The sequence below is a fragment of the Sinohyriopsis cumingii genome, chromosome 19 (genome assembly GCF_028554795.1).
Source record: "Sinohyriopsis cumingii isolate HCF-2022 chromosome 19, ASM2855479v2, whole genome shotgun sequence".
NCBI classification, from domain to species: domain Eukaryota; kingdom Metazoa; phylum Mollusca; class Bivalvia; order Unionida; family Unionidae; genus Sinohyriopsis; species Sinohyriopsis cumingii.
In genome coordinates, this window is record NC_142979.1 from 39909833 (window position 1) to 40054011 (window position 144179).

Here is a 144179-nt window from a genome sequence, read left to right on the forward strand (position 1 = left end):
CTCCAGATCACACAGTGAACGTCATCCTGTATGCAGAATTTGACAATACCATAGAAATCAACAGTTTGAGAGAAGTCATTCTAGATTATTAGAAGCTATGGAAGACTGTTATCCCTCTTTACCTAGTGGAGAAACTTTGAAGATGGAATGTAAGGATACCGTGGAAGAAGAAGAAGAAGAATCCAAAGACGAAGAAGTTATCATGATGAAGTCAAGATGGCCAGAACAAGAAGCCCATTTAGTCTCCTGTTTTGCTACAGTCGTGGCAGATATAATGAAGGAATTGATCAAGGAAGAGTGCTATGGATGTCACAACGATCATCCCAGTCAAATTCAACACGACAAATGTCTGATGTTAAGTCAAGAAGAAAAATTGGACGAATATCTGGACAAAGCTTGGGATCACATCGAAATAGAATTCGTGTTGAACGAGTGGTATAAAGACTTGGATAAACATTCTTCTCCTCCATTAACGTCTCTGGAGTGCCGTCGCATCGAATCTCTCTTTGACCAGAGTAAGAAGTCGGATCTAAACGCCTTTTACTTGTCAGACATTTCCAAGCAAAACGTCAGGATCGAATTGATCACTTATCATTACCTGTGAAGAAGAAAAAAAACCACACAAAACATGGATACCTGGGAACTTTATTACCTTTTGAACCACAGATCGTACACGGTTTCTTGGAATCCTGTCGTCTGTGCTAAAGATGAACTCCCTCATCGTAAACCTCAAGACCATCTAGCTTATGTGATCAACACGGACGACAGTCATCTCCCAGGAACCCACTGGGTAGCCGTCTGCTCAAGAAGGATGTGTGGAATATTTCGATTCGTATGGATTGCCTCCTTTGGAAGACGATATCATTGACTTTATGAGAAGAAATGCTCAGACCACCCGATTCAATAATGTGAAATTACAAGGCACAGATTTCTTGGTGTGTGTACAATATTGTGTGTATTTTCTGCATCATCGCAGCCTGGGTTATTCCTTAGAACATTTAGTGACTCATTTTGATCCTCGTTCTTCTTCTAGAAACGATGTGAAAGTAGATCAATGGTTTTGTGACCACTATGCTTATCTTTTGTCTCAAGCTAGGAAACGTAGTGTCCATCAATGGCCTAATGACTTCCAACAGTGGAAATCACAATTTCATTCACAACGTTGTCAGCCTTGTCCAATATAATGTGTTAGTTGAAAAAAAAATGTTTGTATTTTGAAAAAAAGTTTGATGTTATATTGTTAAAAATGTTAGAGTTAATTGTTAGTGTTAAGTGATTTTGAATAAAAAAATGTTGTTTTAAAAAAAATGCCTTTGTCTTTTCTTTGGTTATAAGAATTTTGATTCATGCTCTTTGACTTCTTACTATCCCTCTCATGGCACTCAATTAACGTTCCGGCTCGAAAACCGTGGAGGGATGTTTTCCTTCACGTCCGCGCTTTGACTTTAAAGCCGGAGGTTGCCTCCAGTCTAACCATCCATTGTCGACTCATCCTCCTACGAAGATGTGCTCCAGACTAGCTAAGATAAACGAAGCCTACGTGAATTTGCATAGGGTCAGACACAGTCTGTTTCCGAAGTCAGAAGAGATAGAGAATGTGAGAATGTTAAAGTCACTGAAGACCTGATAGAAGAGCTTTTCAGAGAAGAAATGAACAGGGAGAAAGAAGAATGGACAGAGAAGTACAGACTTCAGAAACAACCGAGAGAGCAGCAACAGCAACAACAGCAGCAACCTGACAGAGGCTTTGTCAATTGTCGTATCGACACCAAAGAGTTCTTCTTTTCTTTCCGAAGAAGCAGACCTATCGTCAGAAAGTCTATCGTCAGAGGACGTCGCATTCTTAGAAACTAAAAGATTGCCATAGCAAACAAAAAAAAAACAGCCCTTTTCAGGGCTACCCAATACTCTAGAAAAGAAATAACAATCGATTTGCCAATGTAGAGTAGTGTGAATATAAACACTGACTCTTTTTTGGTGTGAGTGTATGTGTTTGTGTGGATAGTAGATTATGATCATGTTTTTTCTTGCTGTTTGACGTGCGTGGAGAGTAGATTTGGGGTTTGATTGCTTTGCGTATGTGGATAGTATATTATTGGTTTAATGAATTTTTTTAGAATAGTGATGGGTAATATATATAAGTCAGTGAGTGTTTCTTTTAGGTCCGCGCGTTGTTTGGTCATGATCTAGGTAAGATAAATTTTGCTTTGGGGGATGTTTTCCTTCACGTCCGCGCTTTCACTATAAATTAAAAATCGCTCGGCAGTCTAGCTACCCTTGTTGATTGATCAACAATAAAAATGAGTAGCAGACTTGAAAAACTTTTTGAACTCCAGATGCACCTGGAATATGCCAAATGCCTCCTGAACGAGCTGGCTGCGGAGGTCCTTGTGGAAGAAGCCAGGATAGAACAGGAGGAGGAAGAGAGAAAAATGAAAGAAGAGGAGGAAAGAAAGAGAGAAATCAGGTGTCACCCTATGATGAACCCTGTGTGCAAGGTGACACCTGAGGCAAGGACATCTCCCCAACCTGTAGCTGCACCACAGTTACAACAGGAGGTAAGGATGCCGATTCATCCTAGAATTAGAAATAGAAGAAGGGAAAGGGAAGTCTTAACTATTCCAGAGACAGAAGATTGGAATAGTGAAGCCACTCAACCCGCCTCTGCGCTTACAGCAACAAGGGTGAATTGGCAAGGAGACTGGAGTCGAAGATGTATGTGCGGTGCCAGACCAGGAAGGTGCCAGCATTAGATAGGTGCATCTGGAGTTAAAAAAAACAGCCCTTTTCAGGGCTACCCCAATCTCTAAGAAAGATATAGTAATCCATTTGCCAATGTGTGTATGTAGAGTAGTGTGAATATAAACACTGACTCTTTTTTCCTAGTGTGAGTGCATGTGTTTGTGATTGTAAGAGCTCACGTACGTTTGTGTGGATAGTAGATTATTGGGCTTTGTAAGTGATCACGTATGTTTGTGTGGATAGTATATTTGGGTTTCATTTTAATGCTTTGCGTGTGTGAATACTAGATTTTGGGTTTGTTTATTGCTGCTTCACGTATGTGGATAGTAGATCATATGAAATGAGAAAAGTAGGGGATGTTTTCCTTCACGTACGCGTGTTGTTTGGTTATGATCTAGGTAATATAACTTTTCTCTTGGGGGATGTTTTCCATTACGTCCGCGCTTTTCGTATAAGACCCCACAAAGTTCGTCGTTCGCACCATTCTAAGGAATAAAAAAAGAAGATGGAAGTGTCCCAGCTGTTTAATGATTTAAGGCATGTTTGTTTTTGGATGGTGGATGGTGAATATGGAGTTGAAGGGATTGAAAGAGATTGGAGGTTAAGAACAAGTCTGCACTACGTGAAAGAACTAAAATTAGCCAGGGAGATGATAGAGGGATTAATTAAAGAAGAAGTGAAGAGATTGAGAGGGCTGATAAATCCCCCTTATGTCAGAGTGGGGACAATAAAAGAGGCCATGGAGAAGGTAAAAGAAGTAAGAAGGTTCTTGGAAGAGATAGAAAAAAGGTCAGAGTGGCCCTTTGTCAAAAGGAGTGTTGAACAATTGAAAAAAGGGGAAGAAACGATGAGAAAGGTGATAGATGAAGAAGTGGAGAAAATAAAGGACAGGTGGGCAAAAGATAGAAAAGAAGAAGAAAATAGAAAGAAAAAGGAAGAAGTAGAGAAACTAAACGCTAACTGGATGAAAATCCAACAGAAGTTCCGAGCCATGGGTCACCCGGACTGGATACCGGAAACAGAAAAGAAGAAGAAGAAAGGAATGATGGAAAATAAGGGGATGGATAAAGAAGTTAAGGAGTTAGAAGAAGAAGAAGAAACCCAAAGGCCCTTTTCAGGGCCACCAACGTCTCTCGAAAAGAGATAGACTTTCAATTGCCTACCCCTTTTTATATTTTTTTATTTAAAAAAAACAGAGACCCCTCCCTGTTTCAATTTTCATATGTTCCATTTCCATAGACCCATCAGGTCGGGACCATATTAAAATAGGGTCCCGACCCTGTTCCATTACCCCTTGACGCTCAACAGACCACCACTCTATTTCCCCATGTTCAATTCCCCTTGACGCTAGACAGGCCCACACTCTATTCCCATGTTCAATTCCCCTTGACGCTGGACAGGCCCACAATCTATTCCCATGTTAAATTCCCCTTGACGCCAGAGTTGCTCATGATTTTTTCCCATGTTAAATTTACATAGACGCCAGAGTGCCGGGACCCTGTTTTTAATGGTAAGTCCCATTGACGCTAGGGTGCCCCACTTCACTACTATCATTGATTTTGTAATGTAATCTGTTATCTTAATTATTGGGGTTTTTTGTCTAAAAAATTCCCGTCCAAATATAGAATATGTTTTCTTTCATATGTCTCTTTTTTACAATCTCCATAATCAGTTTAATCCGGTCATCCTTCCTTCTTTCACATTGTGCAATGGCATGGTATTTGATGAAGCTGGATGTTTTACGCATGGGACATTTGATTATTGTGCGAATCATCCTTCTTCTCAAGGCAGTATCGCCTGTTAGTCACGCATTATGCAAATATTTAAATATGAGACTTTGTATTTTGAATGATCAGATGTTGGCCCAGTGCCTCCACACTCTATCCCAATCTATATGTATGTTTTCCTCCTCTACTTTATTTCTTTTATTTTTTGCTTCATATTCCCTAATCCAGTCATATGTCTTATGTATTTCCTTTTCCCAGAGTTCCATTTTGTCCCTAAACTTGCATACAAGTTCTTTTGTTTGTCTGAAATGTCGAGGTACTTCTAACGTTTTGCATAACTTTTTATTTTTATAAATATCTTGCCTGTTCTTAAGGTGAAGCCGTACAAATATACGTATAGGGCTTCCCATGGACTTTTGGTATTGTCGGTAGTCTTGAATCTGTTTATAATATCTGTATATTATTTTAAAATGGAACATGTTAAGGCTAAGCCCCCTTTTGTTCTGGCTCTATATAATGTTGATTTTTTGACGTAATGTGTCTGAAGTTCCATATATAGTTTATAATTTCCTTATCTATCTTATCTAAATTTGTATTTCCTAAATCTACGGAGTTTATTATATAGTTCATGTTAGAGTACATGTATGTTTTTGCTACTTGTGCAAGCTCCATTATGGCGTTAGGTCACAGATTTCGATATTCTCTTTGAATTTTTTAAATTTTATTTGCATTTTTTTTTTTTTTTTGTAGTTTTCTCTTTCTTCATTTTTCCCAAAGAATATTCCTAGAGCTTTCCCTCCAGTTCCCTTTTTTTGTATTTCTGTTTTATCATGATTTATTTGCGACCCTGATGCTTTTCCAAATGATTCGCATTCCTATTGCAGGTGTTTAAAGGAATTTTGGTCTTTTATGAAGTTAGTACAGTCATCGGCATGTTGGAGCATTTTGAAATCCTCTTTCAGATTGGGGATTGTTATACCTTCGATATTTTTGTTATCATGCATTTTGGTACTTAGTATTTCAATCGCTGTTGCGTGTAATAACATAGATAGTGGGCAGCCTTGCATCACCGATCTTTGAATATCAAATTTTATCCGTGACAGCGCCGTTTACCTGTACGCTATCTGTTATTTTAATGTACAGGATTTTAGTCCAGTTTTGGACGTTAATTCCAAATCCAAATTTCTCTAATACGTTTTGGATATAGTTATTTTCAATCTGTCGAAAGCTTTTTCTTGGTCAGAAAGTATCATAGCACCTTGTTGTTCTGTTTCGTTTAAATAATCAATTATCGTTCTTATATTTAAGATATTATTTTGCACATTTCGTCCATCCCCCCCCCCCCACGACTGGTTTACATTTATGATTTCACTTAGACATAATTGAACTCTATTTGCTAAAATTTTGCTTAAAATGACTTGCATGCTTATAAAGTAGCTGTTACTTTCTGCTCAGATATATTACAACTGCAGTCAGAAATTGGCTAGTGGTTTCTATTATTCTGTGAAGAAACTAACTTACTTATGAATCTCTCTCTCTCTCTCTCTCTCTCTCTCTCTCTGCTGAGTGATCATGCCATTTAAATTATGGAATTTACTTTATCCATTGTTCCAAGGAACATACTTTAGGGATAAGAGGCCAAATTGACAATTTCATCTCAGGTTCATAAATATAATAGTTTTGTTAAGGTCAAAGTATGAGAAATAACAAATTTGCAAATAAAATATAATCCTTTTCATGTTGTTTTGCTCATAGCAAGTGCAAACAAGTTGGGGTTTTTTTTGCCCACAAAATAAAGTCTCCAAAAAGTGAGCATTTTTGTACAGTGTATATATTTAACACAGATCCAGTAATGGAATATGTGTGGGGATTAATTCTTGAAACAGACACTATGGAATATAACCTGACTGTTCTTGAGTCATAATTTACAAATGTATGTGGTACACAAAAGGTAATATGTCTTGGCCAATCCATAATTTACAGTTTTAATTCCTCAGAATTTGCGATGATGAGTTTATGTCCAATTCAAAAGCCAGATTGTGTGAAAGCTTGTCTTCATTCATGTTTTATTCATGTAAAAGTGAAAAACAAAAGGGATTGGCAAAAAAATATATTAGAACAATGTAACAAGACAGTCCAGGTATTTGTCCTTATAATTGCCTACCTGTATGATAATTTTTATTTCAGACTAATTCATCTAACGATATTGTTGTTATGAATGCCGGTTTAAATTAAACTTTTTTCTCTTATATTTCCTATGAAAAGTTAAACATAGGACTGTATATTGTTTTTGTTTATTTATTTTGCTGTATTGCATAGTTGTATTGTGCTGATATTTTTTTATCATGACAATATTATATTTTAAACAGGATAAAATAATGATAAAATCACAGACAAATGAAGATGTTTATGTGGGGTGGTGGTGGTGGTGGGTGGGGTGGGGTGGATGCTACAACAGCCTGAGCTCTGACTAGCCTTGAAAACGTCACAAGTTTTTGAGAAAATTATGTGATGTATGTCTTATCCTTCTAACAGGAAACAATCACATCTGTAGAAGATACATGTACAAATTTGTATTAATCTTTTTAACTACTACATCAATTTCATATCCAAATGTATCAAGCACTTTTAGTACTGTACTGTAGCAGTAATAATACAAACAAATTGAGTTGATTACTGGTAGCGGTAGCAATGTTATTTATATTCAATATATTATATTTTTATAATTGCTACCAAAGGAGTCTGATGTTTAATCAATAAGGTACCATACAATTAGTGATCTTATCTGTACTATAAATATCGTTTCATATATGGATGAATACGGTTTTAAATTTTAAGAAAAGGTAATTTCCAGTTTGATATTTGTCGAAATAAAGCATCTCATAACTGTATGGAAGTGTTCTTAATGTTTGTTTATATTAAATATATTTCATACTCTTAGAATTTCTTTTCTTTTATAATGAAATAAGTTCGTATTTTTGTAGCATATATGCTTTGTATGTGATGTCCTTGTTTCAAGTGATTTGTCTCTTGCTGTTGTATTGGAATTGGAGATTTAAAATGAAATTGGAGATATGACATTCTTGTCACAGACAACTAGTGACAATACTTGCTGGCTATTGCATAATCATCCATGCCATACATATATAAGAATTCTGTATAATATATATATATATATATATATATATATATATATATATATATATATATATATATATATATTAAACTGCCACTGTAAACTGCATATTAACAGCCAAATTTAATTACAAAGGGTTGGGAGGATAAACAGAATCCTCATCTCTGTAATGTACTCTCTCTCTCTCTCTCTCTCGTGAATAAAGAAATGAAAGTATGGCTTCAAGGTGCAATTATCTGCACTTTGCTCAAACCTTATGAGGTCTTTACTGCTACAAAAAGCAGAATTTGTACTGCACTCTAAAATAATAAATATGCTCTAAACTGATAACATTGTGAACGAGTATATATAAATAAATTAGGACCTTAAATCTTGCTTGTAAGCGGTTACCCTATTCTGCTACCTTGCGGAAGCGGTATATTAAACAGACAAAATGTTCAAATAAAATGGGATGAGAAGGGTTAGAGGAAATATAAAGTTTTGTTAATACATCTAATTGTATACAATTTGATACATTTAATTTGTTTTGTGCTACTTGCTGGCCACCTCTCTTCCAAATCTTAACACTCTGAGACATCAGCTGCTGTAATTTAATTCGAATGATATTTTAAATAAGACGCCCACACATGCCGTAAAGTGGTATAACCTCCTGTTGCTAGGGTCAGGGGAGAGAGTTTGTCGTAATGTAAGAAATTGACGTGTCACAGCGCCATCTGTTGTCATAATGAGGGATTCTTTTATGCTAACTTCCTTGATTCTAACTTGCAACGTGCTTGATGCTACATTATAGTCATGATTTTGGAAGGTGCAATTTGTGTAACTTGTGATAAAGCAAGTTTATAAATGGAATGTTAAAACTTGCAATAACTAACATAGCATTTGCCATACGACAAACTACATAATCAATTCAGTAGTTGTCAAATTGCAAGATACAAGGACGCAGAACGATAGTAGATCTAGGCACTTTCGAGCAGCCATTTACAGCTTGCTTCAATGAAGAATAGAAAATGCATGACTAGAAGTATGAATGTAGCACTTGCAAGCAGCCATTGACAATAATGCAGAAGGAAAGTAACACTTGCAAACTGCAGCGTGCAATCTGCATCAATGAAGACTACAATATACATTGACAGAATTATGAAAGTAGCGCTTGCAAGCATCCACTTACAATAATGCATCAAGGAAGGTCAGAACATACATGCATACAATTATTGCGGTAATCCCCCTCCATACACGACTAGATTCAACATGTTAATCGCCCAAGCCCTTGTGCAAGAGTTGTTGTTGTTGTTGTTGTAATAGAGTTTAACGCCAACTTTCAGCACAAGATAGGCTTATATTTGTTACGGTAATGTGTTTTACAATGTGACCCATGACTTTGTAGTGCTAACGGTAATGTGCTCTAGAAAGTGACCCATGACATTATAGATCGAACGGTAATGCGACTCCAAATGTTCTGGATTATGCCCCTTGTACTATAAAAATGTTCTGGATTATACCCCTTGCACTAAGCAGGGAACCAGGCTATTAGTAGAAACGATGATGTTGAAAAACTAATATCTCGGTTCCGAAAACAAACATTGCTTCCAATTTTTGTGTATTCTAAAGTTGAAACTAGCAACTAAAGATCCCCCGAAGGTAGTTAGCTTAATATATTTTGTAAAAACATGCATTAAATAAGGAATGAGAAAATTAATCAGTATGCTGGTTTGGACAAATAACTCAAAGAACATAATACACCTTAACATCACCATACTCTGGCACTCGGGCTCGGCCAATGTAGGTACGTGAGAAATCTTGATAGTAGCTTCTCGTGGGTCGGTGGTTCTTTCCGTGGTTTTCCAGGGTTTTTCGTCCACCATTTATACTGGCCGACATGTATCGTGTGATGAAAAATGGCTTTAAACTCTACAACAACTCTTGGACAAGGGCTGGGGCGATTAACAGGTTGAATCTAATCGTGTTCTACCGATTTGAATGCAGGCAGTGTAGCGTGTTCTGTAATGTGACCCAAGACTTTATAGTTCTTAACGGTAATGTGCTCTAGAATGTGACCCATGACATTATAGATTGAACGGTAATGCGACTCCAAATGTTCTGGATTATGCCCCTTGTACTAGACAAATGTTCTGGAGTATGCCCCTTGTACCATACACTCGATTCAACTTTTTGCAGAGTAACGTGACACTAGCAGTTAATATCGACCACTAAACTTTGCACTTTCGTAAATTTAGACTTTAGTAGAATATAACATTATGACATAATTAGAACTATTATTTCTATATGAGGCTGAACTTTAATGATACGCAAATAATTACCCTAAACACATATTGTAAGCTTAATTTGAGGCATACTGTCATACCGTATCTGCTAGTTTGTGTGAATACATATATATCATATAGTTTTCAGTTATACAGTTTGCCTGATTCTTTATAACAAATAAAGGTGATTATATTCGGTTTACATTTTACTCCGCAGTGAATTCTCATTAATCTCCTATCAGTCATAATAAGGTGGCAGTGTTATTCTTAAGATTTACTTTGAAGAACCTGCAGTCCGAATGAACAATTTATACCAGTGTGTGTAGCATTGCACATATGTTCAGCCATTTGTTCCACCGGGCATAACCTTATGATAGATAATACAACAACATATACTTGCCAAATTTAAGTTTGCCCATTGTCGACATTTGGCTTTACACTGTCATGAAAACTTGCAGCCCACGCAACACAATAATGGTTGGTCTTTGAAAACTCATTTACTTGAAGCAACGGTGGATAAGGTGCTGCGCATGTGACCAGAATTAGCTTTCACTCCTGACTCAATCCAGATAGGTTACTGACGTATGACATACGATATAAAGATAAAAACACAGAAGCAATCACATCAGTTACTTGCTATACATGCATTGTGAGTTGTACAATTCATTCAATGCTTTGTTACTATGGTAATCAAAATTTTAATTTCAATCCATTATTTCATTGCAATTCTCACTTCATATACATAGATAATTGACTGTCACGACATTTTTAAAGGTAGATATGCACAGAAAATTTTCTTATTGTTCTTGAAGTTTGTGTTGTCATTTACTACCGATATCGTTATTTGCATATGTTTTGATCATGCTGGGACATATGTTTCATTGGCAGTCTTAAAAACTGGATCAGATAGCGATCTCGGGACTTATTGTAATTTGTCCGGTCTCATATTTTCCTAAAGCAAAGATAACCTTCCAAATCATACCTGTAAGTTACATACTTTATTGACTCCATGTTACAAACATCCAAAATGTGTCATTATATCTGGTAAAACAAACTGCTTTATAATTATTGCTATTAAAAGCATGTCTTGTGAAGATAACATATTACATTTAATTGAGAAGTATCAAATCCATATCAATGAAAGTATATTTATAATAAAAGAAAAGCGAGAAATCTCTACTGATTTATAATCTCTTGCAAATCCGAGGATTAGCAAAATTACCTTTCTTTGAAGCTTGATCTTGATTAGGTCGGTACCAGATTATTATCACAAGTTTTGTGCAAGAGAGTTGGACTGTGTGATAAATTTGTATCTGTCCTTGGATCTGGCGCCCAAACGTCAAGGCGACAGAGTAAATTCCAAGATATGGAAATATCTGCACCTAAACTTTCAGAAACCTACGACCATTTTCGTTACAGGTCTGACCAAGCTTTATAACGGTTCTGACAACCTGTTATTTAGGTATATTAAGAAGGGGCTTTAATGAACTGAAGCCATCTTTCTTACTTTCTCTAATGATAAAGTGTTGAAGAAATTATAATAACTACAACACAACAGAAATGCTAACATTTTCAAAGACAATATGGGCTGTAGTGTTTTGTGTGCAATACGTGTTTTTCAAGTTATAAAATTTAATAGGGAAAGTGAACACAACTATTTTGACTTAGATATTGGCAACGTGTTTTGATGTGTTCTGCACTTAATTTGAGCGTATATCACGTAGCAATTGTGAATACAATATTTTGGTTGTCCCCGGTGAATCAAATTGACTATACACTTCGTTTTCCCACTTGGTTTTCATAGTGCGTAAAAAGGACCCACATATCGCCATAAATGTCGGAGGTGAAGGTAACGGATAAAGGTGGGGATAGTTTGACCTTAATCGACCATGATGGTTTTCGACTTCCAAAGTTTGGTAACACAGCGGAACAGTGCAGTCAGATCTTCCAGGGCTTGAAAGAGGCGAAGTTCCGAGATGATGATATATTTATATGTACTCCGGCAAAATCAGGTACGTAATATTTTTATGTGTTCCGCCAAAATCAGCTAACGTAATATTTATTTGTACTCCGCCAAAATCAGCTACGTAATATTTATGTACAGTGTACACCGCCAAAAACAGGTACCTGATATACTGATAGAGTAATCACCCGTGGCACTGTTCTTTGATGTCGTCCCCACTTTGCTACAGAGAAGTTTCCATATCAGTTAACCCACCCACCCTCCTAAGTGTACGTTTTGTTATTATTCCATTATTTGCTAACTCATACCCCATTGTGCCATCACTGATGATAGGGTTTGTTTGTAATGATCTTTATAACCAGTGGATAAAACAAACAGTACCTTTCCCAGTTAATATTACTGTACGCGAAATACGCTGTGTTATTTTTGCTAAATAATACAAAACATGGTTTGGTCTAACTAATTTAATGGCTAGATTACAACTGTATTCAACAGAGAAAACACGCACAATAGTTTCTCACGCTAATGTTATCATAAGGCATATAGGGTTAGAAATGAGTGATAGACTGAATTATTTACTTGAATCTGTTGTTACAATGCCACGTACAAAGCAAACTGCGAGGAAGTCCATTAAACAAATGCTTTGAAAACGGAAACTATACAAGACATGTACTGATCCTGAACTTAAAAGTTATGAATCACTCGGAAAAAATACATAGAATCTACAATTTACGAAGAAATCTACTGTATATACAAAATGGAACAATTTTCACAAGCAGCACGAAATGCATGTGAAAATATGGCGCTTCAAAGAGCAAACGGAGAATGTTTTTAATACAAGAAGAATAGAGGCAAATGAAGGAGCGTTTCTGGAATGCACATACAGGAAATGGAACTCAAGAGATAGATATGTTGGGAATACACAGGGAAAGAGTGAAGGGAGTAGCTGCAGTCATGGTAGCAATAAAGTTCAATACCCAGATTTATTAAGAAGAATTTACTCTATCAACCCAAGAGGATACCAAGAATATATTTATACGGCCCAAAGGGTCAGAGCCGGTATTACCTTCTAGAGAATTTCATATCGCTGGGGAAAAGACATTAATTAAGGAACCGACACCAATATTACGCAAGATAAAGAAACAAACCGAAGAATTACACCGGAGAGACATACCGCTTGAAATACCACTAGAGGCGACGGTTAAAAAATTAGAAGAGAAATTGAAAATAAGAGTAATCTCAGCAATACTGGACATAATCCCTATGACAACTATTTAAAATGGTAAAAGAATCCTAGAGATAGAAAAAGCAAACTACCAGAAATCAAAAGAGCCTTTTTTTACACAGATTTTTGGCAAAATCGTGGTACAAAGGGTGTATTTATCAAAGAAAATGCAACATATGCCAACTGGACACACATCGCATAAATGCTCTCAAAACCAAGAGTCAACAACGGGAACCAACGAACCGAACCCGGGAAGACAACAACAACAAGCACCTGCAGAGAAACAAACATAAATAATAATTTCCAGACACCAACAGCAAGTTAAGGAAAACAAGAATCTTAAATATCCAACAACAGGAACTACAAGAACAACAAGAACAGAAAATAGAAGGAGGGCAAACCCCAAAGCAGGAACAACAACAACAACAACAAAGTCAACAACGAGAAGAGAAAATAAACCACACTAAACAGACAGTACAAAACCAACAGCAGCAAGAAAAACTAATTTTAAATCAAGGACAAAAAGTAATACAGCAACAACAAAGACAACATGAGGAACAAATAGAAGAACTAAACCCCCAACAATGGAAACAACAACAGCAACAAATAGAACGGCAACATAAACGACCCAAAGAAAACCAAGAGACAATAAAAGGACAAAAACAACAAGCAATAGGAAAAATTCAAAATTCTCAAGATTTTAAGCAACAATGCCAACAGCACCAACAAAAAACTACAAGGAAAAACATTACAAGACATATCATCACCAATAATCTCGGAACAAATACAAGCACTACGAGAAAATCGGATACTCTAATCCTCAAACTCTACGCCAACTAGAGAAACCCAAGAAAAACAAAGAGAAAGAGAGAGAATTAGAAGGAAATAAAAAAGAAGACAAAGAAAGAGAAAAAGAAGATGCAGAAGAAGCAGAAGAATTTTTCTTAGCATTAGACGAATGTCTAGAAAATAAAATAAAAAAATATTAATTTGATAATATACCAGATACAAATGGAAAAAACAAAAACAAAAATATTTTTAAAAAAATAATATCCTTTTTTTTAACAATTTAAAGAACCAAATCTTCCCAGAAAACAAAACAATATAGCAATCGCTTACAATTAGGGCAGGATGGCCTCTCCGCCTGGTCTGCAAAGATCAATCGGAGAGAGCACCCTCCACAAAAAAAAAAAAATCAAAAACAAAAAAAAATAACCTGGTGCTGACCTTTGGTGATCTGTAACTGTCAGTCCATTTGTAGCCACAGAATGTTCATACCGTGTATTACCACACGCTGAACACTCAAATTAAGCGCATAATTATAGGTGACTGCATTTGTATGGGATAATATGAACGAAATTTTTGGATGGAAATACTGAACGAACTTGGGAGTTCATATTTTCCCATACAAATACAGTAACCTTTTTATTATATGCTCATTTTCTTATTCTACCTAAGGCTTAATTTTGTAAACAAAAATACGATACACGAAACAAAGTAACTGAACATATGCCGTATTCCAAACTAAATACACCAGTTCAAATTCGTGATTACACAACAACATTATTAATCGGCTCTTAACTCTGCCCAGATAAATTTGAACTTAGTCGCGCGCAAGACATGACTTTCGAAAGAAAATGGCGTTTTGGTCTACTTAAAATTTAAATTTGGAGTCATATTGTGAATGAATGTACATTGCAACAACTTTTCCATTTGATCTGAAATGAATAGATTTTGGTATTTTTGTCGTTTCTACGAAATTTCGTGGTTATGGAGTGGATTTATGTGCCAATTCTACATGAAGTACATCGGATTTCAGGAGCGACGGAGCAGCGTGTTCACTTCTGCAAGTGTGTTTCTGTTCTGCCATTGAATTTTTGAAATCATAATGTGGGAAAAATATGAAGTCATTCAATTTCAGTTATCAAAAAGACGCTATGGAATATGTTTATTTCATTTTGTGTGCAGTAAGGAGGATGTATTTGCACTTGGAATATAATCGAAATTACAGTACAATTTCGAAATGCGTAATCAAGCTTCAAAACCCATGACATGGCTCATGTAATTCGGAAGTAGATTTTGAGGAATTCAGGATGTAAAACTGTAAGTACATTTTTTGCCATTCTTATTACCAGCTAAAGGAGACAGTTTATACCTTGTAACTTGCATGTTATTAGTAGGTACCCACCACTTTTATGAAATCTGGCGTCTGTCGCTAAAATTGGAAACACTGTATCAAAAGAGTTAACGCGGAATGTGCGAGTGTGTTTTGGTTTTGTAACGTAGCTTTAACAATTGTTCAGTCATCTATCTACGATGTCTGCAAGGGGATAGTTTATAGTGATGTCTAGCGCTGGGGCATCATGCCGCAGACATGTAGCATGATGTCCCACCCAGTCACATTATCCTGGCACCAGGCCGACCAGTCCTGACACTAACCTCTTAAAGCTGAGCGCCAAGCGAGGCAGATGTTTGTACTATTTTTGTAAGTCTTTGGCATGACACGGCCGGGGATCGAACCCACGACCTCCCGCATCTGAGGCAGACGCTCTAACCACTAGACCACCGGAGCTGTCAACGCGGAATGTAGCAAAGCAGCTGGTATGTGACAGACCGCAAAACATCTCTCTAGTTCATTCAGAAACAAATTTAATCAACCAAAACGTAAAGCGTCTGCATTTATGGACAGTGAGCACGCGCATTTCATCTTTCGTGACGTGTGTGTGTTGTGTTTGGGGGTGTGTGTGTCTATTTACATTTGTAACGTAACTTTAACAAATTTAGTCATCTCGTTCTGATGTCTGCATTGTGGCAGTTTATAATGATGTCTAGCACTGGGGCATCATGCAGCAGACATGTAGCTAATGCAATTTCGAATTTGCGCGATTCCCCAGCCCAGTAGTAACTTGTGTCGAAAAAGTCACATTAACTTCTGGTTGTGTGTGTGTGTGTGTGTGTGTGTGTGTGTGTGTGTGTGTGTGATGTTTAGGATTTTAAAGTAGCTTTAACAATTCTTCAGTCATATCGCTACGATGTCTGCAGTGTGGCAGTTTATAGTGATGTCTAGCACTGGGGCATCATGCCGCAGACATGTAACATCCCAGTCCCATTATCCTGACACCAGACCAACCAGTGCTAACATAACTCTTAATGCTGAGCGTCAAGTGAGGCAGCTGTTAGTACCAAAATTCTGGTTGTATTTATGAGATTGTGATCATAGAGGTAACGCTCTGTGTTGACTATACCGGAACACGTTGCATCGCAACCTAAATTTCATTTAAACACGAAATTTTTCAACTGCCCTAAAATTCATAATTAGTATAGTAATATACATCATCAGACTCTTTAATGAGTTCATACATCAAATGTCTTCAATGAGTTTATACATCAGTGTCATCAGTTAGTTCATACATCAATGTCTTTAATGAGTTCATACATCTAATGTCTTTAATGAATTCATACATCAATATTTTTAATGAGTTCATCATCAATAATGCGTTCATACATCAATGTCTTTAATGGGTTCATGCGTCAATAATGAGTTCATAAATCAGTCTTCAGTGAGTTCATGCATCATTAATGAGTTCATACATCAATGTCTTTAATGAGTTCAGACATCAAATGTCTTTAATGAGTTCAGACATCGGTGTCTTTAATGAGTTTATACATCAGTATCTTTATCTCAGGAGAGTATCGATCTATGGCCCGGTATTAGAGATAAGCTGGAGAAGTGTGTGATTTAGATTTTTTTACTTAGCTATATCAATTTTAGTGATATCGCTACTACGTCTGCGGTGTGGCAGTTTATTATGAAGTCTATCACTGGAGAATCATGCCAGAGACATATAGCATCATGTCCCACCCAATTACATTATCCTGACACAAATTTGACCTCACATAACCCTAACCTCTTAATGCTGAACGCTAAACGAGACAGCTTCTTTTTTATGAGTTTTTGGTATAATTCCTCTGGATTTACGAACCCGCGACCTCCCTCATCCGCAGCGGACGCTCTAACCACTTCGGCCACTGACGATGTCCTTATCTTGAGAAGAGTAGTATGTGAAAAGGCAAGGGTGTCTCAACAGAGTATTAATCTATGCTACGGTGCGGGGGGGGGGGGGGGGTAAGCTTTAGAAGAAGAACGGTGCAGAGGTACCACCTTAAATTCCTTTCCAGGTCCATGAACTCTTGGAGCCATGCTTTGTATTCGACATGTTCTCCAGTCCGATATACATTTTCAAGAGAACCAGTCAGAATGGTCGTTCAACGTCATAAGTTTCCAAGTATGCGTGTTGGAGCTTCGATTACTTGTGATATAATTAATCTGGCACCTTGGCGATGCTGCAAAATTATATATTCCTTTCCTTCAGGTCCGAATACACAAGTCAAATTAACAGTTCAAAAACTTCCATTCGAATTATGTGCCCACAATATTCACGTAATGATAAACAAACATGTATATTTCCAAATCGATTCATACATTGAAAAATGTAGAAAGTTACAATTTCAAAACACGAAACATGGATTGAATAAGACTAAGGAGGTTCTTGTGTCTTGTAAAAAGGTGTCCATTGTAGTAAGGTATCCATACATATTAATACGTTGATTCCTAAAACAATTACTATTGCATTATTTTGTTTTTGTTCTTCTCCAATGCACTGTTATTCAATGTTTTGAGCAAAATTAAACATTCTTCACACTACACTCGAATTATATTCTTCTTTTTGTTTTCTTCAAATATGGTTTTATCAAGTTTTTTAAAGACCAAATTATGATCAAATAATAATATAAACATCTTCCTGTCGATTTCCGACCAAACTATTTCCATCTGTTCAAACGTTCGATAAAGACCTGGTACGATTTCTTCTATGTGCAAGACACGATTTAAAATGGTCCGTTATCTTCTCATACATTGGGCAAGGGGCGTGCAGTCTTGCGCGACACCTAGAGATAAAAGTGGAAAAAGAAAGTGCATATTTTGGTGTAGTATTCCACCGTCCAGCCACCCCACACAACAGACTACAGTGGCACACAGTTTTGTATTAAAGCAAAGTATTTATTGTAAGGTAAAGGGTCCCTCTTTTCTCTTTTTCATATTGATGATTCGTTATAAATAAAATATGTAATTTCAAGTTAATGGCCATTTGAAAAAGATATTTAATTTACTTTCACAATGTAACTAAATCTATTTCCAGGCACTCACTGGATCCAACAGATTCTCGGCTTTATCATGGGGGGAGTCACGGATAGCTCCGTCACGTCTGGACCTCCTGGAAACTTTCTAGAGGCAAGATCAATGGAATTTCACGACAAGGCCCCTTCTCCTAGGGTCTTCTTCACGCACTTACCCTTTAGTCTCCTACCTCGAGATATACTGGAAAAAAGATGCAAACTAATTCACTGTCTTAGAAATCCCAAAGACCAAGCCGTATCCTTTTTTCACCACACAAAAGGAATTAAACTATACGAGTACGATGGAAAATGGGAGAATTATCTGGACTTGTGGCTGGAAGGAAAAGGTAACATATTTTCATTCATAATTTGTTTATGTGTATTTCAGTGCTTCGTTCGAAAGTAAATTATAAGTTGCAGTAATTTTTATCATTTGAAAGAAAATAGCAAAGACATTCCTTTCTTTATCGGAACTATTATTTAAGTCTCGTTGATGGTAGAGAAATCGTCTTGTCTTGGGCTGGTGACATGTTATCGTTGTTAGCTCTCTCTCTCTCTCTCTCGCCATTTTGAAGAATTGTTACCCAAAATACCCGTCTATTGAACTTTCTAAGCTTTTCGACCTCATTGTCCGTTTCTTTAACTTTCTTAATTCTGAAGCGTTATTACCCTAATTGCCCGTCGCATTAACTTTTTTCGGTATAAAACGTTATTGCCTTAATTACCTGTCTCTTTAACGTTCATCATTTTGTTGCATTATTACCATAATTACCGTCTATTTAACTTTCGCCACATTGAAGCTGTACTGCCCTAATTAGCCGTCTCTATAACGGTCATCATTTTGATATGTTATTACACTAATTACCCGTCTCTTTAGCTTTCCTCATTTTGAAGCTTTATTACCCTAATTGCGCTTCTCTTTAAGTTTCGCTAATTTGAAGCGTTATTACCTCAATTGCCCATATGTTTAACCGTCGTAATATTTAATCGGAATCACCCTAATTGCTCTTCTCTTTACTTTTCGTCATTTTGAAGTGTTATTGCGTTAATGGCCGTCTCTTTAACTTTCGCCATTTTGAAGCGTGTTTCTCTTAATAGTCCGTTTCTTTATCGTTCGTCATTTTGAAGCTTTATTACTCGTCGTGAAGTGCTAATGGCCTAATTGCCCGTCTGTTTAACAATCTTCATTTTGAAGTCTGTTTACCTTAATTGCCCGTCTCTTTAAATTTTGTCATTTAGAAGGGTTATTCCCCTAATCGCCCGTCTCTAACTTTCGCCGTTTTAAAGCAATATTATCCTATTTTGCCGACCGTTTGAAGATTAATTGCACTAATTGGCCGCCTCTTTAACTGTTGCTTCAGAAACTAATACTTATTGAATGTGGCTGAAATTTGCACAGAGATTGATATTATTAACTTGAAACTTCCGGAATCATCATGTTTGGGCGAAATTGTCCCCGATTGCGCATTCTTCAAATGTTGGTTTCAAGAGCGTACCTATGCCAAGATTTGTTTCAGTTAAATGTGGCATGTAGGTGTGTATACTGACGAGGCCTGGAAAGTCGTTGATGACTGGTATTCCACGTCCTCGTTTAGAAGAAGTATGGTTTGTGATCGCATGTTTTCCGACTTTTGATTTATGCAGCAAACCTGTATTAAGAATTATACGATTTCAGCAAAACATAGCACCTTGAATGCGGTTGGTTTAGAATCTTTACGTCCCCTGTTTTCATGTTATCCTAAACGTTGGTTTCTGGAGCATACGTATACCAAATGAATGATTGATATCCCTTAGTTTCGATTTGCTGATATTTCCAGTTTATTGCGTCCGGGTTTAGCGGAGACAATGATTCCACATCCCTCAGACTTGTTTCTGCAGCATATAACTATATGCTGAATGTCATTTAAGTTTGACCTGCATCTTTCATTTTATGTAATCTTGTTCAATTATGATTTATAGCCATCTAATTACATGAGATTACTCGTAAGGATATGATATCATTAGTTGATGGAGTGGCGGCTCATTAGCTCTTCCAGATAGGCGGTCGACCGTTTTTCGATGACTGTTATCACGACTCAACCATTTAGAGGAAAGTCGTGAAACTTGCTTCGTTGGTTTATAACGAGTCGTAGCTGGTCCTAACTGAGAAAGATGTCCCTCGAAAACCCCATTTCACAGCTGCAACTCCCAAATAGATGGGACGTCCATACAAAAATTGACTCTGATGTGCAGATGATTTTAAATGAAAATGTTGCCGATCGAGCGATCCAATAAAAACGATGGCTGTCGTCGTGAACATTTATTCTGAACAAATCTCTAGATCAACATATGGTTTTCACTAAAGAAACGAGAGTTGTAATTAGTCCTGAATCGAAGTAATACACATATGCCACCGACTATGGCCACCACAGCACCAACCTTGAAAATCTTCTTATGGATATATGGACATGAGCTTTCCAGTGGAGCGTCTTTTGCAATGTTTAGCTGGTTCTGTATGAAAATGATGCTGACAAAAGCTCGAAAGTGACTTCCTTTGCGGTTATCTTTATAATCATTGTATAGCTGCACCAGAACGGATGGTTGTATGAACATGGGCTTTTCGGCTTACACGCTATAGCTATCTACCAGTAATCGTTGCATTTAAAGCAAAGTTGTTTAGGCCTTGCACCCTTGAAACACCAGTAATCGTTGAATTTTAGGCAAACTGATGTTGTCTTAATAGCCTTAAAACACCAGCAATCGTTGCGCTATAGGCAAACTGCTTTTGTCTTGACGCTCTTAAAACACCAGTAATCGTTTGGCTATAGGCAAACTGCTTTTGTCTTGACTCCCTTGAAACACCAGTAATCGTTGAATTTTAGGCAAACTGATTTTGTCTTGACAGCCTTAAAACACCAGTAATCGTTGCGCTATAGGCAAACTGAGTTTGTTTTGACACCCTTGAAACACCAGTAATCGTTGAATTTTTGACAAACTGCTTTTGTCTTGACACCCTTGAAACACAAATCGTTTCAAGTTGATTTTTGTTGGCTTGGCACTCTTGAAATGTCAATACTCATTGCATTGTAGGCACACTTGTTTGCTACGAACCTGTTGAAACAACATTTACAAAGTTTGTCGGGGCCCCGAGTGGCCGAGTGGTCTAAAGCGCTCACCGTTCCGGATCACTGCCATCTCACCTCTGTCTGCGTGGGTTCGAGTCCAAGGCTCGGCTAGCGTGGGTACGTGGGAAAGCCTGCCAGTAGCTTCTCGTGGGTCGGTGTTTCTTCCCTGGGTTTTCCAGGGTTCTTCCTCCACCAGTTATACTGGCCGCCATGTATAGCCTATCTTGTGCTGAAAAATGGCGTTAAACCCTAGAACAACAACCAGAGTTTGTCATCCCGCTTAAGCAATCGTGAATAGGACTATTATAGATATCGCTTGTGATAGTCTTGCTGATTAACTCACGTGCCTTAACAAAGAAATTGTTGTCTTTTTTTTGTTGGTCTTGTTTGTGTTGTTTTCGGTGTTTTCTGTTTGGTTTTGTTGTCGTTGGTTTCGTTTGCTTGTTATTATTTTTATTTATTTATTTGTCTTGTGCGTGTGTTTGGTGTGTGGAAGGGGAGGGGAGGTGGCGCAATTTTCATTGTAAGATAATGAGATATTTGTTACCCACGTGAAAACATCATCGCCATACTTGAAATTTTGACACGTCATGAAACAGATATACACCGGCCAAATACAATGGAACATATTTCCGATTTTGGAGAATTTTGTTATATATTTCACATGAAGTTTGATTCATTGCTATCATTTTCAGGAACTTTTCACTCCGAATGTTCATAATAACACCTTGTCTAACGTAGATAACCATGTAAACATTATTCGGTTTGTCCCTTAAACATTTTTTTCTTCACATGTATTACATTTAATCCAGTTATGCATTAAATTCTAATAGTCATGAGGGCGGCTATTCAACGTGCAAACACATGGCGTTATACTTTAAATAATCACCCCATTGTTACGAGTATATGCTCTCAAAATAAGTAACAGAATAGAATGAAAAGCAACAAACTTTGTAAAATTCAACAAATAATGTATTTCCCTACAATACAAAGTGAAAATAAAAAAGATCTTAACGGTATTGTGAAATAAATCTAAATGTAATAGTAGAATTACAGACACAAGTCCTAATAATTTAATGTTTTGAATAAACTTTAGTTGAAATCGAAGTTAAGTCCAAAGCTGATGATGTTGGTGTACCTTTGTCTATCTGTATTGTTGTTTTTTTTTTTTGTACCAACAGTCTTTTATAGAAACACAGTAATATAATTCCAGGTTCGGATTCACTCTAAATCCCAGTGAATGTATCTGTCCAAGAATATTATCTTTTTATGAGCATTCTGTATTTCCAGAGAAAATAATCACTGAATTAAATAATTTGAAGAAATAAATTCCAGCCCAAATGAACACTGAACACAACAACAATACAAATTTATTCTGTTGGATCTTAAGCACAATTGAAAACTATTTTGCAGCGACACTGACAAGATCATAAAGTCAGCTACGTGACCTCAAGGTGACAATTAACATTTCCTAAAATAAAATTGCCTAGTGGAAAATAACCTTCAAGAAAGATCTTAATGTTTACAAAATTAAATGTTAGTTATTATTAGAAAGCCTATTACTAAAATTAGAATATATAATCTGAACAATGTCAGATAAACAACATAGATTTTAGTGGAATCCCAATAACCCGCACACACACACACACAAAATTATTCATTTATATTAATAATGATCATGATAATAAATCCATACACATAGAGAATATTTAGCTATTTATTAGTTATTTAAAGAATAAACAAAAATAAAAAGTCAAAAAGTCAATAATTAAGTTGAACTAGAAAATAAACTTTATTTTGGACAAGATTTAAGTCCAACATAAAACGTTCCATTACAATAGCATTAAATGACATAAATACAAATAATTAAAAAATCTAACAAAAATGCAAATTAAATATACATAACAACATACATTTTCTCAAATCTGATTAGTTACTGAGGTTTATACGTGTATCTGTCTGTAAGACAACATGCCTTATTACATATCATTTCCTCAAAATCAACATTGTGATATGGTGCGGTGGGCTTTCTGTTTTATGCGGTTTCAATGTATACTTTTTTTCTTTTTTTCAAGTTGACTTTGGCAGTTGGTTTGATCACGTCCTGCAGTTCGAAAACGCGATAGACAACCATCCGGATCTCCCCATTCACGTAACGTACTTCGAAGACATCAAAGAGGTACGTAAATGAAAAGTATTGTTCTCCAAAATTGATGTATTCCTGATTTGTATGAGTGGATAAAGACAACTCTCCATAATGCCATTTTCAGTTTGCACGGGAGTGTTTGCTGATTTTGATTCTTTTGCTCATGTTGCTGGTTTTAAGGGCTCTTTTAACATATTAGCGTCATGATCATGCTGAGAAAAAGGGAGTAATGTGACTTTCCCAAGAACATGCATATTTTTACGTCTCTATGGTCTGAAACTAAGTAACAGAAAAGAGCAAAATCATGCAAGTTTTTAAAATTCAATAAATATCGTATTCCTCTTGGATATAAAATGAAACTTTAAAAAGGGACATGCATTACTGCGAATTAAATATTAAAGTAGTCCTAAATAGTATACCACAAGTCCAAAAGTACAGAGTATTCCAAATGTATTAACAGTGGTATTCCGAAAGAATTCCAAATTCATATGTGCTGATGTGCCATTACCCTGGAATAGCGCTGTTGTGCTAACATTCTTGATGTACGACAATTATATAATCCAGAATATCCTTGAATGAAATCACACTAATTCCATGATATTGATTTACTGGTAAAGTGTACAACAACGATGAGGAATATCTTTCAACACAAAACATCTGTCTTTCATTACTTGACCTACTACTGTGATAGCAGTGCACACCAGAAGGACTAAATTTCCCTGATATCCATTATAACCTGAGTGTTTATTCGTAATAATCGTGATAAATATTTAGTGAAAAGCATTGGAAAAAGGACGATCAAGCCACAATTAGATGTTTTAGTCCTGGTTTGCATATTTAGTGGGGAAAACGTTGTTGTTGTAATTGTTAATCTTCTTCGAAAAGGTAGTATTTTCATTAGAATTTAAGAAAGGGACATCAAAACCAGATCGAAGTTGAATCATGGACAATATGTTATATTCTTGTCTGTTTTGTTTAAAATTAAGAATAAGAGTGCAATGTGTTGTCAGACATGTTCTTATCTTATCATTTTGCATGCTATCTTGGGGCCTAGTGACCTAGTGGTCTAAAGCGCTCACCGTTACGAATCATTGCCATCTCACCTGTGTCTGCGTTGGTTCGAGTCTTGGGTTCGACCAATGTGGGTATGTGAGAAAGCTTGCCAGTAGCTTCTCGTGGGTCGGTGGTTCGTTCCGGGGTTTTCCGGGTTCGTCCTCTACCATTTATACTGTCCGCCATGTATAGATATCTTGTGCTGAAAATGGCGTTAAACCCAACAACAACAACAACAAGCTATCTTCACTTTAACAATGGCGAACACTATTCAATTGTGTTAACTCTACGGTATTAACCAGTGTTTTTTTAAACGCTTATACGTGTCAGGGTTCGCTTAATTTGTGGATGTAGACCTACAATTCAATTGCCTCGACACTTGTGACCACTGTTTTCAGAACGATGTGTATTCATTTGCCTCGAAAGTTATAACCACGATACTCAGAACGATATGTACTGACATTACCTCGACTCTTATAAACACTGTTCTCATAAGGATGTGTATTCAGTTGCCTCGACAGTTAAAGCCACTGTTCTCAGAACGATGGGTATTGACATTACCTCGACAGTTATAACCACTGTTCTCGGAACAATGTGTATTCAATTGCCACGATACTTATAACCACTGTTCTCAGAAGGATGTGTATTGCCACTACCTCGACAGTTATAGCCACTGTTCTCAGAAGGATGTGTATTGCCACTACCTCGACAGTTATAACCACTGTTCTCAGAAGGATGTTTATTGCCATTACCTCGACAGTTATAACCACTGTTCTCAGAAGGATGTGTATTGCCATTACCTCGACAGTTATAACCACTGTTCTCAGAAGGATGTGTATTGCCATTACCTCGACTCTTATAAACACTGTTCTCAGAAGGATGTGCATTGCCATTACCTCGACTCTTATAACTACTGTTCTCAGAAAGATGCCTATTCAATTGCCTTGACAGTTATAGACACTGTTCTCAGAACGATGTGTATTGCCATTACCTAACCCCTTACAACCACTGTTCTCAGAAAGATGTGTATTCAACTGCCTCGATACTTATAACCACTGTTCTCAGAACGATGCGTATTCAATTGCCTTGACAGTTACATCCACTGTTCCCAGAAGGATGTGTATTGCCATTACCTCGACACTTATAACCACTGTTTTCAGTACTATGTGTATTCCATTGCCTCGAACGTTTTAATAATAATAATAATAATAATAACAAACAACTTTCTTTAACAAGGATAACACCTTTGTTCATGACTGACCCCTTTTCCATGTGGTCCTCATTTTTGTAATTGGCTCAGTTAAAGCATTTTTTTTTTAAACTACAAGACCATGCACATAATGAGGTATTGTCCCACACGCATTCATACATATTTAGCATGAATGACAGTGTGTGGCTATACTGTGAAACAGTATTTGATGATCTTAGTTCAATTAGGTTAGAGGTATAATCTGGAGAAAGACCGTTTAAAGACTTACATGTCGCGATTCCTTTCAAACAAAAATACGGTTTTGTATAGGTAGCCATTTCATACCTGAATACAAGACATTCGAGGGAGTCATAACAGGAAGTCATAACCACTGTTCTCAGAACGATGTGTATTTGCATTGCCTCGACTGTTATAACCTATGTTGTCACAACGCTGATACGCGGCTAAATATCACAGAAAGTTCTCACTAAACGTTTCAGCTATATATTAGCATGTCTAATAAATGTATTGGTTGTTTTGCTGTTTTAAAATTGTATCAGTATTCTCGAAACGCCATCTTGATTTGAACCTTCATTTTCGTTCAGAAATATGAGAAGAATAATCCGTCTATATACATCGATGATATTAGATTAACGAGACTACATCGATGATATTAGATTAACGAGACTACATCGATGATATTAGATTAACGAGACTACATCGATGATATTAGATTAACGAGACTACATCGATGATATTAGATTAACGAGACTACATCGATGATATTAGATTAACGAGACTACATCGATGATATTAGATTAACGAGACTACATCGATGATATTGGATTAACGAGACTACATCGATGATATTGGATTAACGAGACTACATCGATGATATTAGATTAACGAGACTACATCGATGATATTAGATTAACGAGACTACATTGATGATATTAGATTAACGAGACTACATCGATGATATTAGATTAACGAGACTACATCGATGATATTAGATTAACGAGACTACATCGATGATATTAGATTAACGAGACTACATCGATGATATTAGATTAACGAGACTACATCGATGATATTGGATTAACGAGACTACATCGATGATATTAGATTAACGAGACTACATCGATGATATTAGATTAACGAGACTACATTGATGATATTAGATTAACGAGACTACATCGATGATATTAGATTAACGAGACTACATCGATGATATTAGATTAACGAGACTACATCGATGATTAAAAAGCTACACTTGATATGTCAGTTCGTGCCTGTAACAATGCACCAGACGTTATTAATGAGGCCGCGTCGATTTATTAACGGCTGCTAAGCAGTAACTAAATAGACCATATAATGTTTCGCTCGTCGATTCATGAACGTGTTGAAGATATTACGACACCTATGGCGAATTCTGATTCGACTGAATCACTTCGTGTGTTACTCGATATCTATTTTGTGATGCAGTTTGTCATTGGAAATACAACTCCGAGCTTTACCTCGATGATTACAATCTCATAAAGGAAACTATACCCACATGTTTCTTTCGCCAATCGGTGTAGTTACAACTCGCACACTCCAGACTGATTTAGCGTGATTGCGCGTGTGCTACAACTGGTCTAATATTCGATCATTGCCGTTCGGTGGGCTTGGTGCAAAATAACTCATTTTATTGTTATGCAGTTAGCATGGCCAGCAGGTAGAATACTTAATGTCTCGCAGCATTAGCAATATGAACTCGACCTATGAAAAGATTCGACAAATAAAAACATAGGTGACGGGCAAATACTCTACAAATTTCATACGTGAACGTAGCTATTTCATTTCAGGAGAATCTTCACATATGTGCTTGATATCACACGGTCATCAATAAGACAGTTCTTGGTTGGCATGAAAACATTCCCTAGGTCAAAGGATTTCTGCTCATGGGATATCATATTGCTCCTGAAATTGTCAGATTTACCTGAACGATTCAAATTAATTTAACATGTGATGCAATCAGTGGCAATTATGTAAGTGGAACTTTTGCAACAGTACCTGCACAGGGTTATATACCGTTTGAGTCTTCACCAGCTGTGAAACCAATTGATTTGATATCGCTTACTTCCGTGTCGCCTGTTATTTTGTTGTAATGATGGTTGATTGGCACATATGCTTTTTACTTCGTGGACCAGGTCGGGTATATTGAAGATTTTATCGTACAGACCTTGGCAATGCACCCGTAAATTAGAGATCGACCTGATATTTATATATTATGACCGGTGTATGTGGACGTCTGATACCATTGTGCGTTATTACCTGAAAGCAAACGTTTACATGACATGTTTTAGATCTGGCCGTAATGATGTTGTTCGTGGACTGTTTACACATGCACTAAAAGTAATAACTTCCTTATCTTCGCGCTCTGCGTCAGTTGCTTAAAATGTTGCAGTGCTAGTCGTTGATAGCATAAAAAGTTTGCAGAGGATAGATTGAAATATCCAGCATTACAACCGGTTCAGTTGATCTGATATCGGCAGCGACATTTAGAGACTCGACAACCAAAGGTTGAACTTAAACCAATTACACTTCTATCGATATAAAGCATATCGGGCGCGGTTAGGAAAATCGTCAGTGAAGCTTATCAACAATCGAGCCGATTACTGTTGAGGACGGCACAACAGTCCCTCAAAAGGTATTATTCGAAAATAATACTGTATAAGTGGAAACTAATGTTTCCCAATGGCTCTATTCAAAGAAACATGCCAAACATCTCTCATTAGAGTCTCCTTGTTGATAGATCACAGCACCGATGATTTTGTAGTTATTAAACGCAGCACCGATGATTTTTAGTTATTAATCGCAGCACCGATGATTTTTAGGTATTAATTGCAGTACCGATGTTTTTCAGTTATTGATCGCAGCTCCGATGATTTTTAGTTATTAACCGTGCACGGCTAGGGTATATGATCAAACCACACTAGAATTTCAAGTGCAGTATACTTCTCGGTTGTTTTCTTTTATGTGAAGTATCTTTGGAAAACTTGTAATAAAAATCACCCTGCCAATACTCGAAATGGATTTGTCAAAAAACGCAAACTATTCCATCGACAGAAAGAAATTCGATGCAGTTCTTTACAACCTTGATATTGCCACAACAATATCGGACTCCAAAGATACAACGACTAGTATGCGAAGTCTGCTAGCCCGTCTATTATGTTTCAAAAGGACTCTTCAAATCACGCAGATCGTCGCTAATGTGCAACAGCGGTTGTACATCACGATTCCTATGAGCTGCACATTGCTGCCGACAGCGCTGTAGTCCTAAGCGGCAATCCAAATTATCACCTTTGATATTTACACCGTCGACAAAATCTTCATGGAGAAATACTTCGGTTTTACTTTGTGATTTATATCATATATTTCGGTTTTGCATCGAAGATCCTCGCAAAAGAGAAACTGGCATTTTCAACTTGGATTTGACAACTGGACATGGAATGAATTGGGTTGCATACATAATAACACCCAAACATCTTTTATAATTTGACTCATTTTGGCTTGCACCACCATTTAAAGTTGTTGATTATTACCCACTGCCGCTAGCGCCATGTCCGGTGTGTATGGTTTCTATTCTACTCTTCCGTTACAAATTCGGCTGGATAGGTCAATAGTTAGATATCTTCTTAAAGCCTGCACGAACTTGAATGCTAAGCAGCTCTGCAAACGCTTTATTGTTCCTGCGTTAAAGGTTTCTTAACCTTATACAAAATATATGTTATAATTTATGGATGCTACTCAACCAGACGTGGCGCTTCTAGTGTAATGCAGCATGTTTGTCTACAAAGCCGATTCGGTTCAGTTAACCTATTGGGTTGTTGCTGACGTTGACCTTGGTGAGTCACTGAGTTTTGAAGATCAATCTAATATAATTCAAGACATTGTTGTAATACTGCGAGCAGCCGTCTTGCAGGACCTGGCTTTGTCTCCCCTTGGGTACGATTTCTTTACCTCATGTCAATACAAAATTGTGTTGATATAGCCTAGTTCAAACTCGGGATAAATCAGTCAGGTAGGCGAGAAAAACATAAGTATCCCGGGGTTAATTTTACAAAATGTGTCTTTTCATGTTCTTGCATGATGGTGTCACGACAAAAACGAGATGAATAGTAATAGGCATGGAACATGTGACACGCAGTGAATAATAAATAAATAAAAATTCAAAAGCGGCATAAAGTTTTTCCTGTTTGATATCATTATGCCATTGTGTAAGCTGGAGCAATCTCATACATCTGTCTGCTACTAATATTCCTAGGATATTTTGTTCTTCTCACTTGCTCTTTATAATGTTTTGAGTCTGTTTCTTTTTTAGAATCCGGTACGAGAGATAAAGAGACTGTGCCAGTTTCTTAATTTGAACATCAGCGATGAAGTGGTTCATGAGATTACATTAAGAACTGAGTTCAATGTCATGGCTGAGAATAAAAAGAAGTTGCCCCAGCCACCACTTTTCAAAAATGGTTTCAGCATGCTGAGGAAAGGTACTTTTTGTTACTAAAGATCTAAAATTGTTTAAAGTTTTGTCATATGTCTGTAGAAATATGGTATAATAGTTTCAGTTTCTATAGAGCGTTATATCTATATTTTCTATAGAAATATAGTATAATAGCCATATTGTCAATAGACATATAGTATAATAACCATAGTATAATAACCATAAGTAGTGAATGGGGGCGCTTTACGGACAATGGGAATTAGCATTAAAAACACCCCTGGGTCACTTTACGGACAAGGGAAATTTAACATGGAGAAAAATCGTGGGTCACTTTACGGACAAGGGAATTTAACATGGCAATAAATCGTGGGTCACTTTACGGACAAGGGGAATTGAACATGGCAATAAATCGTGGGTCACTTTACGGACAAGGGGAATTTAACATGGGATTTTTTTTTTTAAAAATTTAAAAAATTTTTTTTAAAAAAAGGGGTAGGCAATTCAAAGACTGTCTCTTTTCGAGAAATATGGCTGGCCCTGAAAAGGGCCTTTGGGTTTTCTTCTTCTTCTAATTTCTTCTTTTCCTCCACCAAGTTCTTATTTTATCTCCTACACTCTTCTTCTCTTTCTTTTTTTTCTTCTCCTCTTCTTTCTTCTTCTCTTCCTCCTCTTCTTTCTTCCTCTTTTCATTTTCTTCTTCTTTTTCAATTTTTTCATTCCATTCTCTCATCCTTATCCTTTCCTCTTCATCCTCCTTTTCCTCCTTTATTTCTTTCAACAGATCACTAATGATTACCTTCATTTTTCGTAAATTGTTTATCTCCATCTTCACTCTATGGGGACTATATGAGTAGTGATCCTCGTTTAGGTTAACCAACATTTGCTCAAACATTCCTAAATTGTCCATGACGTTTTGCAATTTTTCCATTTTGTTAAGGTGGTTTGACGCCATCTTCTTTGTATTCTTTGCAGAATGGTTTGAACAACGAATACTGTGGGTTCTTATACGAAAAGCGCGAACGTGAAGGAAAACATCCCCCTAAAACATAAAATGGATCTTACCTAGATGATGACCAAACATCGCGCGGACGTGAAGGAAAACATCCCCCTACTTTCTCATTTCATATAATCAAACCCAAACTATACTCTCCACATACGCTAAGAAACAATAAAGAAACCCATAATCTACTATTCACACAAACTTACTTTATTAGTTACTAACACAAACACAAACACACAATCACATACACTTCCACTATTAATAAAGATTTAGTGTTTATATTCACACTACTCTACCTACACACATTGGCAAATTGATGGTTATTTCTTTTCTAGAGTATTGGGTAGCCCTGAAAAGGGCTGTTTTGTCTGGAACTTCATGGACACCTGGTTAATGGTGGCACCTTCCAGGCCTGGCGCCACATACACATCTTATCCCCCAGTTACTTTTTACCTTTTGGGGGGAGAGAGCAGAGGCAGGATATGTTGCTTCAGAATCCCAATTTTCGCTCTCTGGGATTTTGAAATTTCTTCTCTCCTTTTCCTCCTCCTCCTCCTCTTCTTTGTTTCTTCTTTCCTCTTTATATCTTCTTTCTTCTTCTTCTTTATATCTTCTCTCCTCCTCTTCTTTGTTTCTTCTTTCCTCCTCTCTTATCCTTCCCTCCTCGACAATGGCTTCCGCGGCCAGTTCATTTAATATGCGCCTGGCATATTCCAGATGCACATGAAGCTCCAACAGTTTCTCAAGTCTCGTGTTCATTTTTTGGTGTTGATCAATCAACAAGGGTAGCTGGACTGCCGAACGAGTTTCAATTTATACTTAAAGCGCGGACGTGAAGGAAAACATCCCCTAATAACATAAAATTCATCTTACCTAGATCATGACCAAAAAACAACAACAACGCGCGGACCTAAAAGAAACACTCACTCACTTTTTATGCTACCCATCACTATTTTAAAATTTTTTTATAAATCACTTCAATGGACTATCCATATACTCAAATCAATTCAATCTAACTCCAAATATACACCTCAAACACCAAAAAAACATCATTTTAATCTACTATCCATACCAACTTACTTTATCTCTTACTAACACACCATCACATACCCTCACATTTTTTAAGAAAGGAGTTAGTGTTTATTTTCACACTACTCTACCTACACTCACATTGGCAAATCTATCGTTACTTCTTTTCTAGAGTATTGGGGTAGCCCTGAAAAGGGCTGTTTTTTTTGTTTGCTATGGCATTCTTTTTTAGTTTCTAAGAATGCGATGTCCTCTGAGGATAGACTTTCTGGCGATAGGTCTGCTTCTTCGGAAAGAGAAGAAGAACTCTTTGGTGTCGATACGGCAATCGACAAAGCCTCTGTCAGCTTCAGGTTGCTGCTGTTGTTGCTGTTGTTGCTGCTGTTGCTGCTGTCTCTGAAGTCTGTACTTCTCTGTCCATTCTTCTTTTTCCCTGTTCATTTCTTCTCGGAAGAGCTCTTCTATCAGGTCTTCAGTGATTTTTAACATTCTCACATTCTCTATTTCTTCTGGTTTCGGTATCAGACTGTGTCTGACCCTATGCAGATTCACGTAGGCTTCGTTGAGCTTAGCTAGTTTGGAGCACATCTTCTTAGGAGGATGAGTCGACAATGGATGGCTAGACTGGGAACAACCCGGTTCTTAAAGTTAAAGCGCGGACGTGAAGGAAAACATCCCCACACGGTTTTCGAGCCGCAACGTTCATGAGAGGGATAGTAAGAAATGAAAGAGCATCAATCCAACATTCTTATAGCTAAACAAACCACAAAGGCATTTTTTTCTAAACACAACATTTTTTATTCAAAAATCACTTAACACTAACTAACAACAACTCTAACAATAATCCAACATGATAACATCAAACAATATTTTTTCAAATGACAAATATTTTTTTCTTCAATTACTAACTACTTTGAACAGGGCTGACAACGTTGTGAATGAAATTGTGATTTCCACTGTTGGAAATCATTAGGCCATTGATGGACACTACGTTTCCTAGCTTGAGACAAAAGATAAGCATAATGGTCACAAAACCATCGATCTACTTTCACATCGTTTCTAGCAGAAGAACGAGGATCGAAATGAGTCACTAAATGTTCTAAGGAATAGCCCAGGCTGCGATGATGCAGAAAATACACACAGTACTGTCCACACACCAAGGAATCTGTGCCTTGTAATTTCACATTATTGAATCGGGTGGTTTGAGCATTTCTTCTCATAAAGTCAATGATATCGTCTTCCAAAGGTGGCAATCCATACGAATCGAAATATTCCACACATCCTTCTTGAGGAAAGTAGACGGCTACCCAGTGGGTTCCTGGGAGATGACTGTCGTCCGTGTTGATCACGTAAGCTTGATGGTCTTTAGGTTTGCGATGAGGGAGTTCATCTTTAGCACAGACGACAGGATTCCAAGAAGACGTATACGAACTGTGGTTCAAAAGGTAATAAAGTTCCCAGGTATCCATTGTTTTGTGTTTGTTTTTTTCTTCTTCACAGGTAATAATAAGTCGTCAATTCGATCCTGACTTTTTGCTTGAAAATGTCTGAGGAATAAACGGTTATTCGTTCTGTTTCCTCACTCTGATTCAGGAGAGCTTCGATACGATGGATCTCTTGAGTGGTTAATGGTGGACAAGAATGTTCACGCAAGTCTTTATACCACTGGTGCAACACGTCTTTGTTCGAGATGAGACTCCAAGCTTCGTCCAGATATTCGTCCAATTTTTCTTCTTGACTCAACATCAGGCATTTATCGTGTTGAATTTGACTGGGATGATCGTTTTGACATCCATAGCAATTTTTCTTGATCAATTCCGTCATTTTGTCGACCAAGTGTTTGGCAAAACAGGAGACTAAATGGGCTTCTTGTTCTGGCCATCTCGACTTCATCATGACAACTTCTTCGTCTTTGTCTTGAGATTCTTCTCCTTCCACGGTCTCCTCACATTTCATCTCTAAAGTTTCTCCACTTTGTAAAGAGGGATAACAGTCTTCCATGGCTTTCTAATAATCTAGAATGACTTCTCTCAAACTGTTGATTTCTATCGTATTGTCAAATTCTGCATACAGGATGACGTTCACTGTCGCTGGTAGATTTTTTGCAAACTGAAGTTCCACACGAATCTGGCCGGATTTTATAGGGTGGAAATGTCCCTCGTCGCTGCCTTGGTCTGGAGTGAAATCGAACGCCCACAAAGCATAGCCTTTTGCATAATCCTCATACTCAATGCCGTGACTGGTGTTGGTTCCTAACTGGCCGGTGGCTTCGTACAGGGACAAGTACGATCTCAAGTAATTCAGTTTGTCGGGATCAAAGCTAGGTTCGAAAGGTCGGGTACACAAGGTCTTGCCATCGCGACTGACTTCGATTTTCTTTACGTCGAAGTGATGAAAGTTGAAAGGATTTTCAGCGAAGGCTCCGTTGAAGGCTGCATTCGAGACCATACCAAGGATCAGACGTTTGGGTAACTGTCCTTGGAACAGATGATCTTCGGTTATGGATTGCAGTCCAGCAGAAATGGTGAACGTTTTCACTTCCACACGTCGTATGGGATACTTGGCGGTCGTTCTGCTCAACGTCTGACTGATGTCATTTCCCACTTTAGGTAACACTTCCACGCGTCGTACGTAGAGTCTGGCCACCATGATTTCGCTTTTAGGATTGCCACCCTTAGTAGCATCCTCATTAGCCAACAAATGGAAAGCGGCACTGCTACGATTCAGTCTCAGGCGAACATTGACACCGTTCAGCAAATATTTCTCTTGCAACCACATGTCCAAATGCAAACGATCCATCAGTTCTAAACTCTTTTTGCCTGCGATTCTGTCTCGTCTTGCCGTAAAGCCGTCATTGTCATTTGCGTCAGCTATCTTAAACTTGCCCGCTTCGTCATCTGCCCACAGCACACAGGCATTGAGATGACTTGTCTTGGCATCTGGTCCGTACGTCAAGAGATTTTCCAGGTAGGCACGGTAAGGGTAAGTATCCATGCTGCTGCTAACCAGTTTGTTATTCAAGTACAAGTCCACTGAGCTGAACAAGGAATGCATGAAATTGTTGACGGGAGCTATAATCTCAGCGGGATCTACTCCACCATCTTCCTTATCTAGAACTTGGACTTTCAAGTACAAGTAACTGCTATTCAGATCGATGTAATCTTCGGGCTGTCCTTTGATTTCAAACTCGATGGGAGCTGAGGCTGCCAATGAGGAGACGGGATGAAATTCCACCCATTGGGATTCTTGCATGGTCATCATGGTGGGGGGCATGGCAAACAGATCCAGTTCCGTCTTGGAACAGGCGCAAGACTCTCGGTGCATCATTTTTTGTTGTGTTTCAATAATCGAAAACGTCTAAGTCTCGAACGGTTCTTCTTTTCTTGGCCTTTCTCGCTTGAAGTCTGGTGAAAGGGTGTTTTCTTCTTCGTCGTCTCTTTCTGCCTTGTCCTTGCTGAATGCTTGACTCGGTAGCGTGCAGGGCATTTATAGGTGTGTCTCGTCGACCTAAAATGTCTTTGCCCGTTTGCAGCAAGACATTTTTGCCAGCCCTCATGAAGGCTTCTTTAGGGTTTTGTTTGTCGATGATGACATTTTGGAGAAATTCTTTGCCTTGTGTCAGTGCCGCATCTTTCAAGGCGTGCAATCCTCGTGTCACCATCGGTTTCAAGACTGGAGCCACCGAACGAAAGGCCGATTTTAACATGTCTCCTAAACCGTGTCCTCGCTGTCGAGCAACCCCTCGGTACACTGGATACATGACTTACTTACTTACGAGTCGTGAGAGAACCGTTTTCGAAAATGGAGTTTCACCGTGACTTTTCCTTTGGTGAATGGAATATCTTGTCCCAAATCTCCTTTTATAGTAATGTTGACCGTGTCCAAATACGACTTGCTGACGGGCAAATAGTGAGGATGGACAAATTCGCGGTGAACGTGGTAAGTGTTTCCACCTTCTTCGTCAGCGATCGCGGCAGAGTCCACTTTGAAAGGAATGACACGCAGTAACGGCACGGAGGCGTGTCCCACCACGTTGTATTCCACCACATCGGAATACACAAAGATCAAATTCTGTCCTTGGTTCAGTTCTACCGGGGCCTGAAAATACTGGCCAAAAGACTCGTTGCTGTAAATGACGGTTTTTTGTTTTAGTGTATGTTCTACTTTCTTCCTCATCTTTACGTTACCACCCAACATGTCAAACAATTCATCATTAAAATAGAAACCCAAGATTTTTTCCCCCTCAGGAAATTTCATCAGGAAGCGACGAGCTATTTTGTGGTATTCCAGGGTGACAGCTTTGGACTTGAAAGTCTTAAAAGCTTCCCCAAACACGCCATTAAACTTGGAGGCTATGGCGCTGACCAAATGTTGACCACTAAAATAATAGTCCGAGGGAATGAACAACTCATAGTCCATCCAATTTGGATTGGCTTTGTTTTTTGTTTTATGTGGATATTTGTTATTCTCATTCATCCACTTTTGCAATGGTTCGTCATAAACTTCCACCGTAAATTTACTCTGATTGTTAATGACATTGAAGACTTGGGTTGGGTGAATTATTTCTACCAAAGCCACTTCCCAATGGGCTTCGTGATCTAAGGGGATGGCTTGAGGTAATTTGGCCGTGTAACAGCACAACGTGTTGTTGGGAAACACCTCCATGGAACTGTCACTGGGTAAGGTTAAGTAAAATTGGTTTTGGTGACTCATAATTCCAGAGTTCTGTGGCTGTCCGAGGGGTTAGTGGATGTCAGAGGCGTGTCTCCGCCCAAAATGGGGTTCTGGTTGTGGTTGTTGGAGTGGTGACTGGCACTGGCACTGGACACAACGTTCCCGTTCGAGGAGAATTTCAGGGAGGGATTGGGAAGCAGGTAACCGATGCAACTGCTCAATAAAATGGTCCACAATTGTTTGTCTCCTTGTTGCAAACTCAAATTGGCGATGGCTGCCCCGATGACACAATACACCACGAAGATTTGGCAGAAAAAGACGATTTGCGTTTTAGGCACACGTTCTCCACACCACACCCACAAGGGTTGTTTTTGTAAATCTTGCACAGAAGAACTAGGGGAAGAAGGACTGGTCGACGTAGCTGCGTCTGCTGCTGTGTGAAAGGGCATGATGGTCACTTCTTCTTTTTATAGTCGATGACTTGCGAAGCGTCGATCCAAGAATCAAAACTGGGTGGATATCCTTTCCAACGTACTTTGACTTCTTTGACACGTCGTTTGCCCACTTTACGGGTTCTGCGTTCGAGAATGCTTTCGATGTCGTACACGTCGTCTTCTTTTTTGGTGACACGTTGTAACTCGGGCAAATAAAACGTTCCTTTGAGTACTTCTCCGTTCATGTCTTCCAATTTATAGACGGCAGGATGACGGCCATGTACTCGTCCAGTGACGCGAAACAGTTCGGTCGTCCAGTTAGGTAAGTAACCTTTGTCGAAAGTGCGTTTGGTTTTGCCAATGCGCACCCAATCTCCTACGGTCAACTCTCCACTTTTCTTGGGGACAGCCCTCGTCGGGGACGTACCGAACAGGCGCTCGAACACCAGCACTTCGTTGTCGGGAGTCACGTCTTGCGGGGCACGTCCGATGCTTCGATGGTAAGATTGGTTGTACGCTTGCACCAGGTGCGGTAAGATGTCGATGTACTTCAGAGTGTGGTGATGCGTAAAATATTTCCACATGCGTTCTTTCAAAGTGCGTTGAAAACGTTCCACGATGCTGGCTTTGGTTTCGGGATTCTCGGTGGTAAAAAAATGAATGTCACGTTTCTTTAATTCTTTTTGGAAAGCTTGGTTCAGAAATTCGGTGCCTTTGTCCGTTTGCCATCGAAGAGGGCGACGACCGCTTTGTTTCAACACCCGTTGCAGGGCTCGCACTAACTCGCTGCTGGATTTGGAAGTCAAAGGCACGACCCAGGCAAATTTGGAAAAGACGTCGATGACACAAAACAAATATTTGTAACCACGATTGTAGCTGGCCAAATGAGAGACATCGGCTAAATCGGCTTGCCATTGATGATCGATGCCTTCCACTCGGGTGCGACTTCTGGCAAACTTGCGTCGAATGGGTTTGTGTAAAGTGTAGGTAGCTTGTTCTTGTAACCATCGTTGCACTTGAGGTAAACGGAGACTTTTCAGTCGAGTTTTGGCAGCACGATACAATTTTTGAACTCCTGCGTAACCTGCAGGATGCGAGGGATCGTAGTAAATGCTGGCTAAGACTTTTTCCATTTTTGCGTTGGTGTGTTAATAAGGCACCCACTCTTGGAAGAGGCTACTCTTTTTCTCTTGGGGTATTTTCTTGGATTGCAAGGCTTTGCGTGTGCGACCGGCAATAGGTGTCGAAGAGGAGGAGGAGGATGTCTGAGCGGGGGATATCGGTTCTTGTTTCACTTCTGTCTTCACTTCTGTCTTCACCTTCTTTTTCTCTTGTGAGGAAGAAGGGGTGGCCATCATCTTTTTAATCCATCCAATTCTGGAGGTAGGTGGTGTTGTTAACTTGCGTACTTTTTCTGGTGGAGTTTGAAACCCTTCTTCTTCTTCTTTTCCTTTTTCTGTCTTGGTCACGGGTACTGGTGGTACTGGTACTGGTACTGGTGATGGTGCTGGACTTTTCATCAAGGTCTTAAAATCTTTCAAAGTGGGTAAAGCTGTTTCGTCTAAAGCTTTCTGGTGAAAGAGTTGCAGTCGTTGCAAGAGTTGACCGTACTTTTGCGATTTTTCTGTTTCGGACAAATCTTGGCGATCCAGCAAGGATTGCAATTCGTGTTGTAACTGGGACATCTCGCTCAAATGGGGATTGGGAGGTAAATGCGGGGTGCGTTGTTCTTGCCACCGATGGTATTCCATCCATCGTTTGTAAGGCACTAAAGCTAGTTTTCGTCCTTCCATGGGGTTGTCAGGGGTGAATTCTGAGATCTTGGGACTTCCGAAGGCCTTTTTATCTTGCTCCCATCAGTCCTCCCAACATGGTTCCGAAGACTCCTTTCAGTATGGGGCCTAACAAGAGAGGTAAAATGCCTCCACGTTGGACCAACATCTTCTTTTTTTGACGAATGGGAATTTTCTTTTGAACCATTTTTCGAAGAACGTGACGATGTTTGCCTAAGCATTGTTTCTGGTGTTTGGACAAAGGGATCGTGCCTTTCAAAACGTTCAAACAACATTCGCACACAGTATCGATGACCTCTTTGGAGGCCGTTTGAATGAGTTTTTTTCGTAGGGGTGGAGAAGCTTTGGACAGGACAGATAACAGGTCTCCATGTTTGGCTAAACGTGGTGGTAGTCCTTTCCTTTTCTTTCCTTGGGGTTTTCTGGAGGGTGACATCTTTGAGTCTTTAGGAGCACCTAAAAACACTGATACCCTACTCGGTCACAGGCCTTTTTTATACTGGAACGCGTCGCCATTGATTGTCTTTACGTCGTATCAGTTTGAGGACAGGCATGACACGTCGTGCAGGGGTACGTAACGGACTAAATCGAGCCAGTTCTTGCTTGGACAAATCCAGTAAACTTTGTAACATGCCTGATCTTTCATGGACTTTGATTTTGGGAGAAGGTACTTTGTGAGCAGCAGCCACTGCCGCTAAATTGGAGGGTCCTGCCACTGGGGAAGTTCTTTTGGGGGTCATCAACGGAGAAGTTCTTGGTGTGATCAACGTCTCCAAGTACTCTTCAGTTCCTGGTGACATCAACGGAGAAGTGGACAAACGTGAGGCTGCCGGAGACGCTGTGGCAGGTCGTGGCTTGCGAGTGTAAGGTTGCGTCCTGGCCGAAGTGCCTCTCTTGCGACTAGTTTTCTTCTGTGGACTTTTCTTTTTCTTGGGGCTTCTTTTCTTTTTCCGGGGTGGTGTCTGGTAAGAGGAGGGTCCCGCCACTGGAGAAGTTCTTCTCTTTGGGGTCTTTTTCTTCTTGGGGCTTCGTTGGACTTTTGTCTTAGGGATAACTTTGGGGGCATTAGGATCCCATCTTAAGAGTGAGCGAATGATGACCCCTCCTAGAGTACCGCTCCCTTCAGGTTTCAAAATGATTTGTTTTTTGGTTTGAGTGTCGATGCGGGGATCGGCCAGTTGGACCAAAGCGACTTTGTTTCGATCGAAAAAGCGTTGGGTTTGATGAGGAATCTGAATGATTCCTTGGAGTAATTGACGTGCCGTCACCGTGAACCATCGTAAGACTTCTTTGAGACTAGCTTCTAAGACACGGGCTCGTGTTTGTGGATCTTTTTCTCGGCTGATGCCATACAAGGCACGAATCAATTTGACGGGAAGATGCGACTGAAGGGACGTCATGTTCACACTGTGTGAGACAGACGAAAAAGGGTCTGAGGTTTTTATAGATTTTTTTTCATGGGGAGTGAAATGAAGTCGAGGACGGAGACGTGTACAGGACAGGCCCTCCGTCTTGGCACCAGTGGTGAAACAAGTGGGTACGAAATCGCAAATCCTCGGGGGTCGTAGGTTTCAAATCGACGAGTAAATAGGCGTGTGGCGTTTGAGTGGCATCGTCGTACGCCTGAGTCAGCCAAGGCGTTCCTAACTGTTTGGCTAAGACTTGCACTTGCGATTTATCTCGAGGGCTTTTAAACAAGACCACGTAATGCGCATTGAGACTGATGGTGCGATGGGCTTTACTTTGTTGAAACAAATTTTGGGTGATGTAAACGACACTGGCATTACGGTGATGCCCTTTGCGCGTGAACCACAGTTTAATTTCTTCTTCGTCTTCTCCTAACATGTCGTCGAAAATGACCAAATGGGTTAGACGGGAGTCAGAGACGATGCCGTCGTCTTCTTTAGGAATGCCTTCCACAAACACGATGGAATCGCCTTGACTTTCTCGCAAGAGGCTGTACGCCGATTGCCACTCTTTGTAACACCACACGATCCGTTGAGGGGGTCGATCGATCAAATGATGTTTATGTTCGATCAAACGTTTGACGAATTCGGTTTTGCCTGAACCGCTAGGTCCAGCAATGAGCATGTTAAAGGGATGGCGAAGATACAAAGCCTCCCAACTGGCACGATCTAAGTGTTCGTCGATGACTTTGACAGTAGAGGAAGAGGGAGCAGAGACAGTAGAGGTAGCCATGGTGTCAGAAATGTCACTTGTGACACGAAAACAAACAAGACAAGAGTTTATATACTTTTTCAGAACACGTTTATTGAATGTTTTTTATCAAACATGAATACGAAAGACAAAAATACATAAAAGCCAAAGGCTTAAGTACAAGAATAAGAGGCACATGATAACGATGAACGTGGAATAAACACAAGTGTCTGTACAACAATCACATGTTTTGGGTAATGTTCTAACTAGTTCAACAGGGGGTAAAGTCACACAAGTGTCCTCCCCAAAAGGTCTTTCAGGCCTGTCCACGACAGTCCTGTCTTGGGTGACGGGTTCTTCTGGCACCGTCACTAACACGGGTTGAAAAGTAACTTTTTTCCTTGAACAACTCTCGTGCATACTGGGCCACTTCTTGGGTCCAAGCCTCAAAATCCCATTCTTTCCAGGCACGGACATCTGTCCAATGGGGATGTAAGTCACAAGCTACACACACATCGTCATACACGTCTTGGGTAGCTAAAAGTTGACGAATCTTTTTTTCCCGTAGAGGTCGAGAAGTATCCAGATGAAAACGCAAGGCTTTGAGCAAAAGGAGTTTTTCGTGACCATTTAAGGCCATGGAGGTGGTAAGTACTGATCGTAAAGAGTCCACAAAGAATCGGCTGGTAAACGAAATCCCAAAAAACAAGTCACTAAGACACACACCACTTGTCGTCCCAAATTGAATGGATACAGTTCTTGTAATAATCGATGGTAATGATCCACGGTTTGAATATGGTCATTGAGTTCCTTCCACGGAATCTGTTGGATGACATGTGACATAAGTCGTGGCATGGCAGCCTGTTTTTATAGTCTCTTTGTTTCGGAAACAATACACGTACTTTCTAGCCAGAGATCTTCGTTCTCCAGTAGGGAATCTAAATCTTGCATACTGTAACCGAAACTTCAGAGTTCGTTTAGAAGTTTCCTCTTCCTCTAAGTAGATTCCACGTAAAATATGTTGATAATCCTTTAACGTGTCTTCCTCAATGTATTGCTGTAGGTGAATCTCGAAGTAACCAAAATAATGAACATTTCGATCATTCACTAACTCAAAGTGTTGAACAAGGTCTGACCACTGAAACAATTTCTGACGAATCAGTTCTCTTATACCATTCAGGTACCAGTGGTTAAAGATCTGGTGACGTAACGGATGCAATTGTTCTTTACGTTTCACTTGTATTTTCACCAGCTCTCGGTAAATGCGTTCTCTCAACTCCACAGGCAAAGCACGAATGTTCTCTAGCAAAGTATCCATGAATAGGTCATACTAAATCCTCTTTGGTCTGACACAAGAAATATACTCTTTGCACAAACATGGTTTCACTTCAGTGTCAAATTTAAATCGTTGAGTCACTAATCTACACATTACAATTCGTTCAGAAGTTTCCTCTTTCACTAAGTTGACATTGTGTTCAAGATGTTGGTAATTCGTTAACTCTTCCTCTGGAATTCGATGCAGTACGTTTACAATGATGTAGGTAGAATCGTCCATACCAAACCAATCCTTTTTAAAACTAGAGGATCGTTGATCAATGTCTGTCCGATGGAACACTTTCAATTGAATCAATCCTTGTATAGCCTTCAGGTACCAGTGGTTCAAACACCGGTGACGTAACGGATGCAATTGTTCTTTACGTTTCACTTGTATTTTGACCAGCTCTCGGTAAATGCGTTCTCTCAACTCCACAGGCAAAGCACGAATGTTCTCTTGTAAAGTATCCATGAACAGATTATTATGGTAAGAAGTTACTTCAATGTCTCGGTCCCACTAAAGGTAAGTAATGACAATTCGGTGACCATCGAGCATGTTCTACGTAGGCCGAATCTTGCGGTTCCCAGTGGTGAAGTGACACACTGCAACTGAAGCACTTGACTTTATCTCCTTCGCCCAAGTAGAAAAATCCGGCTCTGGCTAATTCTTCGGGGGTCGGTCCTCCCAGATACTTTGGCCATTTTCCTTTGAACGATTGAAGACGATTTTCAAAGTCGCAGTATTCCGACAAACGCACAGGAAACGAATATTCGTTTTTCACAGGTTCGTTTCGATGAGGGTTGAGTGAAATGGGCAGGAGTTTGCTCAGGGCTGGATGACATCCGTAGGGAGGTAAACGTGAAGGTCGACATTCCCCTTTAAAACGAAACCCAGTAAAATGTCCAAGAGGACGAGCAGCATCGCTTTCGCATCCCACAGGTTTGACACGCACAGCATCCTTTTCCATGACAGGGGTAGGGGCACTAAAGTTCCCATGATGCTTTACGGCATCGCTCAGGTCACAAGGTACAGCATCGGTCCCATCGCAAGGCTCACAATCGCACTCGTCTGCAAACTTCGTTACGCAATTACAATGGTAACCACATGGACAATCGCAGTTTCCTTCCGGACATTTTCCGTCGCAATGTCTGGGTCTTATCCATCCAGTATTAGTCACACTAGAGAAAGATACAGCTTTTTTACAATCCCCAAACTGGAACGATGTCTCTTTCAAAGTATTCATCTTGTTCGCTCGGTCTTGGTAGTCACAATGAACTATCGATCTTGACCATAGCCCCCTTTTTATACTAGTCTCAATGCAGTCTCCAGCTTGTACATCTTTCCTTTTTTACGTTTTTTATGTCTTGTTTCGGAAGGTACCGTCTCTAAGGTACCGTCAACATTGTACCGTAGTGTAATGGGTGGAAAGGCCATAGAAAGGTAAGGGCAGTGAGGAGACCATCGAGTATGTTCCAGAATAGCTGAATCTTTATAGATACATAGATCCATTCGTAACTTCAGTCCGCAAGCGAAACACTGTACCTCGTATCCCAATCCTGACTCAGGTCCCAAGTAGACAAATCCTGTTCTAGCTAAAACATGCAAAGAAGGTAATCCTTCCCTATCCGTAGGCCATTTCTGAAACGTGTCCAATCGACGGGCACAATCACAATAGTCAGGTAAGAAGACTGGAAAATGGTAGGGTTTGAACTTGGAGTTCTCATCGGGTTTCTCACTCGATTCTTGCTGTGGCGAAGTCATCTTTCTGGTGGGTGGCTATCCCCTTACAACCAATGTTTTATACCAACGTGTCCATACGGTAAGGTGAAATGATTGGGAAGTCGAACTCGCTTCTGGTACACGATTTGATAGACTTTTTCCAAGGGTCGACTGACGATGTGGTGAGTGGGTAAACGTACAATCTTGTTCGGTTGGTGAGTGGTCACTTTAAAGTTTCCATCCTCTCCCGATTGCAAGGCTTCTTTCAATACCCCAAAGTTGACCACTCGACTGGTACGATAATTCAGAGTCAGTCCTTTCACTTTGCACGTCGTGTGCACTTCTCCTTGTTTGTCCCGGTATTCGTAGCCGTAATTTTTGGGACCGCCACTGACGAAACTTAGAATCTTGTCGTCGGGATGCTCGTCTGTCCAGGCTCCTAAACGGTCTCCTTCGATGTTAGGGTGATGTTGAATCGGGTGATGGATGTAAATGCAACTGTCCGTGTCAAAGTACAGGACGCGTTCTTCTAACAGTTCTAAAGCTTCGTACAATTTTAAGCGAGCATGGGCTGTCACGTAAGCCGCAATGATGACATTTCCAAAAGGGTCGTCTTGTACAAAGTCCAGATCTTCTTCGTAATTAACCAAGATCAAATTCTCTCGGACGACGTCCACGTGTTTCATGTATTTGGTTTTGTCGTGAATCATCTGGAAGTAGCGGGAAGGTTCTGTCAAATATTCCGTCTTGGGTAAACACGGTCGTTGTGCCATTTTACCCCACAAGCAATTTAACATCACTTTGGCAAACGATCGCCTGCCTTCGTTTTTCTCGATGTGGTCTAAAGTGATGCCTTCTTGTTCGTAATATTTCTCTTTGAATTGTATTTGGTCTTCGGGAGTGTGACACCAGGAAGGATAGCCGCTGGCTTCTTGCTTCAGTTTCAAAAAGGCATCCACGTAGTCGGCGAAAATGCCTTTCTGAGTAGGGTCACCCTTGTGGTACTGTTGTGTCTTGGGAAAGTGACAAATTTCGTACACTTCTAACAGTTGGTATCCCATGTCCAGAGCTTTGAACAATTCTACGCTGACCCAGGTTCCCGTCAAGGCCCGTTCTTCCTGGCTGTGATGGCAAGGTTGGTCCTGGTTGCACGTTTCGGCACAAGTACGGCACAAGGGAAACATCAGTTTGCCTTGACAATGGTGAGGTAAGACGGGATGGTATAGGTTCGTGGGAGGCAAAACTTTACACTTGATCAAGCCTTCGTATTGTCGAATGTTTTTCAGGTCGATGTGTTCCGTCAGCAATTGCGGGTGCCCTACAGGAAAGCGACAATATTTGCACACGTAGGGATACAGCGAACACACGTCCAAGTATTTGATTTCTTCTCCTTTCTCTTCGTCGGCTTGGTACAGCAAACAGGTGGCATTGGTCCTTCCTCCGTACAAACTATCCCTCGGGTTCAGCGGGTCCATGAACTGGTAACTTTCCACGAGGCGTTTAAACTCGGGATCGGTTTTCATACGGTGATCGTACTCGTGTTCCCACATTTCCACCACTTGGTATCCTTGCTGTTCTAACTTTAGGCGTCGCTGACAAGTGTCCTGGTACAAGTCTTCCATGGTTCGTTGCAAAAACTGATTTTTAGTGCCACGGTCAGGGTAACAAACAGGACATCCGTGAAATAAGCAACCATTAAACTCGTACACGATCTTGGGGTTTTCTAAGTCCCAGCCATCGACCGAATACGTTCCGATGGTCTTTTCGCCCCCTCCGTTGCGGGCATGCTGAATCCACTTGTCTTCCTTGTCGCACAAGTAATGTAACCAACGTAGGGCTTTGACCGAGTATTGACGCTTGACATAGTGGGTCGTTTGAGGACTGATGACAGCCACGGTGTTTTCAGGCATGAATCGTTGGCGGTACACTAAGGAACACGCTTTGGCAATGGTGCAAGCTTCTTTCAAAGGATCGACCCCTCCGTGTTCCATGAACAGTTCTCGAAATTTTCCACAGCAACGCCGTAAAATGTCCACGTCGGAACGACAATACTTTAGCATTTCTTCCTGAAAGTCGAAAGGGTCGGAGGCGTGAGCCTGGTACCAAGGGTAGAAAGCTTCTCGTTGTTCGGTACGCATGTTGTCGGGGTCGTAATAGTGAGCCTCAGGTAAATGGGGTAGAACGGCGTGTTGATTGGCTTCCGTATTGAAAAAGTGTGGAAAGTACCCTTTAGCCATTTCTGTCATTCCAAATGTTTTAGGCATTCGACTCAAAGGCATGGCCAAATAGCTCATCGAATCTTTAAACTGTACTTGTCCCACTTGCATGAAAATGATTTTGGCTCCGTTCAAAGTCACTTTAGGACGCTCGGTGCCTTGTTCCGTATAGTACCTCAAAAGAAACTGTCCATCGTATCCGGAGAAATTGTGAGCCATCACCGTGGCATGACGATGACAATCTCCGTAACGTTCGATGTCCTCTTGGCTCCACGTCTTGTCGACGGGGTCTAAGACCCATTGGGCAAAATCGGCTAACGTGTTCGGTCCCCGAAAGATTTTTTCACGCCCTCCGGGAATCTTGCTGCAGTGAGGGCAATGACTGAAGATAGGTTCTTGAATGCACTTCTCGCACGCTCGATGAGCCACGCAGAAATTAGGAATGTGAATGCCGGTCTCTTGCATGCATTCGAAATCGAAAAAGATGAAATTGCCTTTCTTCTTGTGACCATCCTCTTTCTCTGGTGGGGGTTGGTATTTTTGCACGTAACATTCGTGTTTCAAGTCCACGATGTGATGACAAATGTGACATTTCTTTTTTCCTGAACATACGTGTGCCTTGGCACTATTGGTACGTATGCCTTGTCCACACGTAGGGCACAATCTCAGGAGTTGACAAGCGCATTTCTTCTGTGAACCTTGCGTTTTCAGATGCTGTTGGTAACAGGTAGGGCTGACAAACGTACGCAGACAAGTGGAACAAGGCACTGGTTCTTCGCTCAGACAGGGTGAAGAGGCCAAACATCCTGAGCATTTCGATCCACAATGCTTGTGTTGCTCTCGATTGTTATAACCATGGTCACATTTCTCACAATAATAACAGTATCTCAGGAATCCAGTGATACTGGTAATGGTATCGAAATGGTCATCGTGATGATAAAGGTGAATGTATTTTCCGTCCTTAAAATCTTGGCCTCGAAACAACAGAGGTCCGCGCACTTCTTGAGGGTGCACTTTCAAGGTGTATCGTGGAGCTAGGGCATCTTGCAATTTTTGCATCTCAGGAATACCACAGGGTGTGTCTTTGGACAGGCCAGCTTGTTGTAACAGGAGTTCTGCTTCGTTTCGTTGTTTGGCTCGGTCGGAACGTTGAATAGTGTCCCAGGTTCTTTTCCATTCTACCGTGTCGTTCTTGTTGGCATAGGTTCGTCCCACCACGATGGCACGGGCTAAACACATCTGGTCATGAGGGTTGTTAATTCGGACGAGACTCTTTTTGGTGTTGCGAAGGTCGTCCACCAATAACATCTTTTTGCGTCCTGTCCCTTGAGGAGGAGAGACGTGGGTCATGTCCAGTGTGGCTTTACCATCGGTGATGTCAAACTGATCATTAGATTGTTGTACGTGTTGAATCTTGTCCATGACTTTGGAAGCAGTCAATTCTGCAGGGGTGCTAAACTCGATCCAAACAGGGGATTTCAAACCGTCGTGTTGTATGGAAAGTCTCAAGCGATCGTCTTCTTTGGGTTGACATTGTCGCTTGAGTGCAGTGAGCAAAGAATCCCACACCTCGGTGATGAACCCTTCTGCTTTCTCTAACGGCACTTCAGCCTTGAAATCTTTAAACTTCACCGTGTATTTGTAAGCCGTGGTTCTAAATTTTCTAGAGGAGCGCTTTTCCGTCTCTCGAATGGAATAGTACTTTTCAGGGTTGACAAAGGGTGATGAACTTGGTTTAGAGGGTTCGGATTCTGGTTCACTCATGTCCTCTTCAAAATCACTGGCATGAATTTGTGCCAATATTTCAGCCCTGGTTCGAGGCGATAGATCACGTTTCTGCCTCTTACTTTCTTCTTCTTCTTTCTTCTCGAATGAATGGGATCGTTTCATCTTGAAAGCAAAAAGTCAAATGACTCAAGTTCAAACACCATAAACTACTTTATAGTCATAGCAGACCAGCGTATATAAAAGGGTGTGTGTCTTGTCCTTTCACTATTCATTTCACTCTCAAGCCGAGCACAACGATGGAAGAGACTAACCAGATGGAACGTTTCGTCAGAGCTTTGCGAGGGGTCATTAGAAAATTCTCTTCAGACCAGCCTACGGACTACTCTCCTTCCTTTCGAGATAAAAGTCAAGATACTTGCTATATCTGTCAGAAGAAAGGGCATTGGTCTTCAGAGTGTCCAGACCGTCAAAAAACAGGAGCTAAAAAAGACAAAAGTAAAGATACCTGTTATTATTGTAAAGAAAAAGGACATTGGTCTCCAGATTGCCCAAAAAAGAAACAAGAGGAGTCAGAAGAAAAGAAGGATTCTTCAGAAGAAGAGAGGGATTCTTCAGAAGAAGAGAGGGATTCTTCAGAGAAAGAAAGCAGACAGGTGAAGAAAAAGAAACAGGAGAAGAAAAGAAGAAGGGAAGAAAGTGAGGAGGAAGAAGAGGAAAAGAGTGTGACAGTGAAGAAATTCAAAAAACAGAGAGACTAAACAAGGAGAAAGAAGAAGTCAATGAACTTTAAATTAAAGTGTTGTGTTGTGAATTAGATTGTAAAAAATGGAGAAAAGAATAAATGAATGATATAAGGTAAGAGTCTTTGAGTTTTGATTTTAAAATAAGAAGCTACACTCACGCACTCATACAAAGACACGTACTATAGGGTAAAATGGGTGGGTTATTTTTTTTTTGAGTTATTGGCAAATTGAAATTGTATTTCTTTTCGAGATATGTGGGTGGCCCTGAAAAGGGCCTTTTTTCTTTACGATGTAGGGGCAAGTTTAAGCAATCAACTTTAACTGCCTTATGCCTTTGCCACGGCCAAGGCCTACTTCTGGACTGCGTAATGTTGATGATGATGATAATGATTGGGTTGAAATCACTAAGGGTGGTACGGTAGGCTTAGTCACAGGGTTGACGTGTTTAGCTCGGGAAGGTCGTATTCTCTTCGGTCGTGATAAAGAAGTCTGATACATTTGTTTCAGACTTCTTAACTCCGCTAAAATGTCCAACAGTACCGTGACCGTTTGATTTTCACCCTCTTGTTTCTTTGCTGCTACTTCTTCTTGCTGTTGTTTTTTTCTTACCTCTTCTTCTTGTTGCTGTTGCTGTAGGAGAAAAGCCTGTTCCGCTTCCTTTTGTCGTTGTATAAATTTCTCCAATTCTTCTTTCTGTCTCTGTCTAAAATTCTCCACTTGCGGTAATGAAGAAGGTAACGAAGGTTCAGGAACAAATTCTTGCGAGGAGAGAAAATCCACAAAATCCCAATTCACCTCTTCTGAAAGTAAGTCCGAGTTCCCTTGGGCAGTCTCCCCTGTTGGTGCACCCCAATGGATCGTTTTCTGAGTTTCCGTCATGTTGAATCACTGTCGCATAGACTGAATGCACACAAGCGCTAGCGAATCTATATTGACTACGTGACGTCACAGACTGCTCTCTTCGGATTGGATGCGAGCTGACTGAATTCTGTAACGCGTGTTTGGATTGGTGAATGAACTCAATCCGTTTCAATCCTTTCTGTACCTATAAATAAGCGCCGTTCAATGCATTGATTCACCTGTTCTCGTCGCTTCAAGATGTGGACTACAGTTGAGTCATCGACCCTTGTGTCTTCCATGATGTTTCGGACAGACTTGCTCATGTATGTCCGATCCAAGTGGACCGTTGTCCACAGGACAAACACCAGCCTGTGGATACGTAGGATCTACGTCGAAAGACAAGGATGCCTGAAAAGAGTGCTGATGTACGGACCAACAGTAAGACGCAGCCTAAGGACAAGAAGAAGACCAATGCGGTGCCATTTATGTTAATGAATACATTAACATAAAACCCAAAGGCCCTTTTCAGGGCCAGCCATATTTCTCGAAAAGAGACAGTCTTTGAATTGCCTACCCCTTTTTTTAAAAAAAATTTTTTAAATTTTTAAAAAAAAAAATCCCATGTTAAATTCCCCTTGTCCGTAAAGTGACCCACGATTTATTGCCATGTTCAATTCCCCTTGTCCGTAAAGTGACCCACGATTTATTGCCATGTTAAATTCCCTTGTCCGTAAAGTGACCCACGATTTTTCTCCATGTTAAATTTCCCTTGTCCGTAAAGTGACCCAGGGGTGTTTTTAATGCTAATTCCCATTGTCCGTAAAGCGCCCCCATTCACTACTACCATAGTTTCTATAGAAATATAGTACATGTATAATAGCCATAGTGTCAATAGAAATAGAATATAATAGCCATAGTTTTCCGTAGCAATGCAGTGTAACAGCAATATTGTCAATATAAATACAGCATAATAGCCATAGTGTATTGAAATATAGCATGATACCGTAGTTTCAGTGAATCTTAAAACATGCTTAACTTGCGATTCTTATATATTCCAAGAACCCGTTTACTCAGGGATTTTAAATTACATAATCACAAAGTTTTTCAAATTTAATCTTATTTAAGATATCTAGTCTTTCGCGTGATATTTTTCAAAAATACCTTACCTTTTGACGTAACTAGCTTCATTGAAAGGTTATATTAGTTATACAATTCTGAAGGACCTGTTTGGAACAGCGTCCAGTATATCAAGCAACTCTTCGAATGAACTGAAAATCCAAGTATTGGTTTCTGATTATCTAAATGACATTTTGAAATTGATGATACAGTTATGCAAATCTTGTTTCATTGTGTATTATTCTTAGGGTACATACTTACCTGTTTATTATTCTTAGGGTACATACTTACCTGTTTATTATCCTTAGGGTACATACTTACCTGTTTATTATTCTTAGGGTACATACTTACCTGTCCTAACGAGTGTAAGGATGATTCCATCATTGCTTTTATCTTGAAGAAAATTAGACATTTACAGTGTTATAATGATATGTGTGTTGGACGGTTTCTCTAATCTGATAAATCTAGAGAAATATTGTTGACTGTAGGACATTTTCAGGATTAGGAACTTACATCTGGCCACTTACTGCCACAATAAATATTGGACCCTTTCCACGTTTGTGGTTTCGAATTAAAAGAAACATGTAAACATGTAGGACTCTATGTTTAAGATTTCGTTCTTAAAGTTAAAAGTAATACAGTTTCTTCCTTTTGTTGTATAGGTCAGGTCGGGGATTGGAAGAATTGGTTCACTGTGGCCCAGAATGAACTTTTCGATTCAATTTTCCAAGAAAGGATGAAAAATTCGAAACTTAAGTTTCGCTTTGTACTCGAGTGAGTGTAGCAACCATTACTGACCTCAAGATACATGCATGATGCACCATGAGAGTTGTTATGGATAGAAACAACAAAAATTTAGTGACATACAAAAATGACGAATAACAGCTTGTTTGAATTGGCAGTTTTATGGGTGATTCACCTCGTCTTGTTCGCTGATGATTTATGAATATATGTAACAGCGTGCAACATGTTCCCAATCTGGCGCAAAACGCACAAGGGAAGATTATATTTATATTCATTTTGTAAATCTCTTCTTTTTATTTCTTTTTTTTTTCTTCAAATAATTTATTGTGATCCTTTATTTGTATTATTTTCAAAAATTATTTACGACCTTATACAAGTATAATAAACTGACCATCCTATTGTTAGCTAAATTAATTGGAAAGTAATAAACTTTGATGTCAAATTCATTAGAGTTATTTGAATCAGGACTGTGTTACGACACCGTGGTGATAAACTAAAAAACAGAAAGAAGCAGAACCAATATGTTTTGTAGATCTTAACAAATAATTCAAGCATGAAACCTATAAATGTAAATGTAAAAGGAAAGAAATCGTGATAAAGTTCTATGAAATTCCAAACGAATGAAAAGTTCCTTATAAATGTATTAGCCTGAAATGTAAAGAATTGTCACGTTGTTAAAATAGCATTGTCCAGAGCTCTTTGGAATAATTCACAATAGTTCCAGGATAATATTATAGTCCGAAAAATGAACACTTTCTGTTTCCACTAAACAGTCCAAACGATGAACACTTTCTATTTCCACTCAACAGTCCAAAAAATGAACACACACTTTCTATTTCCACTCAACAGTCCAAAAAATGAACACTTTCTGTTTCCACTCAACAGTCCGAAAATTGAACACTTTCTGTTTCCACTCAACAGTCCAAAAAATGAACACTTTCTGTTTCCACTCAATAGTCCGATAAATGAACACTTTCTGTTTCCACTCAACAGTCCAAAAAATCAACACTTTATGTTTCCACTCATAAATGTTTTTCCTTTCAAATAAGATCCAAATCTAACGTAAACTACGTCTGCAGACTTACAACAGGAACGCTAGAAATAAGAATGACTCCAAAATAGGAATGAATATGTTAACTGTGTTCTCTCCTTATATACAACTTCCGTTACTACTACAGTTCATACATCCACGTGACAGATCATACTGTTCAATTCATTTCGAAATGCATATGCATTGGACCAGGCCCAGCCAATGGGAAATTGGTTAACTTTTATAGAAACGTCCTAATCCCACTAGCCAATGAGAAATTAACCCAAAGTCGTCAGCAGGTCTTATTGTTAGTAATTGCCAGAACATACGTAAGAATCTATTTGCATATTCTATGTAATTTTACGCTGTTAATATTCCTAAAGCTGACCTAGTCACGAAGGCAAAATCTAACTTAAGGTAATAGGAAATTACTATAATTTACAGCCATGAACATGCATTTTAAAAATTTGATAAAATCATGTACCAGCAGTTAAACGGAATATAGATGTAAATAACAACTGTCTTGGCCATTTTAACGGTTCTATTGATATCACAATTTCATAGTAATTCCACACATTTAATACTGGTGGATCTGTCGTCGATTTAATAGTGCAATGGCCAATTTCAAGCTTTTAAATGGTCCAGCTACTGCTCCAAAATGTTTATTTGTGTCAGAGGAACTACTTGAAGATGTTATTATCGTTAAATCATCTTAATTGGCGGTCATACGGTCTCAAATTAAGTTTTAAATTAAGTCGTTATATCTTTATTTTACTCAGTATAAGCACTATTTGCTTTATCAAATTTTTCGAATCAACAGCGTAGTCAGCATTCTAACGATTTAAAAATGTTTGCTGTCTTGATTTTATTGTTTTTAAGTGCGTGGTAGTATAGTATTATCTATATCATGACGAGGAATGGGAGCTAAGTGCCTTTTCCAATGACACACACAGGCAGCCGACCCAGACTGTCCTGGGCGGGTATCGATCCCATGACCCTTGCATGACAAGAAAGTTAAGATCCGCATTTTAAGAAATAGTAAATTTGTTCAAAGGAGCGTCATGCCCACTAGGAATGTTTCAGTCCAACTCGTTAATAGTAATGTGGCTACGGATGGCAATCATGTACCTTCTTCCAAATTAATTTCAATGCAAGGAACGTTAATTTAAATAATACAGTGGTCGATATGGTGAGCGCTAGAGTTACTGAGGAGTCTGCCATTAGCTATGTGTGATGCTCGATCTAACACACGACCTCTTGAATCCGAGGTAGACTCTCTGACCTGTCGATTTGAAATCAATGCGTCACTAATTGCCATCTGATACGTCGTGCTGCCACAACAGGGTAATTTTTTTCTTCAAAAGGACATATATATTACAAATTTGGCTGCCGCATGTTTTAATGTTATCGAATCTTATAGCATAAACATGCTACCCCTACGTTACACAAACACACATACCATTTTGGGGAAAGAGAACAAATACGTTGTGATAAATATTTCGTGCGCACAAATACTTGTTTTCGAATTTCCAAAATAAGTGGTACCCAATTTTCCACCCAATCCAGACATGTTGTGTATGGTAGAGAATCAATGTCAGTACTCAACTTTCCACCCAATGAAGACATGTTAAGTATGGTAGCGAATAAATGGCAGTACGCAACTTTCCACCAAATCAAGACATATTAATTATGCCAGAGATGCAAGAGCAGTACTCAACTTTTCACCCAATCCAGACATGTTAAGTATGGTAGTGAATCAATGGCAGTACTCAACTTTCCACCCAATACAGACATGTTAACTATGCCAGAGATGCAAGAGCAGTACTCAACTTTCCACCCAATACAGACATGTTAACTATGCCAGAGATGCAAGAGCAGTACTCAACTTTCCACCCAATACAGACATGTTAACTATGCCAGAGATGCAAGAGCAGTACTCAACTTTCCACCCAATACAGACATGTTAACTATGCCAGAGATGCAAGAGCAGTACTCAACTTTCCACCCAATACAGACATGTTAAGAACGGCAGCGAATCAATGGTAGTTTTCAACTTTCCATCCAATTGAGACATTTTAAGTCTAGTACCGAATTAATGGTAGTAGTCAACTTTAATCAATAGTAATACTAAATATTTCGTCAAAAAAGTGACCTGAGTCATGGAAGTTAGAGGCAGTGACATAGATTAGTAAGCGGCCCAACTGTCTACGATATAAATATCTTTGAGACTGTAGATACGTCTTTGACACTTTATACGCAGCGACGACAGTGACTGTCTCGGTCGATATTTAGCCTTATCAACTCTCTGCTGTGATTAAATCAGCCAGCTGGCTCCGGTTTGAAGGATGGATCGATATAGCTAATTTTGCGTGCGTTAAACTTGAAAAGAGATGCAAGCTATATTTTATTTAACTAATCAACGTCTTAATTTCAGTGTGTATAACCCTCGAAACGAAATTAATACAAGCATACAAGAGCCAAGTCAATTTGTTCTTGTTAATATAAAAAATACATGGATTATTTGACTGATGATTTTCGTTAGACCTATAATTAACATCTTACACGGGACCATGTATCGATATCAATTTAAATTTTAGCATGATGATATTGTTGTAATATATATGGACTATACACATTAGCTTCACCGAAAGAACTTCATATGTAACAGATTTTAATTGACGCGTGACAGTAATCACAAAGAAACCAATTAATAAGCACATGTTAAGCAGAGATATATTGTGTTATATTGAAGTATTGCCGTGGTTTATATATAAAGGAGTGAAATTGTCATACAGATATTCGTAACATTTTGAAAGAATTTATGGATGTCTCTAATAATCGGATTAAGCTAAAAGAGTAATGACGTATAAAATATTAAAGAAAAGCTTCGTTCACGTGGGTCGTTTGAATGCATCATACAGTTGTATCAAAGAGGCTAAAATATGCTATGTACGTTTTAAACACACATCCGGAACACATTGGTAAGTTACTTAGATTAGGAATCATATTAGAATAGTAGCGATGCATGCTTGGTCACGCATATGAACAGTAAAAGATGAAAACTTTTTTTGATATTGTGCAAGAAAACATCGAAGTCTCTTAACGTTGACTTGATCAACTATATTTATATGCTCATTTTTTCTCCGTTAACTTTACATTTTCAGAATCGGTCAGTATTTTACGATATTGTACACCTTCATATTGCATTCATGTGCATGAAGGAACTATTTTCTATTGTAAACAAACAATGGACGCAGACGCCAACAGTTTTGATTTGTAAACAAATCATGTACACTCGCGTAGTAGGCACTTTAAGTTTTGGTTGATGTAATTTATCTCTGAATGAACTAAAGCAGATGTTTCATGGACTGCCACATACCAGCTACTTTGGGCACATTCCGCATTAACTTTTTTGATGCAATGTTTGGATTTAGGCTAGCTATACAGTAGACACCAGACAGGTTCCTTACAAATAATATGCAAGTGACAAGGCATAAACTTGTCTTCTTTTCCTGGTAATAAGAATGGCAAAAAATATACAGTTTTACATCCTGAATTGCCTCAAAATGTACTTTCTTAGTTCTGAAATCCGAATTACATGAGCCATGTCATAGGTTCTCAATCTCGATTACACATTTCGAAATTGTACTGTAATTTTGAATATATTCCAAGTGCAATTACATCCTCCTTACTGCACTCAAAATGAAATAAGCATTAAATACCATAGCGTCTTTTTGATAATTGCAATTGAAAGATTTCATATTTTTCCCACATTATGATTTCAAACATTCAATGACAGATAAAGACACAGATTTTTATATCTCAACACGCTTCTCCGATGTATATCATGTGGAATTGTCACAAGTAGTGAAGGGGGACGATTCAGGGACAATGGGACTTATCATTAAAAACACCCCTGGGACGATATAGGGACTATATAAATTTAACATGGGGAAAAATCGTGGGACGATATAGGGACAAGGGGAATTAACATGGGGAATAAATCGTGGGACTGTCTAGGGACAAGGGAAATTTAACATGGGAGAAAAAAGCAATTCTAGGGACAAGGGGAATTGAACATGGGAATAGAGTTTGGGCCTGTCTAAGGACTAGGGGAAATGGAACAGGGTCGGGACCCTATTTTAATACGGTCCCGACCTGATGGGTCTATATTTTTTTTTTAAAAATAAAAAAAAAAAAAAGGGGTAGGCAATTGAAAGTCGATCTCTTTTCGAGAGATGTGGGTGGCCCTGAAAAGGGCCTTTGGGTTTATGTTAATATGCCCTTAACATAAAGGGCATCTGCGGCATCTTCTTGTCCTCAAGCTGCGTCTTACTGCAGGGCCATAAATCAGAGTCCTCTTGAGGCATCCTTGTCTCTCCACATACACTCTTCGTATTCACAGACTAGTGTCTGACTTGTGGACAACTGTCCACTTGGATCGGACATACATTAGCATGTCCGTCCTAAACATCATTGAAGAAACAAGGGTGGATAATTCGACTGTGGTCCACATCTTGAGGCGCCGAGAACAGGTGAATCAATGCAGTGAACTGCGCTTATTTATAGGTAGAGGAAGGATTGAAACGGATTGAGTTCATTGACCAATCCAAACACGCGTTACAAAATTCAGGCAGTCCGCATCCAATCCGAAGAGAACAGTCTGTGACGTCACGTGGTCTATATAGATTCGCTAGCGCCTGTGCGGTGTCAATCCATGCGACAGTGATTCAACATGACGGAAACTCAGAAAACGATCCATTGGGGTGCACCAGCAGTGGAGACCTCCCAAGGGAACCTGGACTTACTTTCAGAAGAGGTAAATTAGGATTTTGTGGATTTTCTTACCTCGCAAGAATTTGTTCCAGAACCTTCGTCACCTTCTTCATTACCGCACGTGGAGAATTTTAGACAGAGACAGAAAGAAGAATTGGAGAAATTTATACAGCGGCAAAAGGAAGCAGAACAAGCTTTTCTCCTACAGCAACAGCAACAAAAAGAAGAGGTAAGAAAAAAAACAAGAAGAAGAAGCAGCAAAGAAACAAGAGGGTGAAAGTCAAACGGTCACGGTACTGTTGGACATTTTAGCGGAGTTAAGAAGTCTGAAACAAATGTATCAGACTTCTTTATCATGTCCGAAGAGAATACGACCTTCCCGAGCTAAACACTCCAACCCTGTGACTAAGCCTACCGTACCACCCTTAGTGATTTCAACCAAACCATCATCAACAGTACGCAGTCCAGAAGTAGGCCTTGGCCGTGGCAAAGGCTTAAGACAGTTAAAGTTGATTGCTTAAACTCACCCTTACACCAAAAAAGGCCCTTTTCAGGGCCACCCGCGTCTCTCGAAAAGAGATAGACTTTCAATTGCCAATAATTAAAAAAAAAAAACATTTTACCCCTATAGTACGTCTATATGAGTGCGTCAGTGTAGCTTCTTATTTAAAATCAAAACTCAAAGACACTTACCTTTTTATACCTAATTTATTCCTTTATCAATAGTTACAATCCAATTCACAATTCACAATAGAGCACTTTAAAAAGTACATTCACTTCATCTGTTTCCTTGTTTACTCTCTCTGTTTTTTAAATTTCTTCACCGTCACAGTCTTTTCCTCCTCCTCTTCCTCCTCATTTTCTCCCCTTCTTCTTTTCTTCTCCTGTTTCTTTTTCTTTACCTGTCTGCTATCTTCCTCCTCTTCTTCCTCTGAAGAATCCATCTCTTTTTCTGACTCCTCTTGTTTCTTTTTTGGGCAATCTGGAGACCAATGTCCTTTTTCTTGACAATAATAACAGGTATCTTGACTTTTGTCTCTTTTAGCCCCTGTTTTTCTTTTTTGACGGTCTGGACACTCTGAAGACCAATGCCCTTTCTTTTGACAGATATAGCAAGTATCTTGACTTTTATCTCGAAAGGAAGGAGAGTAGTCCGTAGGCTGGTCTGAAGAAAATTTTCTAATGACCCCTCGCAAAGCTCTGATGAAACGTTCGATTTGGCTAGTCTCTTCCATCGTTGTGCTCGGTTAGAGAGTGAAATGAATAGTGAAAGGACAAGACACACACCCTTTTATATACGCTGGTTTGCCATGACTATAAATTAGTCTATGGTGTTTAAACTTTAGTCATTTGACATTTTGCACTCAAGATGAAACGATCCAATTCATTTGAGAAGAAAGAAGAAGAAGAAGAAAGTAAGAGGCAGAAACGTGATCTATCGCCTCGTACCAGGGCTGAAGTCTTGGCACAAATTCATGCCAGTGATTTTGAAGAGGACATGAGTGAACCAGAATCCAAACCCTCTAAACAAAGTTCGCCACCCTTAGTCAACCCTGAAAAATACTATTCCATTCGAGAGATCGAAAAGCGCTCCTCTAGAAAATTTAGAACCACGGCTTACAAATACACGGTGAAGTTTAAAGATTTCAAGTCCGAAGTACCGTTAGAGAAAGCAGAAGGGTTCATCACTGGGGTGTGGGATTCTTTGCTCACCACACTCAAGCGACAATGTCAACCCAAAGAAGACGATCGCTTGAGACTCTCCATACAACACGATGGTTTGAAATCCCCTGTTTGGATCGAGTTTAGCACCCCTGCAGAATTGACCGCTTCCAAAGTCATGGACAAGATTCAACACGTACAACAATCCAATGACCAGTTTGACATCACCGATGGAAAAGCCACACTGGACATGACCCACGTCTCTCCTCCTCAAGGGACCGGACAACGCAATAAGGTGTCATTGGTGAACGACCTTCGCAGCACCAAAAAGAGTCTCGTCCAAATTCACAATTCTCAAGACCAGATGTGTTTAGCCCGAGCCATCGTGGTGGTACGAACCTATGCCGACAAGAACGACACGGTAGAATGGAAAAGAGACTGGGAGAACATTCGAAAATCGAACCGAGCCAAACAACGAAGTGAAGCAGAACTCCTGTTGCAACAACCCGGCCTGTCCAAAGACACACTGCGGCATTCCTGAAATGCAAAAATTGTAAGATGTCCTAGCTCCATTCTACACCTTGAAAGTGCACCCTCAAGAAGTGCGCGGACCTCTGTTGTTTCGAGGGAAAGACTTTAAGGATGGAAAATACATTCATGTCTATTATCACGATGACCATTTTGATACCATTACCAGTATCACTGCATTCCTGGGATACGGTTATTACTGTGAGAAATGTGACCATGGTTATAATAATCGAGAGCAACACAAACATTGTGGATCGAAATGCTCAGGATGTTTGGCCTCTCCACCCTGTCTGAGCGAAGGGCAAAAACCAGTGCATTGTTCAACTTGACTGCGCACGTTTGTCAGACCTGTCTGTTACCAACAACATCTGAAGACGCAAGGTTCACAGCAGAAATGTGCTTGTCAACTGCTGAGATTGTGACCCACGTGTGGACAAGGCCTACGTACCAATAATGCCAAGGCACACGTATGTTCAGGAAAGAAAAAATGTCACATTTTTCACCACATCGTGGACTTGGAACACCAATGCTACGTGCAAAAATACCAACCCCCACCAGAGAAAGAGGATGGGCACAAGAAGAAAGACAATTTCATCTTTTTCGATTTCGAATGCATGCAAGAGACCGGCATTCACATTCCTAATTTCTGCGTGGCTCATCGAGCGTGCGAAAAGTGCATTCAAGAACCTATCTTCAGTCATTGCCCTCACTGCAGCAAGATTCCTGGAGGACGTGAAAAAATCTTTCGGGGACCGAACACGATAGCCGATTTCGCCCAATGGGTCTTAGACCCCATCGACAAGACTTGGAGCCAAGAGGACATCGAACGTTACGGAGATTGTCATCGTCATGCCACAGTGATGGCTCACAATTTCTCCGGATACGATGGACAGTTTCTTTTGAGATACTATACGGAACAAAGCACCGAGCGTCCTAAAGTCACTTTGAACGGAGCCAAAATCATTTTCATGCAAGTGGGACAAGTACAGTTTAAAGATCCGATGAGCTATTTGGCCATGCCTTTGAGTCGAATGCCTAAAACATTTGGAATGACAGAAATGGCTAAAGGGTACTTTCCACACTTTTTCAATACGGAAGCCAATCAACACGCCGTTCTACCCCATTTGCCTGAGGCTCACTATTACGACCCTGACAACATGCGTACCGAACAACGAGAAGCTTTCTACGCTTGGTACCAGGCTCACGCCTCCGACCCTTTCGACTTTCAGGAAGAAATGTTAAAGTATTGTCGTTCCGACGTGGACATTTTACGACGTTGCTGTGGAAAATTTCTAGAACTGTTCATGGAACACGGAGGGGTCGATCCTTTGAAAGAAGCTTGCACCATTGCCAAAGCGTGTTCCTTAGTGTACCGGCAACGATTCATGCCTGAAAACACCGTGGCTCTCATCAGTCCTCAAACGACCAACTATGTCAAACGTCAATTCTCGGTCAAAGCCCTACGCTGGTTACATTACTTGTGCGACAAGGAAGACAAATGGATTCAGCATGCCCGCAACGGAGGAGGCGAAAAGACCATCGGAACGTATTCGGTCGATGGCTGGGACTTAGAAAACCCCAAGATCGTGTACGAGTTTAACGGTTGCTTATTTCAAGGATGTCCCGTCTGTTACCCTGACCATGGCACTAAAAATCAGTTTTTACAACGAACCATGGAAGACTTGTACCAGGCCACTTGTCAGCGACGCCTAAAGTTAGAACAGGAAGGATACCAAGTGGTGGAAATGTGGGAACACGAGTACGATCACCGTTTGAAAACCGATCCCGAGTTTAAACGCCTCGTGGAAAGTTACCAGTTCATGGACCCGCTGAACCCGAGGGATAGTTTGTACGGAGGAAGGACCAATGCCACCTGTTTGCTGTACCAAGCCGACGAAGAGAAAAGAGAAGAAATCAAATACTTGGATGTGTGTTCGCTGTATCCCTACGTGTGCAAATACTGTCGCTTTCCTGCATGGCACCCACAATTGTTGACGGAACACATCGACCTGAAAAACATTCGACAATACGAAGGCTTGATCAAGTGTAAAGTTTTGCCTCCCACGAACCTATACCATCCCGTCTTACCTCACCATTGCCAAGGCAAACTGATGTTTCCTTTCTGCCGTACTTGTGCCGAAACGTGCAACCAAGACCAACCTTGTCAGCACACCCAGGAAGAATGGGCTTTGACGGGAACCTGGGTCAGCGTAGAATTGTTCAAAGCTCTGGACATGGAATACCAACTGTTAGAAGTGTACGAAATTTGTCACTTTCCCAAGACACAACAATACCACAAGGGTGACCCCGCGCAGAAAGACATTTTCGCGCACTACGTGGATACCTTTTTGAAACTGAAACAAGAAGCCAGCGGCTATCCTTCCTGGTGTCACACTCCCGAAGACCAAATAAAATTCAAAGAGAAATACTGGGCACAAGAAGGCATCACTTTAGACCACATCGAGAAAAACGTAGGCAGGCGATCGTTTGCCAAAGTGATGTTAAATTGCTTGTGGGGTAAAATGGCACAACGACCGTATTTACCCAAGACGGGATATTTGACAGAACCTTCCCGCTACTTCCAGATGATTCACGACAAAACCAAATTCATCAAACACATGGACGTCGTTCGCGAGGATTTGATCTTGGTCAATTACGAAGAAGATCTGGACTTTGTACAAGACGACGCCTTTGGAAATGTCATCATTGCGGTTTACGTGAAAGCTCATGCTCGCTTAAAATTGTACGAAGCTTTAGAACTGTTAGGGGAACGTGTCCTGTACTTTGACACGGACAGTTGCATTTACATCCATCACCCGAGTCAACATCACCCTGACATCGAAGGAGACCGTTTAGGAGCCTGGACAGACGAGCACTCCGACGACAAGATTTTAAGTTTCGTCAGTGGTGGTCCAAAAAATTACGGCTACGAATACCGGGACAAACAAGGAGAAGTGCACACGAAGTGTAAAGTGAAAGGACTGACTCTGAATTATCGTACCAGTCGAGTGGTGAACTTTGGGGTATTGAAAGAAGCCTTGCAATCTGGAGAGGATGAACACTTTAAAGTGACCACCTATCAACCCAACAAGATTGTACGTTTACCCACTCACCACATCGTCAGTCGACCCCTGGAAAAAATCTATCAAATCGTGTACCAGAAGCGAGTGAGACTTCCCAATCATTTCACCTTACCGTATGGACACGTCGGTATTGGTCTGTATATAAAAAGGAACCCTAGGCAAGATCGATAGTTCATTGTGACTACCAAGACCAAGCGAACAAGATGAATACTTTCAGAGAAACACACAACAAGTTCAGACAGGTACACTTTAAGTGTGGGACTTCTGAAGTGGAATGCGATTGTGAGCCTTGCGATGGGAACGATGCTGTACGCTGTGACCTTAGCGATACCGTAAAGCATCATGGGAACTTTGTTCTCACTGCCCCTAGCATGGAAAGTGATGCTGTGCGTGTCAAACCTGAGGGATGCGAAAGCGATGCCGCTCGTCCTGTTGGACACTTTACTAGGTTTCGTTTTAAAGGTGGGTGTTCACCTTCACGTCTGCCTCCCTACGGATGTCATCCAGCCCTGAGCAAACTCCTGTCCATGTCACCCAACCCTCATCGAAACGAACCTGTGAAAAACGAATATTCGTTTCCTGTGCGTTTGTCGGAATACTGCGACTTTGAAAATCGTCTTCAATCGTTCAAAGGAAAATGGCCTAAGTATCTGGGAGGACCGACCCCCGAAGAATTAGCCAGAGCCGGATTTTACTACTTGGGTGAAGGGGATAAAGTCAAGTGCTTCAGTTGCGGTGTGTCACTTCACCACTGGGAACCGCAAGATTCGGCCTACCTAGAACATGCTCGATGGTCACCGAATTGTCATTACTTACCCTTAGTGGGACCGAGACATTGAAGTAACTTACCATGTCGTTAAAGAAGAAACCAGACTGGCTAGGAGTGAAATGTTGGACATCACCGAGACCAGTGTTTAAACTTCATTTCAAAAACGATATTGAATCATTACCTAAAGAACTGCAAGAGAAGATTTACAAGGAAGTTTGGCAGGGGTTTGCCAGAGTGAAATCTCAACGGGTAACTGTAGAACTTTTTGCCGAGAAATTCACAAGAGGAAAGTGAAAAAAGTCAACCAGTGTGTTAGATTTCTCTGGGTCAAGTGTGCATTCGTCCTATTATATCACTCTAGACCGTTTACATCAAAAGAGTTCAGTGAGATTCTTGGACGTTACCCTGAATGGAAGTGGTCAGAAATTACTTACTATGTGGATTACTTTTGCTCTAGGAGAAGATTGTGAATTGTACGGACTGACCTATTCATGGATACTTTACAAGAGAACATTCGTGCTTTTCCTGTGGAGTTAAGAGAACGCATTTACCGAGAGCTGGTCAAAATACAAGTCAAACGTAAAGAACAGTTGCATCCGTTACGTCACCAGATCTTTAACCACTGGTACCTGAATGGTATAAAAGAACTGATTCGTCAGAAATTGTTTCATTGGTCAGACATTGTTCAACATTTTGAGGTCGCCAATGATCGACTTGTTGATAATTTTGGTTACTTCGAGATTCACCTAGTGCAACGCATTGAGGAAGACAAGTTAAAGGATTACAAACATATTTTACGTGGAATCTACAGAGGAAACTCCTAAACGAAGTTTGAAGTTTAGGTTACAGTTTGGAGCATTTAAATTTCCTACTGGAGAACGAAGATGTCTGGCTAGAAAGTACGTGTATTGCATCCGAAAAAAAGAGAATATAAAAACAGACTGTCATGCTACGACTTATGTCACATGTGATTGAACAGATTCCGTGGAAAGAACTCAATGACCATATTCAAACCGTGGATCATTACCATCGATTATTACGAGAACTGTATCCATTCAATTTGGGACGACGCGTAGTGTGTGTCGTAGAGACTTGTTTTCTGGAATTTCGTTTACCAGCCGATTCCTTGTGGACTCTTTACGATCAGTACTTACCACCTCAATCGCCTTAAATGGTCACGAAAGACTCCTTTCACTCAAAGTTAGCGTTTTCATCTTGATACTTCTCGACCTCAACCGCAAAAAAAGATTCGTCAACTTTTAGCTACCGAAGACGAGTATGACGATGTGTGTGTAGCTTGTGACTTACACCCCCATTGGACAGATGTTGAAGGAGGGTTTTGAGAAGTAGCCCAGTATGCACGAGAGTTGTTCAAGGAAAAAAGTTACTTTTCAACCTGCGTTAGTGACAGTGCCAGAACAGCCCGTCATCGAGAACAACCACTCGCTTCAGGACAGGACTGTCATGGACATTCCTGAAAGGTCATTCCGGGAGGACACTTGTGTGACAATACCTCATGTAGAGACTGTAAGAACATTACACACTGTCCCTAGGACATCTTGGTTACCCAAAACATGTTGTACAGAGACTTGTTTATATTCCACTTTTATCGTTTTGATGTGTTTTTTATTCCTGTACATAACTATTTGGCTTTTATGTATTTTTGTCTTTCGTGTTGTTCATATTTGAAACATTCAATAAACGTGTCCTGAAAAAAGTATATAAACTCTCGTCTTGTTTGTTTTCGTGTCACAAGTGACATTCCTAACACTATGGCTACCTCTGCTCTCTCTGCTCCTTCTTCCTCTACTGTCAAAGTCATCGACGAACACTTAGATCGTGCCAGTTTGGAGGCTTTGTATCTTCGCCATCCCTGTAACATGCTCATTGCTGGACCTAGCGGTTCAGGCAAAACCGAATTCGTCAAACGTTTGATCGAACATAAACATCATTTGATCGATCGACCACCTCAGCGCATCGTGTGGTGTTATAAAGAGTGGCAATCGGCGTACAGCCTCTTGCGAGAAAGTCAAGGCGATTCCATCGTGTTTGTGGAAGGCATTCCTAAAGAAGACGACGGCATCATCTCTGACTCCCGTCTAACCCATTTGGTCATTTTCGACGACATGTTAGGAGAAGACGAAGAAGAAATTAAACTGTGGTTCACGCGCAAAGGGCATCATCGTAATGCCAGTGTCGTTTACATCACTCAAAATTTGTTTCAACAAAGTAAAGCCCATCGCACCAACAGTCTCAATGCGCATTACGTGGTCTTGTTTAAAAGCCCTCGAGATAAATCGCAAGTGCAAGTCTTAGCCAAACAGTTAGGAACGCCTTGGCTAACTCAGGCGTACGACGATGCCACTCAAACTCCACACGCCTATTTACTCGTCGATTTGAAACCTACGACCCCCGATGATTTGCGATTTCGTACCCACTTGTTTCACCACTGGTGCCAAGACGGAGGGCCTGTCCTGTACACGTCTCCGTCCTCGACTTAACTTCATTCCACCAAAAAATCTATAAAAACCTCAGACCCTTTTCGTCTGTCTCACACAACGTCAACATGACGTCCCTTCAGTCGCGTCTTCCCGTCAAATTGATTCGTGACTTGCATGGCATCAGTCGAGAAAAAAATCCACAAATACGAGCTCGTGTCTTGGAAGCTAGTCTCAAAGAAGTCTTACGATGGTTCACGGTGACGGCACGTCAATTACTGCAAGGGATCATTCAGATTCCTCATCAAACCAAACGCTTTTTTGATCGAAACAAAGTCGCATTGACCCAACTGGCCGATCCCCGCATCGACACTCAAACCAAAGAACAAATCATTTTGAAACCTGGAGGGAGCGGTACTCTAGCAGGGGTCATCATTCGCTCTCTCTTAAGATGGGATCCTAATGCCCCCAAAGTTTTCCTCAAGAAAAAAGTCAAACGAAGTTCCTTGAAGAAGAAAAAGACCAGGTCCCCAAGGAGACATGTGTCTCCAAGAACTTCTCCAGTGGCGGGACCCTCCTCTTACCAGTCACCACCCCTGAAAAAGAAAAGAAGCTCCAGAAAAAGAAACAGAGAAAAAGTCCCCAGAAAAAGAAAAGCCCACAGAAGAAAACTAGTCGCAAGAGAGGCACTTCGGCCAGGACGCAACCTTACACTCGCAAACCACGACCTGCAAAGGCGGTGACCGCGTCTCCGGTAGCCTCAGGTTCATTCACTTCCACGTTGATGTCACCAACAACTGAAGAGTATTTGGAGACGTTGATTACACCAAGAACTTCTCCGTTGATAACCCCAAGAACTTCCCCAGTGGCAGGACCCTCCAATTTAGCGGCAGTGGCTGCTGCTCACAAAGTACCTTCTCCCAAAATCAAAGTCCAAGAAAGATCGGGCATGTTACAAAGTTTACTGGATTTGTCTAAGCAAGAACTGGCTCGATTTAGTCCGTTACGTATCCCTGCACGACGTGTCATGCCTGTCCTCAAGTTGATACGACGTAAAGACAATCAGTGGCGACGCGTTCCAGTATTGAAAAAGGTGTGTGACCAAGTAGGGTATCAGTGTTTTGGTGCTCCTGAAGATGTCACCCTCCAGAAAACATCCCTCTTCTAAACAAGGAAAGAAAAGGAAAGGACTGCCTCCTCGTTTAGTCAATCATGGGGACATGTTATCTGTCCTGTCCAAAGCTTCTCCACCCCTACGAAAAAAACTCATTCAATGTTGTTTGAACGTCTTGAAAGGCACGATCCCTTTGTCCAAACACCAGAAACAATGCTTAGGCAAACATCGTCACGTTCTTCGCCAAATGGTTCAAAAGAAAATTCCCATTCGTCAAAAGAAGAAGATGTTGGTCCAACGTGGAGGTATTTTACCCCTCTTGTTAGGCCCATTGCTGAAAGGAGTCTTGGGAACCATGTTGGGAGGACTGGTGGGAGCAAGATGAAAAGGCGCTCTGAAGTCCCAAGATCTCAGAATCGACCCCTGACAACCCCATGGAAGGACGAAAACTAGCTTTAGTGCCTTACAAACGATGGATGGAATACCATCGTTGGCAAGAACAACGCACCCGCATTTACCTACCAATCCCAATTTGAGCGAGATGTCCCAGTTACAATACGAATTGCAGTCCTTGATGGATCGCCAAGATTTGTCCGGAACAGAAAAATCGCAAAAGTACGGTCAACTCTTGCAACGACTGCAACTCTTTAACCAAAAAGCTTTAGACGAAACAGCTCTACCCACTCTGAAAGATTTTAAGACCTTGATGAAAAGTCCAGCACCATTACCAGTACCACTACCACCACTACCAGTGACCAAGACAGAAAAAGGAGAAGGAGAAGAGGAAGGGTTTCAAACTGCACCAGAAAAAGTACGCAAATTAACAACACCACCTACCTCCAGAATTGGATGGATTAAAAAGATGATGACCACCCCTTCTTCATCACAAGAGAAAAAGAAAGTGAAGACAGAAGTGAAACAAGAAAAAATATCCCCTGTTCCGACATCCTCCTCCTCCTCGACACTTATTGCCGGTCGCACACGCAAAGCACTGCAATCCAAGAAAGTACCCCAAGAGAAAAAGAGTAGCATCTTCTAAGAGTGGGTGTCTTATTAACAAACAAGCAAACAAAAAATGGAAAAAGTGTTAGCCAGCATTTACTAAGATCCCTCCCATCCTACAGGTTACGCAGGAGTTCAAAAATTGTATCGTACTGCCAAAACTCGACTGAAAAGTCTCCGTTTACCTCAAGTGCAACGATGGTTACAAGAACAAGCTACTTACACTTTACACAAACCCATTCGACGCAAGTTTTCCAGAAGTCGCACCCGAGTGGAAGGCATCGATCATCAATGGCAAGCCGATTTAGCCGATGTCTCTCATTTGGCCAGCTACAATCGCGGCTACAAATATTTGTTTTGTGTCATCGACGTCTTTTCCAAATTTGCCTGGGTCGTACCCTTGACTTCCAAATCGAGCAGCGAGTTAGTGCGAGCCCTGCAACGAGTGTTGAAACAAACCGGTCGTCACCCTCTTCGATGGCAAATGGACAAAGGTACCGAATTTCTGAACCAAGCTTTCCAAAAAGAATTAAAGAAACGTGACATTCATTTTTTTACCACCGAGAATCCCGAAACCAAAGCCAGCATCGTGGAACGTTTTCAACGCACTTTGAAAGAACGCATGTGGAAATATTTTACGTATCACCACACACTGAAGTACATCGACATCTTACCGCACCTGGTGCAAGCGTACAACCAATCTTACCATCGAAGCATCGGACGTGCCCCGCAAGAAGTGACTCCCGAGAACGAAGTGTTGGTGTTTGAGCGCCTGTTTGGTACGTCCCCGACGAGGGCTGTCCCCAAGAAAAGTGGAGAGTTGACCGTAGGAGATTGGGTGCGCATTGGCAAAACCAAACGCACTTTCGACAAAGGTTACTTACCTAACTGTTACCGAATTGTTTCGTGTCACTGGACGAGTGCATGGCCGTCATCCTGCCGTCGATAAATTGGAAGACATGAACGGAGAAGTGCTCAAAGGAACGTTTTATTTGCCCGAGTTACAACGTGTCACCAAAAAAGAAGACGACGTGTACGACATCGAAAGCATTCTCGAACGCAGAACCCGTAAAGTGGGCAAACGACGTGTCAAAGAAGTCAAAGTATGTTGGAAAGGATATCCACCCAGTTTTGATTCTTGGATCGACGCTTCGCAAGTCATCGGCTATAAAAAGAAGTGACCATCATGCCCTTTCACACAGACGCAGCTACGTCGACTACTCCTTCAGCCAGTTCTTCTCTGCAAGATTTACAAAAACAACCCTTGTGGGTGTGGTGTGGAGAACGTGTGCCTAAAACGCAAATCGTCTTTTTCTGCCAAATCTTCGTGGTGTATTGTGTCATCGGGGCAGCCATTGCCAATTTGAGTTTGCAACAAGGAGACAAACAATTGTGGACCATTTTATTGAGCAGTTGCATCGGTTACCTGCTTCCCAATCCCTCCCTGAAATTCTCCTCGAACGGGAACCATGGGAACCTTGTGTCCAGTGCCAGGGTCAGTCAACACTCCAATAACAACAACAACCCCATTTTGGGCGGAGACACGCCTCTGACGTCCAGTAACCCCTCGGACAGCCACAGAACTCTGGAATTATGAGTCACCAAAACCAATTTTACTTAACCTTACCCAGTGACAGTTCCATGGAGGTGTTTTCCCCACAACACGTTGTGCTGTTACACTGCCAAATTACCTCAGGCCATCCCATTAGATCACGAAGCCCATTGGGAAGTGGCTTTGGTAGAAATGATTTACCCAACACAAATCAAAAACATCACTGAAACTCAAAACAATTTTGAGGTCGAAATTCTATACCCAACAGTGCAGCAAATCATGATGACCACTCCTCAACATAAATCATTTCTTGCGAAGACCCCAATACTCCGTAGCAGCAGTGACAATTCTCCTCCTTTTTACGTTTATCACTTTAAAATTAACCCAGGCCATTATTTTAGTGGTCAACATCTGGTGGAGGCCATCGCTGACAAATTCTATGCAGCATTTCACAAATTTCTGACCAAACTAAATAAACGTGTCACCACAGAGTACCACAAACTGTCTCACCGTCTACTCATCAAATTTGAAAGTGACGAAACAAGTATACGTATTAAATTTTGCCCTCAATTGTATGACATTTTGGGTGGAGACCTCAATATGGTCACGGATAAAAAGTCCAAAAAGATTGAGAAAGCCGACATTGACAACAACGGGCATTTTGCGAGGTATTTTCGTTTCCCGGTAGAACTGAACCAGGGAATGAATTTGATGTTTGTGTACTCCGATGTGGTGGAGTACAACGTGGTGGGACAGACCTCTGTGCCGTTACTGCGTGTCATTCCTTTCAAAGTAAATTCTGCCACGAACACTGACGAGGAAGGTGGAAACACTTATCACGTCCACAGCGAATTTGTATATCCTCATTATTTGCCTGTCAGCAAGTCGTATTTGGACACGGTCAACATTGCTATAAAATGAGATCTGGGACAAAATATTCCATTCACCAAAGGAAAAGTCACGGTGAAACTCCATTTTCGAAAACGGTTCTCTAGCGACTCGTAAGTCATGTATCCAGTGTACCGAGGGGTTGCTCGACAGCGAGGACACGGTTTAGGAGATATGTTGAAATAGGCCTTTCGTTCGGTGGCTCCGGTGTTGAAACCGATGGTGACACGCGGATTGCATGCTTTGAAAGATGCGGCACTGACGCAAGGCAAAGAATTTCTCCAAAATGTCATCATCGACAAACAAAACCCTAAAGAAGCCTTCATGAGGGCAGGCAAAAATGTCTTGCTACAAATGGGCAAAGACCTTTTGGGCCGTTGAGAAACACCTATAAATGCCCTGCACGCTACCGAGTCGGGCATTCAGCAAGGACAAGGTAGAAAGAGACGACGAAGAAAACACCCTTTCACCAGACTTCACACGTCTAAAGCTAGAAAGACAAAGAAAACAAGAACCGTTCGAGACTTAGACGTTTTCGATTATTGAGACACAGAAAAAAATGATGCACCGAGAGTCATGCGCCTGTTCCAAGTCGGAACTGGATCTGTTTGCCATGCCCCCCACCATGATGACCATGCAAGAATCCCAGTGGGTGAAATTTCACCCCGTCTCCTCACTGACAGATTCCGCTCCCATCGAGTTTGAAATCAAAGGACAGCCCGAAGATTATATCGATCTGAATAGCAGTTACTTGTACTTGAAAGTCAAAGTTCTAGATAAGGATGATGGTGGAGTAAAAGAGACTGAGAATATAGCTCCCGTCAACAATTTCATGCATTCCTTGTTCAGCTCAGTGGACTTGTACTTGAATAACAAACTGGTCAGCAGTAGCATGGATACTTACCCTTACCGTGCCTACCTGGAAAATCTCTTGACGTACGGAATAGATGCCAAGAATACTCATCTCAATGCCTGTGTGCTATGGGAACCTGACGAAGCGAAGGAGTTTGACACATTAAATAAAAGTAATGACGGCTTTGTGGAAAGACGAAGCAAAATCTTAAATAAGAAGAGTTTAGAACTGATGGATCATTTACATTTGGACATGTGGTTGCAAGAGAAATATTTGCTGAACGGGGTAAATATTCGCTTGAGACTGAATCGTAACAGTGCCGCTTTCCATTTGTTGGCTGATAGTACTGTCAAAAGCAAAATCGAGCAGGCCAAACTCTACGTACGACGCGTGGAAGTGTTGCCTAAAGTGGGAAATGACATCAGTAACACGTTGAGCAGAACGACCGCCAAGTATCCCATCCGACGCGTGGAAGTGAAAACGTTCACCATTCCCGCTAACCATCAATCCATGATCGAAGATCATCTGTTTCAAGGACAGTTACCCAAGCGTTTAATCCTTGGTGTGGTCAACAATGAAGCCTTCAACGGAGACTTCGAAAAAAATCCTTTCAACTTTCATCACTTCAACGTGAAGAAAATCGAAGTCAGTCGCGATGGCAAGACCTTGTGTACCCGACCTTTCGAACCTGACCTTGGTGACACAAAGATGAATTACTTGAGATCGTGCTTGTCCCTGTACGAAGCCACTGGATAGTTAGGGACCAACACCAGTCACGGCATTACGTACGAAGATTACGCAGGAGGCTATGCTTTGTGGGCATTTGATTTCACTCCAGACCAAGGCAGCGACGAGGGACATTTTCACCCTATAAAATCAGGCCAGATTCGTGTGGAACTTCAGTTTACAGAACCACTGAAAGAGACAGTGAACGTTATCCTGTATGCAGAATTCGATAATACCATAGAAATCAACAGTTTGAGAGAAGTCATTCTAGATTATTAGAAGCTATGGAAGACTGTTATCCCTCTTTACCTAGTGGAGAAACTTTAGACATGGAATGTGAGGAGACTGTGGAAGAAGAAGAAGAAGAATCCCAAGACGAAGAAGTTATCATGATGAAGTCGAGATGGCCAGAACAAGAAGCCCATTTAGTCTCCTGTTTTGCTACATTCCTGAGAGATGTAATGAAAGAATTGATCAAGGAAGAGTGCTATGGATGTCACAACGATCATCCCAGTCAAATTCAACACGACAAATGTCTGATGTTGAGCCAAGAAGAAAAATTGGACGAATATCTGGACAAAGCTTGGGGTGTCATCGAGATAGAATTCGTGTTGAACGAGTGGTATAAAGGCTTGGATAAACATTCTTCTCCTCCATTAACGTCTCTGGAGCGCCGTCGCATCGAATCTCTCTTTGACCAGAATAAGAAGTCGGATCTAAACGCCTTTTACTTGTCAGACATTTTCAAGCAAAACGTCAGGATCGAATTGATGACTTATCATTACCTGTGAAGAAAAAAACAAGACAAATCAATGGATACCTGGGAACTTTATTACCTTTTGAACCACAGTTCGTACACGGCTTCTTGGAATCCTGTCGTCTGTGCTAAAGATGAACTCCCTCATCACAAACCTCAAGACCATCTAGTTTATGTGATCAACACGGACGACAGTCATCTCCCAGGAACCCACTGGGTAGCCGTCTACTTTCCTCAAGAAGGATGTGTGGAATATTTCGATTCGTACGGATTGCCCCCTTTGGAAGACGATATCATTGACTTTACGAGAAGAAATGCTCAGACCACCCGATTCAATAATGTGAAATTACAAGGCACAGATTCCTTGGTGTGTGGACAATATTGTGTGTATTTTCTGCATCATCGCAGTCTGGGTTATTCCTTAGAACATTTAGTGACTCATTTTGATCCTCGTTCTTCTTCTAGAAACGATGTGAAAGTAGATCAATGGTTTTGTGACCATTATGCTTATCTTTTGTCTCAAGCTAGGAAACGTAGTGTCCATCAATGGCCTAATGATTTCCAACAGTGGAAATCACAATTTCATTCACAACATTGTCAGCCCTGTCCAAAATAATGTGTGAGTTGAAAAAAATGTTTGAGATTTGAAAAAAATGTTTGATGTTATGTTGTTGGATTATTGTTAAAAATGTTATAGTTGTTTGTTAGTGTTAAGTGATTTTTGAATAAAAAATGTTCTGTTTTGAAAAAAAATGCCTTTGTCTTTTGTTTGGCTATAAGAATGTTGATTCATGCTCTTTGACTTCTCTCTAACTTTCTCATGACACTCATTAAACGTTCCGGCTCGAAAACCGTGGAGGGATGTTTTCCTTCACGTCCGCGCTTTGACTTTAAGAACCGGGGTTGTTTCCAGTCTAACCATCCATTGTCGACTCATCCTCCTACGAAGATGTGCTCCAAACTAGCTAAGCTAAACGAAGCCTACGTGAATTTGCATAGGGTCAGACACAGTCTGATACCGAAGTCTGAAGAGATAGAGAATGTGAGAATGCTAAAAGTCACTGAAGACCTGATAGAAGAGCTCTTCAGAGAAGACGTAAACAGGGAGAAAGAAGAATGGACAGAGAAGTACAGACTTCAGAGACAGCAGCAACAGCAACAACAACAGCAGCAGCAGCAGCAGCAACCTGAACCTGACAGAGGCTTTGTCGATTGTCGTATCGACACCAAAGAGTTCTTCTTTTCTTTCCGAAGAAGCAGACCTATCGTCAGAAAGTCTATCGTCAGAGGACGTCGCATTCTTAGAAACTAAAATATTGCCATAGCAAACAAAAAAAACCCAGCCCTTTTCAGGGCTACCCAATACTCTAGAAAAGAAATAACAATCGATTTGCCAATGTAGAGTAGTGTGAATATAAACACTGACTCTTTTGTGGTGTGAGTGTATGTGTTTGTGTGGATAGTAGATTATGATCATGGTTTTTTTTTGCTGTTTGACGTGCGTGGAGAGTATATTTAGGGGTTTGATTGCTTTGCGCATGTGGATAGTATATTATTGGTTTAATGAATTTTTTAGAATAGTGATGGGTTGTATAAAAAAGTCAGTGAGTGTTTCTTTTAGGTCCGCGCGTTGTTTGGTCATGATCTAGGTAAGATAAATTTTGTTTTGGGGGATGTTTTCCTTCACGTCCGCGCTTTCACTATAAATTAAAAATCACTCGGCAGTCTAGCTACCCTTGTTGATTGATCAACAATAAAAATGAGTAGCAGACTTGCAAAACGTTTTGAACTCCAGATGCACCTGGAATATGCCAGATGCCTCCTGAACGAGCTGGCTGCGGAGGCCCTTGTGGAAGAAGCCAGGATAGAACAGGAGGAGGAAGAGAGAAAAATGAAAGAAGAGGAGGAAAGAAAGAGAGAGATCAGGTGTCACCCTATGATGAACCCTGTGTGCAAGGTGACATCTGAGGCAAGGACATCTCCCCAACCTCTAGCTGCACCACATTTACAACAGAGGTAAGGATGCCGATTCATCCTAGAATAAGAAATAGAAGAAGAGAAAGGGAAGTCTTCACTATTCCAGAGACAGAAGATTGGAATAGTGAAGCCACTCAACCCGCCTCTGCGCTTACAGCAACAAGGGTGAATTGTCAAGGAGACTGGAGTCGAAGATGTGTGTGTGGTGCCAGACCAGGAAGGTGCCAGCATTAGATAGGTGCATCTGGAGTTAAGAAAACAGCCTTTTTCAGGGCTACCCCAATCTCTAGAAAAGATATAGTAATCGATTTTGCCAATGTGTGTATGTAGAGTAGTGTGAATATAAACACTGACCCTTATGTGGTGTGAGTGTATGTGTTTGTAAGAGCTGACGTAAGCTTGTGTGGATAGTAGATTTTGGGTTTGTTTATTGTTGCTTCAGGTATGTGGATAGTAGATCATATGAAATGAGAAAAGTAGGGATGTTTTACTTCACGTCCGCGCGTTGTTTGGTTATGATCTAGGTAAGATCAATTTTGTTTTAGGGGATGTCTTCCATCACGTCCGCGCTTTCACTATAAGAACCCACAGTATTCGTCGTTCAAACCATTCTACAAAGAATAAAAAAGAAGATGGCTTCAAACCAACTTGATAAAATGAAAACATTGCAAGACGTCCTGGACAATTTGGGTATGATGGAGCAAATGTTGGTTAACATAAACGAGGATCAGTATTCTTATAGTCCCCATCGTGTGAAGATGGAGATCAACAATTTAAGAAAAGTAAAGGAAATGATCAGTGCTCTGATGAAAGAAATAAAGGAGGAGAAGGAGGATGAAGAGGAAAGGATAAGGATGAGAGTATGGAACGAGAAAATTGAAAAGGAAGAAGAAAATGAGAAGAGGAAGAAAGAAGAGGAGGAGAAGCAGAAAGAAGAGAAAAAGAAGGAAGAAAAGAAAGAAAGAAGAGAAAGAGTGTAGGACAGAAAATAAGAAGCTGGTGGAGAAATAGAAGAAATTAAAAGAAGAAGACGAAACCCAAAGGCCCTTTTCAGGGCCACCCACATCTCTCGAAAAGAGATCGACTTTCACTTGCCTACCCCTTTTTTATTTTTTTATTTAAAAAAAAAATAGAGACCCATCCGGTCGGGACCGTATTAAAATAGGGTCCCGACCCTGTTCCATTTCCCCTAGTCCCTAGACATGCCCAAACTCTATTCCCATGTTCAATTCCCCTTGTCCCTAGAATTGCTTTTTTCTCCCATGTTAAATTTCCCTTGTCCCTAGACAGTCCCACGATTTATTCCCCATGTTAATTCCCTTTGTCCCTATATCGTCCCACGATTTTTCCCCATGTTAAATTTACATGGTCCCTATATCGTCCCAGGGGTGTTTTTAATGACAAGTCCCATTGTCCCTGAATCGTCCCCCTTCACTACTGTCACATTTATATCTAGTCCATAATCACAAAATTTCGCAGAATCAAAAACAATACATGACTCTATTCATTCCAGATCAAATGGGAAACTTGTTGCAATGCACATTTTAACAAAACACGCCATTTTCATTCGAAAGTTATGTCTAGCGCGCTACTAAGTTCAAATTTATCTGGAGGGAGTTATGTGTGCATTAATAATGTTGTTGTGTAATGATGAATCTGCGTTTGTGTATTTAGTTTGGAATACGGCATACATTTCGTTACTTTGTTTCTTGTAGTGTATTTTTGTTAATATAATTAAGTCTTAGGTAGAATAAGTAAATGAGCAAATAATAAAACGGTTACTGCACTTATATTGAAAATATGAAGTCGTTTTGTCGGATGGATAAACTGCATTCCCAAGGTCGTGCAGTATTTCCATCCGAAAAACTCGTTCATATTTTCCCTCACATATGCAGTAACCTATAAATACACCTGAAGTCAGTTACAGGAGTAAATCGTCTGATGCTGTGAGCGAATATTCTAGCAGTAATGAAGATATCCAAGAGCAAATCAATCCGCTAGAAACATTCAGCATTTATATCACCAGGTAATGTACTAATCAGCAATACATTCGCATGCATATTTAAATTATTTATATTTTTTCTTCATAATAATACTTTTAGAAACGGTCATTTAGATGATGTAAATTTTTAATGCTTATAATCCTTTGATATTAGTTAGTATTATGAGCATGTATAATTGGTAGTACGATTTTTCGATTATACGTCTCATAGTTAAGTCATACTGAGCAATGCAGGTAAGCATCATGTGGTCCGATAAGGATATGTATTTTCGAGAATGGAAGTCATGGGTTTTTCAACGAAGGATCACGACCTTATTCATGGCTGACTAGAACTGAATCAGCTGTGGTTGGCTGCAAGTAGATATTTCTAAATTCTAAAATAATCACCAAAAAATCTCGTATTGAATTGTTTCGTTATTCGCGTTTTTAGTTTAGAATATGGAGGGCTTTTTACACAAAATTCGAATCCTTGAAGTCTTGAAATAGTATTGAGAGGTCTGATTTATTTATTTAATCATTCGTTGGAATTGCAGTGCTGTAACATTTTTTTACATACTATTTGAAATAATAGTTGTGTAGAATTGCTGTGAAACATTCAAGGGCATTTTTGATTTATAGCTCTACTGGGGATTTACCGTGTATTTATTTAATGAAGATTAGGATTTAAAAAACACTGATTCTTCGATGGTTTTGGTAGATAAGGTCATCACAGTTTTCATTCAGAATACCTTTTGAACGTATTTCGTTTACTTATATTTATTGGAACTGATAGAACTTTTATGAAGTTCTATAATGTATTGATCACTGTAAGGAAGATTTTAATTAATTACCTTTGAATTTAAAAAAAAAAAATTATTTTTAAAATAACAAATCTTTTCGGTTCTGCTCTTTTCTGATTACGTCATTTAAGCCCCTAGAGATGGTGATAATATGTTTTGTGAATGATATACGACACAATGCAAAAAAGAGCGTCGAGAGCACTTGAGGAAATTAGCAACAACTATTAGCAGACACAAAATATAAAAAGATATTGAGAAAAGTTGCAATATGTTTGCCATTGTTTAGTACATACGCAACATTGATGTCAAATATTTTACTGTATGATCCTAACACGTGTCTAAAGTAATCCGCCAGAACTTTAACATGTTTATGATATTTCGTGGTATTGACGCGCATGGACTCATCCATTAGACGTGGTGTGCTGGCAAAACACATTATGTGAATTTCAAAATATTTTTGCAGAGGCCACATAGAAGCTCTATAGTTTCCACAACTGACTTGACGGGAGCCTCTGGCATTACCGAGCGAAATGTCGCACGACTTTGGTTAAACCAACTGAACAACCGCGATATATGTACAGAATATCAAAAACTAAAGAAAAGCCAGCTATTCCATTCATGAGTAATCTGACCGACGCTACATATCTGTAAAAGTTAGTGATTCAAACTTTTTGGAAGTTATCAAATGTACCATATCAAAGACATGTTCACACCGCGACAATTTCAATGTTGCTATTAAATTTGATGGTGGTTCTACCTATGCTATCGCTATTAGTCTGTAAATCGGAATCTAAATAAGTCACGAATTTTCATTTATTAATCATTCATGACATAATCTAACAAGAAAATATTAATAACCCCCACATTCCACTTGAATTAGGGATGCTACAGCTCTCTCTCTCTCTCTCTCTCTCTCTCTCTCTCTCTCTCTCTCTCTCTCTCTCTGGGAAAGGGACAAAATACGTGTTAATAGGTGAAGTGGGAGAGAAAAAGAATTTGGTCCAGATGGAACCTTTGAAAGTGAACACCAAGTAATCTACAAGAACCTGTACACTTACTATGTGATTTACCCACAGTAAATATATGGCGTTGCTACAGAAACTCGACTAACATTTCTGTGATGTCTAATCCAGACTACCTTATATAAGCAGAGACCAGGTATGTAATCAAAAAAGGACAATCATCTATATTTGTGTAGGATAATCTGCACTGATAGACAAGGCATCATAACTGCACCATGTTAGAAGCAGTTGTTGGTAATACATAAACATGTATAAATTTAATACTGATTTTCCATAAATCTAGGTATGTCAAAATTATACATAAAATAGGTATTTTAAATGGTACCTTGCATGCTCCATAGCTGATAAATCCCCCGTTGCAGAGCGAGATACAACCAATCAAACCTGATATATTCCTTTGATGGTGCTAAGTTCACATGCATTTTTATGTAGTGGAAGGAAAGCCTAAGATGAATAGAATAATTAAAAGTGAGTAAGACTGTATCTCGATCTGTTTGTATATATGTACGTCTATCCACAACTAAAATCAAATATATTTGTTGGTCAAAGGACTTTCCGGTGGTGGGCAGACTTTGTGTATGCAATCATACGAAAAGGAAAGTAGCGGATACAGCTACAATTTGACTGTGATATATATTTTCTCCACAAAATATAGAGTCAAGGATATTGTCAAGGGGCAAATTTCTGGCGATCTATGAAAAACACATTAGTTGAGACCAGAGAACAATTAATTCGATTTGTGGGAGAGGCCATACTGCCATGTTCGGTAATGTCTTTTCGAGGGGAGAATTTCATTCTTAATTAAGCATTCGTTTATTTAGCCAACATAAGACTGGTGGAGACAAAAGCTATTGGCCCTAACATACGTCCATACATTTGTAATACTGATTTCACCTGTGTTCATTCATCAGTTTACCCAGCCCTAAGCCTCGCTATTTATTGTATATGCCTTGCATATTTGCATATTTCAATAAAATCGAATATATTTTTGTCATACAGCTCAGCATGTTTTTTACTATATAGCAATAGAGCAAAGGTACAAGGTTTAATAAGATTTGATATACTATACTGAACATTTAGTGTAATTTGCATATGATATATCTTATTTTAAATGAAAATTATATTCATACAGTCTAGGAATAATTTTGTGAAAACAAAACTTAACGTGATTAACAATATATAATAGGAATATTGTTCGGTTGAATTTTCCCTAGAATGGCATGGGTCAGAAAAAGCAATTTACATGCACATAAAAAGCCACGTTTTCTTCCATGACAATTTCCAGTTCCAATGGATGATTGTATTATGAACTTGAATTTGTTCACATCAAGAGCATTTTCTACCTTACCTGAATCATTGATTTTTTAATTGTGTAATGAAACTAATAATAAATAGCTAGTATTTTCTCAATATGATTACATGCTAAATATAAGGATTACTATCGTCGTCCTAGTCAAGGACATTGTATTTACCATCTTCTTTATCATATTTGAATAGTGGACGCCTTAATTATATCTAGGATATTATCTTGTACACCTTTGGAATCTTCTAAAATGAAATTTTCCGTTAGATAATAAATATTCTCTTTGAAAATGTTAATTGTGACCTGAAGTCAATTAGAGGACTACATAATTTATCTTATCTTAAACTTAAATATGCATGCTGTAAGATTTCAGCAGAATTAGTTGTATTATTGCTGTATCCAGCATTTCATTGGGCTGGAATTTATTTATCCAGATGATGTATTTACTGGCAATACAAATTGTTCATCATCTTCAGTTATATTCTTGGAAAGGGATTTTAAACTAGCATTGGATTGTGTTATAGTGACCCGATGCTTTAACTTGAGGTGGATAGACTGATTCCCTAATCCTAAACCCACACAGTATATGCTTAATGTGGGTGAATGTAAGAATATCCTTCCAATAATCCGTATCCCCGCTTGAAAACAACATATTATAAGCAGTCATTTTAAAGAAAACAAAATCTCTACAGGAGTAACAATATGACAGCTAGCTGCAGAAGACGGTCATGTTCTAGGATATATATATATATATATATATATATATATATATATATATATATATATATATATATTTGAGTGTGTGTAATTTCTATACATACACACATTTAGTGACGCTTGAAAACCAAAGGAAAAGAGAAAGTGCATATATCAATACGATAAAACGTGCCAATGTAATTTTTTACCTTCACATTCTCCGGATTTCTGCAGCAAGCAAAAATAGGTTTAGGTCCAGTTCCCATTGCAGACAGCTGCCAGATAGTTCCCAACCATATTCCTCTGTTTGCTCCTGTTATAAGCAAAGAACCTGTTGGCGACATTTTAATGTCAGATCGCTTGGGTCCTAATCTGGCAAATGATGGCTTTCTTTTACGTCTCAACAGCTGAACATCTGCGGTCATAAACTAGGTCGTCTCCGGTGCATAAAGCAATAGGAATGCCTTTAGAGTTTGCTTTTCTCGTTTGCTTGCGGCGAAACATTGCAAAAAAGAAAAGGCGAGTAATAATCGTTAAAGCGGTTTCTGGCCCAAAGACCCCACATCCTTATACCCCGAAAAGTACGTCGGTGCGACAAGGTCTTTCGATTCTATTATCGGGATAAGATGGAGCTTTATTGTGAAAACACTAGTAGTCCTGAAAAATAGGGTATTTGATCCAGAAACCTGCCTTTACCATTACTACTGGCATAAACAAATACGTGTTGAAAACGAATACGTTTTACGTCATCTTAGGGTAATATTGTTCAAGGTGAGTAAACAAACTTTGTATTTGTTTATACCTGGAAAAATAGGTTAATTCTGAGAAAAAAAGGACTTTTGATGTCTAAACCGCTTTACTATTACTCCAGGTGCGCTTTTTTATAAAATGGTAGATGAAATTTATACCTGAAAAGTTTGTACTCATCTGGTTGCAATCAAGAAAATCGTTGTGTTTTGTTTTATAGTGTCATATTAAAAATACTGATTCCGTCAGAGCAGTAGCTGTTATCATTAAAATTACAAAACCGAGATTTATAATCGTATCTGTTTCTATTTTGTGATGATTTGAACTTATTACATTTCAACACGACCAGCATACCCGTCTAATGCAGCTTTGTAATCATCGAATCCTAATACTTTATCAAACCCATTTTTTGTATTCCCTTCGCACGTTTTTTTATTACGTTTTTAGCAGCTAGTTTGAGACAGCACATTTTACCTAAGAAAACAACAAACCCTGATATTGGAATAAAGTTAGTCTCACCATTAAACTTACCTATCTTTTTCTTATTATGGTTTCAATGAAATCCGCTAATTTTAGGATAATCTGATAGTTCGAGCAGATCCTTATGCTTGTAGATATCACTCTAAGTATCATCGCACGGCACTTTATACCTCAACGAGTCCTTATCGGCAAACAATAACTCAGCATCAGGTCATACGTTTTTGATAAAATCGTACAGAAAACTGTATATCAACCACTTTGTTAAATCATGTACTTGAAGCACATACATAAACATGTTTGTTTAGTCAAAGGTGTTTTTTTTCGTTTATGAACAGCTGCTTTGTTTTCGGTTATTATTTTCATACTGACGAAACCATCAGATGCTACAATTTTGTTACGTCGTTCAACGCTATTGGTGATCTCAGCATTGATACGCTTTCTGATATTTTCCATAATTTTTCCAAATACGCTATTATCCACCAACTTGAAGAAGTTTTTCTCAAAATCACTTGTTGCAGCTGTTCTTTTTGCGGTATTAGAATCAATGTAACCTTTCATACAGGGAGCTTGATTCAATTTTAAGACGTAATGTACCTTTTTAATATCAAACCATGATCAACAGCCTGTAGGAGATTTTTATGATGTATTACGTATCTCTTTCAAGTAAATTTGGGGCAAGCTCATTAAAAACAGATTTACATTGCCCTTTACGTTGCTCCTCTGATAACAAACGAAAATCTATCAGCATCGTTTCTAGACAGAACGGACAGTCGTTGTGCATATCGTGTAATTAGACTGGATAATCAAGATCAACCTCAACAAAACAACTCACATCTGGTATATTGTTTATCAGTTTCATTGAAAACCTACTCGACAGATATCCACCTAAAACCACCTTATGCTATTGGCTCACACATTGCATATACACACAAATTATTTGGATCAAAGATAACTATTTTATGACGATGGAAGATCATGGTCGTAGTCAGGTATTTAGTTATTATTATCTTTTGCATGTTTTTGTTATTACGCTCATTCCGCTTCTGATTCCTCTTTCAATGAAACAGAACATATCCGGATCGGTTTAGCACCGCTCGATGTCAACAATGCATCCCAGGATTATCCTGGTGCTGAGCAATACCAAGCGGGATCTAATCAATCATTGCTGCAGCTACCGTTTTTGTTTTGAAATTTTTATATACGTCTGCTAGCAGCAGTACATATGTGATTAAGTACAGATCGTGATAATCACCAAAGGTTTTACAATCAAACTCGCTCCAGATTTTTTTAGCATACTCATTTTCATCATATATAATATCTTCGAGATTTAGCTTAGTGTAAAATGAGTCTTTGTTAGTTAACTCTATTTCATCAAGTCTGCTCCAATCGTCAAGGGACTCATATGGAAAGATACATTTTTGTTTTTGCAGGTATAATTTATTACCAAAATGATCTGTTATGTTGTCAAATTTATCACAGCCTTTTACAAGTTCATCTAACGAAGCCCTCATAAACTGCAAGCTATCGATAAATCTCAACTTACCAAGAGTAAAGGACGTATCCTTTTCAGAATTATTTGGAATACATTAAATACTGTCGTTCTTATAGTTTTAAACGATTTGTGATTTCCTTATTACCAAATAATGCTTCAACGATAACATGCAAGTCGTATCCTCTAAAGTTGTGAGAGAACAAACAAGTATAAAATCTGGTTGCTGATTCAAGTGCAAATCAAGCTTATCATGAGCAGGACAAAATACTAACTAAAAATAAATAGTCTGCCGAATTTAGCATCGGTATTTTACAATGCGTCATAGTTTTGAATTAGGTTTGTCAGATACGTAATGCAAACAAGATGAAGCATTGCCATAATGGCTCGTAAATATGTAACACTGCCACTTTATATCATATTTTCGACCAACATCGCCACACCATATAGCTAATTCATAACTTTTCAAACACCACATACGCAATTTTAATAGAAATAATCAACAGCTTACGATGGATAATATTCTGGACTGCTACTTCGTCGATTTGTTTATTTGTAGATTTCAATTTTTTAATTGCTTCTGGCATAATAACTTCAGGTTTATGGGGAAAAATATAAATTCGTAACACATTTATATCAGGAGATATTCCTCTATTATATGTCAAATCTAAATATTTAAAAAAGAAATATTTCTTTCATTTTTCATATACATATCGCATTTATTCCGGTGCTAAGCAGGTCAAAGGTGATGGTGAAGATTTTAAAGATTTTAACCAGATAGTCGATGAACATACTGAACAAGTTAACCAGAAAAGAGAGAGGCACAAAAAGAAATGAAGCGTCAACTTGAAAAGGCGGAAGAATAAAGGAGAAAATCTGATGTACAAACTAGGTCTAAACAGCAAAGTAAATGAGAAAAGCTGAGTCAGAGGAACTTCAGCAGCACTCTCCTGATCCACAACCAGATACGCAAGACGAAACATCTGAAGAAGCAGCCGGAAGTTGCGTTACCACTCACAAACCTCGCCGGTGGTTCAAGATAATCTATGTCCAAACAACATCGTCGCTGATGTTGATCGACTAAAACGTCTGATTGGTGGAAGCAAAGCTGGCGTTAATTCCCATAAAAATACTATTGAAGCAGCTAATATTTACCGGTGGCGTCATGGGCAGCAGCATCTATCGGGCACTGATAGATGAAATTATAAATGATTACTACTGTGAGTGACCAATTAGATCGGCTGTAACAAACAACAAATGATTATACACAATGCCCAACGTGGACCTGAAATCGTCAGGGTGATAAATTCATGATTACAGGTTTATAGCACGCTGTACAGGGATGGAATCGGCGACGTTATTCAAAGTTTATGTAGAAGGAAAGCCCCAAAAGCTAGTTCGATTGCAAACAATTACGCACTAATGCCATCGAAGTTATTCGTGATAAGGTATTGGCACTGTTAGTGATGTTACTGTTAAAAGCATTCTCGGCGATCACAGACTGACTCGCACGATTAGTACGACGAAAACCGCAGCAGAATGCGAATCATTGCAATGCAGGCATTCCAGCAAAATTGCTCATCACCGAAGTGATGCCTTCAGGTGTCAGTAAAATAATGAGCGATTAAAATAATTCGCTGAAGTGCCGTTACTAACAAAACAACAAGCCGCCCAGAGATAAATAAAGTATAACCTCAAGTCTGATAGCGGGAATTGGCCTGGCTCGTCGGTCATTTTAAACAACAAATACTATAATAAAATGTTCAAGCGTGAATCTGATCCTGCATTCGACATGGACGCCTAGTCCTCAAAGATGAATCGGTGAGTGATTATCAGTATTATTTTTATTATGCACGTATACCAGACGCACGTGGACGAATCGAGCAACATGTTCAGGATACAAGCAGACATTTCTTGCCCACCGTTGCATTTATTAAGCAGATAATACAATACACGGAAATTTTAGATTGAGCTGGTTTTGTTATTAATGGTGGCATGGCATTGTTTCACAGTGCCACGTACAGCATTGACATAAAGAATATTGAATCACGTATCGAAAACGTCGACGTTGCTACGGCAATATTTGTTCTGGCAAAATATTATGATGATTAATTGCGGCTCGCCGGTCCATCAATGTTTGCCAAAGATACCACTGATCATACTGAGAGCCATATCGTGGAAATGAACGACGCTGAAAACTGAAGTATCATCGATGAATGAAAATTGCAACAAAGGACTCGCGGCACGTCGATCAATGTTAAATGTAGAAGAAGAATTTCATGATTAATTGCGCCATGACACATACTTGGATTGTGCAGAAATGTCAGAAAAGTTATTTTTGGTGCTAAAAACAATGTGGTGCTTGTCAGAAAGGCCACCAACAACGATGCAATCTGGCATCCTGCTGGTGTTGACGATGGTAACATTGGACTAACAAACCTTTCATTGTGGATGCCAAGAATGACACCATCACTCGTTGAAGAACAACGGCTGCTCTCTTTCATGGATAGCGGTCGCAGATCAACGTTGTCATGGTTGACGATGACCACAGACAGCGTCCAGAACAATGTTGCTGGGAAATTCTCATGGCAGATAGTGTAGTAATAGAGAGTGTCAACATCACGACATGTATTTATAGCACTTCAGGAAAACACCCGAGTAGATTCAAATTTATGCAACGAAAGACGTTTAACATGATTGGGGGCAGTCAAGTTTCATTGAGAATAAATGGACATCAAGAACCATCTGAAGAAGTGCTATTTAATTTCGATAATAATCATGTTGCACGTGCGTATCATCGGTTGATGACATTTATTGGGTATGGTCAGAATGTTGATTCTGGTTTGCAGATATCTTAGCGGGATTTTACAACCCTATATCCGATCTACCATTTCTCGCCAAAACACCTTGATTTGTCTAAACAATCAGACGTGGACGTAACCTTCCAATATCATGTAGCATTATTACTAGCTGGTTGTTGCAGAGCAATCGCTGTTATACCATCAGACAAAACAATGTTATTGAAGATGTTGGTGGACGAATGATAGTCATTGAGGCACTCGCTCATAATACGTAAGTGTTTTCCAAACATATAATTAGATCATTCATGATATTAAAATGTCATATCATTACATCAATGTTACTTTGGCACCTGGTCAGTTTGAATAGCTGCAATCGGCATCAAAGAATAAATCGTGGGCAAAAATATATCTGAAATCAATGGCGTTGCTAGGCCAAAAAAATTACAGTTGACAGAACGTCAGCTTAAACACTACAATGACGCTAACAAATCAAAAACTGGCATGCGATTTGACCTTTCCGCTAATGCGATGAGCGACACATCAAAGACACATATAAGTGCTATTTACCTCTGCAGCTCCAGCTGTTGCAAAAGTAGCCGCACTTGGTGCTGCTGAAACAGCTTATGGCAATGTACTGAAAAACGTAACAGAACAGGGTCTAAAGACCTCAGAAAAAAGGAAAAACGTCAAAGGTTACCAGGAAAGCTCCCCATGTCCAATTTTGATTTCCTTCATGCTGCTCGGTGATTAAACATAACAAACTTCAGAGGTGTTTTCATGCTTGATTAGTTATTGGAAAAACCAAACCGTGTTGAAACTGGTATTATTAATCTTAATGGCCGTTCTGGTTCAGGTACTCATTAGGTGTACACGTGGTTGATCATCGTGTTTTTGTTTATTTCGATGTATGAGGACCAGCACCAAAGAGAATTTTTGCAGTATATCTGCGGCTTATCTAGAACGTGTATCTGGTATTAAGCATGACCAACACAGACATTAACGGATCCAATAAAACGTGGTCTAGAAGTACTTGTCAAGGTCATCAGCGCCGCCTCATAAAGTCATGCACAAATATACAGCCTGTCGTTTTGAACAGGTTAATAGTTTATAATGGTAGATATTTATGGAAGATCTGCTAAGCGCAAGGCTGAGTGTGATATTGATCTGTCAGCGTATGCAACACGATATGAACTTATTGTTCTTTTGCGTCTCGCTAGGGTTCATCCAGATGAAGTTGTTGTTTTTCAGGATCAACATAGGCGGTTATAGATGAGCAATATCATATGGGTCGATATTATACCGTCAGTTTCAGGTGCGACCTATGATAACATTGTGGTATTTACTGATGGCAGACAAATCAAAGACTCAAGTGTATCAATCAGAGGGACAATTTGATAGCTCTTTAAGCGTGCTGCTAAATCCGGCGTTACAATAACTGGTGAACTCAACATGAACGAACTATAATCACTAACTTGATAGAACTAGACTCAGATAATGACGCTGCAACATAGAAATATGTGGACAACAATGATGTCGCGATAAGGACCTCGTTAATAACAATCAGTGATGGATTGGCCATATTCAGATCTGAATATTGCAATCATGTGACTGCGTTTACGAATTTCTGCAGAAACAGAAATAGAGGTGATAATGATTTTTGTAGTTCCAAATTGTGCCCACATCAGTCTCACTGAAATTCGCACACGACTTAATGGCAACGCCAAACAAAATGTTCAAGATTATCGCTGGTGTTGTCCATACAAATCCATTCATCAACACGGTATACACAGTAGCGTATGGATCAGCAACAGGGGCAACAACAAAACAGCTCAATCAAACATACCGCTGAAGTCAACGGGGTGTGCAGTCTCTTTGTGTTTAGTGCTGAGCAATTTAGGATATTTACAACGTATCCGTGGCATCATTCCACTCATGGATTTACCAGGACTGTGTCAGTCGTGTTAAATCAAAACACAGAGGAAACATTCATACTGGATACAGAAGACAAAAGGTTGACCACAACAATGTATTGGTGGTGCCTGGAATTCGTCGCAAAAACACCTCAGTTGGTTACTTAGTATATAACATAATGAATCTCACACAATCCCTTTGATCTAATCAAGCATATGCGTGGAAGGTATCGCTGGAAGAAATCATCGACGAGCACATGACAAAACACAAAAAAATATCGGTGGTGTTGTTGGTGATGCTGGTATTCGCAATATTTCTGCGACAAAAATATCAACCTGTGCAGGAAAAACGTACACGAACGTGTATAAACATACCAATGATACTGTAAGCTGGGTTAAACGATGGTGTAGTATTAGGTAATGAATTTGCTGCAATTAGGGATGTATATTATCGGTATCACAAGAACGTAAACATACCAGTGCCAATGTTGCCAACGCCATATTTAGAATCCAAAATAACACAGGTTCCTTATTATTTAATACTTTCCAACATATATTGATCAAGGTTGGCTTAGTCCTCTGGAAACATAGACTTCTTTGCTGATCTAGTTAAACGTTGTTCTTCTGTTTCGTTTTAGCCATATGCATTCATATGACATACTGAAACATTAAGAAATAATGGCTTTGAGTGATTTATTTAAAAATTGTAATACCTCCATTCCCCAATAGTAGCTATTCTAGTGTTATCTTTCTAATTGTGGCTTTTAATGCCCCAGCATCCCCATAAGTGATGCAGACCTGCCAGCCCTGACGAGTCCGTCTTAGTAAGGCAGTTGATTTGTTCCTCGTTATATTGACCGGTTTAGAGTAAGGTGTAACAAATTAATAACAGCTATTGTAAAGCTGGAAAACGTAATTAAAAGTTTGACGCATCGACGATAAACATTATGTTCAATTGAAACATTTGAAAAGTACGCGTTGACTTTATTTACCACTAGTACAGTTGAATAAACTCCTTTCACATGACACTGACAATCATATCTCCCGCCACGATACATACTCAAATTGATACGTGATGTCCAATATATATAATTGTGTCCTTTCCAGCTTTTATTCACAAGACTCTGAATACTCGTCTTTATTATCCTGTGTTGATTATTAACTTTTCTGGAAGTTTATTTTTCCTTTCGTCTTAAACATGCATAACTTTCTAAATGCCATTTAAAGAAATTCTAGAATCACCAGTTTTGATCATGCTAACGCTTCGCATGAACAAATATGTGCAGTTTAAAGCATCTAGGGGTGCTGCAGTAAAGGTAGTCAGGTTCCCTGACTAATTTCACTAATTCTAAGACGAAACCCGGATCCAAATAAAACATGGATGAACCAATTATCCGGATTTGTCGGCAACTATCATTTTCCGTAGTTTTTGCTAGTATGCCGTAAGTCCGTATTTTAAGGGTAACTTTGGTAAGTCTTACAGCAAAATTGTAAGAGTTGGCAGGTGTGCTTAGTGATGTTTGTGTAAATGATCAAGAACTATTTCATTCAGTAACGCATATATATATATATATATATATATATATATATATATATATATATATATATATATATATATATATATATATATATACACACACACATGTGATGAGATAAATTACATTCTCTGTTTTGCATATTTTGTTTGGTCCCTCTACGTTTAGTTTTTCTCTAGTCACTGTGCTAGAAAATGCCCTGGTCTCTATCATATGTTGACAGGATGTGCACTATTTATCGCCACAGGAGCCAGATTGACTAGGGTGGTCTTGTTTAGTGATTGGCGTAAGCTTCGCCCTGAGTAGGATGTCCTTGAGGATTTTTACCTACTAGAGACCAATCGGGCCCCTATAATTACTACTATCACAATGAAATGTCCTGGATATAATATGCACTTACATAAATTTGTATAACATAGGTCGTTATGGCTCATGAACTTCTACGTCAATAAAAATATTTTCCAGTATCCGCAACAAGTTGAAATAAACTAGTTGGAACAATCAATTTAAAGGTTTATCTCCTGAAGAAACAGCCATGTAAAGTTTTGCAAGCATAACCGTTTTTCTGTTTTATTTGTGTGTCTTGTCTATGTTTTGTGCTTGTTTTTGAAAAAGACTCATTAAGAGTCAAAACCACTCAGGCAAGTTGGATACTAGTTTCGCACTGTTCGTTATCAGTTTATTGTACTTATCTTAATCAATCCCTGACACACGTGATCCCTTGCTGGATGCAGTGCTCCTGAAAGGACTGTTATACGCCATATGATTTGTACTCTCTCTCTCTCTCTCTCTCTCTCTATATATATATATATATATATATATGTGTGTGTGTGTGTGTGTGTGTGTGTGTGTGTGTGTGTGAGAGATTTTCATGTTAAAGGGCAACACACTGCAGTATATAGTATCTGGTGTATTAATATATCTACTTCTGATTAATAGAATGTAATGTACCATTACATATGTACTAGATACGTTTGTTATTAAAACTTTATTTAGACCATTGTAATTACATATCTTGAAATACAAACACTGTCCCTCCGTCAAAGGACAACAGCTATTACATCGTTAAAATCCCACGACGGTTTTCTGGGTCCTCATCACCAAGGTAACTCCTTTCCCTGGAAGTCAACGAATTTTCCAGTAGACTCGCTGTCCAGCTTGAGGAATACTGCCAAGAGACCTTTTACACTCTCTTCTACCTCAAGGGGTGCATTCTGACCTCCCATGTCCGTTTTGACCCATCCTGGGTGCAGCACGGTAGACATTATGCCAGAGTCCTTCACGTGGATACTGATCGACTTGTTCAAGTGATTCAGAGCTGCCTGCAAAACATAACAAAACATTTAGAACATAGCTAATCAGATATGCGTTATTAGTATTATCATTTGTCATCCGCCATCTCACAGTTTCCATTTTTGTAAAATTAATATGATGAAAGCAATTTAAGAAAACAATTTCAGCACTGATAAATAACGTTAAGGAACTTTAAATTGAAAAGAAAATCAAACTGCCGTCTAATACAAAACTTTTTTCCATAAATTATGAAGGTGAGGTTTCTTTTTTTATTTACAGACTACTGTCTTTAAACAAAAGAACAACACTGGGCTTTGTGTGTGAACAGAGAAATGAGCTTGGGATTTTACAGGATTTACCTATAAATAGTACCTTGAAACTAAGCGTGGTCTCGATTGATACTTACCTTTTGGAAACGAATTTTCTCTTTTCTATGTTATTATATGACTCATCATATTTGCATTGGTATTTTGAAATCAAAACCAAAACAAACTGCATAGTATATGACATGAATCATTAAAGTAAAGTACACATTATGGAATTATAAAAGAATACTTTGAGGAAACAGATCTCTGTGGAAAAGATATTTAAGAATACTGTGAGGAAACAACACTTTGGGTAAAATAAAACTCGCCACAATGTCTTGACAGAAAAGATAAAAAACTGCCCCTTGATTTAATTGATATCAATAGAATTCCAGGAAAACTATGAAATGACTATTTGTTTAATCAACACCTTAAACAACGGTATTATTTCTGTACAGATATGCCCAGAAAGAAAAAGATGCACTTTAGGTATTCATATGTAACATTTGTTAATTGACCTACATAAAAACTAAACATTTATAACAATATTTTACCCATGTAAATCTTTAACAAGAGAACATTATCGCACAATAATTTGTTTTTGTTGTATCGTTATTAAAGAAGCTTACATATTTGTACTGGACGTTATGTAAAATATTTTCGTTTGTTTTTTCTTCTTCATGTTCCATCATGTCATGATCATTACAGATCTCCTCGTATTCCATACTATTAATGAGTACAATGTATTACCAACCTTAGTTTATACCCCCTTATCTCTTTATCGGAAGTCGAGGCTGTTGCCTGATTGGAGTGATGACACATTGATATAAGGTTAGAATACACTTGAAGAATCTGTCGTTCAGCTTATCCTTTAATGTCCTTGGGATGGATGGATCGATGGATGGATGGATGGATAGTTTTAATGTGCAGGATTTTGTTTGAGAATTTTGGAGGCAGCAGCAAATGATTATCTTTTTCCTAAAATACTTGTTGAGTCCAGAAAAGGATGATTCTTTTGTAAAAGTTTAAAATACATTTGTAGAACTTCCATCATGCAGATTCCATCTGCCTTAATCAGCTGTCCTAATCCTTTTGAATGTCTTAATTCCAAAGTTGTTGCTGTGGAAGCGTTATGGCTAATACCTGTGTCAGTTCAGTCAAGATCGTATTCAATTTACTCATCCTTCAATATGTCATTAATTTCATGTAATGTTTCGTCTTCTCTTCCTATTGCTGCATCTTCTCTACAATGTCGCTTCTTTATCCATTTGCATTTGAAGAGATTCCTTTCACTCTTCTAGTTTGTAGCCTTATCATTTTCTTCTGACAACATAGATACTGTAGAAATCTGAAATTCTTGTCAAACACATTTCAAAAAAAGCCAAATCCAATAAATCTACTGTAATGAGAGTTGTCAAAGGAGGAATAGAATCAAAAGAAGTAGCCGTATCATTAAAGTTTCATAGATCCATTACTGCAGTCCACCCCAAAACAAAGTCTTTGTCTTAAGCTCTACAATGCAAAGAACTCTGATGTGATCCATATTAGAAATGCTGTACAGTACACTGAATGAATCACACAACACGTCATCAATGGTTTTGTTTGGTGAAAACAAACCATGCGATGGAAGAAGTTTATTAAACATATTAGGAGTGAGTAAGCCCGAGATATGTTATGGTTTGACCAAAATTTATTTCAGTCTCTTCCCTCCCCAATAAAGGCAATATGTACCGCTCGTTATGTCGGTTTTCAAATGATCAAGACATACCTTTGCTTTAGAAGTTCGAATAACATATCTACCATGTTGTCTAATCCAGACTAAATTAACAACACGGAGGATAATTGTGGGTGCTCAGTGGAATAAGCCTTTATATGTGAAGATACTCTATATTAAGAGTCAAGGTTGCCAAAAACGAGTACTGGAATATGGAGCTTTAGTAAGAAGTCTGCGGCAGTGGAGTCATTAGATGTGCCCTGTATTAACCATCTTTAGTAAACACATGGCTCGAACCAACGGACCTTTTCAGTCCGCCAAACCATCGCCTGTGATCTAAAACACAACGCTAATCAGCTGATTGTAAGTTTTGTGTTTGGTTTTGCATCATTTTGTGTGTAGGTGTGTATTAACTGACAAACAACAGTGTATGTGAGTGATCATGACATACTTTCCCATCCCTCCACTATTTACATTTATATACATGTTTTTGGTAATTCGGGGGTGGGGAGGTGGTTGGTCAGTCAATGTGGTTTCTGGTAGATAACAGTGTGTTCTGGCATCTCAAGATGGATTTTTGTGCATTTTTCATGCGTTTGTTTGTAGGAAAGTGTTCATGATCCTAACCTACACTTCATTCCATTTCAAGTGAGTTTCATTGTGTACTGGATAGTTTTCAAGTATTAGTCATTTAGAGTCAATGTTGGTCAGTCTATGTGCAGGTCAAAGTCACTGTTAGTCATTTCAAATTTGCTCTCCATAAATATCCTACCCAAACATGAAGTTACTTTTATGTCTGTTAGAGTTAACAGCCTTTGTAGAATTTGATCAGTAAGATTATCAATGGTCACTTAGGCTCAGTGTAAGCCAATGAAGATGGGTACTTAATTGCACCCATACGTTCTTGTCTGTCATTATGTCCACTTTTGATCCTTATTAATCACCTAGGACACCAATGTTAACTTCTCATTAACGCCATAGTGTCCCATAATGTTAAAATTCCCTTGAAAATTATAGTGTCCCACTCCAGTTTCAAATTCTCACTACAGCTTAGCAGTATTTACTGCAATATATTCTTGCCCACTGAGACATAAATGGAATGTTCAGTGAATTTCAACATCATACTGCAACGTTTCTTTTATATTTTCAAGTATACATACTAAATAATTGTTTGTATATTTTATATGTCCCATAAAACTTCACCATGTTAGAAGCAATATTAGTAGTATTAATCATGCATAAAAGGAATACTGATTTTCGTTGAGCTACACTTGTCTATGGCGAAGGTTGTTTACCACTCTCACCCCATAATTCCCCATGACGCAACAGACATTTCACAGATCATAGTATGTTCACTGATACTATGTGTTTTAAACGTTACCTTGCATGCCCCATAGCTGATATATGCCCCGTTGTAGAGTGAAATAGAACCGAGCATGCTTGATATGTTCAATATGGCGGCTTTGTTCCATGCCATTCCTTTGATGGTGCTACGTTCAGCTGCCTTTTTAAGTAGTGGAAGGAAAGCCTAGAAGGAATAAAAATGACTTAATTTAAGCGCGACTTCATAAAAATACGTTCTGCATGTAATATCATAGATCTGAATTTCATAAACGGTTTCATTTATAATATCACCGTCTGATACACGTACTGGACATGAACTGACAAAAACTACACTTGCATCACCTAGTGTTAGAATTATGTTGATGTGGGTACCTAATAGTACTTGAAAAAATTTGACTTGAGTACCATTCCATTTTGTGTTCTAACTGAGCAATACAAGTGAGGATACTCCTTCTTATAATCATAATTAAATAATTTCGAGATGTACACATGGAATACTCTTAAATGGAATACCCTCACTAAAATTTGAAACTTTATCTAGTCACCTCGATATGTTGTTTAAATGATTGTCTATCCACTACACAGGCCAATTATACCAAAGTAACCTGTCACATGATTTCATGCCATAGTGTATAATTCTATTTCTGAAAGGTCTAACTCCTAACAAATTCAAATTGTGTTGCATGACTTCCATATTTTCAAGTAGAAATGGTCGGCCACCACTTGCATACAGGAATATTCCTTTTCTTCTGTAAACTCTTTTATGTCAATTTGCATTAGATATTTTTGTAACCTATCTGATGTGCATTGGATAGTTTTGTGAACGCTTTGATGACAACGTGCACTGCATGGTTTTTGGCAGCTTGATTCAGTTATTGATAGCGTTTTGCCACATGAGATTGAAATTATTAAACTATGATTTTCTGCGAATCCGAATCTCCCAGACATATATGCCATAAACACAGTTTTAATTTTCTGCTATAAAGACACAACATGAAATCTTGATTTTCATTCGAGTATCGGACTGTATTGTCCATCTCTAGCAGATTGATAATTCTTATTTGTATTTACATCATACAGTACAGCTGAATGATACTTGGGACTTACTGTGCGACAGTATGTCCCTAATAGCTTTACAATTCCATAATGTTCGTCCTTTAAATGTATTAATAACAATGCTAAGTGATATTTCTGTAAGAAAAGTTTGATTCTAAAAATGAAACAATTACAACATTTTCTGTTCTGAAAGAAAGGTTTTTTTTACACCATTACCATATTAAATACATCATCTAGTATACATGTTCGACGACATCGTCATACTGCTATTGCTTTTGAAACCTTATCGAATCGAGATTGCACCATTTTGTCCTATTATAAGAAAGCTTTACGGGAAACCTAGTCCTTACGTACTCAAAACCAATAAAACTAGGCATGGAAATGAAGTTACTACTGTGATAAAATCCTAAATAGTAATGGTAACTTTGCTTGAGTCAGATTATGATCCGGAAAATTCTAGTCTTCCAGCCTTTATTTCTAAATAAATTTAAAATCGAAATCAAAGTATGGATGTTTAATATTGGCAATTAGGGTAGGAGTTTCATTTGTGTGCTTGCCTAATTTCACGCGCTAACATAGTTTCCTGACTACTGGACTATACGCTTGTTTTCCACAAATGATCATTATATCTTGCAATAAAAAGCATATATTGAAAATAAAACAAAAGGATCAAAAGAATGAATTTTACAAAAAGAAAACATAGTCCACCTCTGTAAAAGATATAAATTGTTTTCCAGAATTACCTGACTTTAGACTCGCCAAGAATCAATATAAAACTAAATTTAAATTTCATTTGTTCCTCTAGCAAAGAGAAATACAAAACGGGTTAGGTTTTGAACTTGTACATAATGACAATCTATCAAGCATTGAACACCATTGCAACATCTTGAGTAATACATTTAGAGAAGTATCCCATCCATCTAAAGGTGTCAAAACTAGCTTTCCTAACTTATGTTTCAAATATATTCTTCTTGTTCTGAAACATCGTTAAGAATTAGTTGAGACATGTACCCCCAACCACGTTAGCTTCCTCTCCCCGAGACAAAGATTATAGACAACACTCTACCGCCACACTCATAAATACATTTTTATTGGACAACATCCTACATTCCATGCCATCAAAATAATTTACACAATGTTGCTGGCCATATAAATCCACTCTCCATAAAAAAGCTTTATGAAAACGCTTAGCTGCCATAACACGTCTGCCACAGATACAGACACCACTGTAATATCAACAATGTTCCTGCTCCGATATCCGAGTGAAGAAGATTAGGGTTATGTCCTAGGACAAGTATTCATAAACCTCAACTGAGAACACCGAACAAATACGAAATAAAAATAAACTCACAAAAAATATTTTTAATTCAGTTGAGGTACTATTAACTGGAATATTCATAGACCTGCATGTATACAGGTATGACATTTTATGCCAATAAGTGTGCGTTAGGAAAATGCAAATAACCAAAACTACTTCATACTACACCCATTCAGTTACAATATAGAAAGAATAACTGCAAATATGTTGCCTAAATTGTTATTATTTAGTCAAGGTAGGTTGGCTAGTGTCTAATTACGTTCAGCAAAATATTTACTCTAACTGGTGATGATTAATATCCGTGCTTCAAAGGAATTTAAATGGGATTTCAAGATGAATAATTAGCAATAATATAATCATGTTCTGTTAACATATTCAGATATATTAAAATTTTATATCATTTACTGATGATAGTTTCTTTATCGTGCTGATCCCATTGTAATTACATCTTAATATTATATGAAAGACAACCACTATTTTACGGATGAATAGCTTTTACGTGTATCTGAACCGTAATTATCTCTCTCATGGTTTCTATCATGGCATTTCATATGGATATAGTAAATCCATAAATTGTATGCGATTCAGTTCTAAAGTAATATGGAAAAAAAAATTGATGGCATGCAAAAACGAAATATATAAAAGGCATTACTATGTATTAGATACGAGCAATATATTTCATTTGATTTGAACAAAATCCACCTTATTTTATTCCGTCAAATAAGGAATCTAACACATTTATGGAAAACATGTAGGGTAATTAGATTCTGACTACCCCACCAAACTTAAAGCAATATTGTGCTCATACAGTGATAGTCATGTCTTACTACAAACGTAAAAGGTCAATGTGTATGATCTTTACATTCAATATTTTATTCCAAAGGAGCTCAAAGAAAATGTGACAATAATTTTAGGCATAAATGACTGATAAAGAAGAATACATAGGGCATCTGTAGTATGACAGTTGAGTGCTTGTGCAAACATTAAGTAAAATTTCGAAACATACTAAATATGAAAAGACGAAAATTAGCCTAGGTTAATTGAACTACTAGCTGACTGAACAAGCTATACTACTATTACTACTTCTACTACTACTATTAATATTAATAATAATAATTATAATAATGCTTTTTTATAGCGGGTGACTCTTTAGTCAGGCACTATTCTCACTTGAGGCCCTCTTAAGGAGAGAATAACAATGCACATTATATGAAGATAGCAATAATTACTGTGTATTTCAACATGTTTAGTATTAAAATACAAAATCCCATATCTATTAGAAACACATACATGCTCATGATATCTCTTCTTGAATACTGTAATATTTTCTGTAAATTGTACATGTAGCGGACGCTTGTTCCACAGAAATGTACCAGAGTATTGGAAGCTCTTTTTAAATTGCTATGTTCTTTGTTTTGGTGCTAGAAGGGTTCCATGTGATATTGATCTCAGCTGAAAAAGACATGAATAAATCCTGAAATATTCTGATGCAGTTCCATGTAGACATTATATAAAAGAACTGCCTTGTGAAAATCTATCCTGTCATATATTGTAAACCATTTGAATTCTGTAAACAATGCTTTTGAGAGATGATCAATAGGTGCATCTAAAATTATGCGTGCTGCTCATTTCTGAAGTTTATAAATCCTGTCAAACTCAGATTTACCACAGTTTCCCCATACATCTGAACAATAATCCATTATTGGAAGAATATATGAATTGTAGTATAGATTGCTAGTTTCCGTAGGTAAATATTTCTTGATTCTGCGGAGTAGAGCACTTCTGTCTGATTGTTTTACAAAGCTTATAAATATGGTCATCCCATAATAAATTATTATCAATATGGTCATCCTATAATAAATTATTATCAAGGGACACACCTACAAGCTTTTCATGTTTGACATTTTCTAATGGATGATTATTTATTGCAAGAGATAGTTCTGTGTTCCCTGACTTGTGTAGCTTTTGTGATGTCTCCAAAATCATACATTTTATTTTACCTTCATTATTACCATCCTATTTTGTTGTGCCAGTTTTGGACTCTAATGATGTCTGAGTTTGATCTCATTTGGATAACTTCAGTATCAGAACTAGATGTATACAAGGTTGCATCATCTGCAAACAAATCTGTATTTGTGGATTCATTATTTAATGGTAGAGCATTTATATAGATACGGAAGAGGACAGGGCCTAAAACTGAGCCTTGAGGGACCCCTGAATGAATAATGCGAGTTTGATAGCTAATATTGCCAATGCTTACTTCTTGAGACCTGTGGTTTAGGTATGATCTAAACCAGTTTAAAGAAGGATTGTTGAACCTATAACAGTTCAACGTTTGCAGCAGAATTTCTTGATCAACAAGATCAAAGGCTTTCTTGAAGTCAAGGAAATCAATCCCAGTCATATGTCCATTATTCATTTCATTCAGCCAAATATAAATTAATTTGGTAAGTTCTGTTTGGCAAGAGTGATGCTTTCTAAATCCTGATTGCGCTTTATGAAATATAGAGTAGGTTTCAAAATAATTTATAGACCTGAATGGCTACATGCTTTTCAAATAATTTTGATCATACAGGTACAATTGACATTGGTCTGTAATTATATGTATCCTCCTTTACTCCCTTCTTAAAGATAGGTGTAACCTTTGCACATTTCGATGCTTCTGGAAAATGACCACTCATTATATTTAAGTGTATATTATGCGTTAATGACTTTGTTATTACTGGTGCAGAATTTTAAGAATTCGTAGACCAATACCATCCAATCGAGAGGATGTATTGATATTCACCTTAATTAGCATATCAAATAATCATCAGGAATTTTAGCTCTTATAACTGATAGAAGAGCATCAAGTGTTATTGATATGTTAGTCTGGTTCTGAATACTGTTACTGGAGATGCTTATGAAGAAATTGTTGAACATTTCCACAATGTCTTGTACAGATGTTACTATATCCTGATTTAGCTTAAGTCTAGGGGGAGAACAACTGTTGTTAGGTGGGTTCAGCTCTTTTAGATGCTTCCACAATGTCATTGTACTCTTACTTTCATCAATAGCCTGTTTATAGTCATTTTAGTTGGCCTTATCTATTAGGTGCTAAGCTTTATTCCTCCACTTTGTATAACTTTTCATGTCTTTTTTCTTGTGGAAATTATCTCTTAGGTGCCTAGCCTCATTGACCTCAGGGATAATCCACTTGGGTGTAATTTGGTGTTTAACCCCTTTTTGTCTTTATTGGGGCATGCTTGTCTAAGGCTGCATTGAATATCTTATACCATTTGTCTCAGGCAGTGTTGACATCAGCTATATTGCAGACTGATTGGAAGGGTTTACAAACTAAATCATTTAAGACCATTTCCTTATAAAACTGTTTAAAGTCCCTGTATTGTATTTCAATGTGTTGACCATTTGTAGATGATTTTGGAAAATGTCTAGTTATACAGAATGGGTAGTGGTCACTCAGTGCATACACTGGCACATTAATTGCACTTATTTGTTCAGGTTTATTAGTACAGACATGATCAATGATAGTAGCACTTTTATCCGTTACCCAAGTTGGGGTGTTCATTGAGTAAAGTTGTAAGTTTCAAAGCTACTTATCCATGTTAATGGGGGAGTTTTCATGTAGTCAATGTTAACATCACCTAATATGATAGTTTCTAAATCTTCCTTTAGAAATCATTTTTGAATTTGCACCTCAAATCTATCAATCCAATCAGCTGTGGAACTAGTTGGCATGTAAAGTGAACATAAGAGCATAGGAGTATTGGCTTTGATTGGGCGTGGGTTACTTCGATCCAAATACTCTCAACCCAAATGGTCTCTGAATCAACACGTCTGTTATAAATAATGGAACCATCTACATAGAGAAGAACACACTCACCCACCATGAATTGCCTATCTTTACTTTCAAAGTTGAACCCCTGTATTTGGAAAGCCAAATCATCAGTATCATCAGAAAGAAAGGTTTCACATAGACCTAGAATATTGCCTGATCTAGTTTGCTGTAATATTAATGTAATTTCATTCAGTTTAGGGAGGATGTGTTGAATATTTAGGTTGATTACTTGCAGACCTCTTCTGAGGAGGCCAAAGACAATTTTGATCAGAGGATTGATTTTCAGACATGTTACTATACAATGTGTTGTTTTTAGACTTGGCAGATTTCGTTTCATCACCTTGATTATTTACAAAAACACATGAGGATGATAACATATAAGATCCATCTGTTGTATCTTGACCACATGTAGTGACTATATGAGATTGTTCAGTGTGTGTGTGTGTGTGTGTGTGTGTGTGTGTGTGTGTGTGTGTGTGTGTGTGATAAGGGTTTTTAACGTAGCTTAAACAAAAAGTCAGTCATATCGCTATGATGTCTGAGTGTGACAGTTTATAGTGATGTCTAGCATTGGAGCATCATGCTGCAGACATGTAGCATGATATCCCACCCAGTCACAATATCCTGACACCAGACCGATCAGTCCAAACACTAACCTCTTAATGCTAAGTGCCAAGCGAGGTAGCTGTTAGTACCATTTTTGTAAGTCTTAGGTATGACTCGGCCGGGGATTGAACCCATGACCATCCGCATCTGAGGCGGACGCTCGAACCACTAGGCCACAGAAGCGGTGATACGGTCTTGGAAACAACAATATAAATATTCTTGCACCAAAAAAAAAACGGTTTAGCATCCAAACAGTTTATATTTATATTGTGTCTGAACTGGCTAAAACATAAACAAATGAGAACTTGCAAGCAGTTTGCATGGAACAGTCATTTTAGAACACTGACAACATTGACAATTTGCTGCTTTCTATGTGGTAAAAATAAGACTAAATATCACATTGAACGAACTTAGAAATAAGAAAAATGCAATTATCTTGTAAACCTGATGAAATTAATATGGCATCTTATCAGAGAAAATTGAAGATTGAGAAAAAATAAACAGAAACAAAATACTATGCGAGAGTGGAGAACGTTCTTTAAAATGAGCAACGTACAACCACAAGATAAGTACACTTCATGTTAATTTTAATTAGAAATAATATTAATATAATGAAAGATTAAAAAATACATTATTCAAATAATAAATTAAAGAAATCTACAACTATCTTGAATTTCGCATTCAAACAAAAAGAGAAATAATCAACTTGTCAGGCAGAATAAAGAACATTATTCATAGTTTTTCCCAGACTCTAAGCAAGACAGAATTTTTTGCCAGTTTATGATCATGTAAAACGAATCTTGCTTGATGAAAAGGCAGGGAACTTAAGGCGTTTAGTTCTTTAAACTTTTAACTTGATTCGGCAATTATATTCAACAATAAAATATCCGAAATACGATTATAAACAACTGATATCACAGAACAAGTACTCATACTTAGTGAGAATGAATTAAATGGAAAGTGTAACGGAAAAAATATTTGAAATACAGCCCACAAACTTTAGATACAAAATGAGGTGTTTTGTTCAAAGCTGCACTGTCTAACGCTAAGTGCAGATATATATCATCAATTGGGAGTAGACAAAATAAACATCCCTGTGTGACGGTACTAAATTAAATTTTCCTTTCTTCCTTTTTCCTTCTTTTTTTATCTATGTGTGCATACCATGTAATAAGTAATGATCATATTAAGTGATAATCCGTAGAATTCATAAAAATATACATACAACTAAATTCAAACAATGGTTTCATTGATGCCCGATAATAATATAGGATGATATTGAATTTGAAGATGAATACAGCATATATCTTAATGTATTTGCAGTTGTATGCAAACTACGTAAGTAACAGAGAAAAACAGGCAAGTGGCTATACTAATCCTGTTGGATGGCGACAATCATAATTATTGTGGAATAAAGTAATTGTCAAGATTTGTATTATCTCATTTGACAAAGAGAGTAAACAAATAAACATAAAATTGTTGTCACCACATTAAAAGTGTCACAAAAGCTACAAGTCTATGTGTGTTCTGCTAACATTTTCTAACCACTGCAGACACTGAATGCGAAGAAATAATGAAAGGGGAAATTGCTGAATATTCATGAAAGAATAAAACATTTGTATTCTACGTTTGTCATTTATGTGAAAAGAAAACTTCCGACAAGAACGCAATATATCATGATCGCTTAACTTTTAAATGAAGGGGACATGAACATGAATATAATCCAAATTACAGATATCAAAAGTACATACCACACTTTGTCAATAATCAGTATGACTATGATTCCCATGTGTTTATCAAGATATTAGTAAAAAGGCTAATCATATCAAGATGTGGGAATATTTTGTAATCCACAGTACCAAACTTTATGCATCGTTTAGTAATAACTTCAAACCCAATATAAGAAAAGTTCAAAGAATTGTAAATAATGCAAATGAATTGCAGAATTATGTTATGAAATAAACAAATCAAATACCAGCTTTAAAGAATCAGTTAGCAAACTATACAAAGCTTTTAATAAGGTGTCTTCATGTAATAAGCCCTACCGATCAAGAAAAGAATTGCTCAAATACACAGCAGGAAGAAAGAGCCATTCCGCTGAAGATGCTGCCGCAAAGAAATGAATACCATTCGAAATAGGTCTTTGACATTACGATGAAAATATTGTAAATTTGAAGGAGTAGTTAAGTATTAAAAAGAACAGATGGTATTTGAAGGAATTTATCACAAAATAAAATAGACAAATTAGAAATTGTAAAGTCAGTACTATTTAAATAAAAATATAAAAAATATGGATATTATTTACAAGATCAACACACAAATGAACAAAAGAAGTAACAGAAGAAAAAACAACTTCCTCTTAGAAAACAAAACTAATTTTATTTAAAGAGAAACAAGTATTGGTCAACACCAATATTAGAGAGCTATACATAACTACATCAAATTTGTTTTGCCTACAATAGCTATTACTACATCAACTGTTGCTCTGTCTACAATAGATACGACTACATCAACCGTTGCTCTATCTACAATTGGTAAGACTACAAGAACTGTTGCTGTCTACAACAAGTATGACTATATTAACGTTTGCTGTCTACAATAGGTATGACTACCTCAACTGTTGCTCTATCTACAACAGGTATGACAACATGAGCTGTTAATGTGTCTACAATAGGAATGAATATGTAAAAAAGTAGATCTGTTTAATACAACTGGTAAAAGTTTTAAAAGAAGATTGCGGAGTGACTGAGGCTTGTGGTTGCGGAAGAGATTAAGGTTCTGATGGACCTAAAAGTAGCCAAACTTCGTTCGTTGACAGGGTTCACGGTAGCACACATTCATTGAGTTAAAGTAGTTGAAGATATGTTCTTGCAGCCAGCAACGCCGAACTTTTTCATCACCATTTCGTATGGGGCAGCAGATACCATCACCCCCAATATTATAGTTTAGTCTTATTTATTTAATCTGAAACATATTGCTGAAATTCTATCGTGATGTTTTGATCTGAGTCATAACTGTTGTTAAACAATCTTATTTTTCAATTAACTTACATTATTTTGAGCATTACTCCAGACTGCAAAATATATGTCTGTTTTAAACCTGAGTGTCTAAAATATACATCACGTACGATCTGGAACTTTGATTCAGTCTTGCCATTTCTTTTTCTGTCCAATTGTTGGTATCTTGCAAAACAAAGCACTTCTAGCGAGTACATTAATCTGCACTACTATTTCTATTATAGAATTGATCACTTCGTTTAATGTTTTCATAAGAAGATCAGCATTTTTAATTTATCTATTAGTTATGTTTTTCATCCATTAATCCATTCCCGGTATCCAATAGACATTTTACGTAGTCGTTGATTTTTTTTGTTTTGCTCTGCCATTTAGATGTCTCCAATCACAACGAGGGGTGGTTAAATTTATTGAATCTTGTGTTGAATCGGTTTATATCTACTTTTCTCTTCTTTGGAAAGCTTCGCTGTCTATGTAATAGCTTCGAGCACTCTGCAGCAGTTTTCATATCATCAGCAAATGTGAAACTGAAGGTTGCTTTTACTAACTCGAGTACACTTTGGTCTCAATAAAGGTATAATATATTCTACATATAGTTTTTGCCATTCGTAAAGTCCAACTGAATTTCTTTTACTAACTCTTGTACACTTTGGTCTCAATAAAAATATAATATATTCTACATATAGTTTTTGCCATTCGTACAGTCCAACTGAATTTCTTTTACTAACTCTAGTACACTTTGGTCTGAATAAAACATATAATATATTCTACATATAGTTTTTGCCATTAATACAGTCCAGTTGAATTGCTTTTACTAACTTTAGTACACTTTGGTCTCAGTAATGGCATAATATATTCTACTTACAGTTTTTGCCATTAATACAGTCCAGTTGAATTGCTTTTACTAACTCTAGTACACTTTGGTCTCAGTAATGGCATAATATATTCAACACATAGGTTCTGTCATTCATACAGTGCAGTTGAATTGATTTTTGAAAAAATGACATATCACACTATAATATGTGTCTCTTTATCACTGACTAAGTCCAAATTGTATTTTCCAACATTTCCAACGGCTTGTGTGCAAAATTGTAATTGTCTCTACAGTAGACTTTCAGGTCTGTAAACATTTTATTCAAATTGTCTGTCAATGGAATCATGAAAACGAATTTAAAGACGAAGAGGGTCAACATCATGTGATTGTTAGTTGTTGTTGTTGTTAAATATTTTTAGCCTCTTATTTGTCACATATTTTCATGCCGTGCCTATTTATATTCAGTTTGGTATACTAAGTATGGCGTTTTCACTTCAAGTACATAACAACTCGTTTAGCAGATAACAGAGATCATCACTGAAATATCAGTAATAGCATTGATAGCAGAGTGTGTGAGTTTAAGGTTTTGTGTGCGGTGTCATGTTGTTGAGTCTTGTAACTGGGTTTTATGGAGGATATGGTATGGTCTTACAAAAAGAAAGGTTTCTCTTTTTTGGTAGGGGTGGACATGGGTGGGTAAGGTTAACGAGCCGGGAACAGAAGCCTCTATTACTACCTTCTCATGCACGTTACCACATACTGAAAGTGAAATCATAAATGTTTATTTCAAGCAATGCACAAATTCCGGGTGCGTCAGTGAACTGCTTACTATAAACTGATGAAATGAAAAACTGGATGAAATTTGTATAAGTTAAATATCTGACAGTTTATTACCTTTGTCACCATCGCTGTGCCAACCACCATAGTGTTGTACTCTGACATCATTTCCGCTGCTGTTAAATCCTCGAAATTTCTGTTGATGTTAACCCCAGCATTGTTAATGAGTGTATTTAAACCACTGTCCTTAACAATGGACTCTACCTTATTCCTTGCAGTATTAATTGAATCATTGTCTGAAACATCTAAACACGACAAAGAAAAGAAATATTTTTCAGATGACAAATCTAATGTCAAATCAGTTTAATTGCCTGACAACAGTGAAACAACGCAGCACAATATTACCGAGTCATAAGTGGTACCTGTCAATCAAGAATCGCATAACAACATTTTCATTGGCTCACTAACAAAAATTGTTGCCATACTGGTGTGAATCATTACATTATTGTGTGGCCGTATAATTGCCTGCACAAGCTAATATAGCAAATAAAAAGCAATTTATTTTGTCATCTGTACATTTAAGACTTTATGAAATTCGACATTTGTCATCTTATTTACACTAAATATTCATAACAATCGCAATCACTGCAAACGTTTTCAACATAAAAATATAAAATATCGTGTAAAACTCTAATAGGTACATTATATCATATATCAACCCATTCATAAATACTGGTAATTACATTTAAAAATGTTGATTTTAGTTATCACATGGAGTATTTTATATGACCATGTTGCAACACGTTTGATGTTGTTACTGCATGATTACATTCAATCATGTTTCTCTGTGTTATCTCTTGAATGTACTCGAGTGTTCATATTTCGCGTTATTCTGAACCAAAGCAGTATTTAATCGATATATTCGCAGACTCAGCAGGATTCTTAAATTCAAATTCAATATACAAATTCATAGACCCTTCACAGTCCTAAAATAAAAATTTAATGTACATATCTGTAGACACTGCAGGGTCAATAAAGTAGATCTTAAAGGACATATTTTAAACCCGCAGCGTCTTTTAAATAAAATTGAATGCACATATTCATATAACTTGCAGAGCCCTTCAATTAGAATGTAATGGATATAGTAGTAGACCTTACAGCGTCCATAAAATTAATTTTATTGGACATACACAACCTGTAGGGTTGTTCAATCATAATCTACTTATCCTAAATCCTGGAGGGTCCTTAAATTAGAATTTAATGGACATATCAATAGACCCTTCGAAGTCCTTAAGAACTATTTACATACCTAGCTGTATGAGATGAACCTCGCATGATCTGGAAGCGTGTTGGATCAGCTTCAAATCCTAAAATTAAAATAGGGAACAAGATTGATTATAAAAATTGTGGCAACACTGCGCATATATTTACTAGGATTTTATCAAATTATATTTTATTCTCAAATTATATTCATGATCAAAGCTGAAAAGTAATATATATATATATATATATATATATATATATATATATATATATATATATATATATATATATATATATATATATATATACAACATATATTAAAATTAGCAAGGCATTAAAAGTGTTGGTATAAAGCAATTTGGTATACTAATACTAATGGTATATCAAACTGTGATCCGTCCATGGCGCAATAATACGCATATATAAATATTCTCGCAAGCGTCTGCAGTTGATTCTACATCAATGATCAATATCCACACATTAATCATTAGTGACCTATGGAAATAACGATAAAAGTATTAATAATCCCAGTTTTTAAATGAATTTAATATGGTACACAGTTTCATCAAAATCCTTTCAGCTTTCTGTTCCTCTCCCCTCTCGTGCATAACAGACAAACTACGCAGAAATGTAGAGTGAGAGAGAAACGGAATTTGGATTGGATTAAAACCATGAAATAGAAATTACACCAAGTAACCTACAAGAATACGGTTCATCGTAACGATATGTGTTCACTTTCCTTGGATTTATCTCCAGTGTTTTATAACTGATACAAAGTTGCAAACCATTTTACACGGTAAATTTATCGGTTACGTGGTACACATCACAGGCGTTCGTTACAATGAAAATTTGGAGTATACGTCCTTGAATCAAGGGATGGGGGTTCTAACCTGTAACAATGAGTAACTAACCTGTTTTTGGAATGCTCTACTTGAATCAGTAAAACAATTGTTCATGTTTAAATCATAAGTGGGTATTATCTTGATTTAATTAATGTGAAGAAAAATATAAACGAAAAAAAGAAGATCAACTTATCATAGAATTACATTCTGTAGTGAACAAAATCGGGGATGTGAGGATTTCATCAACTCGGTTAATACATAGCTGACTGTAGTAAATATCAACTCCGTTTAAAGAGCAAATATATGTATTTATATTTGCATATGATATAAATAAATTATGTGCACCGTATATATGATGTATCAATTATATACCACTCGTATACATTTGCATTAAAAGGAAACTCGGCAATTTTCAATGCCAAAAATTTGGTCACATTAAGAATCAGACTAGTCACATGTAATCCTCGTGGGAGCTGATGATTTAGCATTCGTTTATTTGATGGTAAAAGACTATCTACTTCTGTGTTTCGATAAAATAGTTTTAATGCATATTGAAGTATAGTATATTTTATATACATTATTAAAGCAATAGATAACGCAAACAATATAAACCATGAATATACAATTTGCATTTCTGACATCTGTAATCGAGAAGTGGCGTTTTCGTAGCTAAACGTACATAATTCTTCTCTTACACACGATTTAAACAATGCTCATCGACATACAGCTTAATACCATTGATTTGATACATGTTGAAAAAGAATGGTCTGTGTACACGTAATCCGCCATGTTGGTCCTGAGTTCTGGAAAAGGCCATATTTCATACAGCACCGAGCATTGGGGGAAGTCCTGGATATCACATGTCTACAATCATCATTAGAATCGTCTTTAACTAGCATTTACTTTCACTTAACATCTCAGGTTCATCAACCACAAAAGCCAAAAAACAATCAGGGACACATTTGCATAAGATTATATATATATATATATATATATATATATATATATATATATATATATATATATATATATATATATATATATATATATATATATATATATATATATATATATATATATAAAGAATACAAATCATATGGCGAATAACAGTCCATTTAAGTGCACTGGATCCAGCAAGAGGTCACGTGTGTCAGGGATTTCTTAAGATAAATGCAATAAACTGACAACGAACAGTGCAAAACTAGTATCTAAATAACCTGAGCGTTTCGACTCTTAATGATTCTTTTTCAAAGGCAAATGAAATCACAGACAAGACAAATAATTAAAACGGAAAAACTGTTGTGTTTGCTAAACTTTACGTGGCTGTTTTAACAGAAGTTAAACCTTTAAATTTATTATGTTTCAACTAGTTTATTTAAAACTTGTTGAGGATGCTTGAAAATATTTGTATTGACCTAGAAATCGATGAGCAATAATGACATCTGTTATTTTATGTAAAATTAGCAAGGCATTAAAAGTGTTGGTATAAAGCAATTTGGTATACCAATACTAATGGTATATCAAATTGTGATCCGTCCATGGCGCAATAATATGCATATATAAATATTCTCGCGAGCGTCTGCAGTTGATTCTACATGTAAGCTTAAAAGTTTAAAATGTGTTAGCTGCAAAATATAATTTTTTGTGTGCATGGCTGTCTAAGATGAAAGAGGTGGGATATCCCTCTGATCTTTAGTTGATGTGTCTAGATGAAACAGAGGTGTCATGATCAAAGTTTAGTTACCCGTGGAAAGGGCTGGTTCTTGGCAATGACAGAGAAAGTCATCATGAGCAAGACTGACCCATCTTGTTGGAATCTGTTCGTAATTCGGGTCTGTTGATAAGGCATGTATCTCGCAAATTCTGCCTACCGTCACTTACATTATGAGGAAACATGTCTTTAAAGAAAAGGACAGCCTCACTCTCATGATGATGAAAGGTAGAGCGGTAACCTTTGATCGCACTCGGTGCTAACTTCACCTCTTCGAAGAGTAAGATGAGGGAATTAGCTATATGCGGTATTGCTGCCTGGAGATGTAGGTTATGTTCGTTTATGCACCACTGGATGAACATTTGCCATTTCATATGCTTTAAGAGTGGAGACCCATAGAGCTTGAGCGATTCTCTCGACGACTGGCTTCAATAATTGTTTAAGTCTGAGGACCCGTTTGATATGATCCAGACGTGCATATTCGGGAGCTTCCAAAGCTCCAAGAACGAAACAACTGCCATCATGGTTGCTTGAATAGATGAAGGAAAGCATATATTTTCGGCGGCGATTTCATTGTAAGATTTTGTACGTCGCTGATCTACAACTCCTTCCATCAGAGTGATTTGATGAGGATGAAGCAACAGGCTGAATCCCTTGCCTTCTATATCACTTTTGGAATCAGAGGTGTTGGAGGGTAGATGTATGCGTTCAGGATGGTCCAATCCTAAAAAGACACAGCGTTCCACCTTCTCGCAAACAGGCTCACCAACGGTCGGTCCCAGTGGGTACATATCTGAGTGAGATCGAGGGATGGAGAGACCATTCCTTATGTACTAGTTTCGTGACAAAACGTCAGCCAGTACGTTGACTCGTGCCGGGATATTGAGAACGTGTGTGTGGCTTTGATGATGACAACACCACTTCAAAATGTCCCACACAATGACGCAAAGGTCTGGGGACTGGGGTCCTCCTTGTTGTTGGAGATAAATCACCATTTTAGGAGTGGTGTCATCCTTGTTGATTAAGATAAGTCACCTCGATAGGATTGTCGGACAGAATGAGAACTCCCTTTCCAAGCAAATATTCCTGGCACCGGTGAAGGGCTTTCACAATGGCCGTCCTCTCCAACATTATTGATATGAAGATGTGGTTCCTGGTGTGAGCTGGCATCACGAAAGGATGGTAGTAGGCGCGCTCACAAGCCTTCCATACTTGCGTCGGTACAGACTGCAATCTCGAACGGGTGGACTTGTAAACGTATACCCATCTTGAACCAATTTAGATTGCACCCAATTCCGCAAATGGTGCCTCAATCGGGTGGCGATTGTGAGGGGATGGTCCAGTGTGCAAACTAGAAATCTCCATTTGTACAGAGGAAACACAAGAAGGCGATAGTAGTTGATTTTCTGCACTATCTCTGTATCGAAGATGTGGTTGAGAATGGGAGGAAATATGTATCCTAGATAGCTTATTGGTGGACATCATCCAAGGGGTGTTAAAGAGAAGGTATGGGGATAAAGGATGTGCTCTTAGCTTGGCCGGATAATAGTCCTTCAGGTAAGTGCAGGCCACTCCGCTAACTGGACAAGCAGCTGAAGTTACGACATTGGCTAAAGTGTTTTGAGCGGCTCTTCGCAGTACTCGAGCCATTCTTGAGGCTGACTCCCATGCATGCCCTGCGATATTCGGAGTGGGAGAAGTTAAGCTATGTTCCATCGGTTATAAGATATGTATGGATTATGGCAGTGTCATCCCCAGAGCGTCGATATCACTGTCAACTGATGTTGTTCCGAATGAAAGACTGTTGGGAGCAAAGGTAGAACCGCCGACGAACTGTTGATAAAGGCGGATCAGAATGTTTGCAACCCTCCCAGCCTGCAAAAGTAACTGAAGTCAGAATCTTCCGTTCCGTCGTAAGATCAACAGCCGATGAAAACTCTGGAAACTCTGGAGCGTGTTGCTGATGGAGTGGGAGGAGGAGGACAAAGCTCCGTGGGCGGAAAACCTCCTCAATGGAGGCTCGGAAGGCTAAATCATCCCGTGCTTTCGATTAGTGTATAATAGATGGCGGTACTGGAGTACAAGCAATATCATGTTGGTTGTGTGGGGTGAAGCTACATTCCCCTGAGACCTAGCTGGCGAAGAGTGACGAGGTCTGTCACTCTCTAAACTTGTAGAATGTCCCAAATTAGAAACCGTGACTTCAAAACAGGCCCTGAGTAAATAGGCTCTTCTCGTGGCAGAGTGTAGATAAATTGCGAAGCGACATCTGATATGGCATGAGGAACTACGCGTTGTATCAAGCCGAAGCAGTGTCTTGAGGTGGTATGAGTTAGACTTGTCCCTACACAGGTCTGAAAAAATCGGATTCGACATACTCGAAGCCGGGCTGTTATTGACTGAGCCCATAACATTGACGTTTGACCCTTCTTGATCCCTTTTATAGGTCACCCGAGTGAGAAAAATATCGTTATGATCATCAGTTGGGATTGGTTATGGTATTTTGATCCATGTAATCTGTCTGTATGTCTGCTGAATGAAGCATACAGGTAAAATATAATGACCACTACCTGTAAGTAAACAATAATGACAATTATACCTGTAAGGGGGAGCAGCTATATCCTTATGGCTCCTGCACATGATGTTGAATACCATGTGAGTGTAGAACTAAACAAAATGAAGGTTACCTTGGAAAAGGTAATAGCAGACGATCTCAATACAATGCTACCTTAGGGAAGGTCAGAGACGACCTGTACAGGTGAAATCGTTGAGGCATGGCGTTCCAAAGATAAGGATACAGTGGTAAATGAAATTCATCTGTATATACCAGAAACAACGGAATTATGCATATATATATATATATATATATATATATATATATATATATATATATATATATAGAGAGAGAGAGAGAGAGAGAGAGAGAGAGAGAGAGAGAGAGAGAGAGAGAGAGTTTCTTAAGAGCATAAAGACATGCACGCATACAAATAATGTAGCCAGAACAACATGACTCAAAGGTCTCGTATATAAACATGCATGCGCAGGATGAGACTGAATAAAAAGTGTACTGAGAGCTGAACTGTACTTGTCCGACGAGAGCAAAAATGAAATACAGAAATGTGCATGAGTATCTACCTTACACACACACACACACACACACTTCATAGAGAAGGAAACTGAGGTGCCGTTATGGAGACGTACACTGTACGTGCGACAATTTATAGTATGAGGCAATAATTGCAAGGAAAATGGTCAATTAATTATCCTGACATGATATGCCTAAATTAAATTCCCTTCCATAGTTCAACACCCTTTTAAATGACCTTCGGTGGTTTAAGCGATCATTTTGCAATCTGTCACAAAAGAAAACATAACGACAATGTAGGAGATGAAAATATGTCCATAAAAATAACACATACAGATGTTTTCATAACTGTGAGTAATGATAATTTCTTAAAGGATTTAGAGAAAATTCACTGGATACTATCAAAACGTTTGATTATAATGAAGACGTGCTAAACACATGGTCTGGTCTGTTTTTGGGAAGTTGCCAATAAACATGTACCTTCGAAGACACACAAGTTAGGAATGAACATCAACCTGGCTGGATCATAATAGAAATTTTAATACTATGAAAAGACGAGGCGACTTGAGATATGTACGTAATGAAGATCCATAAAAAATGTTGAGAAAATAAAGTAGTGAAAATCATTAATAGCAAAGAGAAACCACTACCAGAATATTCTTGATGACAAACAACCCCAAAAATATTTAGAACATTTTAAGGAATTTAGAACAATAATGTACAAAAATAAGACATATGTATCATCCCAAATTAATGCTGGAAACCATGTTTATGATCCATGGGACAATGCAAATATTTTAAACGAATTCTAGATAAACAATGCCTCCAAAATTACAAAACATAAGTTCGACTCTGATCATTCAGGAGTAAAACGTCTTTGTTCCACAAAACTTCCATATGATCTTAAATTTGAAATCCCGGAAATAAATTCCGAGTTTATTTTTAATTAGTTAAAGAAAAACAACAAGCAAGTTTCTAAATCTACAGGACTTGGCATAATAGGTCCAAGACTTCTTAAGGCAGCTGCATCTGCTTTTTACCTTTCTACTTAACCACAGTCTGAGAATAAGTCAATTTCTCCAACCTTGGAAAACTGCCAAAGTAACACCCTTACATAAAGCTGGCTTAAGATAGCATATAAACAACGACAGATCATTTTAAATTTGTCCATCCTATTACAAATTTATAGGAAAGATACCCTTAGGTAGTTCATATTCTACTTAAACAATAGTTCTGAACAGGTAACATTAAATAGACACCTGTGAAACTGAAATGATAACTGTGAAACTGAAATGATAAGTTGTGGAGTGTCACAGGCTTCTATTTTGGGGCTCTTCTTATTGTTCTGTTCATAAATGACCTACCACTAAAATAGGATAATGACTGAGTGATTAGGGTTATGACTCAATATTGACTTCATATCGAATGAAGAAATGAAAAAAATCACAAGAACTAAAGTAAATTCGATAAATCTTTACAAACTATGTCATAATCTTAAGTTAATATAACATTTGCTTTATGAACATTGCTTCTCTGAACTGCAGTGAAATAGGTTTTACAACAGTAACTATATCAGAGACTGGAATGATGTCATTCGAACTCTCTCCAGACCGTTAACAATGTATACACATGTCAACAGTAATCTAAGTGAGTTTCTGGCTCAACCCTTTATTTGTACTAGGACGACCTTACCATTGCCCCCCCCCCCCGTTAGTCTAAACAGATACGAAAATAATGTTGTTGATTCAACAGCGTCGATTTCATAGTCGATTACCTAACTCGATGACCTATCAAGGAAATCATCATCGTCGTCAAACAAAATAGGGTAGATCCAGAAACTCCCCTTAAACATGTCTACTGCGAATTGCTTTTTAAATATTTTAACACAAACATTTACTATATCTATTTTTTATAGTCACACAAAATTTATTTTAATAGCCAATCTAAACAATTCACCTTGCTAAAGTCAACATCAGACATTTTATATCCTAACGAGAATGTATTAAAGCCACCAGAACAATATCGATTATCATCAAAATGACACAGACCAGATTTTATGAAAACATCAGTCTCAATTTTATGACGCTTTGCCATCATCTCAACACAACCAGAAAATCCGTCTAGCGAAGCCTTATAAATATCGAATCATATCACCTTACCGACTACATTTCTTTTGATTCCTTTGGCTTGTTTTTCTAAACTTTGTTATCATATACTTTTAAACAGTATAATTTACCCCCGTAAACCGATAGACTAGGCGATAGGAACAAAATTTGTCTCACCCTTAAACTTTCATACAACATTTTGTTATTGTCACAGTGAAATCCGCTACTTCTTGGATAATCTGAAAGATCTAATAATTCTAGGCTATCGTAAAACTCTTAATAAATATCATCAAATTCTATTTTGTACATTTGTGAGTCAGTGTCTATAAATAACTGCTCTGCATCAGGCCACTCAACCTTAACAAAATCAGAGTGGAACCAGTACATTAGCGCCTTGATATATCAAGTACAGCCATACCGACTCAAATGCTCAGTCAAATTATCAAACTTACCGTAGCCTTTCACAAGCTCGTCCAGCGACGCTGCTATAAACTGCAGACTATCAATAAATCTTATCTTGCCTAGTGTCACAGGCATGTACTTTTCAGTGTTATAAGGAATCCGTTTTATTTTATCGCTGTTGTTAATTTTCAGACGGTATATTATATCCTTATTGCCGAATGCTTCAACTTTAATATGAGAGTCTCTGAAATTGTGAAAGGCAACAGGAACAAAATCTGGTGCGGTGTATTTTAAATTATATCTGTAATGTGCTGGACCGCGATACTTTATAGTTATTTCACAATGATCTTTTACTCGATCTTCATCAAGCGACCATTCACAAATGTGACATATTTTTGATGCAGCAAAATCAGCTCCTTGTTTTATTGTCAGCGGTTTGATTGCTGCTGTCTTAACGAGTAACTTGAGGAAAAAATCAATCTCGTTGAGAAGATTTTTCAGAAGCCAAACAGCAGGATCCGCTCCACGATAAATCTTTACTGATTCTGATAAACGTTTATCAGCAGCACAGACAACTTTATATGCAGATTAACAAGGAATGTGTTATTTAATTTTTCTTGTTGAAGATTTATCAGGGTTATTTTCTGCTCCTAGCACTGGAAGTAAAATAGACTCGAAATCTGCGTAAATTATAAAAGGCACTATCATCTTGTGTCTGGATTTATAAATTGTAATATCTTTTCATCTTCGCCAGGCATAGATATTCGCTGTACGTCAGAAAAATGCCAGAGCTGTACACGAGATGTCCTGAAATATATTATCGGATAACGACAGCAAATCTGTCCCACTGAAAATTCGACAAGATCTTGACGTGATAGAAAAATCGGATAATTCCTGGTGGTGCTGTTGGGATTCTTGTGTCAGCGCAGCTTGCATTCCGGAAGAGATCTTTAGCTTAAAAATCTTAACATAAAATTTTACTATTATTTTCAGACCCTTGGGCCCTTCAGGCTTGGATTTAATTGTTGGCAGAAGTAGATGATATAAATTAGCAGAGTAATTCACTAGTAAAAGTTGATTATCAAATTTGCAGCTATTATCAAACCCAGCAAATGCTGTTGCAATTTTTTTAGACGGATAGCTTTATGTCGAGAATAAATTTTTCTTTGCTATATCACTCAATTTCAACATCACTATATCTGCTGTTTTACATTATTCTATTAGTATGATATGAAAATGTCAAATAGAGAAACAAAAGTGTTATCAGATGAGCCAAATTATGCTTAATGGACTCATACCAAATGTTAGTGACCAGGAGATATTCTACGTTCACCAGAAGTACAACTGCTATGCTGGAAATATGCTGTAAGTAGTGATTAATATTAAAACTAAAGCTTCGTTTGGGAGAAGAACTGCAGCGGATTACAAGACAAAAGTGGAAGGTGTTGATGATACCGAGTATACTTAAATGTTCTTACACGAATTTATTTATACGTTGTATGTGATGACATTCCAGAGGGGATTCGAGTTTATCATGTGAATGATTGTGTAAATCACAATACTATCACCAATTTATCTTTGCAGGACAAACTTCAACCACATCCGTTTATAATTTGTACAAAGCTTCTGACGGATATTATCAGTAATATTAATACAAGAACTGTTCTTGGAAGCAAAATTAATAGTGGATTTGTACTGGTAACAGTACGAGGAACACAAACCCAAAAAGTTTTGTATCTGTCACATTGTCACGTTTGCCTGCCCGCGATTACGTAAGTCAGGAACAATGGAATGGGTTAGCGCAATGAGTTTGTCGACCCTGCACTGTTACGGCGATTTTGTTAAAAGCTTTGTTCTAAGAACAAAGGACCCTCGATGCTATTGTAAATCTCTCCGCTTGACAGATGGCCTGAGGCTCATCTGTTAAACTACACCGACTGGGGGTAGAATTGATATCCAATCAGAACTGAGGAAGGGTGGAGCCATCAATTCGAATCAGAACTTAACAGTCATTTGAACTTATAACAAATTAATGATGTGTAAGCCATCGTACTGGTAAAGCAGAATATACTCACTCCGAGGGAGCCACTCGTGATTTGGCGGGAAAACTCTTAGTACATTCTAAGGACAGAAAGCTTCGTAAACGAAGCTTTTGGGGACAGAGTAGTGAAGTCCCGATCTCAGAGAGACAGGATATAAATAGGCGGAGAACGCCGGAAGGAGAAATAGAGAATAGAATTAGGCGGGGAGCAAGCCTCGTTGAAGGAAAGAGAGAAAGAAAAGGAGGAGGAGAAAGGAAGACAAAAGGGAAGGAGGACAGGAAGAATCGGAGAACGCCGGAAGGAGGAGAGCAGTTGGCGTAGTAAACTCAGATGAGTAGAAATCAAGTACAGGGGAAAGCCATCTCACACTAAAATCACGTGATGAAATAGGTTGTCACATGGTCGAAAGGAAGTAGATTGGTTGAGAACTTAATATCGTTTAATTTGTATTATGTATTAAATTGTTATTCTTTTGGATTTCACCCTTGTGTTCTTAATAATTTAATTGTCGGTATTGCTGACTGGGGGCTCGGAGCTTTACCTCTCTCTATCACTAATTTCACTTCCTACAAAAACGAGCCAGGGTGGGAATTCCTCTGTAATTCAAAAATAAATATTGGGAGCATCCCACCCCAACGACTAACAGGGAGTCACATAGAACTTCACACACATCGTCTTGTTTATGAGGTATTGCATGGGCCTAACCTAAGTGGTTTAGTCATCGACCACAAGAACATAAATAAAACCGATAATATACTCGAGAACCTTGATCTTGTCACTTTGAAAGAAAACGGTAGGCGAGGTAATGCTGGAAATGCTGGCAACTTTACAGTTATAGCAAATAACTCTATCATAGGTGAAGAAATATACTTTTCATCAACCTCAGCAGCAGCAAAACATTTTGATATTTGTTCAGCATCAGTAAAATATGTTGATGATGGTATTACAAAATCTGACTTCTCAAAAACAACGTGGGGATAGAATCTTCTTTCAATACGAATCACCTGCTGTTTAAAATATGTGTGCGACGTCGCTGCATGTCAGACAAAAATCAATATTTTTTTTGTTCAAGTTTCCTTATTGTATTCGACTAAAATCTTGACGCATCGACCTCGGCATTGCTGAGCAAGATAAAAAAAATCCCGTTCAACTATAATGTTGCTGTCGCCGCGTATCACCATATTATCTTAATTATCAGCACAAAAGAGTGTTTTGCATTCCACTACTAGCAGTTTACTTACAGAGCAATTTTCAGAGTGTTTCTGAAGGCTTCCTTGTCAAACAACAGTGAACCCACTTCATAACAGTATCCCTGTAATATCGAACAAATATTGTTTTGTATTTCTCAAGTTCTGATTCCTCCGAATATGTCGGTAACACGCTAAATGCCGAGTAAGGATAAAGATAAAATTTACATATTTTTGTTCTTTTTTTTTCACTGCTCATAAATAGCTTCATAACGTCGAATAACATGTTCAAATTTAAGATTGTAGCTCTGACGATGCGTCTTAGTTCGGCCGGCATTTTATTACAGTAGTCAGATAGAAGTCTTATGCATAAGATATGTCTCAAACAACTCTGTTGTTCGCTACAACATTGTCACATCTTTACTCCATAGTGATAGTGTAGAGTGGAAGCACTCTAAGTGTGAACTATATCAGGATTCTGAGAATCTAAAAACTGCTAGCAGTCAAGCTGTACCGCATCAGGATTCGAAGAATCAGAGTGCAAAGCACTCCGGGTTCGATCTAGAAACGTATCTATTTCCTGTCATCGAGGATAAATGTGCTGATGAAAGAGGTATAATACCTCAAGACGAGCTAGTTCTGTAGCAGCAAAATCACGGTACAATGTAAAATATCACCTCGCTAAAAAGTTTAAAATATTTAATTTTACTATCTCTGAGCATCAGATATTCTGGGAGATGTTAAGGCCGTTTATGAATCGTGGACAGCTAGAAGTTAATGGACATAAAAAAAAGTTTGATTTTATGCTTGTTAAGATATGAACCTAACGGGAGAGTGCGAGCAATCTACACGTACAACAACACGAAGACAACGTTTGATATCATTATGCAGTCCAGTGAAATGTAAGTCTGTCCTTTTGAAATATGAAAAGATTTATAGCGATTGGATCAAAGATTTCTGATTTCATTAGGTGGTATCCAACTATTAAAACTATCACTATAACCTCTCGATTTAACCAAACTTTGCTTATCTTCTCTTGCTATTACTCGCTCGATGACGAATATATCCTGGTCCATCTTTTGTAGTTCCTATTCGAAGAAACTTCCAATAACTTCTTCTCCGGGAGTATCATCAAGGGCTAGATATTTCAGCTTACACGTAACAGGTAATGTTGTTAAAATTTTATCTACAAGAAATACTTCCTCGGACCAGTTTGGAGTAACTCCTTTTTCGAATGTTTTCTTCACTAAAGAAATATCAACAACTTTAAACTTGTGTCTTCAGTACATATTCTCATTCACCAGTATTGGATTTTTAACTGCTTCGTTGGGCGACATACCAAGTGGTTTATGTTTAGTGTTATTGTAATCCGATAGAATCTTTGGCAGATCAATAACATACCTGGTAATGTTTTCAGCAGTGAGTTGCTTATAGATCTTTTCTTTTAAAGTGCGATTAAATCTCTCGACAGTGACACTTTTGCCTTCTTTTCCAGTGATATACTTGATGATAGTTTTCTGCATTAGAAACACCTCGAATGGCTTATTAAAAAGATCCGCTCCATGATCAGTTTGGTGTTCTTTCCGTGTTGATTATAATACCATGCATCGCGTCAGTTATAGTTCTTCCTGTTTATCTGCGCATGTAAACTAAACGCGTATTTGCTAAAAACATAAACTACGTTCATCTGGTATATTTTGCTGTCGTTGTATTTTAGCACCATTCGATGTATCGGCAAGATCTATCGCCCAAATGTCATTAACTGCATTTCGTCGAAAAAACATTTTTGTTTGGTTTGTGAAGTTCATAGCCGAGAGTGCTTTGCATTCCGCCATCTCCGAGCGATGGCTGAGGCGCACGTGCTTTACCAAGCCGGGGCCTTCCAAGCCCGAGTTTAGAGTTTGTTCCAATAATACCTTGAAATAGTATGAGATCAATTCGCTCTTTCAACATGTGAAACATGCCGCCTTTCGGTTGCATATCTTGAAGTTCATCAAGCATAATACGATTCCAGCCAGTTTTATTGTTTTCGTTGTCATGGTAATGTATGTCATGACGCACTGCGATTTAATCGACCTGATTAGACGGTTATTCACAATGAAATGGATTGTCATTTTCATCAAGTTGTTTATCGAACAGATTCCAAGGACCGGTATATCCGTGACGTGGCAATGTAAATCCCTTGCTTAGTCGCGGTAATTTGCCAATTAACTCGTGAATATCTAAGCCGGCTCCGATTACAGCCCGGTGATTACAACATTTAGAGGAAGTAATTATTTTATCCTTTTCTATGCACAGATAGTAGTCAGCTTTACATCTGCATGAAGTGCTTTGCGTTTTTATTATAAATTAATCATCGACTAAAATAACATCAGGTATTCTTTGCGTTCCTCCAGGTAATGAGTCACGTTTAAGAAACAGACTCTTTTTCCTGCAACAGGCAGCACATATACTTCTCATCATTAATCTGTTAAGTTTAGTTGTTTCGTTTGTGTTTTCTGTTTTACGTCTGCGCTTGAGGCAATGCGTAGTCATTTTTATATTTGCTTGTTAGATAAAATTACAATTTTGTAATTTTTCAAGCTTGGTTTAGATGCAAACTCAACTAAATTTCATAGAACCACCCAGTCCTCTAGTGGACTGCTTCGGCTGCATAGCTACCTCACTCTGCGTTTGCGTTTCGGATGCTTGCATCCAAGACATTTGTTTGATAAACAGAACACAATAATATCCACAAACAACTCGCTGAAGTTGATTAGAAGAGTACTTTTTGGATGATAGCACGTACTGTTTGATAACATCACTCGTAGGTAGGCCAAACGAATCAAAATAATTGCTGTTGTAAAGTGCTACCCAATTTGTACCAGATCCATCATTGAATATTTGAATATATTTTATACAGCTTGCTTCAGCTGTTGACAGAGAGCGAAACTCTGCGGGTTGTGATTGGACCGCTAGTAGTCTGAGTTCATCTTTTGAAAATACTCCTCGAAATCCGTTGATATCTCCGTTTATTCGTCACTTCAATATTGAAGCAGCTTGCGCTGCAGTCAAACTTACGATAAATGGCTTGCGCTGTCGCATTTTATTGATTTGCAATTTTTATAAGTATCTGTCAGATTAAAGGTTTTACAGTCCAAACACTTGTCTATTCCACATCTGATCATGCTATTTCGATCTCGTGCAAGGTTATCAAAAATAAAACGAAATTATAATTTCCCTAAGCAGCAGGGGGCTCTGACGCTTGCACCCCGCCAGTTGCTTCACGAATAAGCTCAGCAAATGTATCTTTAAATACACCTCCGCACTGCTCTCGTGCTAAAGTTTGTACGGCAAAGTTGTCGAGTCCAGCGAACAATACAAAACAACTTGTATTTCGCCTGATAAATCAATCGACGTTATAAAAATCCGGTGCCATATAGACGGCACTACATTTTCTAATTCACGACAATGAAACATAAGATTGTACCTTATCCATCTCGCTGTTGCTGATCGAGATGTCATCAAAGGCAATTATTTTATGGTCATCCAAATCTAGCTCGGCAACTAGAATTGGATCTTCAGGTTGTTTTGTGATAAATATATCATCATCAATGCGTAGTTCATTTTTTTTATTTATTATTATTTTCTTTTTAGTTTTTTGTTATACTCACTAAGCAGCACATATTTATCCAGCTGTGGATTTATAGTGTAAATATAAAATCGATCGTAGCTGAAGAGGTCGTTAAGTAAGATTCATCAGCAGGTTAGTTTTGAAGATCCAGTTCGTCCTACTATCAGATAATGGCAATCGAGTAAGACATGGTTGTGTTGTTGTATGATTAGCCAATCCGTGTCAAAGTTAATTATGTTCATTCTATACTAGGTTGTAATAAATTGTATCGCACAGTAAGGATAAGAATGAGCCATTACACAAAATATAGTATGTTAATCACAAACTCAACAAAATATAAAACTGCAGCAACTACAATTACCGCTGCTAGCGCAGATTTAACAATTCACATTTTTTTTAAATCTGGAGATACAATGACCGGTAACTTAAGTATGTCGGATCAGCGAGTGCCCTACCTTAAAGCAACATATCCACCTATCAACGCAGATAATACACAAGCTGTAAGTTTTACCCAACTTAAAACAATCGATAACAGCAAGTTATCGCTGAGAGATGGAAAAATGACTTAAATATCGATATGAATGGAAAAAATAATAAATCTTGAAACCGAATACCCTAAGGCTAATATAAAAAACAAACAAGCAATACGTTATGCGCAGCTTAACATGGTCGCTAATAACAAGTTGTCATTAACTGGTGGAACGATGGCTGGAAATAAAAATAGTAATGATTTTGTAACAAATGTAAAGTTTGTCGAAGACTAGTTTGCAATAAAATCCGGTGATACGTTACATATTGGCGTTAATAAAATAACAACAACTTCTAACGCAACTGCAGCATCGAATCTCACAAATAAACAATAAGCAAACGTTGAAATAAGTGCAGCATCAGCAAATACAATTACTGCTACGGATGGCGCTTATCTTAACAAAATAAGGATGCACAACTATAGGTGCGATCGATATGGTTGTCAATAAATTAATTTCTATGCATGTACCTGTTGTTGCGTTTGATCTCGTGAATTAACAGTATGTAGATAGTGTTGTTGCCCAATAGCTTGCGATTGGTAGTAGTACAAAACGAGCTAAAAGTAGTGTTGGTCACACTAAATATCTCACAGACGCTATAAATATTCGTTGGGATTTTACTGCATCTGCGTCAAGTTATTATTTGGGATATAACCCAAATTATGCGTTTGCATTTAACAGACCTATATCTGTCGGGTCAGAGTGGACCACATGCAGAGAAATAAGTGGGGTTTTGGATCAAAATACAGTGTCCAGCGACTGTAGCAATATAGAACTTTCAACTACGAGGTCGACTAAATGCTAATGTTGGAAGAATTTATGACCGGCAATTAGAAGGTTCGAATGATAAGACAACAAGGACAGAATTATATTTTGCATTGTGTGTTTTTATTAGTATTTTTCAGCAAGATAAACTTGATTCTGAAGTAACCACAAACAAGTGCTCGTGTTTCCGGATTTATGTTTTAGGAGCTGAAAACCCTTACCCAGGTTTGACGATGATATTTCAAATATATATATTTAAGATTTAATGAAATTGTAATATATGTATATTGATCCTCCATCGATCAGAGTCGCAAAAGATTTTTATAATTTTGTACTAAACCCGAAAACAGAGATCGAAATAGCTGATGTTGATTGGCTAGAGACAGAAAGTGTTGAGGAAGCAAAAGCAGTAAATATAATTGCTCGAATGAAAAAAATCAACTTTAAATTCACCCGGTTTAAATGAAAACAGTGACGACTTTGCCAGATTTGCAGGAAATGATAGGCCCTCAACTGAAATACGCGATCAGAGACTTTGATATAATTAGCAAATACTGTCCTGTAAGTGACTGTGAGGAACGGCGATTACAAATTGAAAGGTTGTTGATAAATATGTTGATTGAGCTAAATAAAGAAAATCTTTTGAAGACGGGCAAATCTAACCTTGTAAAAACAAAATTTCATTGTGTTAAGAAACCAGAGCAAGAGTGACTAAAGAAGATTCGCGATGAGCTTGACAAACTAGCTGAAACAAAGAATCAAAAGTTTCTAAAAATCGCAATCTCAGAGAAACATTTGCTAAACGTCGAATCTTCCATCTGATAGGCATGGACTATTCTGATGAAAAGACGTTGTAGGAAATGGTAGACAAAAGTGCTGATACTAACCTGATAGCAACAGTATATCTAGTTCTAGTAGACTCTCTCACAGGCGATAAAAATGTATAACGTATATGACAGTAATGTTGCACTAAACGCAGTATCCGATACTGAGCATAGGATTGAGTTCATATGATGACGTTGAACGAGACATATTTTATCAGGAGCTTGACGATATTACAACTGTAGAACTACTTTTGATGAAGATTATAAAGCGCTTCACAGATCTAAAAAAAAGTGCGTTGAAACACTATAAAAGAGAAGCTGGAGAGTTACTGACAGATCCAAAATACATAAACATCAAACAGCTGATTGCTGAATACCTAAATCTACCTGTCAACGATATAAATATAGAATAAGCAGATATTCGCGGTCTTTTAAGTTTTGCAACAGCATATACAATTCGCAGGCAATATCTTGTACTTAAAAGCTTTAAACTGGGACAGTTATGTTATGTATTAAGTTATATCGATGAAACAGAATATATTTATCGAGTCAATGATATTACTGTAATACCAACAAATTTTGATCCTCCATTTTCATCCTCAGATCCTAAAGTTTAACAGATATCAGTTATAATGATATCTCATCTGAAGTGTAGAAGTACAGAGATTTGTTCTGCTGATCCTGTTAATATTAAATTTAGTGCTACCTTAATTGAAATAATTACTCAAACAGTTTCATAATGACAAAAAGAGAAATTATTGATTTCAATCATATCTCATAAGGTCTCTCAGACAACGACAGGAACGAGCTGATGAACTACTATAAATATTGTTTTTAAATTTACTGCGTCAGACGTTGCAGAAAATATTACAGTAAAATAATAAGCGTGCTAAACTACATTCCTATGGTATTCACAACAATTGGGATCGCATCAGCGGGATGAATAGAAAATCGATTACGCCTGATAGTGTCTGGGGCATTGTTGTATTGTCAGCAAAAATCAAAAAGATCGAGCCAAAATCCGAGAACAAAAATACTTCTTGTAAAATAGCAATAGCGACACATAACAAAATTCTTAATCAACTTCGAGCTTACCTAAGAGGTGAGAAGTTTGTTATGTTAGATCTGATACAGGAGCGACGTGTCAAAGACGATTTGCTTGCTAACATGATACCAAAACAGAGCTGTGAAATATGAAAACAATACTCATTAAATTTTGTGTAAAAATAGGTATGGTGAAATTTTGTATGAAATATGAAAAATATTGGAAAATATTACAGTAGAGGATGCATAGTTAAAGATGAAAAGAATCCTTTTCCGAGGTAAGCAAATGACGAATATGCTTGACAATGGAAAGTACAGCATGTGTTTCAAAAGCAGAAATAAGATAAAGTTGTGTCTGGTTCGCACAGAATATTCAAAATATATTAGCAAAATTGATTTGATCACGGACTCACTTTCTGATGCAGCTGATAATCCTTAAAATCCGATATCACAAGACAAAAACACAAAGATCACAGTCGATGAGAAGTAATAAAATGTTCTGTCGATAAGTCAATAGTCTCGCATGGAAATTTTATTTAAATGTTAGAACCTGATTCTCTCATCAGTGGTAACATTAATTTGTACTTGTTTTGCTATGATGATGAGAGTTATGTAATAGCAAAAGCTGAGACTTTGAAAATATCTCCACAAGTGGCTGTGCAAACGTTTCTGTAAAATATAAAATAAAAATTGCAGTAGTCTTGTATGAGAGGAGTTTCTGGATCAGATCAAGTTTTGTTCAACGATAATGATGATTTCCAAGACAGGCTTTTTTAATCAAACGGGAACTTCTTTAGCAACACGGTCGGCATATTTGCATGCACTAGTCTATGTTTTCTAGCAAAAATATGATGTAGTTCACCTTCTTTGAAAATCACAATAATTCCCTAAATTTTGGATTTACATCTATCACATGTATAAAAGACTTCCTTCTATTTATTTGTTCAATTTGTCTTAGAACTGTTACAACTAGCATTACGATTCCACGGTATTAAAATAAGTAATAGAAAAGAGCGAACACCAGCAAATTTGGTGCGACCGAACCAAAAGTTATTTACCTAGCATACAAAGTGAAAATTTTAAAAAAGAACTTAAAGCAACGCGAATTAAATTCAAAAATAGTTATATCACCTGTCCTAATAAATAAAGTTTTAATTAAATTTCAGTGGTGTTCGAAATAAGATCCAACGCTGAAGGTGTTGATATGCCTGTTGTAACCTGAGACATGGTCATGTGACAACAGCCATTTGATGAATCACAATAATAAAATCCAAGATGTTGTGGTTTGAATTCACTATAGTTCCAGTTAATGTCTCTATCAAAGAATACAACTAAATGGAATTTTTCCATTCTACAACATGCTGTTACGAAAATCAAATTATAGAATGTGGGAAACAGCAGGCAGACTATGTATTTTTATGGAGGAATTCAAATAATCATGAACCAGAGCTAAGAAATGTTTACTTCTGATAAAATGATTATAATATTAAACCTCTAAACTCCTATAATAAAAAAAAATATTAGCTATGTATTATTTGTTTACCAAATTAAGAATTACTAGTGCAATTAGCAAGGCTCACAGTTATCTTAATTTCGACAGGGTCAAGAAGAAAATACGATCATGAAGAAAAGCTACCATATAAATTAAATATACATAACATTAGACATTGCAAATATTGGACGCTGACGACACGGTTGTTACTGAAACAGACAATTCTAAAAACGAAAAATGGACAGCGAGCAGTCTGGCTGCTGGTTTATATCGGGAGCTTCCATTGTTGAAACTCTATTAATTCGACAGTGTTAGGAACCGCTTGGCAACAGTCAGGTTTGAAATTATAAATCAGTGAATGAAATGACAAAGTTTTGTGCATATTTGATATCCTTTATGCTTTTTGTTTTTAAAGTCGGGCGGGGAGTACAAACAAAAGGGAGGGTGTGCGACAATCTACAGATTAACGTAATGTTATAAGGTGTTAAAAATAAAGACGAAGAAAGCTACGACCAGGGCCGACAGGAGGGGGAAGGGGGGCAACCTGGGATATAATTCCCTGGGTCCGGGCCCGTAAGTGTGCCCGGGCCGAACAACACTTTTTAATTTTATAAAAGAAAAATTGTGTTTGACAAAGAACTAGGAGAAGCTCGGGTGTTTCTTACCCCAGCGCCCGTGATCGCTCTCTACGGCCCTGGCGACAACGACGCGGATGCAAACTTATCATGTTTCTCGACGTGCAGGCGATAACAAAATAACAACGACGGTTACAATAAACCTACGTTGATGATGAAAAAAGCTACAATGGCATCAATAATTATGATCATTCTAACTGCGACAAAAACGATGACGACGATTATAATGATGACGTTGATGTTTATCACTATTACATTTAGCCAAAACATAAAGGGGCTGGGATGGAAAGTATAACATGAGTCTAAAAGTTGTGACCTCCATGGTCAATGGTTTATGTCTGAGGCACACAAAAAATGCCTTTATGTAATAAAATTCCACCCACGGTTGTTTCGACGAAGGGGAAAAGTAAGTAAGACCACTGAATGCAATATATTGTCACTGGAACCATGCTCTCTCTCATATAATGTAAGAATGTAGGCGTGAGTACAGAAATCATTTTACGTTTATTGCTAGACAGATGTAGGGGCGACCGTTTTTACATATATTCAATTCAATACATGTCTATTTGTTTAGAGAGGTCTCTAAAACAATTAGAAACCTCTACAATTTAAATGTAGACTCTATATAACATGTATAGACCTCTCTAAGTCAATTAGTGTCCTCAATACATTATTTTGTTTCATTTGTAGACCTCTTTAACCGAACTGCACACATTTTTAATTAAATTTAGACCTCTCTAATTCAGGTTATAGCTTCTTACAAGTCTCAATTCCACAATATTGTCCAACAATAGTTTCTCCCCCACTCACATTCGGTCCTACTCAACACTGCAAAGATACGCAAATTCACGGCAGAGATACGCAACTAGAGGGCAATGACATGCAAAGACGGCACATATACAATTTAAACTGACAATAGTGGAACATATTTGATGTTGATACAAAATTTATAACAATAAAAATATACGAATTTAATATTTTCACATGCGAAAGTTACTTCTACTTTCCATTTTTCTCACTGACCAAGAAATATATATGTGTACCATTCTACAGATATTAAATTAATGTACGCATCGACAGAAGAAACAAGACACGTAAAGACAGAGAAAAGAGGGTATAGAAACGTTATCTAATTATTACTGGATCAAACATTACTGTTGATACAGAATTTACATAAATAAATATATTACAAATAGAAAAGTTTGCTTTGTCGTTGTTCATCATGCTTGATTTTAATATACACATTCAATCCAATTAACGTAGTAGCACTACAAGGCAAGGACAAAGACTTTTTTTAGTTTTTTTAACTTACTGGAAAATGTTTATTGTTGATATAAAATACTGGAAATATTTAATGTTGATATAATATTTACGGTATAAGGTAGTGAAGTGCTACTGTAATTGGATCAACACGTGTCAACGCGTGTGACATTTACAAGTAGCGCAGAACAAACGAGCTGCTAATAACTCGGTTAACACAGCAGGGCAGTATAACGGCAGTCTAAAATCGTTGACTATACAATATTTAACTTTTGTTATCTGTGATTAGGATTTTGCCCCTTTTCTTATAGTGTATTCTCGATTGTGCTTTTATACAACGTTTAAATACTGAGCAACACAATTTCTACAGTTCAAACTTCTCGGTAATGAACCAATACATGAAAAACTTAATTATCCAATTAATTGTATACAGGTTTTCACACATCATGATAGCGTTAGTTTAATATAAATTGAATAAAGGGGCGTGGCTGTCAAATTATATCTGTTAACCAATCAATTAAATACTTAGATAATAATTGCAATCAAACATTTATTAATTTGTGTTCTATATTAACCGACTCTTCACAGTCACGTTCTGCATACTTTCAAAGTAATATTTGTCAGTCCTTTAATTGTTTCGTGATTGTATTCTCTATCGTAGTCCGAGTTTCCTTTCACCCTTTCCACCTAATTTTTGATATATCTCTATCGTTATCTGGACTATATATTTTCGTTTTCTTGTGGTGCAGCCAGCTTGGTTCGTAGCGTACACCTAGTACGCATAAGTGTACTCTCAAATAAAGTTCAGCGAGAAGTGACAATTTTGTTAATGTTAGGTTTGAGAGCCTGGAAACACTATTTACAGACCTCTCCAAATTAATAACAGAGGTTTATAACTGAATTAGAGAGGTGTATAATTCATTTAAAGATGACTACAGTTCATTTATGGATTTGCTGAACTAATGCCAAATTAGAGGGATATCTAATTCTCTGCAACTGAATATTTACCAAAAAAAGCCTCTTATTCATTTGTAGATGTCTGCCATTCAATTAGATAGGTCTGTGAGTCAATTTATAAACATCAATAATTATTAACTCAGGTCTATAATTGAATTAGAGAGGTCTATAATTGATATATAAACCTCTAAAACTAATTTGTATTAAAGACCTATCTAAATAATTAGAAAGGTTGTATTTAATTCTTCATAAGTGAAAAACGGCAACCATACAGTACCTTGGCATTCTCGGGATTTCTGCTGCAAGCGAAAATAGTTTTAGGTCCCGTTTCCATTGCAACCAGCTGTCGGACAGTTTCCAACCCTATTCCTCTGTTTGCTCCCGTTATTAGTAAAGAACCTGCTCGCGACATTTTATCAGGTCGGTTAGCCTCTACCAAATACTGGCTTGTCAATCTGATTCGAATGAGATCTCCACAGTTATACGTGAAGATGACACTACGGTCTCTAAGTCACGTGCTGTTGTCAATTGACATAGCCAATGAAATGCAGATTTCACATATCTAACAATGAATTAACTTGTTCAACACACATCCTTGCTTTATTTACCTACGGCTCCATCTCCCAAACAACAAGATCTAAAACTTTACCTGATTGGCTGATAAAAAAATATTCGCACTGATAGGGGCACTAGTGGTTGCTGGTTTGTCGGTTAGTCTTTATCCAGTAAATAGTGTGAAGACAGCTAAACAGATAATGTCATAAACTAGAACAGCCATGTATTAAACGCATGAACAACCTGTAGACGGTGTAGAGAAGATTGTTTTATATTTTGCATTCGGACGTATATGCTTTTTGCGTGCTGCTCTTTTAAGGATCTAGATTTAAAAGAAGAAAGAAAAGAAAAAACACCTTAATCTGTAGATTATGATTTCAGTCAAACTCCATCTAATACGATCAATATGAATTGCATCTTTGAAAAACACGAGAAACATGTGGTGGATATCTTGTATGTTAAATATCTTTCAAGTTAACCCATCATGTTTGCAAAGATTTGTTGTGGGGTTTAACACCATTTTTCAGCACACGATAGGCTATACATGGCGGCCAGTATTAATGGTGGAGGAAGAACCCGGGAAAACACCGGGAAGAACCACCGACCCACGAGAAGCTACCGGCAAGCTTTCTCACATACCCACATTGGCCGAATCCTAGACTCGAACCCACGCAGACAGAGGTGAGATGGCAGTGATCCGTAACGGAGAGCGCTTTAGACCACTCGGCCACTCGGGGCCCCGCAAAGATTTGTAACCAGCAACTGAAACTTACAGACCAAACCCCTTTTGTACAAACAAAATAAATAAAAATTGTACGAGTTCTCCATCAACAGCTCTTTCCCAAAGCAAAAGCAAATTACAAACATATAACAGAATATGTGTAAGTGATCGCTTTTGTCTTTCCAGAAATTTTGCTGGTGAAACGCACAATGTCGTTCTTGCGAGTCAGTCAATAGGCACATGATCATTCCTAAGATCGGAGATTCAATGCAATGATTAGGATACGGTCAAGAGAAAAAGTTGTGTTGGTAAATGATATTAAATCGAGGACTTTCTGTTCCTTGAAGATTTCCGCCATCGTCAGCAGTTGAAATAGATATCAAAATGACATGCAATAAAATGACCCAGCCATGATATATATATATATATATATATATATATATATATATATATATATATATATATATATATATATATAGTGTGTGCGTGTGTGTGTGTTATAGTGTGTGTGTGTATGTGTGTGTGTGTGTTTAGCGAAAATAGACAAACACACCAGCGCAAAAACTAGGACATGGGATGGAACATTAGTTTAAATGAAATTGACCCCCGATAGTATAGACAACAAAGCTGGTGATAGGATTGACTTGAGTGTGGGTATGGCCTATCAAGAAAAGCATTGGTATAGTGTGGTGCCAATGCAATCAAGCACGGATGATACATGATTGACAGACTTTGACATTAAGTTGAATCCACCAACGATGACAGAGTTGTGACCCCCAATCTATGACGACAATGATGATGAGGTTTCTTAAGGAAAGGTGGCCCCAACTTATGACGAAAATGGTAATGTGGTTCTTAGTTAAATATGATTCCAATGGATTACGACAGTGAAAATGACGTTGTCAGGGGAATGTGACCCACATGGTTTATGACAGTAAAATGAGGTTGTTAGTTAAATATGACACCAACATATTACGACAATGATAATAAGGTTGTCAGGGAAATGCGACCCAAATGGATTATGACAATAATAATGAGGTTATTTTTAAGGGCATTTGTCCTCAGTGTATTACGACAGTGATAAAGAGATTGTTCTGGAAATGTTATATACAACAATGATCACTCATCCATCAAATACTGACGTTACACGCTGATATGCAGTCTCGTCCGTTGCACTTTCGAAATATACAGGGGCACATATAATTTAATACAAAAAAACAAATTGCCAATTTCACACCAACTTCCCATGATAAATTGCCAATTTCACACTAATTTCCCCATGATAAATTGCCAACTTCGTATCGATTTCCCCTTGATAAATTGCCCACTTCGTACCGATTTCCCCATGATAACCTACTAATTTCACACCAACTTCCCATGATAAATTGCCAATTTCACACCAATTTCCCATGATAAATTGCCAACTTCGTATCGATTTCCCCATGAAAAATTGCCAACTTCGTGCCAATTTCCCCATGATAACCTATTAATTTCACACCAATTTCCCCATGATAAATTGCCAACTTCGTATCGATTTCCCCATGATAAATTGCCAAATTCGTACCGATTTCATCATGATAACCTACTAATTTCACAGGGACATCTACATGATAAATTGACAAGATCACGATAACTTCCCGATGATCATCATCATTTAAAAAAAAAATTACTGATGCCATACCTTTTGTTCATTCTGCTTACAAAAAAGATCCATTCTAATGTTCCTTAAATGCAGTACTCTCTTGGTGTAATTAAACACTATAGCCCATCTCACTATAAAACTCTATTGGTGTAATTAGACGCATTAGTTCATGTCACTATTATACTCTCTTTCAGGACCGTAGAGAGCGATAACAGGCCCTGGGGTAAGAAACACCCGGGCTTCTCCTAGTTCTTGTTCAAACAAAAAAATTCTTTTATAAAATTAACCAGTGTTGATTGGCCCGAGCCCGAGGGATATAAACCTGTTGCCCCCCTCCCCTTGTCGGCCCTGCTCTTTACGTATACTTATATGCTACAAACCATCTCACTATAATACTCAGGGCCTGCCTAGGCCGTCAGCTAGAGAGCCAAGCTTTAAAGGGCGCCAAATTAGACGGAAATCAATTTTTTCTAGAGGGGAAGAAAGACAAAGTGATACTTCACCAAAGGGGCCAAAAGCCTCAGGACCGACGAGGATAATAATCTCTCGGTGTGATTAGATGCTACAGTCCATCTCATTATTATACTCTCAAGGTGTAATTTGACGATACAGTCCATCTCACTATACTACTCTCATGGTGTAATTAGACGATACAGTCCATCTCACTATACTACTCTCATGGTGTAATTAGACGATACAGTCCATCTCACTATACTACTCTCATGGTGTAATTAGACGATACAGTCCATCTCACTATACTACTCTCGTGATGTAATTAGATGCTAGAGTCCATCTCACTGTAATACTCTCAAGGTGTAATTAGATGATACTGTCCATCTCACTATAATACTCTCAAGGTGTAATTAGACGATATAGTCCATTTCACTATAATACTCTCATGGTGTAATTAGATGCTACAGTCCATCTCACTATACTCCTCTCATGGTGTAATTAGACGATACAGTCCATCTCACTATAATACTCTCATGGTGTAATTAGACGATATAGTCCATCTCACTATACTACTCTCGTGATGTAATTAGATGCTAGAGTCCATCTCACTATAATACTCTCAAGGTGTAATTAGACGATATAGTCCATCTCACTATACTACTCTCATGGTGTAATTAGACGATACAGTCCATCACACTATAATACTCTCATGGTGTAATTAGACGATATAGTCCATCTCACTATACTACTCTCGTGATGTAATTAGATGATACAGTCCATCTCACTATAATACTCTCAAGGTGTAATTAGACGATATAGTCCATCTCACTATACTACTCTCGTGATGTAATTAGATGCTACAGTCCATCTCACTATAATACTCTCAAGGTGTAATTAGACGATATAGTCCATTTCACTATAATACTCTCATGGTGTAATTAGACAATACAGTCCATCTCACTATACTATTCTGATGGTGTAATTAGACGATACATTCCATCTCACTATACTACTCTCATGGTGTAATTAGACGATACAGTCCATCTCACTATACTACTCTCAAGGTGTAATTCGACGATACAGTCCATCTCACTATACTACTCTCATGGTGTAATTAGACTATACTACTCTGATGGTGCAATTAGACGATGCAATCCATCTCACTATACTACTCTCATGGTGTAATTAGACGATACTGTCCATCTCAATATACTACTCTCAAGGTGTAATTAGACGATACTGTCCATCTCACTATATTACTCTCAAGATGTAATTTGACGATACAGTCCATCTCACTATACTACTCTCATGGTGTCATTAGACGATACAGTCCATCTCACTATAATAATCTCCTTATGTAATTAGATGCTACAGTCCATCTCACTATATTACTCTCAAGATGTAATTTGACGATACAGTCCATCTCACTATACTACTCTCAAGGTGTAATTAGACGATACAGTCCATCTCACTATAATACTCTCAAGGTGTAATTAGATGATACAGTCCATCTCACTATAATACTCTCAAGGTGTAATTTGACGATACAGTCCATCTCACTATACTACTCTCAAGGTGTAATTAGACGATACAGTCCATCTCACTATACTACTCTCATGGTGTAATTCGACGATACAGTCCATCTCAATATACTACTCTCATGGTGTAATTAGACGATCCAGTCCATCTCACTATATTACTCTCAAGATGTAATTTGACGATACAGTCCATCTCACTATACTACTCTCATGGTGTAATTAGACGATACAGTCCATCTCACTATAATAATCTCCTTGTGTAATTAGATGCTACAGTCCATCTCACTATAATACTCTCATGGTTTAATTAGACAATACAGTCCATCTCACTATAATACTCTCAAGATGTAATTAGACGATACAGTCCATCTCACTATACTACTCTCATGGTGTAATTAGATGCTAAGTCTATCTCACTATGATACTCTCAGGTGTAATTAGATGCTACAGTCCATCTCACTATAATGTTCTCAAGGTGTAATTAGACGATACAGTCCATCTCACTATACTTCTCTCAAGGTGTAATTAGACGATACAGTCCATCTCACTATAATACTCTCAAAGTATAATTAGACGATACAGTCCATCTCACTATACTCCTCTCAAGGTGTAATCAGATGCTACAGTCCATCTCACTATAATACTCTCAAGGTGTAATTAGATGATACAGTCCATCTCACTATAATACTCTCATCGTGTAATTAGACGATACAGTTCATCTCACTATAATATTCTCATGGTGTAATTAGATGATACAGTTCATCTCACTATACTACTCTCATGGTGTAATTAGACGATACAGTCCATCTCACTATACTCCTCTCATGGTGTAATTAGACGATACAGTCCATCTCACTATACTACTCTCATGGTGTAAAAGCAAAACATAAGAGTATCATTCACTTGACCTGACTCCCAAATTTATATATGCATTTTTCAATTCCGGAGGCCATTTTTAGAACACGTGATGCTCACAGTGTAAACACAAACTTTTTCCTTAGGTAATAATTTTGAGAGAAGAAAATCGTGTACGTAATAGCTTGTTGCAATACAGAATAGTTGTCATCCAAGCATTTTTTAAAATAGATATTCTACTTGCCTTGAACCAAGGTGCCTACTGATATAGGTGGCTAGCTCTCTGTAGCTGGAGCATATATTTTATAATTTCATATATTCATTTTTTTTTTCAGTTAGGCAGAAGTGGGTATTTTATTATTTTATGTAATTAATGTTCATTGATGAGCGAAGTAAAGTCATCAGTTGCAATTATTGTTATTCTCATTTTACACATATTTAGCCATTTAGGCAACCTTGAACCAGGATTACATGTTCGAGTTTTGTTCACTCTGAGCAATAAAGCTACCCTGATTGTTATTCATGCTAAGTTGTTTTATTATATGAAAAGTGGTAAGTAACTTTCTGACTGGTTAGTTTGCTACTTGTCTGTATAAACACCATAGCATGAACAGCACATTAGTGGTGGTCACTCCATTGGAGCTTCTGAAGGGTGCTGGTCATGGCATTGCAGTAAGAAAAGTGCTTGATAATTCTTTTACTTCAAGGAAAATGTGATTTGACCATTGTCCCATATAATAAGGTAAATAGATTTATATTATAGTTGAGTTGAGTTGGGGGCCCAGAGTGGCCAAATGGTCTAAAGCGCTCACCGTTACGGATCACTGCCATCTCACCTCTGTCTGCGTTGGTTCGAGTCTCGGATTTGGCCTAAGTGGTTATGTGAGAAAACTTGCCAGTAGCTTCTTGTGGGTCGGTAGTTCTTTCTGGGATTTTCCAGGGTTCTTCCTCCGCCATTTATACTGGCCGCCATATATAGCTTTTCTTGTGCTGAAAATGACGTTAAACCCTACAACAACAACAACACTTGAGATGTCCAATGGAGGCTACCAAAATATACTGATCATTACAGATAATTTTACCAGGTATGCACAGGCCATTCCGATAAGAAACCAGACAGCCAATGCTACAGCTGAGGCTCTGTTTAATAGTTTTATAGTGCATTATGGTATGCCTCAGCGTTTACATTCAGACCAGGGTACAAACTTTGAAAGTAAGGTCATCAAGGAATTAACCAAAGACGTACAAAATGGTACTAACAGCTGCCTCGCTTGGCGCTCAGCATTAAGAGGTTAGTGTTAGGACTGGTCGGCCTGGTGTCAGGATAATGTGACTGGGTGGGACATCATCCTACATGTATGTGGCATGATGCCCCAGTGCTAGACGTCAGTATAAACTGTCACATTGCAGACATCGTAGCGATATGACTGAAAAATTGTTAAAGCTACGTTAAAAATTCAAATCACACACACATACACATCAAGGAATTATGTCAAATTACTGGAATAAAGAAATTTCGTCCGACACCCTATCATCCAATGGGCAATGGTATGTGTGAGCGATGGAATAGGACACTGCTATGTTGGGAACTCTCAACAGTAGTATATGGGGTCACCCTAGCGTCAAGTGGACTTACCATGCAAAAACAGTCGATTCACTCTGGCGTCAAGGGGAATTTAACATGGGAAATTTTAACATGGATGGAACTGTAGAGCGTCAAGGGGAATTGAACATGGAAATTGAACAGGACCGGTACTTTAACGTCAATGGGACTTTAACGTTAAAATATGGGGTTTGCACTTTGTCGTAAATGGAAATTGAACATGGGAATGTCACCTGGATGTCAATGGGAATTGAACTTTGGGTGACGTCATGAGGTTTATAGGGTCAAAATATTTTATAGGGATTTTAATGTATTTGTAAGGACAAAGGGTAGATAGGGACAAACATACAAATACACATTTAAACACACAGAAAAGACGACAGAAATGTTCTAAAACAAACCTCACAGAGAGAATAATGGCTCAAAAAAGAAAAGTCTATTGTATGGGTTCAAAACATTTATTCAAGTATATACATGGGCTCTCTGGCCTGTGCTTTGGTCTAAGCACCATCCATTTAATACATAAACATTTCTACATCAAACAAACCTATTTACTAGTTATTTAGTTCTTGGCTCTAGTAAACCTGTTTACATTTAATGTTCATTTATAAGAAAAACCTAACACAAAACAAGTAACATGCAATCAAATAGGACAAAGTTCATGTTTCTCTCTCTCTATTCGTCTCACACGTTGTTAAAAATCTGGTCAGCTAGCACTTGTGTCCCAGCGTAGATATTTCCCATCACTTAATCCGTTTCATTCATAAATCGGCTGTTATATCCATCGTGCTAGGTACACTTATCAGTAAGCAGATCAAGTGCAGTCATCGTCTTCTTCCCATGGAGGTACAATGTATACCATATGAATGGTTACTTTTCCTTCGTTGATGTCAAATTTTCCTCTCATCGACTGCACGTCTTCAATAGCCCTAAAAAGTTTGGACGAAGTTATTTCTGCAGGTGTGCTAAATCCGAGACATACAGGCGAGTTCAAACTGTCGCGATACATAGATAGGCTCAAACGACCTCGATCTTTGACTTGGCAATGACATTTGAGTTCCTCTAACAGTGAGTCAAGTAGGTCCGTAATGAAACCTGCTACTTCCTCGGCTGAAATGTCAGACGCGAAGTCTCTAAATTTCACCGTGTAGGTGTAAGTTGTCGTTCTAAATTTTCTTGAGGTCGCTGTCTGAGTCATTTGGATGCTAAAATACTCCTGTAGGTCTACTGAATCCTTTCCCTTCTTGGACGCACTTTGCTGTGACGGTATGGTAGTGAAAGAGGTCAGTGATGTTTGTTCCTTCTCCTTTTTCATCTGCGTAGAGTGACTCATCTTTCTCCTTGCTTGTTCTCGCAATGAAGTGTCGTTCTTGGAAGTCGTCCCTTTTTATACTGGGTGATATCAGTATGTCCATAAGGTAAAGTTTTGTGGTCTGGAAGTTTCACTAGCTGCACGTAGTTTGTCATGGCGTTAGTACATAAATACCTAAGATGTGTTACTGCATTGGTGATGTGATAGTGAGGCAAAGAATCACACCTGAGTTTCTCGTTGGACTTGAGTCTTACGCTCTATACTTGCTGTTTGAAGGGATTCATTTTTTTTCAATTGGCCTTAGTAGTGACAATGAACTGTTGGTCTTGGACGTTGTCCTTTTTTATATGCTGACCAATATTGATGTGACCGTACGGCAAAGTAAAGTGGTTGGGAAGTCGCACTCGCTTCTGGTACACGATTTGATAGACTTTTTCCAAGGGTCGACTGACGATGTGGTGAGTGGGTAAACGTACAATCTTGTTCGGCTGGTAGGTGGTCACTTTAAAGTTTGCATCCTCTCCAGACTGCAATGCTTCTTTCAATACGCCAAAGTTGACCACACGACTGGTACGATAATTCAGAGTCAATCCTTTCACTTTACACTCTGTGTGCACTTCTCCTTGTGGGTCCCGGTATTCGTAGCCGTAATTTTTAGGACCGCCACTCGCGAAACTTAGAATCTTGTCGTCAGGATGTTCGTCTGTCCAGGCTCCTAAACGGTCTCCTTCGATGTTAGGGTGTTGCTGACCCGGTCGATCGATGTAGATGCAACTGTCCGTGTCAAACTACAGGACGCGATCCCCTAACAGTTCTAAAGCTTCGTACAATTTTAAGCGAGCATGAGCTGTCACGTAAGCCGCAATGATGACATTTCCAAAAGGGTCGTCTTGTACAAAGTCCAGATCTTCTTCGTAATTGACCAAGATTAAATTCTCTCGAACGACGTCCACGTGTTTCATGTATTTGGTTTTGTCGTGAATCATCTGGAAGTAGCGGGAAGGTTCTGTCAAATATTCCGTCTTGGGTAAACACGGTCGTTGTGCCATTTTACCCCACAAGCAATTTAACATCACTTTGGCAAACGATCGCCTGCCTTCGTTTTTCTCGATGTGGTCTAAAGTGATGCCTTCTTGTTCGTAGTATTTCTCTTTGAATTTTATTTGGTCTTCGGGAGTGTGACACCAGGAAGGATAGCCGCTGGCTTCTTGTTTCAGTTTCAAAAAGGCATCCACGTAGTCGGCGAAAATGCCTTTCTGAGTAGGGTCACCCTTGTGGTATTGTTGTGTCTTGGGAAAGTGGCAAATTTCGTACACTTCTAACAGTTGGTATCCCATGTCCATAGCTTTGAACAATTCTACGCTGACCCAGGTTCCCGTCAAGGCCCGTTCTTCCTGGCTGTGCTGACAAGGCTGATCTTGGTTGCACGTTTCGGCACAAGTACGGCACAAGGGAAACATCAGTTTGCCTTGACAATAGTGAGGTAAGACGGGATGGTATAGGTTCCTGGGAGGCAAAACTTTGCACTTGATCAAGCCTTCGTATTGTCGAATGTTGACCAGGTCGATGTGTTCCGTCAGCAATCGCGGGTGCCCTGTAGGAAAGCGACAATATTTGCACACGTAGGGATACAGCGAACACACATCCAAGTATTTGATTTCTTCTCCTTTCTCTTCGTCGGCTTGGTACAGCAAACAGGTGGCATTGGTCCTTCCTCCGTACAAACTATCCCTCGGGTTCAACGGGTCCATGAACTGGTAACTTTCACGACACGTTTAAACTCGGGATCGATTTTCAAACGGTGATCGTATTCGTGTTCCCACATTTCCACCACTTGGTATCCTTGCTGTTCTAACTTCAAGCGTCGCTGACAAGTGTCCTGGTACAGGTCTTCCATGGTCCGTTGTAAAAACTGATTTTTAGTGTCACGGTCAGGGTAGCAGACGGGACATCCGTGAAATAAGCAACCGTTAAACTCATACACGATCTTGGAGTTTTTTAAGTCCCAGCCATCGACCGAATACGTTCCGATGGTCCTTTCGCCTCCTCCGTTGCGGGCATGCTGAATCCATTTGCCTTCCTTGTCGCACAAGTAATGTAACCAGCGTAGGGCTTTGACCGAGTATTGACGCTTGACATAGTTGGTCGTTTGAGGACTGATGACAGCCACGGTCTTTTGAGGCATGAATCGTTGGCGGTACACTAAGGAACACGCTTTGGCAATGGTGCAAGCTTCTTTCAAAGGATCGACCCCTCCGTGTTCCATGAACAGTTCTCGAAATTTTCCACAGCAACGTCCTAAAATGTCCACGTCGGAACGACAATACTTTAACATTTCTTCCTGAAAGTCGAAGGGGTCAGAGGCATGAGCCTGGTACCAAGCGTAGAAATCTTCTCGTTGTTCGGTACGCATGTTGTCGGGGTCGTAATAGTGAGCCTCAGGCAAATGGGGTAGAACGGCATGTTGACTGGCTTCCGTATTGAAAAAGTGTGGAAAGTACCCTTTAGCCATTTCTGTCATTCCAAACGTTTTAGGCATTCGACTCAAAGGCATGGCCAAGTAACTCATCGAATCTTTAAACTGCACTTGTCCCACTTGCATGAAAATGATTCTGGCTCCGTTCAAAGTGACTTTAGGACGTTCGGTGCCATGTTCAGTATAGTACCTCAAAAGAAACTGTCCATCGTATCCGGAGAAATTGTGAGCCATCACTGTGGCATGGCGATGACAATCTCGGTAACGTTCGATGTCCTCTTTGCTCCATGTCTTGTCGATGGGGTCTAAGACCCATTTGGCAAAATCGTCTAGCGTCTTTGGTCCTCGAAAGATTTTTTCACGCCCTCCAGGAATTTTGCTGCAGTGAGGGCAATAACTGAAGATAGGTTCTTGAATACACTTCTCGCACGCTCGATGAGCCACGCAGAAATTAGGAATGTGAATGCCAGTCTCTTGCATGCATTCGAAATCGAAAAAGATGAAATTGCCTTTCTTCTTGTGACCGTCCTCTTTCTCTGGTGGGGGTTGGTATTTTTGCACGTAACATTGGTGTTCCAAGTCCACGATGTGGTGACAAATGTGACATTTTTTCTTTCCTGAACATACGTGTGCCTTGACACTATTGGTACGTATGCCTTGTCCACACGCGGGGCACAATCTCAGCAGTTGACAAGCGCATTTCTTCTGTGAACCTTGCGTCTTCAAATGTTGTTGGTAACAGGTAGGGCTGACAAACGTGCGCAGACAAGTTGAACAAGGCACTGGTTCTTCGCTCAGACAGGGTTGAGAGGCCAAACATCCTGAGCATTTCCATCCACAATGTTTGTGTTGCTCTCGATTATTATAACCATAGTCACATTTCTCACAATAATAAACATATCCCAGGAATCCAGTGATACTGGTAATGGTATCGAAATGTTCATCGTGATGATAAAGGTGAATGTATTTTCCGTCCTTAAAATGTTGGCCTCGAAACAACAAAGGCCCGCGCATTTCTTGAGGGTGCACTTTCAAGGTGTAGCGTGGAGCTAGGGCATCTTGCAATTTTTGCATCTCAGGAATGCCACAGGGTGTGTCTTTGGACAGTCCGGCTTGTTGTAACAGGAGTTCTGCTTCATTTCGTTGTTTGGCTCGGTCGGATTGTTGAATAGTTTTCCAGGTTCTTTTCCATTCTACCGTGTCGTTCTTGTTGGCATAGGTTCGTCCCACCACGATGGCACGGGCTAAACACATCTGGTCATGAGGGTTGTTAATTCGGACGAGACTTGTTTTGGTGTTGCGAAGGTCGTCCACCAATAAGACCTTTTTGCGTCCTGTCCCTTAAGGAAGAGAGACGTGAGCCATTTTCAGTGTGGCTTTACCATCGGTGATGTCAAACTTGTCATTGGATTGTTGCACCTGTTGTATCTTGTCCATGACTTTGGAAGGGGTCAGTTCTGCGGGTCTGCTAAACTCGATCCAAACAGGGGATTTCAAGCTGTCGTGTTGTATGGATAGTGTCAAGCGATCGTCTTCTTTGGGTTGACATTGTCGCTTGAGTGTGGTGAGCAAAGAATCCCACATCTCGGTGATGAACCCTTCTGCTTTCTCCAACGGTACGTCGGACTTGAAATCTTTAAACTTCACCGTGTAGGTGTAAGCCGTGGTTCTAAATTTTCTAGAGGAGCGCTTTTCCGTCTCTCGAATGTGATAGTACTTTTCAGGGTTGACTGGTGAACTTTGGTTTGGAGTAGACTCTCTCTGTCTGGTCGCAGACGTGGAAGGTGTTGATTCAGGTTCGCTCATGTCTTCTATTTGAGCGAACACTTCTTTTCGTGTGTGAGGCGATACGTCACTTCGCTGCCTCTTACGTTCTTCTTCTCTCTCACTGAAATCGTGCGATCGTTTCATCTCGATTGCTGATTCAGAAATGATTTAACCAAGTTCATTCTTTCCATATATACCCTCTCTACCTCTCGTTGTGACAATGACTTGGTATATTTCACAAGGCAAGTGAAAGCCAAGCATATAGGAACCCAACGACAGCTTTGCGTCTTAAACACCTCATGCATCTTGACGACCCTTCGATTCAAACCCTACCACGAAAGAAAATAGTTGCAAGAAAAATAAAACAGACAGTTGGTGTCTTCAAGAGAGCTAGAGACGGCACTGTGTCGCTGGGACACGTACGTACGTACTACAGAAAACTACGCTACTCGACAACGTGAGTGTGCTTGTCAAAATGTTTGAATAAGATTAAAAATGTTTGTCAGTTTCAAAACGCGAACCAGTACTGTGTCCGTTTAATATTTGATGTGGCAAGAAGAAATGGTACAATACGCAACAAAGGGTTTGTACGTTTACACTCCAATCTGTCTGTACTGCAATGGTAACAGCGCTCTTGCGTTGGCATTATTTTGCCACACTACCTTTTAAATAAAACAATGCATCACTCATCATAAACGATTTCATTGGCTATACTTATTTTCTTACCGCTTTCGCTTCGAATTGACTTCAGTACCTTTTCGCACAGCGACAAGATCGGACGTGTTTTTTTATTCTGCGTCTGGTCGCTACACTACTTGCCCTGAATTTACAACCAAACAATGTGTTACACATTGTAATTGACTTCATTGGCTAACCGATATTTTACACTTCTGTCTCTGTTGATGTGAGTGTGCTTGTCAAAATGTTTGAGTAAGATTAAAAATGTTTGTTAGTTTCAAAACGCGAACCAGTACTGTGGCCGTTTAATATTTGATGTGGCAAGAAGAAATGGTACAATACGCAACAAAGGGTTTGTATGTTTACACTCCAATCTGTCTGTACTGCAATGGTAACAGCGCTCTTGCGTTGGCATTATTTTGCCACACTACCTTAAAAAAAACCCCAATGCATCACTCATCATAAACGATTTCATTGGCTATACTTATTTTCTTACCGCTTTCGCTTCGAATTGACTTCAGTACCTTTTTGCACAGCGACAAGATCGGACGTGTTTTTTTTTATTCTGCGGCTGGTCGCTACACTACTGTCAACAAGCCCTGAATTTACAACCAAACAATGTGTTACACATTGTAAGTGACTTCATTGGCTAACCGATATTTTACAATTCTGTCTCTATTGATGTGAGTGTGCTTGTCAAAATGTTTGAGTAAGATTAAAAATGTTTGTCAGTTTCAAAACGCGAACCAGTACTGTGGCCGTTTAATATTTGACGTGGCAAGAAGAAATGGTACAATACGCAACAAAGGGTTTGTACGTTTACACTCCAATCTGTCTGCACTGCAATGGTAATAGCACACTTGCGTTGGTATTATTTTGCCACACTACCTTTAATAAAACCCCAATGCATCACTCATCATAAACGATTTCATTGGCTATACTTATTTTCTTACCGCTTTCGCTTCGAATTGACTTCAGTACCTTTTTGCACAGCGACAAGATCGGACGTGTTTTTTTTTAATTCTGCGGCTGGTCGCTACACTACTGTCAACAAGCCCTGAATTTACAACCAAACAATGTGTTACACATTGTAAGTGACTTCATTGGCT

At 38.5% G+C, this 144179-nt stretch overlaps 2 protein-coding genes across 3 annotated transcripts; one reads left to right on the top strand and one right to left on the bottom strand.

Moving 5' to 3' along the window:
* Positions 1 to 11639: 11639 nt before the first annotated feature.
* On the top strand, positions 11640 to 52164 carry LOC149775538 (sulfotransferase 1B1-like). Its single transcript, XM_089942999.1, has 5 exons — positions 11640 to 11878; positions 18253 to 18576; positions 23409 to 23512; positions 30088 to 30256; positions 51637 to 52164. Exons 1-5 carry the CDS (start codon positions 11701 to 11703, stop codon positions 51750 to 51752), a joined length of 891 nt encoding a protein of 296 aa, XP_089799125.1. The 5' UTR covers positions 11640 to 11700; the 3' UTR covers positions 51753 to 52164.
* A 38446-nt stretch (positions 52165 to 90610) lies between these two features.
* Positions 90611 to 130118, bottom strand: LOC149775539 (uncharacterized). Of its 2 annotated transcripts, none has more exons than XM_089943236.1 (5): positions 129748 to 130118; positions 107026 to 107083; positions 105676 to 105698; positions 94331 to 94477; positions 90611 to 90959 (listed from the first exon to the last, which is right to left on the bottom strand). In XM_089943236.1, exons 1-5 carry the CDS (start codon positions 129880 to 129882, stop codon positions 90735 to 90737), a joined length of 588 nt encoding a protein of 195 aa, XP_089799362.1. In that variant the 5' UTR covers positions 129883 to 130118; the 3' UTR covers positions 90611 to 90734. The 2 variants fall into 2 exon arrangements, with proteins under 2 accessions (XP_089799362.1, XP_089799361.1); XM_089943235.1 differs by lacking the exon at positions 105676 to 105698 and adding an exon at positions 105834 to 106021 and having other exon boundaries at positions 129748 to 130116.
* Between the last annotated feature and the right edge of the window lie 14061 nt (positions 130119 to 144179).

Coding starts and splice junctions, on each gene's coding strand:
- LOC149775538 (XM_089942999.1), top strand. CDS start 11,701: ATGTCGGAGGTGAAGGTAACGGATAAAGGTGGGGATAGTTTGACCTTA. Junction 11,879..18,252: donor ATGTACTCCGGCAAAATCAG/GTACGTAATATT, acceptor ATCTATTTCCAG/GCACTCACTGGATCCAACAG. Junction 18,577..23,408: donor CTTGTGGCTGGAAGGAAAAG/GTAACATATTTT, acceptor CTTTTTTTCAAG/TTGACTTTGGCAGTTGGTTT.
- LOC149775539 (XM_089943235.1), bottom strand. CDS start 129,882: ATGTCGCGAGCAGGTTCTTTACTAATAACGGGAGCAAACAGAGGAATA. Junction 106,022..107,025: donor GGTTCATCTCATACAGCTAG/GTATGTAAATAG, acceptor TGTCGTGTTTAG/ATGTTTCAGACAATGATTCA. Junction 94,478..105,833: donor GCACAGCGATGGTGACAAAG/GTAATAAACTGT, acceptor TATTCCTTCTAG/GCTTTCCTTCCACTACTTAA.